The sequence below is a fragment of the Loxodonta africana genome, chromosome 14, assembly GCF_030014295.1.
Source record: "Loxodonta africana isolate mLoxAfr1 chromosome 14, mLoxAfr1.hap2, whole genome shotgun sequence".
NCBI lineage: Eukaryota > Metazoa > Chordata > Mammalia > Proboscidea > Elephantidae > Loxodonta > Loxodonta africana.
Genome location: NC_087355.1, coordinates 92,198,514 through 92,342,294, shown reverse-complemented (window position 1 = coordinate 92,342,294; position 143,781 = coordinate 92,198,514). Strand labels below are relative to the sequence as shown.

General features: G+C 44.6%; 4 protein-coding genes across 12 annotated transcripts in view; 3 read left to right on the top strand and 1 right to left on the bottom strand.

Moving 5' to 3' along the window:
• The first annotated feature begins 5,050 nt into the window (after positions 1-5,050).
• Positions 5,051-24,207, top strand: ZNF7 (zinc finger protein 7). Of its 7 annotated transcripts, none has more exons than XM_023542082.2 (5): positions 5,051-5,136; positions 6,902-7,457; positions 7,955-8,001; positions 9,810-9,923; positions 13,768-22,227. In XM_023542082.2, exon 5 carries the CDS (start codon positions 13,809-13,811, stop codon positions 15,588-15,590), a length of 1,782 nt encoding a protein of 593 aa, XP_023397850.1. In that variant the 5' UTR covers positions 5,051-5,136; positions 6,902-7,457; positions 7,955-8,001; positions 9,810-9,923; positions 13,768-13,808; the 3' UTR covers positions 15,591-22,227. The 7 variants fall into 7 exon arrangements, with proteins under 7 accessions (XP_023397850.1, XP_023397849.1, XP_023397851.1 ...); XM_023542081.2 differs by having other exon boundaries at positions 9,807-9,923; XM_023542083.2 differs by lacking the exons at positions 7,955-8,001; positions 13,768-22,227 and adding an exon at positions 23,540-24,207 and having other exon boundaries at positions 5,060-5,136; positions 6,902-6,950; positions 7,331-7,457; positions 9,807-9,923.
• COMMD5 (COMM domain containing 5) lies at positions 22,296-24,572 on the bottom strand. Of its 2 annotated transcripts, none has more exons than XM_010602164.3 (2): positions 24,471-24,572; positions 22,296-23,119 (listed from the first exon to the last, which is right to left on the bottom strand). In XM_010602164.3, exon 2 carries the CDS (start codon positions 23,058-23,060, stop codon positions 22,386-22,388), a length of 675 nt encoding a protein of 224 aa, XP_010600466.1. In that variant the 5' UTR covers positions 23,061-23,119; positions 24,471-24,572; the 3' UTR covers positions 22,296-22,385. The 2 variants fall into 2 exon arrangements, with proteins under 2 accessions (XP_010600466.1, XP_010600467.1); XM_010602165.3 differs by lacking the exon at positions 24,471-24,572 and adding an exon at positions 24,158-24,271.
• Positions 24,573-49,257: 24,685 nt separating this feature from the next.
• Positions 49,258-78,790, top strand: ZNF251 (zinc finger protein 251). 2 transcript variants are annotated; one of them, XM_010602160.3, is made up of 4 exons: positions 49,258-49,369; positions 50,638-50,770; positions 51,229-51,342; positions 76,411-78,790. In XM_010602160.3, exons 1-4 carry the CDS (start codon positions 49,349-49,351, stop codon positions 78,093-78,095), a joined length of 1,953 nt encoding a protein of 650 aa, XP_010600462.2. In that variant the 5' UTR covers positions 49,258-49,348; the 3' UTR covers positions 78,096-78,790. The 2 variants fall into 2 exon arrangements, with proteins under 2 accessions (XP_010600462.2, XP_064124355.1); XM_064268285.1 differs by lacking the exon at positions 51,229-51,342.
• A 37,640-nt stretch (positions 78,791-116,430) lies between these two features.
• The window catches only part of ARHGAP39 (Rho GTPase activating protein 39), a 121,079-nt gene continuing 93,728 nt past the window's right edge, over positions 116,431-143,781 (top strand). The window contains exon 1 of the mRNA XM_064268284.1: positions 116,431-116,510. The gene's annotated coding sequence lies outside the window, so the exon portion shown is untranslated. The remainder of the gene's footprint in view (positions 116,511-143,781) is intronic.

Here is a 143,781-nt window from a genome sequence, read left to right as displayed (position 1 = left end):
CTGAAACACTTATCATGTTTATGGGGCTTCTTCCCAGTGTGAGTTCTGAGCTCAGGTGAAGAGCTTTTGCATGGTCATCACACCTGTAGGGCTTCTTCATCATGTGGACTCTCTGTTGTAGAAGGGGGTCAGACTTGGCCCTCGCAGGCACATCTGCTCCCTTGGAGTTTTACCCAAACCCACAGTTAGGTCTGTGTATGCATCCACCTGTCTCAATTTCATGGTATGTTTCAGATTTGCCTCCTTCCGGGTGTAGTTCATGAGCCGCAGTCAATTCAATTTTCTTCTAAGAAAGGGATTTCTTTAGTCACCCCTACAGGTTTTCTCTGGTGACTCATTAAGCTTCCTTTAGACACACAGGCTTCTTCACCAATAATTCCCTGTTGGGCACTACCCAGGGTCTTGCAGAAGTCCCACTACGAGATCCATTATCTGTGGGTAATACTTTTTCACACATCTTCCCATTTGCGATCTCAAATCTAGGAAAACCAAACAATCTGTTATCTATGCTGGAGGAAAGAAAACTAGCAAATGGGAAATCAGTAAAATTAATATCTAACTGGGAGAAAATACTCGCAATACATGAGATTAATGTTGTCTCTGTTAGGTGCTGTCGAGTCCTAAACACTGTCCAGTCCTGCATCACCCTCACAATCCTCACTACGTTTGAGCCCATTGTTACAGCCACTGTGTCAACCCATCTCGTTGAGGATCTTCCTCTTTTTCGCTGACCCTCTACCAAGCATGATGTCCTTCTCCAGGGACTGATGCCTCCTGATTCCATGCCCAAAGTATGTGAGACGTAGTCTCACCTTCCTTGCTTCTAAGGAGAATTCTGGCTGTATTTCTTCCAAGACAGATTTGATCGGTCTTTTGGCAGTCCATGGCACATTCAATATTCTTCGCTAATACCACAATTTAAAGATGTCAATTCTTCTTTGGTCTTCCTTATTCATTTTCCAAATTTTGCATGTAATCGAAAACACCATGGCTTGGGTCAGGCACACCTTAGTCTTCAAGGTGATACCTTTACCTTTTAACACTTTAAAGAGGTCTTTTGCAGCAGATTTTCCCGGTGAAAATTCGTTGTTTGATTTCTTGACTGCTGCTTCCATGGGTGTTGATCGTGGATTCAAGTAAAATGAAGTCCTTAACAACCTCAATCTTTTCTCCATTGATCATGATGTGGCTTATTGGTCCAGTTGTGAGGATTTTTGTTTTCTTTACGTGAAGAGCAATCCATACTGAAGGCTGTGGTCTTTGATCTTCATCAATCAATAAGTGCTTCAATTCCTCATCACTTTCAGCAAGCAAGGTTGTGTCATCTGCACAATGCGGGTTGTTAATCAAAAGAGTTGAACAGAAGATTTCAAAGGGCAGCTCAAGAAGACAAAATAAATTATAATGACATGTGCAAGACCTGGAGATAAAAAACCAAAGGTGAAGAACACACTTGGCATTTCTCTAGCTGAAAGAACTGAAGAAAAAATTCAAGCCTTGAGTTGTAATACTGTAGGATTTTATGGGGAAAATATTAAATGATGCAGGAAGCATCAAAAGAAGTGGAAGTTATAGGGTCACTATGAGTTGGAATCGACTTGATGGCAACAGGTAACTGGAACAAAGTTGCTTTTTAAACCTGGAAATACAAGGTATTATTCCCCTTTGTGGAGAAAATTTAATATAGCTGAATGTCATAGGCAATAATTCCCAATACACTCATTATCACATTAATATTTTGGTTTATTTTAAAAAAGAAGGGGTCACTTTGAAGCATGTTGAGAAATTACATGTTAAGGGTGATAAGGTCTGAAGGGTAATACCTAATTACCTCATGTTCCTTTAAGACCTTTGTTGAAGCGCATCGGTGCCAACTCTTATTTTTTTGTATGTTTTAAACTCTTGATAGAACCTATAACCATTGTTAAGGGCAAGATGCATAAACCATGCAATAAACATGAACACTAAAAAACTAAAAAAAAAAAAAAAAAAGAAGAAGAAGAAGATGGAAGGAATACACAGAGTCACTACACCAAAAAGAATTGGTTAATGTTGAACCATTTCAGGAGGTAGCATAGGATCAGGAACCAATGGTACTGAAGGAATAAGTCCAAGGTACACTAAAGGCACTGTCAAAAAACAAGTCTCCAGGAATTGATGGAATAACAATTGAGATGTTTCAACAAATGGATGTAGTGCTGAAGTGCTCACTCTTTTACGCCAAGAAATCTGGAAGACAGCTACCTGGCCAACCGACTGGAAGAGCTCCATATTTATGCCTAGTCCCAAGAAAGGCGATCCAATTGGATGTGGAAATTATCAAACAATATCATTAATATCACACACAAGTAAAATTTTGTTGAAGATCATTCAAAAGCAGTTGCAGTAGTATACCGACAGGGAACTGCCAGAAATTCAGGCTGGATTCAGAAGACAGTGTGGAACAGGGATATCATAGCTGATATCTACATAGATCTAGAGGCAGTTGTTTGAACAGAAAAAGGGGATACTTTGTGGTTAAAAGTAAGAAAAGGTGTGCATCAGGGTTGTATCCTTTTACCATATCTATTCAATCTGTATACTGAGCAAATAATCCAAGAAGCTGGACTATATTAAGAAGAACGGGGCATCAGGATTAGAGGAAGACTCATTAACAACCTGCGTTATGCAGATGACATAACCTTGCTTGCTGCAAGTGAAGAGGGTTTGAAGCACTTACTGATGAAGATCAAAGACCACAGCCTTCAGTACGGATTACACCTCAACATAAAGAAACAAAAATCCTCACAACTGGACCAATCAGCAACAACCTGATAAATGGAGAAGAGACAAGTTGTTGAGGATTTCATTTTACTTGGAGCCACAATCAACACCCACGGAAAAAGCAGTCAATAAATCAAACAACGAATTGCATTGGACAAATCTGCTGCAAAGGACTTCTTTGAAGTGTTACAAGGCAAAGACATTACCTTGAAGACTAAGGTGCTTCTGACCCAATCCTTGGTGTTTCGCCTCATATATGTATGAAAGCTGGATGATGAATAAGGAAGGCCAAAGAAAAATTGACATCTTTGAATTGTGGTGCTGGGGAAGAATACTGACTATACCATGGACTGCCAGAAGAACAAACAAATCTGTATTGGAAGAAGTACAACCAGAATGCTCCTCAGAAGCAAGGATAGCAAGACTGCATCTTACATACTTTGGACATGTTATCAGGAGAGATCAGTCCCTGGAGAAGGACATCATGCTTGGTAAAGTAAAGGATCAACAAAAAAGAAGAAGACCCTCAAAGAGATGAATTGGCACAGTGGCTGCAACAATGGGCTCAAACATAGTAAGGATTGTAAGGATGGTGCAGGACTGGGCAGTGTTTCGTTCCATTGTACATAGGGTTGCTATGAGTTGGAACCGACTGGATGGCACCTAGCAGCCTCCAATCCTGATACCGTGTCCTTCTTCATAAAGTTTAGCTTCTCGGATTATTTGCTCAGCATACAGATTGAATAAGTATGGTGAAAGGATAGAACCTTGACGCACACCTTGCCTGACTTTAAACCACGCAGTGTCCTCTTGTTCTATGTGAACAACTGCCTCTTGATCTACGTAAAGGTTCCTCATGAGCACAATTAAATGTTCTGGAATTCCCATTCTTCGCAATGTTATCCATAATTTCTTACGATCCACTCAGTGGAATGCCTTTGCATAGTCAATAAAACACAGGCAAACATCCTTTTGGTACTCTCCGCTTTCAGCCAGGATCCATCTGACATCAGCAATGATATTCCTGGTTCCACATTCTCTTCTGAATCTGGGTTGAATTCCTGGCAGTTCCCTGTCAATATACTGCTGCAGCCACTTTTGAATGATATTCAGCAAAATTTTACTTGTGTGTGTGATACTAATGATATTGTTTGATAATTTCTGCATTCAGTGGGATCACTGTTCATGGCAACAGGCATATATATGGATCTCTTCTAGTCGATTGGCCAGGTAGCTGTCTTCCAAATTTCTTCGCATAGACGAGTGAGCACTTCCAGTGCCACATCCATTTGCTGAAACATCTCAGTTGGTATTCTGTCAGTTCTTGGAGCCTTGTTTTTCGCCAATGCCTTCAGTGCAGCTTGGACTTCTTCCTTCAGTACCATCGGTTCCTGATCATATGTTACCTCCTGAAATGGTTCAACACTGACCAATTATTTTTGATGCTGTGACTCTGTGTATTCCTTCCATTTTGTTTTGATGCTTCCTGTGTCTTTGAATAGTTTCCCCGTAGAATGCATCAGTATTGCAACTCGAGGCTTGGAGTTTTTCTTCAGTTCCTTCAGCTTGAGAAATGCTGAGCGTATTCTTTGTGTAAAATGCTGAACTTTGTCTAAAACTTGAGAAGACGACAAAATTACACACGGTTAAAAGGATGTGAAGAGATACTCAACCACGCTAGCGTGAGTGGAAACTGAAATGAAACCACGAATGAAATGTTCAGACTCTCAGTTTTGCAAAGATCAATAACTTCAAACCCCGGCAAAGCCTGGGACACTCATGCAGCACTAAGTGCACACTGGTACATCCTTTTTACTAGTACACGTCCTCAGACCTAGCAGTTTCACTAGAAACCTCTCCTACAGAAACACTCGCACATATACACAAAGATGCACATTTAAGGCTTTTCACTGAAACTTATTTCTTCCCTAACACCTGCTCCTACCTCGCCCCTGAGCTCTCCTCCCTCCCGTGAGCCCTCTGTCGCCGGATCAGTATCTGAGTTTGGGGAGGGAGGGTGGTGGTCTCCACAATCCCGGTCCTGGTGCGCGCCCACGAGTACTTTCTGGTTTGGAAAAACTGACGGACTCTGTCGGGGTACCAGATTCAAAGTGGGGCCCCGCCGTCCGCTTCTTCCGGACGCCAGCCCAGTCCCCACGTCCCGAGGCCACGCCCAGCTCTGGGCCCGCCCACCCCAGCTCTGGCCCCGCCCCTCCCTCGGTTTCGGGGTGGCGGGGCTGGGAACCACAGAGATGGCCGAGCCTCCGGGACGCCTAGAGAGGCCGGAAGTCCTCAGGGGAGGCCGGGCGCGGGCGCCCAAGGCCCGTTTCCGGTGTCATCGCGCGGGCGAAACTCGGGCGGTCCTCTGGGAGGGTGAGTCTGCGCGGCGGGCGAGGCGGCCGGGTGGGAGCGGCCCGCATGCTTTCCGTCTTCTGGCTGAGCAGCCGCCGGGCCCCGTGTCCTTCCGCCTCCGGTTCTTCAGGCCGGGCGCACGGGCTTTCCGGCTCCGGGCTTCCCTCAGGCTCACCCCGGTCCCTCTCGGCCTTCCCCGGGGAAGCGCGGGTCGGCGGGCGGCCTGGAGAGGCTGTGGACGCCTGGTGGGGGATGTGCTCGAACAGCGACCGCCTTAGCCAGAGTCGGCTGGGGTGGGAGTCTTTGGGGGAGTCCCGCTGCTCCACTGGGGCCTGAGCAAGGCGAGCGCTAGCACGGCCTTCTCTCAGGTCTCCTTCGATTTCAGGAGGGCCCCTGCCTCACCTCCTGCAGAGCACCCCCTTCTAGGGTCTTCGCTTTTCCCCTCACTGTCCCTCGGCCCGGAGTTAGAGGCAGTGACAAAAAGGGCGGCGTCTTGGGTGTCACTCCCTGCTTCCTCTTGGTGCCTGTGATCCAGCCTCCTTGGCGCCATACAGCGCCGTTCCTTCGTTATCCGATTGGGGTCCGTGCCCTGGAGCAGTGGAGCCAATGAAACGTACTTCAAAGTCAGAAAGAGAGAAAGTTTATTAGAAGGTGTTACCAACCGAGGCCCTCTGCCCCTCCCCCGCCCACAGCAACGCAGGCTGTGTCGGTTACGGAGTCCCCCAGAAGCAGTTTTTACGTCAGAGCTTATATATCGTTTCGGCAAGGATTACCTAATGTTTTTAAGCACTAGTCCACAGATGGTCAGATACATTGCAAAACAGCTGTAAGAAACTATTAAGCTAAAAGTATGCATTTTGGACATCTGGATGCTAATCTGTATGTTTGTAACACGCTGAAAAAAACGTACATAAGAATTTCCCTTCTAGTGGAAGTGGCCTGCCAAGTCCACTCTGACTGAGACAAGGAGCCAGAGAGAAAGTTGCAGATCAAAAGTACCAGGCAGCTTTCCTAGCTGCCGTCCTGCAGGCTGAAGGCCATTTCTCAAAAGAACAAAGACAACGAGAGAGACCGAGGCCACAGGAGCCGAGAGGGCTCCGCAACCCTTTGGAAAGAGACCAGTGCAGCTGATGCACTGAAAAAATAAACTGCTTAGAGACCGCTTAGAGCATCATTATGGTGTTATTTATGTCAAGCTTTCAATCACCCATTTTGAATAGGAGAAAACATCTTGTAGGTATGAGAGTCACACTTCCTGCCTCAGACCCTTTGCACATGCTGTCCCTGCTGTTCCTGCTGCCCCAAGTGCCCTTCTCACCTCCACCTTCTTGGCCTGGTTAACTCTGGCTCACCTGATAGGTCTCTTCTTCAGGGAAGTGACCCATTAGAATAAATCAGCATTTCCTACTATAAATGCTTTCAGGGTTCCCAGTATTTTAGCCGTGTCCTGGTCGTGATCATTCAGTTCTTTTCTCCCACAGGCCACGGGTCCTTGTCCGTGTGTTTGCTGCCATACTAGCCTGGTTCAGCTGAGTGGCTGTGGAAGTGCTCATTTCATGTTTGTGGAGTGGTTCTCTCACACACACAAATGAGAATGAACAGAGCCTTCAGGGGGATGCTTGGAGGGCACATGCTCTCTTGACTCCCATGGCCCAGCCCCATTCCTGCCAGATAACAACCGGGGTGTGACGTGAAGGAACGGAGAACACAGACCCCCTTGGTTAGTTTGGAAGTTGGGGGGGTCTGCAATCCCCTGACCTTTTTTCCCCTTCACAACTGCCCACAGGACTCTCTTGGCCAGGACGTGTGGATGCCCACCACCCACAAGCCTCATGGTAGGAAGCCCGACGACAGCTCCATGCCCTCGTTTGCCCCATGAGGGCCTCAACCTCCATCTTCGCTGCTGGGCCCTGGGCCCAGTCCCTGCTTGACCCTCACCTAGGCATGCCCCTTTTGTTCCCACCCCCAAGATAGACAAACTGCTGCCCAGACCTGGGCCCGACTGAGGCTCAGAGGGGAGAGGGTGTGTGCCATTGCTGTGGTCTGGGTCCTTATGGTTCTGTCAGGCTGCCCCTCCCCCTGGGTTTTAGAGCCACAGGGGCCTTGATGACCACCTGCCCAACCCCATGGTGCCCCTGCCAGAGACAGGCCATGAGGCGGTGCCAGGGTGGGGTGGCACCCAGGCCTTCCTGGGGCACTGTGTGTGTGTTTTCAGGAAACGGTGACATTTGGTGACGTGGCTGTACACTTCTCACGGGAGGAGTGGCAGTGTCTGGACCCGGGCCAGAGAGCGCTCTACAGGGAGGTGATGCTGGAGAACCACAGCAGTGTGGCTGGACTCGGTGAGGCTGTGCGTCGGGGCCTCCATAGGGTCGTCAGCCCCTGCCCCCCTGCCCCGCCCTGGCCTGCTGGGGTACAGAGGCCTTGTACTCAGGCCATTGGGCTAATGGGCCTTGGGTGTGTGAGTCCTTGCGGTTCTGTGTGGCCAACTTGTAGGGCAGGAGCAATGGGCCGGGAGCTAGAAAAGTTTATGTGGATGGAAATACTTGCACTTTAAAGTTTTTTGGTAGAACTCACTTGTAAAACTGTCTGGGTCTGGGCTTTTGGGGAAGGAAGGTCTTGGACTAGCGTTTCAATTTTTTTAAATCTTAAAGGGCCGTTTGGGCTTTTTAATTTTGCCTGTAGTAATTTTGTCATTTCTAGTTTTTATTGCAATTGGTCATTTCATTTAGTTTTTCAAGTATTTTAGTAGTGCATTCATAATTTTTCTTATTTTTAATCTGTTGTGTTTGTAGCTGTTTCTCATTTCCCTTTTTTGGCATGTGTTCACTATATTAAGGAGCCCTGATGGTGCAGTGGTTAACACGCTTGGCTGCTAACTGAAAGGTCAGTAGTTCAAACCCACCAGCAGCTCTGAGGGAGAAAGATGTGGCAGTCTGCTTCCGTGAAGATTCATAGCCTTGGAAACCCCATAGGGCAGTTCTACTCTGTCCTGTAGTGTTGCTATGAGTCGGAATTGACTCGAAAGCAGTGGGTTTGTTTCACTATGTTGACCTTGATTGGTTTTGGCACAAGATTATCTTATTAACCTTATTTAAAGAACTAGTTTTTTTTTTTGGCGAATCTTTTTTTTTTAATTGTGTTTTCGTTCTTTATTTCATTGAATCCTACCATACCTTTATTGTTTCATACCTTACCATTTCTGTGGGTTTGCTGTGTTTTGTTCCCAACTTCTCGAGTTTGGTGTTTAGCTCATTTGTGTTTTTTTGCATTTTTATTTCTAGTAGTTAGGTGCAGTCAAGTCGATTCCGACTCATGGCAACCCATTTGACAGGGTAGAACTGCCCCATAGGGCTTGCTTGGCTGTATTCTTTACAGAACCAGGATTGCTAGGTCTTTCTCCACAGTTTCTGGTTGGGGTCAAACCACCAACTTTTGAACAGCCAGGAGCTTAACACTTCGTGCCACCAGGCTTTATAAAAAACATAAAGTTCCGTCTTTAGGTATTGCTTTAGCTGGGACTGGGCCCCTTGGTGGCACAAACAGTTAAGTACTCAGGTCCCGGAAAGGTTGGCAGCTTGAACCCACCCAGAGGTGTTGCAGAAGAAAGTCCTGGAAACCTTCCAAAAACTCCGCCATTGAAACCCTGTGGAGCACAGCTGTGCTCTGACACACGGGGTTACCCTGAGTCGGCCTCGATTCCACAGCAACTGTTTTTTTTTTTTTTTTTTCGCTGTGTCCTGCAAATTTTGCCTGACAGTAACTACATTGCCACTTAGTAATTTGTTATTTACTTCCCAAATACATGATAGCTTTTAAGTTCCTTTCCTTTTTAATTTCTGATTTTAATTGCCTTTTGGTGGGCCATATGTCTGTGATGCCATTCCTTTGGAACTGTACTGAGGCTCTGTTTACAGCCTAAGACAGGGATTTTTCCTGTAAGCACTCCTTGTGTCCTTAAAAAGTGTGTGTGTGTTTTCAGTTGTGTGTGATGTTCAGAGCACATCAGATAGGTCAGGGTTGTTGAGTGCAGACCTTTGGGGCCTGTTGCCTGCCCCTCTTCATCCACAGCAGGAAACTGGGAGAAGCCTCCACACCGAGGCCTTGGCCAACCTCTCCTGGCTGGGATGCCCATCCTTGTGCCACCTGGCAGTGATGGGGTGGGGCAGGTGCTGGTGGGAGCCTACAGTGGCCAGCACCCTTGTTTTGGAGAGGGAAGCAAGGTGGGACGGGGCCAGCGAAGCACAGACCATACTAGTGCCCTTTGATTTAAGGGCTGCTTCGTTGGTTTGTTTTGTGGGTTGTTATGTTTGTAGCTGCCCCACCTCTGAGACTGTCTGGCTCCCTGCACTGAGGGGATGGTTCCGTCCTGCCAAGGAAAGCTCTGGCAACATGCCCACATCTCTCCTCTGATGTCCCAAGGGTGGGGCTCACCCGCTCTTTGCAGGCTCTTCGGTGACAGGGCCTAATGGAGACAATGAGCCTGCTGCAGATGGGGCCTGGGCTGGGCGTGTGGGTATCCCTCACTGTCTGGCCTCAGGAGTGTCCTGTGTACCCCTGTGCCCAGATCCTCTCCACTCTGCCCCCTCAGAGGGTCTGTTTCTGGCTCACACTCCTCTACCCCTACAAGCCAGCAGGGGCCCTGCTGTGCTCGGCCCCCCAACCAGTAAGCTTCTCTGCTCACCCCACAGCAGGAGTCCTGGTCTTCAAGCCTGAGCTTATATCCCGTCTGGAGCAGGGGCAGGAGCCATGGGTGCTGGACCTGCAGGGATCGGAGGGCAGAGAGACACCAAGGACCTCCCAGACAGGTGCGGCTTGGGTCTGGGCAGGAGGGGCTCAGAAACTTGCCTTAGAGAGGCTGTGCAGGGTGTGGGCCGAGGCCAGCCCTGAGGCTGATCCTGGCCACCCATGGGCCCTCTGCTAGAACACCTGGGACTACCATCAGGGTGGAAATAGCCCAGGCCGGGGCGGGAGGGGACTTCCTCAGGAGTGGCTATGATTCACAGGAAAGCACGGATACAAAACACCCGTGTGTTGTGGCAAAAATAGTGTTTAGTTTTAACATCATGTTTTATTCAGTTTCTCGTTTACTAATGCTGTTGCTAGAGCAAAGGTACAAATGTGCCAAGCAAACCGTTCTTGCCTTTAAACTTAGCCCGTAGTAGCCTCTCCATAGTAAACGTTGTCCTTAAGACAGCTCTCCCTACCCCCTTAGCAGCCCCTTCCAGGACTTCTCTGGCCCCAGGTGACCCGGTCTCTGCCAGTAACCTGGCCTCTGTGGTCAGCCTCCAGGGCACAATGCTCACTCACCCAGGCTGTCAGGGCGATGCCTCTGAGCCTCCTTTGCAGATGCATGTTGCCAGTTTGGCACTGAGATGACAGGGCGGTGGGTTGTACATACCAGCAGGAAATCCCTTCCCCACTGCCACCCTGTCCGCGTGGTCTCTGCTGTAGATGGCATGGCTGCAAGAGGACTGCCCAGAATGGTGGAAAGTATGTAATACGTTCCCAGGCAGCCTGGAGGGGCACTGAGGGAGTGTTCTTAAAGCAGGCTCACCTGAATGCCCAGGGTCTTGTCGTGCACACCCTGTGGTGTGTTGTCACTCCATGGTCACTGTGGGACCTAGTCATGTGCACCCCAGAGTGTACTGTGGCATTGCTGTTGGCCCCCGAGGCTGGGTCTGGTGTCTAGGAAAGAGGGTCAGGAGCGCCACCCCACACAGCCCCTGACCATTGGCTGGGCCTGTCTGCCGCTGCACTGTCCTGTTCAGACTCTTGTCCTCCCTGAAAAGGAGGTGAAGCGTACGGTGACCCAGTTGAAACCCAGCTCCCATTCAGTATTGTCAAGGTTGGGGATGATTTTAAAGAGGGCACGAGGCAGAGAAGCCAGCTATAGTTGGCAAATCTGTGTAGTTCAGGTTTTTTTTTTTTTAATTGTGCTTTAAGTGAAAGTTTACAATTCAAGTCAGTTTGTCATTAAAAAAACTTATATACACATTGTTATATGATCCTAGTTGCTCTCCCTATGATGTGACAGCACACTCCTCTCCACCCTACTGGTGTCCATTCAGCCAGCTCCTGTCCCTCTCTGCTTTCTTGTATTACCTCTGGACAGGAGCTGCCCACATAGTCTCATGTGTCTACTTGAGCTAAGAAGCACACTCCTCTCTAGTATCATTTTATGTCTTCTAGTCCAGTCTAATCTTTGTCTGAAGAGTTGGCTTTGGGAATGGTTTTAGTTTTGGGCTAACAGAGAGTCCAGGGGCCATGTCCTCTGGGGTCCCTCCAGTCTCAGTCAGACCATTAAGTCTGGTCTTTTTACCAGAATTTGAGTTCTGAGTCCCACTTTTCTCCTACTCCATCAGGGACTGTCTTGTGTGTTCGCTAGTTCAGGGGTTTTTACGCAATGCATGGTTGTCATGGTGATAAAATGACAACAAAAGTATTACTGCATCCCAGGCCCAGAGTTGCCATTGCTGGCCAGAGCTCACTCCTGCAGGTGGAAGCTCAGGGCAGGAGTGAGACGTCTTAGAGGAAAATATACCCTAACGTAACCCTGGAACATGCTGAGAAGAAATGTCACCGCCCAGGCAGGCCACTTGGAATGGCTGGGCTGCCAGTACCTGCACATGAGGCCCAGAGTGTGGGGGCTCTGCCGGTAGGTCTGCAGCCCCTTGTCCACATCATGGTCCCTAGTGGATGCTCGTGTAAGGGAGCAGCTGGTGGGCCAACAGTCTGGCCTGTGCTCTGCCTCTGCTTGATGGCTGTTTCAGAAGAAACACCACTTCCACAGTGAGGTTTTTTACTTTTTTAGCCTGTGGGTGCATCTTAGAGGTTACCTCATGCTCTCTGGAGAAGGGCTTTCATGCCCCAGGGGAGGGGTGAAGACCTTGGGCTCACATCACAGGTCCCTAAAGTGCCACCATGTTGGGGCACCAGGCAGGGCTATGGGTGGTCACTGATTAGTCAGGACAGGAAGAAACGGCTGTACATCATGCAGGCCCGTTCTGGGCTGAAGGGGTGTGAGGATGTGCATGCAAGGCAGACGAGTGTCAAAACAGGACTGACCAGTTCAGTGTCCGGGGAGCCAAGGCCTTGGAAGTGGTGGTGCTGGGACAGTGGTGAGGGCTTGTCAGGGAAGGAGAGCAGGTCCGGTTTCACCATGTTTCCTTAGAGGTGAGAGTTTGTACATGCAACGCAGGCTGCTTGCAGACAGTAACAGGGAACCAAGGGGGGTGATTCCAGAGTAGCTGGAATGGGTTGGTGGCTTCCTGGTCCTCAGTCAGCAGTGCTCTTGGCTGCAAGCAGCTTAAACATGTGGCAGCAGGGGGTCCTGGGCTGGCACGGGCTCGGCAGGGCCTCTGACCTCCCCTGTGTCTTTTCTGCCCTCCCTGGTGTGTGATTTCCATCCTTGTGATTGGAGAGGCATGGCTGCCACATGCCCAGCAGAAGGGAATCAGTGCCTGTCTCATGTTCACGCCCAGCTTCAAGGGAGTCTCAGAATTCTGCTCTCTCACCTCTACCGCAGAGGATGCCAGGGAGAAGGGCACTGGAGTGGGGATTGAGCAGCCACCATGTAGTGTTTACCATTCATGCAACGAACAGGTTTGCTGAGGTTGTGTGATTGTGTGGGAAAGGAGAAATGGGAAGACAAGGTCTGGTGCGTGCTTGCTGTGTCCAGTGGCACCTGGTGCATCCCTGCTACACAGCAAGGCTGGAAAAGTGTGGGTTTGAGGGCTAGACTAGCCTGGGTTCCAGTCCTTATTTTCTCATTAGCTGTGTGACCTTGGGCAAGTTGCTTAACCTCTCTGAGCTACAATCTCCTTATACATGGGAGCAGAAACAGGCTGGAATGTTCATGTGGGAACTGGTGGTTATGCATACGGGCTGCACGGAGATGTCTGACATTAGCAAAGGAAGGGTTCCAGAAGGCGGAAGAAGTCAGTGTGGGCTGGAGGTAGGTGAGTCCACCTGGAAGCTGAGGTGCAGGCTAGCAAGGGCTGTGGGTAGGTACAAGCTGGGTGGGAGTAGGTCTTAGGAGTAGCTAGAGAGAGAGCAGAGGGTTTAGGTCTGGGGTCCTGCTCAGAGAACCCCACTTTGGTAAACAGCTGTGGTTGGGGCTGTTCAGAGTGGGTTGTGCCCAGTGTTCATTTGGACTCACATTACCTACCCATTTACTCCGTTCATAGTTCTGAAACTCCTTTCTTTCCCCTCACTCTCCCGCTCCCTCTGACATATGTCACTGCCTTGGGCATTTGGAGTCTCTCACTTTCTTAGCCTAGTCCTTCCTTTTGGGAAACTCTGTATCCTTCTCAGGCTTACTTTCTTATGACTTTGCCTTCTTTATGAATTTTTCCTCCTACCTGTTCCCTATAGGATGAACCCGTCTGCTGATTTTACTCTTGAGATGTGCAGCTCTTAGCACTCTGCCTAGTACATAATGAGCTTGCAGTCATTGTTGAGTGGGGAGATGAATAAAGTCAAAACTGTGAATGAAAGCACATTTTGAGAACTGTCCAAGGTTCTGACCCCTCATAATGCTTTCACTGGGGGCATCACTGTACTCGAGGCTCGGGACTCAGTTCCCCCAGTGACAAACTATCTTTCCTGCTTTGAGCACAGGGGCTAAAGAGCATTTTTATTTTATTACAGAGTCTACTATTAGGACTGATAATGAGCAGGCTTGTGAGGAAATGGATATTCTGAAATCAGAATTAAATGGAATGAGGATCAAAATCCCCCCACAGGATATTCCTCCAAGTCCTGGCTTTGCAGACTCTTCAGATTCTGAGGTCTGGCTAGAGAATAGTCAGAGCAGACCTCCTAGGCTGACGGTGATGAACTCCCTCTTCCAGAAAAACTGTTTAAATAAAGGGACCGTGACGCTCAAGAAGACCTTCACCCAGAAGTCCCAGGAATGTAATGAGGTGGGGAACAGTGGCAGCCTGGACTGTAAACTTAATGAGAATCAGAGAGATACTGCTGAAGAGATAGTAGAGAGATGTGATGGGTGTGGCAGAAGTTTCAGATCCATTTCAGACATTCCTGTACGCTGGGAAGTTAACAAGCAAAAGAAACTTAACAGATGTCAGGAATGCCAAAAAAAATTATCTCATTGCTTACAGGGGAAACATCAAAATAATTGCCAAGGAGAGAAACAGTATGAATGTGAGGAATGTGGAAAAGTCTTCAGGTTGTGTTCACAGCTTAATCAGCATCAGAGAATCCACACTGGAGAGAAACCATTTAAGTGCACTGAGTGTGGAAAAGCCTTCCGCCTGAGCTCCAAACTTATTCAGCATCAGAGAGTTCACACTGGAGAGAAACCCTACAGGTGTGAGGAGTGTGGAAAAGCCTTTGGTCAGAGCTCAAGCCTCATCCACCATCAGAGAATTCACACAGGAGAGAGGCCCTATGGTTGTCATGAATGTGGGAAAGCCTTCAGTCAGCAGTCCCAGCTGATCAGACATCAGAGGACTCATACTGGAGAGAGGCCCTACATGTGTAAGGAATGTGGGAAGGCCTTCAGCCAGAGCTCAACTCTAGCTCAGCATCAGAGAATGCACACTGGGGAGAAATCTCAAATCTCGAGAACCTTGGATAATCCAAGCCTTACTTCACATCAAAGAGTTCACACTGTAGAGAAACCATTTAAATGTGATGAATGTGGGAAAGCTTTTAGGTGGATCTCTCGCCTTAGTCAGCATCAGTTAATCCATACTGGAGAGAAACCTTATAAATGTAACAAATGTACAAAAGCCTTTGGTTGTAGCTCACGGCTTATTCGCCATCAGCGAACTCACACTGGAGAAAAGCCATTTAAGTGCGATGAATGTGGGAAGGGCTTTGTCCAGGGCTCACATCTTATTCAGCATCAGAGAATTCACACCGGCGAGAAACCTTATGCATGTCATGACTGTGGCAAAGCCTTTAGTCAGAGCTCAAGCCTTATTTACCACCAGAGAATCCATAAGGGAGAGAAACCCTATGAATGCCTCGAATGTGGAAAAGCCTTCAGTATGAGCACACAACTTACGATTCATCAAAGGATTCACACCGGAGAGAGGCCCTACAAGTGTAATGAATGTGGGAAAGCCTTCAGTCAAAATTCAACCCTTTTCCAGCACCAGATAATTCATGCTGGAGTGAAGCCATATGAATGTAGTGAATGTGGGAAGGCATTTAGTCGCAGTTCATATCTTATTGAACACCAGAGAATTCACACAAGAGCCCAGTGGTATTATGAATATGGGAATGCCCTGGAAGGTTCAACCTTTGTGAGCCGTAAAAAAGTTAATACTATAAAGAAACTACATAAATGTAATGAATGTGAGAAAATATTCAGGTGGCGCTCACACCTAATTATACACCAGAGAATTCACACTGGAGAGAAACCTTATAAGTGTAATGAGTGTGGGAAAGCTTTTAATCGCAGCTCAAGACTCACTCACCATCAGAAAAGTCATATGGGGTAGACCATTTACATTTATAATGTGAATAAACCTACAGCCTTAAGTCACTTCATATGGGTTATTTATACTGTCAACAATTTAGAATGTTGAGAAAGATTTAATTGTTCTCAAGAAAGAGAACATCCAAATTCGTACAAAATGTATGTTATTTGCTGGTATGTCTGATCTTATTTAATTCAATAAAGCCTGTGTCCCTCACATTCAAGGTGCACATCTGTAGAGTTTCGAGTTCATAGACGATTCCAGGTCCCTGAGTATGGGAAAGCTGTGTACAAAACACCATTTGAGCTCTGCCAAACTGAGTAGGTGAAAAAAGTTACTCTAAATGTTTTCCTTTTAGGATCAGTTACTCAAAAGTGGTTTAAGCAATAAAGAAATTGATTAGCTCTCATGAGATAAAGTCCAGAAGAACACTACCTAGGCTTCCTTTCTCCTAACTTCTTCACTTGACTCCTTTTCTTTAAAACTCCCCACACATTGGAGCAACCCAGGGATCCAGCCCCTTCCTCTTCAGAGGCAGGGCTGGGCTGGCAAAGTACCCATTACTTTTGTGGGTATCATTCACAGAGCACAGATTTTGTGCCAGCACTCCAAAAACAGCCCTGGTGTCATGACAGGGGTTTTTGGAGTCACACCTGGGGACCATGGATTTACTGTTTGATCCTGAGACATCACCTGCCCTCCCTGAAATTCAGAGTCTATTTCCTTATCTGAAAATATGCAGCATTAGAGGGTAGTTAAAAGGATTAAACAATGCACAAGAACACCTTTCACTGTGCCTGGCAGAAAATAAGCACTGGTTAAATTCTCTTACCCTACTTGGCCAACAATCCCAGAGCCAAGACTTCTTAAACCAGCATTCCCAGCCATGCTTCACCTTGTCGACACCAACCACGTGGGCTAGATGACCTGTCTCGCATTGGCCCAGCTCTCCACTTTACAGAAGATGCCAGCCAGAGCTTAGGACATGTGTTTATTGCTGCATAACAAATGACCTCAAAACCTGCCTTAAAACAACTGTCGAGAACTGAAGGGTCTGAGATTTTACCCTTCTACATGCTATCAAGTTAATGGATGTGGCAAAGGATACCAGATTCTTCACAGCAGAAGCTGTAGTCAGGTGTTAATGTGACATCCATTCCCACAGCACCCACTGAGTCCCATGGTTCTGTGCACACAGTGTGGGTGTCACAGCAGGGACCATTAAGCTCAGGAACTTGCAGCTTTTATAATGAATGGTAAGCAAGCTGCTCTGTCCTCTGGAGACATTACCTCATCCCTTGAGGTTGCTTGCTGTCAACACAAACTTGAGGCAAATAACGGTAAGACCATATGGCAAGAACGTGCAGGTGAGTTTGGACCCATGGCGCAGCGCCTCTCCCAGCAGCCTGCCCCTCAACCTGGTACAATCTTGGATGAATTTGAATTTTCACATGAGTCTCCCCTCCACTGGCCACTCATGTTAACCTAATCTGAGGCGCTGGGACCAAATCCATTTGTCTGACACCTCCAGGACTGACCTGAATCCTACCCCTGGGTCGTGGGCTTCCCAACTATGAACAAGTCCAGGGGACTAGTAGGTCTTATTTCAGACAGCCAGGATGTGGCCCAAGGCCAGTCTATTCTACACAATGACTCGCACGAGATCTTTGCACTCATTGCCAATAATTGCCATCGAGTTGGCTCTGGCACATAGCAACCCTATCTATGTGTAGAACTTCCCATAGGGTTTTCTTTATGGTGGAACCCGTGGCACAGTGGATAAGAGCTATGGCTGTTAACCAAAAGGTTGGCAGTTCAAATTCACCAGTCACTCCTTGGAAACCCTATTGGGCAGTTCTACTCTGTCCTAAAGGGTTGTTACGGGTTGGAATCAACTCAACTGCGATGAGTGTTTCTTTTTAAATATCTTTATGGGAGCAGACCACCAGGTGTTTTCTCCCATGGAGCCATTGATGGGTTCAAACTGCCAACCTTTTGGTTAGCAGTCGAGTGCTTAACCATTGTGCCACTAGGGCTCCTAGTACCAATAATCACAGGTGTAATAATTGTTTGAAAAGTTCTCCCATCCCTAATGGAGAGAGACTTTGTGGCCCATCCCCCCACATACAAACATGTAACCTAAGGGGACACAGGTCGGTCACTCACACTGGGCACTGTCACCGTCAAATTGCAGCTTCGATTGGCATGGATGGCATAACCTAGGGCAGTTTGGGCATCAGAGGTGTGTATGTTCATATCAGATTTGAAGCAAGATTGTGCTTGCCCGCGTTTGCACATGTACTAGAGAAGTTCAAGTGCTGTCGGAATAGTTCAGAACCACTCTTGTCCACGTGAGTTCTGTCCTTACAGCACATGGATGGAGATGCTAAACCAGGTTAATTGCCAGCCACTGCTGCTCAACCTGGGTACACTGTGTGATTGGTTTGATTGATGGCATGCCTATATTGACTGGGTGCAGTGCTAGATCTAGAGCGTTGGCTGTCGGCTGTCGCTCTCCCCCCAACTGCACCTTCAGGGATCTAAAGTGTTCCCTCCCCAGGTGCCAGGATTGTCGTTCAGCCAAGAATTAGTGTGCCCCATTTCAGTTAGCTGTTACATCACCTTTCCTCCTGCCTTCCCCAACTCACACTCAGACCTTTTGTCCAGAAGGGTCAGGTACGTGAGGAACAGGCAGTTTTGTAAGCTGTGAACCCCCCACCTTGGTAGTGTAGGCTACTGTGAAGCAAGTAACATACTCAACCAATCGGTCATTACCTTTTTATCTAGGACAGCTGGGCAAACTTTGTCTTTAAAGGGCCATACAGTAAATAGGTTTTGCAGGCCACCCAACAATGGACAATAGTCAAGGTACTCAATGGCATTGGGATTGCTGAGTGTGGAGAGGACCAGATTTCTGATACCCTCCCTCACCTCCTCCTGGTCCACATGCCTTAGTAAGGCAGTCTGGTCACTGAATGTGGCTGTCCACAGAAAGTGGTCATCTCCTCTCACCTACTTCCTGGGTCACCATGATCAGGCCAAAAGAGGTGGAAGGTGATATAGACTGTTTTGAAAATTCTAGATTCCGCCCTGGCATGGTGCTTTTTTCTTTCCTGTAACAGCAAATGCAGGGTGGACAAAAAGGGGCTGGCAAGAGTCACACTTAATTCATGTTCAGCACCTGGATTCTCTTGTTAACAGTAACACGGTCCTTGATCAGGGGCTGGCAAACTATGGCTAGCGGGCCAAACCTGGTCTGCAGCCTGCTTTTGTATGGCCTGAGGGCTAAGAATGGTTTTTACATTTTTAAATAGTTGAAAAATAATATTTTGTGACATTCGAAAATTATATGAAATTCAAATTTCAGTGTGCATGAACTAAGTTTTATTGGACCACAGACATCCATTTGTGTATCTCCTCTGGCTGCTTTCGCAGTGTTCTCCATTGCACTAGCCTGCCTCACCCTCGCGAGCTCTTGGATGAAAACTTCATGCCCTCAGCCTTTGAAGAATTCCTTTTCCTCTGTGCACTTCTTAGTGGCTTGTTCACCTAAATGTCCCAATAAACTGAAGCAAGTCTCAATCAACTGCGAATGAGGCAGTTCGGTCAATTCAATAGAATTAAATCTAAGTCCTACATTCTGGTCTGGCAGAAGTCAGGCCACATGATTCCAGCATGAGTGTGGCAGGGGCTGTGCTGACAGGCATCTGAGAGATGGTACTGTTGCTTTCAAGGAGTGTGGCCTTGGACAAGCTACTTAATCTCTCTGCTCATCCATAAAATGATATGCACAAGCAAACACGTTCAATGCAAACTGCTGCACAGCTCTGCCTCACAAGGTGCGTGCACTGCTTGGTTTGCCGCATGGAAGAGGTGGTGGCTGGGGCTCTTAGAAGGCTGCCCAGGGGCAGTACAGAAATACTCTGCTCTACTGTCAAGCTATACATCTAATCTGGGGTTCCATAAACATCACAGTAAACTCATTTTAAACACTTTCAGAATTTTATTTCAGACTAGATTTTAAACATTTTGGATTTTTATTTTGGAGACCAATTAATGAAAATAAACCCACACTTTTGATCTGAAATTGTTATCTCAGATTAATCTTTGTGATGTTGAATCTGAACTATGTTAAGCTTTCTAAAAGCTTCACAAACAAAATGGAGCCAAGCGAGGGTAGGCCTGGATCCAGTCCCCAATATGGCAGCTTATTCAAAGCCCCAGCGGTGTTTGCTGAGCAAAGCTATAATGCATTGGGGTAGCATCCAGGTAGAAGCTCACTGGCACAAAGAGTTCCCACAGAGAACTAATACTAAGTAAAGCCAAGAGAAGTGAAAGGGGCGATTTTCCAGACACAAGTGTCTGTCCCTCCTGCAAGGGGACAAAGGTGGAATGACAGCCCCTGTAGTCTGGTGGTGGAGACTGACACCCACCGGATGGACAGTCACGCTGCATCCCAAGGGAAGTCCTGTGGGCTCATGGGGAGGCCACCACCCAAGCTTGGGGTGAGGGAGGTGGACAGCTGGAGCAGGGCTCAGCAAACTCACTGGAGGCCCAAATTCCATGGCCACCTGGTTTCTATCGTAAGGACTTAAAGCTAAGAATGGTTTTTAAATGGTTGGAAAAAAAGGCATATAAAAATATTTCACAACACATGAAACTGAAATTTCAGCATCCCTAAATAAAGCTTTATTGGAATGCAGCCACGCCCACTTGTGTACTTACTGTCTGTGGTGCTATGGCTGTCCTGACAGGCAGAGCTATACAAGGCACCAGGCTAGTAACTCAGGCTCTGCTTACAGGACAAAGGGGCCACCTGTATGGCCCAGAAGGCAGAGGGGCCCACAAAGTCCTGTTCTCACATACTGTTTGAAGCTTGTGACCTCTGAGCCTCAGTATACCTATGAAACGGAAAAACAACTTTTATCTGTAAGGATTACTGCAAGGCTTGAGGTCATGTTTGCAAATGACAACCCTGTCCTGCCCCCAGAGGATACTCTTGGTGTGGGTGACAATGACCCTGGTCCCTGAAGAAGGGGTTTACATGTTTCTCACACACCCAAGACACAGCCTCCCCTCACTGCCACCAAGCCTGTGATTTAAAGGGTGTTCCAGCTCCCACAGTCCACAGGGCTTCTTGGCAGCAGGGCGCATTGTGAGAAACTTGGCCAGGAGGCCATACAGAACATGCCAGCCCGACCCCGCCCACTGACTGGCTGCACCAATAACACTGCATAACACACAGCCCAAATCCCAGTGGCTCTCACCCCTAAGTGTCTGTGAGGAGGATGACATGGCTGCTGGTGGGCTTGGCTCCAATGTATCACCTCATTCTGAGACCTGTAACTGCTCAGGACACAAGAGGGTAAGCAGGGAAGCCTTCCTTGGGGGCAGACACAAGGTCCCTTCAGCCCCAGTCATCACAAAACACAGGACCACGCCCAATGTCAATGGCTGGAAGAGGGGAGGGAAGCCAGGTGGACAAACACCAGCTCCCCATTAGCTGTGTGACACTGTCAAGTCCTACCGCTGAGCTTCACTGCCCTACCTGTAACGTGGGAGCCTTCTTGTGAGGACTAGTCCCTGCCTGTGGTCCCTCAGTGAGGATGAGCTATGTGGCCACATCCTCACAGGCACACAGGTAATGTCCATGGCCAGTGTATACTCATGGCTGTATTGCCAGGGCCTGGCACAGGCGGTGCTCGAGAAGCACCTACTGGTGAATGAAAGAACCAGCCTAGTGGAGTCACAATTCAGCAAGAGAATCAAAGGCTTTAAAGTGTTCACACTCTAGTACCTCATAATCCCACTGTAAGTAGTTTTAATATGAGTACCAACATCACTGGGTGAATTTTAGTAACCAAAAATCAACTGAAGAAACATTTAGAAGTTCATGAACAAGTGAAGGGTTAAGCAAATTAGAGCACACCCACCTGGATGGCACATTTTGCAGCCATTGAACACAACTGCTCTACTCAGGAAAAGTTACATGAACAGAGCCCAGTTAACACATGGACATGCACACAGATATGCAGACTCAGACACACACAGCATTAAGTATACAGTCTAGGAAGAAACAGGTCAGAATGTTTCCAGGTCTGTCTATGGCAGGGGTTGTGTAAGGTTTGTGTGTGTTGGTGTGTGTACTTTGTTTTAGCTTTTCTCAAATGTACCATAAGTTGCCAGGAGTGGACTTGAGGACAACCTCCTCCTCCTCTGGAAAGCCCAGGTCCCCAAGTGCACACAGGGTGGGGGGCAGGCAGCAAGAGGCAGCCTGTGGGGAGCAAGGAGCTCACAAGATGCCAAGCTTGTCAACAGAGGCAAGGTGGGCTCTAAAGCACATCTGCTGTCATCTGGGAAATTCCTGCATGCCGCGTACACCCCATTTACTCACATGAGACTTGGGTTCTCCACACAGAGCAAACAGAAAACAGACCAGAAGGGCAGGGATATTGCCAGGGGGAACATGGTCCAACAGCAAAGGGGACTAGGCTCTGCAGAGAGCAGCACCCCAAGGCCCCGGCAGGGAGTGCAGTGATGCTGAGGGTACAAAGCTGTCTGTGGCCTCTGCACACTCTCATCCTAGAAGTACCGAGGAGGGCCCCTGCTCCCCTCTCTGATGCCCACTGAGAAGGACAGGTGTTTTATAGTTGCTTTACTTCAAAAAAAAAAAAAAGAAAAGAAACAGGCACAGCTGTCTTCTTCAGTGAAAAAGAAAACAACACAATCATCACGCTCCGGGGTCTCTGCTGCCGCGAACCCCAGGATGAGTGGGCTGTGCTCTGGGACCACGTCCACACCGCTGCCCCAAAGGGCTCAGTCCTGGAGTTTTCGGTCACACTTCTTCTCCAGATCCGCCATCTCCTTCAGAACCAGCGCCACGCCATACCTCAGCTCCTGGAATTTGGCCGTGGAGACTTCAAAGCGGTGTGCCGACCCATCAGAAAGCTCCAGCTGCATCAGGACGCTTGGCCGCAGGGAGCGGGCTAGGGAGCTAGTGGAGATGGCCACACCCACCCGCCAACGGAAGTTGGCCACATGGGGCAGCCAGGTACCTTGCTGCCTGGCCACAGAGTCAAGGAGGGGCCGCTGGCTCCCGAACACCACACTGGCCAGGTCGCCGGTCAGGTCCTGGGGGATGCAGAGCTCCTCGAGCTGGTTCTTGAAGGCCTCGGGTTTCAGGCTGGCCAAGGGCAGCCGCAGGGCCTGCCGGAGCAGTGTGTGCACGCCTGCGAACAGGGTGCCCAGCTGCTCCTCTGGGAGGCCCACACTGGCTCTGAGGCGCTGCACAGCCTCTCGGCAGTCCTCTCCCTGCAAACTGCTGACCACCAGCTTCAGCAACTTTCTGAACGTGCTCCTGTCCAGCTCCCCCAGGAGCTGGGCCATTGCTGCCACTTCAGGAGGGAGCTGGGCCCCCAGAAAACTCACTTGGCCACTGTGACCATCACCAGGAAGATTCAGGTATGGGGCTGCAGCCCCCACGGCAGACATCACTGCCTCTTCCTCCTCACTCCACCAGTACAGACGGCAGGTCCTTCAGATGTTGCTGCCTAGAAGGGAGGGGAAGGGGAGAAGCCCAGTGACTCCATGTGCCACCCCAGTGAGTGAGACCTGATGTAGTCCCTGCTTTCAGGATGCTGACAGTGTGAACCACTGCTGACAGTCACATGTGGTGGGTGTGGCCAGGGGGCAGGTAGCAGAGGGGCCCATGATAGTCCTGGGAAGAAAGAAGGCCTCCTAGAAGAAGTGGTGGCCGAGACTAAAGGAATAGCAGCAGCTGGCATGAAGGGAGGTGGGGTGGAGGCAAGAAAAGTTACGAGGACCAGGAATAGGGGCCACAGTAATGGACAAAGTGCGAGGCAACCGGGGGACATGGCCACCACCACCAGCCACGCCAGGACCACTTAACTATTCCATTTGAAATTCTTGTAATAGTTGTGCAAAAGCTGGTTATCATTCTCATTTTACAGATAAGGAAACAGAGGCTCAAAACATGAGGCGATGAAGTCAAGGACTGGGACCCAGGCCTGTCTACTCAGAAGTTCTGCTGCAGCACCAGAGGACCAGACACAGCCCCCAGGAGAGAACAAACGAACTCTAACAGGAGCAACGTGCACAACAGATGTATGTGAGCTATCTAAGGAAAAGGGCTGTGATGGTATCTGACAGGCAGCACATCACCAGCTCGTCACAGGTGAGAGTCCCGTACATCTGCTCACACAAGCGTGGACCTGCCCAACTCAGTCCCCCAGGTGTTAGAGCAGAGACCGTCCAAGCACAACTCCTACCCCCAAGGGCCTTCCCAGCGGGATCAGGGCGCGCTGGAGCACTAGGGAGAGCCTGAAAGCACAGAAGCCCTAAGGGCTTCACTGCACCCCATTCTCCGGTGTGCACCTTGCTAGTACCAGGACTTTTGGGCAGTCCTGCTGCCAAGACCCTGTTCCCTGAGGTCCCCTGACAACGACCCAAAGTGCTGGCGGCTTCCGGGTGCTCCCTCTGCGGGTCGCAGAGTCCGGGAACGGGTGGTCTGGGGAGGCAGCCCCGGGCTCGATTCCGGCCGTGGTGGGTCCGCGGCGGGCCCTGCTCACCATGCTGCGTCACCACGCTGCAATGCATCCCTGAAGTGGGTGCTGGGAGCATCTGTGCACTTCCAGGGCCGGGCGCGCGCTCGTAGCTGTTCATTCTTCCCCGCCCCCGACGCGAGGCACTGGATCGATCCTCCCTCTGACGGAAAAGCCATCAGTCTCCAGGGCTCCCGGGATGTGGCGGCGAAGGGCCATGTTCCGGTCCGCCGTCCGCGCCCGCCCCCTCGCGGCGCTGCGAGAGCCACGAACCACCCACGGAGGACGACCCCGCCGCACCCAAGCTACCCACGAGCCCTGCCCCCGCGGCCTATAGTACCTCGCGCCAACGATCCGGAGCGGAACGGCCCGACACTACCTGGCACGGCAGCCGGAAGCGGTACGTGATCTCCAGACCCGCCCCCAGAGTCGCTTCCGGGTCGCTCTAGGAAGCCGGGAGGACCACCTCCCTCGGTGGTCCGCGAGGCCGGAGGGGAGGAGCCGAGGTGCGTCAGGCCCGCCCCGCTCCAGGCCGCGTCCCCGATGTGCCCCGCCCCGCCGCGTTAGCGTCTCACCCGGGGCGGCCTCCGTCGCGTCCTCGCCTTGAGGAGCTGTCCTCTCCTCTGTGCAGCTCCACACCCTGTCCTCGTTAACTGCGACCCCGCGGCGCGTCTTCCGGGCTGGCCCCTCAGGAGGGTGCAGGCGCCCCGCGCAGCGCCCGGGGTGGCTCCCGCTCTCCAGGCCGCGCGGCAGCGCTGGACACACCGCCGGGGCCGCGCGGTACATGCCGCAGCCAGTCCCGACGCCTTTTTTCTTGGGAAAAAGGTAACAGATGTAGTTTTTTTTTCAGGTCCTGAGGCGGACACTGTGTTGATCCCCGATGGGGCCCGGTCCCTGGCAGGCCGGTCGGGTCTCTGGGACCTGGTTCAGCAGCGGGAGGCTGAGTTTAAAGGCCATTTACAAGCCTGACGAGCCCAGGTCTCCGCGGGGTCTAGTAACACACTGTGATCTCTGCTTTTTCTATTCATTAGAAGCAAGTCGATCCATCCAGGCCAAACTCAAAGTTAGAATTGAGTTGGAATCAACTCCACCGCAATGGGTTTGGGTTTTTTTTTTTTTTTTTTTGAAGAGAATATCAAAGATTAAAAACTATTAACCAGCTATAAATGGAAACTTCCTCAATACCTTAAAGGGCATATACAAACCAACAAAAAAAGTTATCATAACTTTGTGAATAAAGTTATGATGTTAGCTGTACTTTTTTTCCTGTTTGTATTGGTAAAGTAGTATGATGACATGTGCAAACACCTGGAGATAGAAAACCAAAAGGGAAGAACATGATCAGCATTTCTGAAGCTGAAAGAACTGAAGAAAAAAATTCAAGTCTCGAATTGCAATACTGGAGGATTCTACAGGGAAAATATTAAGCGACGCAGGAAGGATCAAAAGGAGATGGAAGGAATATGCAGAATCACTAAAGCGAAAAGAATTGGTCAACGTTCAACCATTTCAGGAGGCAACGTATGATCAGAAACTGATGGTACTAAAGGAAGAAGTCCAAGCTGCACTGAAGGCACTGGCAAAAAATAAGGCTTTGGGCATTGACAGCATACCAGTTGAGATGTTTCAACAAACAGATGCAGTGCTAGAATTGCTCACTTGTCTATGCCAAGAAATTTGGAAGACAGCTGCCTGGTCAGCTGACTGGAAGAGATCCCTATTTGTGCCTATTCCTCAGAAAAGTGATCCAACTGAATGCAGAAATTATTGAACAATATCATTAATATGACAGGGAAGTAAAATGTTGCTGAAGATCATTCAAAAGCAGCTGCAGCAATATATTGACAGGGAAATGCCAGAAATTCAGGCTGGACTCAGAAGAGGATGTGGAACCAGGGATATCATAGCTGATGTCAGATGGATACTGGTTTTAAAAGCAGAGAATACCAGAAAGATGTTTACCTGTGTTTCATTGACTATGCAAAGGCATTCGACTATGTGGATCATAAAAATTATGGATAACGCTGTGGAGAATGGGAATTCTGGAACACTTAATTGTGTTCATGAGGAATCTGTACGTGGATCAGGAGGCAGTTGTTCAAACAGAACACAGAGATACTGCGTGGCTTAAAGTCAGGAAAGGTGTGTGTTAGAGTTGTATCCTTTCACCATACCTGTTCAATCTGTATGCTGACCAAATAATCCAAGAAGCTGGACTTTATGAAGAACATGGCATCAGGTTTGGAGGGAGACTCATTAACGACCTGCGATATACAGATGAAACAACCTTGCTTGCAAAAAGTGATGAGGACTTGAAGTACTTACTGATGAGTATCAAAGACCAAAGCCTTCCGTATGGATTATACCTCAACATAAAGAAAATAAAAATCTTCACAACTGGACCAATAAGCAACATCATGATAAACAGAGAAACGATTGAAGTTGTCAAGGATTTCATTTTACTTGGATCTGCAATCAACATCCATGGAAGCAGGAGTCAAATCAGAAGACTCACTGCATTGAGCAAATCTGCTGCAAAAGGCAGTATAAGTTTTTGGCAGTGTCTTGGAGTCTTTCCTCAAGGGGACTCAGCCTCCCCTTCATTCAAGGGGTTGTGAGTCTTTACACTTGCTCAAGTCTGGGAACTGATTGAGGGATTGTGATTCCATATTCCGGTGATTTCAGCAAGACTGCTCTTCACTTGACCTAGAATTCATCTGCTTGTACAGATCAAGTAAAAATTTAGTAGATTCTGTGTCTATGTGACTTCTAGGGACACCATGACTAAGTAGCCAACATCATAAGTCCACAGGAGTCAGGCTATTCTGATTACTGCTTTGAGTCTGCCGTCCATTACCATAACCACGACCACCTTGTCTTTGTTGGCTGAATGCCACCACTTGGCCACTACCACCACCGGGTCCAATCAACTCCATTGTAGTTAAACCCCATACCTGTTGCCTTGAGTGGATTCTGATTCATAGCAACCCTGTACGCTAGAGTAGAGCTGTCCCATAGGGTTTATGAGGAGCAGCTAGTGGATTCGGACTGCCAGCCTTTTGATTAGCAGCCAAGTTCTTAACCACTGAGCCACCAGGGCTCCAAATCCATTGTAGTTAGGTGTCAGTTCAGTTATGGCAGTTCCCACTGCCAAATCTGACATAAAATAGCAATCACAGCAGTCTTCAAGGGTGCTGGGCTCCCTTCACAAATTTGTTCCTCACCATTGTGGTAAAAGTTGTGTCCTATGGGCACAGCATGTGTGGGTCTGTGGGTCTAACCATGGCATGGGCCAGGCACACCTTAGTCCTGAAAGTGACATCTTTGCCTTTTAACACTTTAAAGACATGTTTTGCAGAAGATTTGCCCAATGTTATGTCATTTGATTTTTTTTAATAATTTTTTTATTGTACTTTAGATGGTTTACAGAGCAAATTAGTTTCCCATTAAACAATACACATATTGTTTTGTGACATTAATTGCCAACCCCACGACATGTCAACACTCTCCCCCCTCGACCTGTGGTTCCCTGTTACCAGCTTTCCTGTCCCCTCCTGCCTTCCGAGCTGGTGTGCCCATTTAGTCTCATTTTGTTTTGCCTGTTCTCCTTTGAAATCCTGAGAAGTAGTTCTACTTTGTCCAATAGGGTAATTATGAGGTGGAATTGACTTGATGGCAACAGATACAAGTAATCTTTGGCTGAAGGGTGAACCTCAGGAGTGACTTCGCTACTGAGTTAAAAGGGTATCTGGGGGCCATACTTCGGGGTTTCTCCAGTCTCTGTCAGACCAGTAAGTCTAGTCCTTTTTTTTGTACGTTAGAGTTTTGTTCTACATTTTTCTCCAGCTCTGTCAGGGACCCTCTGTTGTGATCCCTGTCAGAGCAGTCAGTGGTAGTAGCTGGGCACCATCTACTTGTGCTAGGCTCAGTCTGGTCAAGGCTGTGATAGTTGTGCTCCATTAGTCCTTTGGACTAATCTTTCCCTCGTGTCTTTGGTTTTCTTCATTCTCCCTAGCTCCCAACAAGGTGGGACCAATGGAGTATCTTAGATGGCCACTCACAAGCTTTTAAGACCCCAGATGGTAATTTCCAAAGTAAAATGTAGAACATTTTCTTCATGCCAGTTGAACTAAATGTCCCTCGAGACCATGGTCTCCAGCCCTCAGCCCAGTAATTCAGTCCCTCCGGGAGTTTGGATGTATCTATGAAGTTTCCATGATCTTACCCTTGTCAAGTTGTGCTGATTTCCCCAGTATTGTGTACTGTCTTACCACTTATATACTGTTTAGTGTTTTTACCTCCCCACCACTCCCTTTCTATAAGATTGTTTCTTTCTGTGTGTAAACCTGTTCATTAGTTTTATGATAGTAGTTTCATACACTGTGTGCCATTTTGTGATTGACTTATTTCACTCAGCATAACACCCTCCAGACTCATCCTTGTTGTGAGATGTCTCACAGATTCATCATTGTTCTTTATTGTTGCATAGTCCAGCCATTGCATGCATATGAGGCAACTGAAAATACCATGGCTTGGGTCAGGCACACATTAGTCCTCAAAGTGACATTTTGCTTTTTAACTCTTTAAAGGGGCCTTTTGCAGCAGATTTGTCCAATGCAATATGTTGTTTGATTTCTTGACTGCCACTTCCATGTGTGTTGATTGTGGATTCAAGTAAAATGAAACCCTCAACAACTTCAATCTTGTCTCCATTTATTGTGATGTTTCTTCTTGGTCCAGTTGTGAGGATTTTTTTTTTTTTATATATTGAGGTGTAATTCATACCGAAGGCTGTGATCTTTGATCTTCATCAGTAAGTGCTTCAAGTCCTTATCACTTTCAGCAAGCAAGGCTGTGTCATCTGCATAGTGCAGGTTGTTAATGAGTCTTCCTCCAATCCTGATGCCATGTTCTTCTTCATATAGTCCAGCTTCTCAGATTATTTGCTCAGCCTGAATATCTTCTTTGGTAGTGTCTGCTCATGTTCTTTACCCATTTTTAAATTACATTGTCTTTTTGTTGTTCAAGTATTGCAGTACCTTGCAAATTTTAGAGATTAGACCCTTGTCGGATATGTCATAGCCAATTTTTTTCCCCCAGACTGTAGGTTCTTTTTTCACTCTTTTGGTGAAGTCTTTTGATGAGCGTGTTTGGTTTTCAGGAGCTCCCAGTTATTTAGTTTCTTTTCTGGTGTTTATGCATTGTTAGTTATAGTTCGTATCCTATTTATGCTGTATATCAGGGCCTCTAGCATTGTCCTTATTTTTTCTTCCATGATCTTTATTGTTTTAGATTTTATATTTAGGTTTATGTTTGATCCATTTTGATTTAGTTTTTGTGCATGGTAGAGGTATAGATCTTTTTTCATTTTATTACAGATGGACATCCAGTTATGCCAGCACCATGTGTTAGACTGTCTTTTTCCCATTTAATGGACTTTGGCTCTTTATATCAGCTGCTCATATTGTTGTTGTTGTTAGGTGTCATCGAGTCAGTTCTGACTCATAGTGACCCTTTATACAACAGAACGAAACACTGCCTGGTCCTTCACCATCCTCACAATTGTTATGTTTGAGCCCTTGTTGCAGGCACTGTGTCACTCCATCTCATTGAGGGTCTTCCTCTTTTTTGCTGACCCTCTACTTTAACAAGCTTGATGTCCTTCTCCAGGGACTGATCCCTTCTGAGAACATGTCCAAAATATGTAAGACTAAGTCTTGCCATCCTTGCTTCTAAGGAGCATTCTGGCTGTACTTCTCCCAAGACAGACTTGTTCATTCTTTTGGCAGTCCATGGTATATTCAATATTCTTCTCCAATACCACAATTCAAAGGCGTCAATTTTTCCTTGGTCTTCCTTATTCATTGTCCAGCTTTCACATGCATATGAGGCGATTGAAAACACCATGACTTGGGTCAGGTGCACCTTAGTCTTCAAGGTGATATCTTTGCTTTTCAACACTTTAAATAGGTCTTTTGCAGATTTGCCCAATGCAATGTGTCTTCTGATTTCTTGACTGCTGCTTCCATGAGTGCTGATTGTGGATCCAAGTAAAATGAAATCCTTGACAACTTCAGTCTTTTCCCTACTCATAGCTGGGCGGACATCTGGGTTCTCAATTCTGTTCCGTTGGTCTATGTGTTTGTTGTTGAACCAGTACCAGGCTGTCTTGACTACTGTGGCGGTATAATAGGTTCTAAAATCAGGTAGTGGGAGGCCTCCCACTTTGTTCTTCTTCTTCAGTAATGCTTTACTTATCCAGGGCCTCTTCCCTTTCCGTGTAAAGTTGGTGATTTGTTTCTCCATCTCGTTAAAGAATATTGTTGAAATTTGGATCGGGATTGCATTGTATCTGTAGATTGCTTTGGGTAGAATTGACATTTTCACAATGTCTTCCTATCCATGAGCATGGTATGTTTTTCCAGTTATGTAGGTATCTTGGTTTCTTGCAGTAGTGTTTTGTAGTTTTCTTTGTATAGGTCTTTTATGTCCCTGGTTAGATTTATTCCTAAGTACTTTATCTTCTCGGGGGCTGTTGTAAATGGTATTGATTTGGTGATTTTCTTTTTGAAGTTCTCTTTGTTGTTGTAGAAGAATCCAACTGATTTTTGTATGTTAATCTTGTATCTTTCTACTTTGCTGAAATCTATTAGTTCTAGTAGCTTTCTTGTGAATTCTTTGCGGTTTTCTGTGTATAAAATCATATTGTCTGCAAATAGGGATAGTTTTATCTCTCCCTTATCAATTTGGATGGCCTGTATTTCTTTTTCTTTATTTCTCTAGCTAGGACTTCCAGCACAATGTTGAATAAGAATGGTGATAAAGGGCATCCTTGTCTGGTTCCTGTTCTCAAGGGGAATGATTTCAGTCTCTCGCCACTTGCAATGCTCTTGTTGTTGTTTTTAGGGGCTGACAAGTTTGTTCTGACTCATGGCAACCCTATGCACAACAGAACAAAACAATCCCCGGTCCTGTGCCATCTTGACAATTGTTGCTATGCTTGAACCCATTGTTACAGCCACTGTGTCAATCCAACTCGTTGAGGGTCTTCCTCTTTTTCCCTCTGCGTTACCAATCATGATGTCCTTCTCCAGGGACTGATCCCTCCTGATACCTCACCCAAAGTATGTGAGAAGCAGTCTCGCCATCCTTGGTTCTAAGGAGCATTCTGGTTGTACTTCTTCCAATACAGATTTGTTTGTTCTTTTGGCAGTCCATAGTATATTCAATATTCTTTGCCAACATCACAATTCAAAGGTGTAAATTATTTTTTGGTCTTCCTTATCCGTTGTCCAGCTTTTGCATTCATATGAGGTGACTGAAAACACCATGGCTTGGGGTAGGCGTACCTTAGTCCTCAAGGTGATATCTTTGCTTTTTAAAACTTTAAAGCGATCTCTTGCAGCTGATTTGCCCAATGCAATTTGATTTCATGACTGCTGCTTCCATGTTCATTGATTGTGGATCCCAGTAAAATGAAACCCTCAAAAACCTCAATCTTTTCTCCATTTATCATACTGTTGCTTATTGGTCCAGTTGTGAGGACTTTTGTTTCCTTGTGTTGAGGTGTAATCCATACTGAAGGCGGTGGTTTGATCTTCATCAGTAAGTGCTTCAAGTCCTCTTCGCTTTTGGCAAGCACAGATGTGTCATCTGCATAGCACAGGTTGTTAATGAGTCTTCCTCCAATCCTGATGCCATGTTCTTCATATAGTCCAGCTTCTCAGATTATTTGTTCAGCATACAGATTGAATAGGTATGGTGAAAGGATACAACCCTGATGCACACCTTTGCTGACTTTAAACCATGCAGTAGCCCCCTGTCCTGTTCAAACAACTGCCTTTTGATCCACATACAGATTCCTCATGAGCACAATAAAGCATTCTGGAATTCCCATTCTCAGCAACGTTATCCATAATTTGTTATGGTCCACACAGTCAAATGCCTTAGCATAGTCAATAAAACACAGGGAAACATTTTTCTGGTATTCTCTGCTTTCAGCCAGGATCCATCTGACATTAGCAATGATATCCCTGGTTCCACGTCCTCTTCTGAATCTGGCGTGAATTTTTGGCAGTTCCTTGTCGATACACTGCTGTAGCCCCACACATCTGTCAGTTTGTTGTACTGTGAGGGCTTGTGTGTTGCTGTGATGCTGTAAGCTATGCCACCAATATTCAAATACCAGCAAGGTCTCCCATGGCCGACAGGTTTCTGCTGAGCTTCCAGATTAAGAGAGACTAGGATGGAAAATCGATGGGGCAGTTCTACTCCATCCTATAGGGTCGCTATGAGTCGGAATCAACTCGAGGGCACTGGGTTTTTTTTTTTTGGGGGGGGTGGGGGTGGGTTTTTTTTAGGAAGGACCTGGCAGTCTACTTCTGAGAAGAATTAGCCAGTGAAAACCTTATGAGTAGCAGCAGAACAACGGGATGATTTTGACTCTTGGCTTTGTATAAATACCGTTTATTATGTCAAGGAATTTCTCTTCTGATCCTATTTTGCTGGGGGTTTTTATCAGGAATGGGTGTTGGACTTTGTCAAATGCCTCTTCTGTGTTGATTGGTAAGATCATGTGGTTCTTTATGTTGTGGATAACATTGATTTTTCTAATGCCGAACCATCCCTGCATACCTCATATGAATCCCACTTGGTCATTGTCATGGATTGAATTGTGTCCTCAAAAATATGTGTATCAATTTGGCTATGCATGATTCCCAGTATTGTGCAGTTGTCCTCCATTTTGTGATTGTAATTTTCATGTGTTGTAAATCCTAATCTCTGCCTGTGGTTAATGAGGCAAGATTAGATTATGTTAAAGAGGATTAGGATGGGATTGTAACACCCTTACTAAGGTCACATCCCTGATCCAATGTAAAGGGAGCTTCCTTGGTGTGTGGTCTATACCACGTTTTATCTTACAAGAGATAAAAGGAAATGGAAGCAAGTAGAGAGTGGGGGACCTCATACCACCAGGAAAGCAGTGCTGGAAGAAGAGTGCATTCTTTGGACCTGTGGTTTCTGCATGGAGCAACTCCTAGACCAAGGGAAGACTGATAACAAGGAACTTCCTCCAGAGCTGACAGAGAGAAAGACTTCCCGTGGAGCTGACGTCCTGAATTTGGACTTGTAGCCTACTGGACTGTGAGAGAATAAATTTATATTTGTGGTATTTCTGTTATAGCAGCACTAGCTGACTAAGACAGTCACGATGTATTATTTTTTTTGATATGCTGTTAAATTCTATTGGCTAAAATTTTGTTGAGTATTTTTACGTCTATGTTCATGAGAAATACTGGTTTGAAGTTTTCTTTTTTTGTGGTGTCTTTGCTTGGCCTTGGTATCAGGGTTATGCTAGTGTGATGGTTAAGATTGTCAACTTGTCTGGTCCATCATTGTGTTTATATGTGATCACTCCCATGATTGAATCTGCTGTATGTAGCCAATCAGATGAAAGGGTTTTTCTTGGAGGTGTGGCCTATATCCGAATATAAACAGATGTTCTGGCTTTTTTGCTCTCTCTGGATCCTGTGGCTGCCTCCTATTCATCTTACCTCCTGCTCTTGGGACTCGAGCTACCAGCTTATCTCCAGACCTTGAGATTTGTCAATCTTCACAGCCTGAGAGCAGGAGCACAGCCTGATCCACGGACTTGGGACGTTCCAGCCTCTACAACTGCGTGAGCTGTTTCCTTGATGTAAATCTCTATATACAACTGGCTTCACAGAATGAGTTCAGGAGTATTCCTTCCTTTTCTATGCTCTGAAATAGCTTGAGTAGTATTGGTGTTAGCTCTTCTCTGAAAGTTTGGTAGAATTCTCCAGTGAAGCTATCTGGGCCAGGGTTTTTTTTAAATTACCTATTCAATCTTTTCTTTTGTTAGGGGACTGTTTAGTTTTTCTACCTCAGTATGTGTTAGTTTAGGTAGGTAGTGTGTTTCTAGAAATTTGTCCATTTCCTCTAGGTTTTCAAATTTGTTGGAGTACAGTTTTTCATAGTATTCTGTTATGATCTTTTTTATTTCAGTTGGGTCTGTTGTGGTATCACTCCTCTTATTTCTAATTTGGGTTATTTGCTTCCTCTCCTGTTTTTCTTTTGTCAGTTTGGCCAATGGTTTATCAATTTTGTTGATCTTTTCACAGAAACAACTTTTGGTCTTGTTGATTCTTTCAATTGTTTTTCTATTCTCTATTTCATTTATTTCTCCTCTGATCTTTATTAATCCTTTCTTCTGGTGCCTGAGGGCTCTTTTTGGTGCTCTTTTTCTATTTGCTCAAGTTGCAGAGTTATTACAATTTTGATTTTAGCTCTTCTTTTTTCATGTGTATGTTTATTGCTATAAATTGACCTCTAAGCACTGCTTTTGCTGTATCCCAAAGGTTTTTGGTGAGACGTGTTTTCATTCTCATTTGATTCTATGAATTTTTTTTATTCCATCCTTGATTTCTCCTATTACCCAGTAATTTCTCAGTAAGATGTTGTTCAATTTCAATGTATTTGATTTTTTTCACTTGCTGTTTCTGTTATTGATTTCTACTTTTATGGCATGATGATCAGAGAAGATTCTTTGTATCATTTCAATGTTTTGGATTTTGTCAAGGCTTGCTTTGTGGCCTAAGATGTGGTCTACTCTGGAGAATGTTCCATGCATACTGGAAAAGAATGTGTAGTTTGCTGCTGTTGGGTGGAGTGTTCTGTATATGTCTTTGAGATCAAGTTGTTTGATTGTGGCATTTGACCTTCTGTATCTTTGCTCAATTTCTTTCTAGATGTTCTGTCCTTCACTGAAAGTGGTATGCTGAAGTCTCTTACTATTATCATGGAATTATTGTGTCTATTTCTCTTTTCAATGCTGTCAGAGTTTATGTATTTTGGGGCCCTATCATTGGGGGCATATGTATTTATTATGGTTATGTCCTCCTGGTGTATTGACCCTTTAATCATTATACAGTGCCCTTTATGGTGGATTTTGCTTTAAAATCTATTTTATCAGAGATTAATATTGCCACTCCTGCTCCTTTTTGGTTATTGATATATTTATTCCACCCTATGAGTTTTACTTTATGTCTTTGTATCTAAGGTGCGTCTCTTGTAGGCAGCATATAGATGGATCGTGTTTTTGTATCCATTCTGTCACTCTCTCTTTACTGATGCATTTAGGCCATTTAAATTCAGTATAATTATTGATAGGTATGAGTTTACTGCTGTCATTTTGGTGTTTTTTTTTGTGTGTGTGGTGTTAATGGATTCTTCTGCTTATTTTTCTGTGCTGAGTTCTTTTTATGTATTTTTTTCATCTCTTTCATTATTGTTGGTTTTTTGTTTGCTGAGTCTTTTTTTTTTTTTTTTGATGGGTAGGTTTGTTAGTTTCCTTTGTAGTTGCCTTGAAATTAATCTTTATTTTTCTAAGTTTAAACCAGTCTTTTATTTCATGATACTATTTTGACTTTCTCTCCATATGGAAGTTCTATGACCACACTGTTTATTCCCTCTTTTTTGTTTTGACATTGTCATCATTTTCTTATCGATGTTTCTGGGTCCCTGTCTTCAGTCTTTTAGCTTTGACTTGTTTTTGTAAATTCTCTAGCTGGGTTGCTATCTGGTTGATTTGTCCTGTGTCCTAGTTTTGGACTGTTGTCTGATGCTGCTTTTCTAACCAGAGGACCCCCTTTAATATTTCTTGTAATTTTGGTTTGGTTTTTTACAAATTCCCTTAATTTCTGTTTATCTGGAAAGGACCTAATTTCACCATCATGTCTGAGAGACAATTTTGCCGGATACATAATTCTTGGTTGGCATTTTTTTTCCTTCAAGGCTTTATATATGCCCATCCCATTGCCTTCTTGCTTCCACCGTTTCTGCCAAGTAATCTGAACTTAGTTTTGTTGGTTCTCCTTTGTGGGTAACCTTTTTGTTTATCCCTAGCTGCTCTCAGGATTCTTGCTTTAGTTTTGGCAAGTTTGATTATGATGTGGCTTGGTGACCTTCTTTTGGGTCTATCCTGTATGGGGTTTGTTGCGCTTCTTGGATGGGTATCTTCTCATCTTTCATGGTATCAGGGAAATTTTCTGCAGCCAATCTTCAACAATTCTGTGTTTTCCATTATCCCCCTGTTCTTGTAGGTTTTTCCTTTTGTTAGTGTCTCACATAATTCTTAGGCTTTCTTTATGTTTTTTTTTTTCATTGTTTTTTCTGGTTTTTCCTCAAACAAGTTGGTGTCAAGGGATTTATCTTCTATCTCACCAATTCTGACTTACGTTGTCTCAATTCTGCTCCTATGACCTTCCGTTGTCTAATTTTGAAATTTTATTGTTAATATTTTGGATTTCTAGTTACTGTCTCTGTATGGTTTCTAGCAGCCTGTATATCCTGTTGTTTTGTTCTTGTATTGTCTTCCTGAATTCTTCTATTGCTTTGTCTTTTTGTTCCTTGGTTTGGTCTGTGTTTTGCCTCATCTCCTCCTTGATCTCTTCAAGAGCTCTGTATTTTAGTCTTTTCAATTCTTCTCTAAGTAGTTCCATTGCCTTCTCTTTCTCCAAAAGGTTTTCTGGTTCTTTATTTTGGTTGCTTACTGGAGCCATCTTGTGCTGCTTCTTTATATGATTTTATATCGACTTCCTCTGAAACATAAATAAGTTATTTATTTACTGTATTTTTGTTTTGATCTGTCCAAGTAGGCTGGGTGACTGTGCTGCTCTGATGGTTGGCTTTGTTGGCACTCTCACCTCCTGTCTCCAGGTAGTCAGAGCAACTACTAGGTGTGTGAGCCTGGGAGTCTGTTCACTGTTTTTGCAGGAGTGTGGCTGTGCAAGTCACAGGTGCCTAGGTCATCAGTCACCAAGTGTGTGGTGTGGAGACTCTCACCTACAGTCCTAGGTGGGCAGGGCTGCATGGGGGGCGTTTGGAGGAAGTACAGGTCTTTGGTTTCAATGAGGGCTGATGTGGTAGACAAGGCAGGGGGCTGTTGGCTACCCCTGGGTGCCCCAATGGAGGGCATGCCCCTTTCTGCCAGAGTACTTAGTGGAGAGTGGGTAGTGCAGCTGGTCCTTGGGTGGTGCTGTTAGCTGGAGGGACTAGGAGGCACCACTAATTCTCAGTCTCCTGTCGTGGGCCACTAGATGGAGTGGGTTGTACCACGGGCCCTCAGGCTTCTGGTGTGGGTGGCGAGGCCCCTTCTTAGGGGCAGGGAAGTGTCAAATGTCACAGGTCTGCAGCTTCCACTTGACTGCTGTAGGTGAAAATGGGCTTTAGGTGGATGTCCTGCCCATGATGTTCTAATGAGGGTATCTGGTGTTGGACTGGTCCACAAGGCACTGGGGTGGGGGTGCTCCAAATCCATACACACCCTACGCCAGTGGCTGGGTGGAGTTGGTGCCTCCGGACCCAGCCATAAGTTCCCGGCTTAGGGAGCATGGCTTTGTTGAATGCCATGGGAGACTGGTGTCAGAGCACGGAGGAAGATGTGTGGGGGGAAAGGAGTACACCTTGGCTGTGGCGCTGTGGTGGGGGAAGGGCACACAGTGAATTGGGAGCTTGCATTTAACTTTCACAGGTCTGGTGTCGTGCCTATTTGGTTCTAGGGGTGCATGCAGATTCACTGCTGCTTGGCTGCACCAGATGGGGTGGGTTTCGCCTTGGGATGATGCTGCTTGCCTCAGCTTGGGGGCACTGCACAGCTTCAGCCTGCAGAACGGCAGCGATCCCATTTTCCATAATTCGCCTTTTCCGCTGTTTTTCAGTTGTCTCTCCTTCTACCTGCTGCTCAGTCCTATTCCTCACCTTTGTCTTTGATAATTAGGGTTCCTAGGTTGCCGTATATCCTATTGGCTTGTTTTTTTGAGTCTTTGTTGTAAGAGAGAGAACATAAAGCACGTGATTATTACACCATCTTGGGCTTGCCTCTTCTTTCCTGTCTTTTTAATGACCTTTTACTTCTTCACATATGATGTCCCTGATGTCATCCCATGACTTGTCTGGTCTTCGGTCATTAGTGTTCAACGTGTCAAATCTATTCTTGAGATGGTCTCTAAATTCAGGTGAGATATGCTCAAGGTTGTACTTTGGCTCCCTTGGATTTGTTTTAACATTTTGGCTTCAACTTCAACTTGCATATGAGCAATTGATGATCTGTTCCACATTCTGACCCTGGCCTTGTTCCAACTGATGATATTGAGCTTTTTCATCATTCTTTCCACAGATGTGGTAGATTTATTCTTACGTATTCCATCCAGCAAGGTCCATGTGTATAGTTGCCATTTATATTGTTGAAAAAAGGTATTTGCAATGAGTAAATCATTGGTCTTGCAAAATTCTATCTTGTGATCTCCAGTGTAATTTCTGTCACCTAGTCCATATTTTCCAACTACCAATCCTTCTTCGTTTCCAACTCTGGCATTCCAATCACAATAATTATCTTTTTCTATTGTTGTTGTTAGGTGCCATTGAGTCGGTTATGACTCATAGAGACCCTATGTACAACTGAACAAAATATTGCCCGGTCCTGCACTGTCCTCACAATCGTTATTATGCTTGAACCCATAGGAAGCAGCCACTGTGTCAACCCATCTTGTTGGGGGTCTCCCTCTTTTTCGCTGACCTTCTACTTTACCAAGCATGATGTCCTTCTCCAGGGACTGATCTCTCCTGATAACATGTTCAAAGTATGTGAGACAAAGTCTCACCATCCTTGCTTCTAAGGATCATTCTGGCACTACTTCTTCTGACAGATATGTTTGTTCTTTTGGCAGTCCATGGTATATTCAATATTCTTCACCAACACCATAATTCAAAGACATCAATTCTTTTTCAGTCTTCCTTTTTCACTGTCCAGCTTTTGCATGCATATGAAGCAACTGAAACACCATGGCTTAAGTCAGGTCTTCAAGGTGACATCTTTGCTTTTTAGCACTTTAAAGAGGTCTTTTGCAGCAGATTTGCCTAATGCAACGTGTCATTTGATTTCTTGACTTTTTCTTCCATGGATGTTGATTCTGGTCCAAGTAAAATGAAATCCTTGACGTCAACCTTTTTCATTTATCATGATGTTATTGGTCCAGTGGTAAGGATTTTTGTTTTCTTTTTATGGAGGTGTAATCCATACTGAAGGCTATGGTCTTTGTTCTTCATCAATAAGTGCTTCAAGTCCTCTTCACTTTCAGCAAACAAGGTTGTGTCATCTGCAGGCTGTTAATGACTCTCCTTTAAATCCTGATGCCGTGTTCTTCTTCATATAGTCCAGCTTCTCAGATTACTTGCTCAGCAGACAAAGTATGGTGAAAAATACAACCTTGATGTGCACCTTTCCTGACTTTAAACCATGCAGTATCCCCTTATTCTGTTTGAATGACTGCCTCTTGATCTATGCACAAGTTTTTCATGAACACAATTAAGTGTTCTGGAATTTCCATTCTTTGCAATATTATACATAATTTGTTATGATCCACACAGTTGAATGCCTTTGCATAGTCAATAAAACACAGGTAAATATCTTTTTGGTATTCTTTGCTTTCAGCCAGGATCTATCTGACATCAGTAATGATATTCCAGGTTCCACATCCTCTTCTGAATCTGGCTTGAATTTCTGGCAGTTTCCTGTCAATATACTGCTGCAGCCACTTTTGAATGATCTTCAGCAACATTTTACTTCCATGTCATATTAATGATATTGTTCGATAATTTCCGCATTCAGTTGGATCACCTTTCTTGGGAATAGGCACAAATACAGATCTCTTCCAGTCAGTTGGCCAGGTAGCTGTCTTCCAAATTTCTTGGCATAGATGAGTGGGCACTTGTGGCGCTGCATCCATTTGTTAAAATATCTCAGTTGGTATTCCATCAATTCTTGGAGCCTTGTTTTTTTTTTTGCTAATGCCTTCAGTGAAGCGTCTACCTTCAGTACCATCGGTTGTTGATCATATGCTACCTCCTGAAATGATCGAACTTAAACCAATTCTTGATACAGTGATTCTGTGTATTCCTTCCATCTTCTTTTGATGCTACCTGAGTCATTTAATATTTTCCCTGTAAAATCCTTCAGTATTGCAGCTGGAGGCTTGAATTTTTTCTTCAGTTCTTTCAGCTTGAGAAATGCTGAGCATGTCCTTCCCTTTTGGTTTTCTATCTCCAGGTCTTTGCACATGTCATTATAATACTTTATTTTGTCTTCTCGAGCCACCCATTGAAATATTCTGTTTAGCTCTTCATCATTTTTTCATTTTTCTTTAGCTATTAAACATTAAAGAGCAAGTTTCAGAATCCCTTCTGACATCCATTTTGGTCTTTTCTCTCTTCCCTGTCTTTTTAATTACCTCTTGCTTTCTTCAGGCATGATGTCCTTGATGTCATTCTACAATTCATCTCGTCTTTGGTCACTAGTGTTCAATGTGTGCAATCTTTTGTTGAAATGTCTCTCAACTCAGGTGGGATATACTTCAGGTCATACTTTGGCTCTCATGGACTTGTTCTAATCTTCTTCAGCTTCAACTTGAACTTGCATATGTGTAATCGATGGTCTGTTCCACATTCAGCACCTGGTCTTGTTCTGACTGATGATATTGAGTGTTTCCACAGTCTCATTTCACAGATGTAGTTGATTTAATTCTTGTGTATTCCACCTGATATGGTCCATGTGTATAGCTGCCATTTATGTTGTTGAAAAAAGGTACCTGCAGTGAACAAGTTGGTCTTGCAAAACTCTATCATGTGATTTCCAGCATCGTTTCTATCACCAAGACATATTTTTCAACTTCCAATCCTTTTTTGTTTCCAACTTTCTCATTCCAGTCACCAGTAATTATTAATGCATCCTCACCGCATGTTTGATCAATTTCAGAGTGCAGAAGTTGGTAAAAGTCTTCAATTTCTTTATCTCTGGATTTAGTGGTTGGTGCATAAATTTGAATAACAGTTGCATTAACCTGTCTTCCTTGTAGGCATATGGATATTATCCTATCGCTGACAGCGTTGTACTTCAGGCTAGATCTTGAAAAGTTCTTTTCGATGATGAAGGCAACGGCATTCTCCTTCAAGCTGTCATTCCTGACATAGCAGACCATATGATTGTCCAATTCAAAATGGCCAATACCAGTCCATTTCAGCTCACTAATGCCCCCCACGTGTCTGTCAGTTTGTTGTACTGTGGGGGCTTGTGTGTTGCTGTGATGCTGGAAGCTATACCACCGGTATTCAGATACCAGAAGCGTCACCCGTGGAGGACAGGTTTCAGCCGAGCTTCCAGACTAAGACAGACTAGGAAGAAGGATCTTCCCATCTACTTCTGAAAAGATTAGCCTGTGAAAACCTTAAGAATAGCAGCGGAACACTGTCTGATGTAATGCCAGAAGATGACCCCCCCGGGTTGGAAGGCATTCAAAAGATGACTGGGGAAGAGCTGCCTTGTCAAGGTAGAGTCAACCTGAATCATGTAGATGGAGTCAAGCTTTCAGGACCTTCATTTGCCAATGTAGCATAACTTAAAATGAGAAGAAACAGCTGTAGACATCCATTAATAATCAGAACATAGAATGTATGAAGTATGAATTTAGGAAAATAAATATAGATATCCTAGGTGTTAGTGAGCTGAAAAGAACTTGTATTGGCTATCTTGAAACTTTTTCTATTAGCATTTAGGAAATAATATTTTTTGGACCAAAGAAGAAGCTCCTTTCATTACTAAAACTTGTGCAGATGATTATTATGAAAGACAATTCAAAATGTAGAGTCATGATGATTTAGCAGTTTTCAGCCAATTTGTGTAAAGGTGAAGATTTTAATGATTTTACCACTTGTAATGTCAACGTATACCGATGATTCTGTAGCGTTCCTCAGACGCAAGCAGACGCAGCACTGGCAGCATGCTTGTCCATTTCCCACTTTTGCTTCTTGGAACATATGCCAAATAAAATCTTTCTTCTTGCTTTACTATAACGTTTTGGTGATGTTACCCTAGGACAGTATGAACCACCAGTCTTCCGGTTAGCAGCCAAGCATGTAACCATTTTGCCAACTGGACTCCTTTACTATATATTACCAAATTAAAAAAAAAAAAACCAAACCCACTGCCATCGAGTCAATTCTGACTCATAGTGACCCTACAGCACAGAGTAGAACTGCCCCATAGAGCCCTCAGGCACCATTCCCGGAGCAGTCACGGCAGGCTAGTACTAGCGTTCGGCTGCAGTTTCCTCAGGGAGAAGCAGCCAGCCACACAGCCTACTCACACCTCAGGAACCAGAGAAGAGCGGCGCTCTTGGCAAAAGCTAAGTACTTGCGTATATTTTAATGTGCCCACCCCGCCACACACCCAAGCCGGCTTCAGCGGCTGAAATCCCTGGGCCTGAGATAGGCACTGTTGTGCACTTAGAGCCAGCCTCCCGGCCTTGGGGAAGGAAAAAATTTGCAATTGGGGGAAAAGATAATTTGCTAGCTCCACTAACCAGCGGAGCTCAGGACAGAAGCGGCTCCTGTCCGGGCATAAATGGTCCATAGACTTTGAGCACCTTTCCCCTCTGCATGGACCTGTGTGGGCCTATTTCAGGAGAATAGGCCCTTTTGGCAGACTCCAACTATTTCAGCTGTGTGGTGGAGAGGTGGGTGTTTGATGTCTGACATTTCTTTGCCTATTAAACAAGGTCCTCGCCTACCCACATCAGGGACCTAAGGACTGGTAGCTCCACTCAGGTCACCCAGCCACCCACAACAGGGTTTCAAGGATAATTGGTACCTTTTTTTTTAGTCCTTACAACCAAAATCTTTGGGTGCCCATGGTCCATCTGCAGAACCCCCCCACCTGCACGCTCTACAGAACAGGGACGTGCTTTCCTCAGAGACACTCAGGGGTTAGTTCTCAGCCCCCTGCCCTGTTGAGAGCATGACCCCCTGCTGCAATCGACACCGGTATATACGCCAATCATCCCTGCCCCTCTAAGACTGTACTACAGAGTCTGTATCACACACTTGATGATCAGCTCCCTGGAAACCTGAGCTGAATTCATACAAGAAAACTGAATGGACTCCTAGACTGATATACCTGATAACAGCTCTAGCCAGCTGGGGACAGGACATCAGAGCTACAAAGACAAAAATAATCAAGGTAGCTCACTCAAGCAACCCATTTGGGTATATGAAAACAAAACAAAGCAAGCAGCTAGAACACAGTAAGCAAGCATAAACTAATACAATAACTTATAGATGGCTTGGAGACAACAGTCAATATCAAGTCACATAAAGAAACAGACCATGATCACCTCAACAAGGCTCTCAAAACAAAGAATCCAGGGATCTTCTAGATTAAAGTGCATTCCTAGAATTACCAGAGCCAGGATACAAAAGTTTAATATACAGAACCCTTCAAGACATCAGGAAGGAAATGAGGCAATACGCAGAACAAGCCACGGAACACACAAGTAAAGCAACTGAAGAAATTGGAAATATTATTCAGTAACATAATGAAAAGCTTAATAAGCTGGAAAAATCCATAGACAGACAGCAATCAGAAATTCAGAAGATCAACAATAAAATTACAGAAGTAGACAACTCAACAGAAAGTCAGAGGAGCAGAATTGAGCAAGTAGAAGCTAGAATTTTTGAACCTAAAGATAAATCACTTGGCACTGATATATTTGAAGAAAAATCAGATTAAAGAATTTAAAAAAATGAAGAAACCTTAAGAATCATGCGGGACTCTATCAAGAGAAATAACCTACGAGTGATTGAAGTACCAGAACAGGGAGGGATAACAGAAAATGCACAGAGAATTGTCGACAATTTGTCAGCAGAACTGCCCCATAGGGTTTCCAAGGCTGCAATCTTTATGCAAGCAGACTGCCACATTCTTCTCCCTCAGAGGGGCTGATGGATTTGAACTGCTGACCTTTTAGTCAGCAACTAAGTGCTTCACCACCACACCAAGAGGGTTCCTTAAAGCATGTAATACTTCTCTGAAAACTACAAAACACAAGCTGGGTGAAATTAAATAAGGTCTGAATAAATGGAAAATCATCCCATGCTCTCAGACTGAAAGATTCAGTGTTGTTAAGATGTCCATCTGCTCCACCCCACCAAACCCAAATTCTCCTGTGGATTCAGTGCAATCCCAGTCAAAGTCCCAGCAGACTATTTTGTAAAAAATTACAAAAGACTGGCAAAGAATCTTCAAAAAGAAGATTTGAGGGTAGAAGGCTCTACAGTTTGGGGGCAAGTACTTGCATGGGCCATTCACTGGTTAAGGGAAAGCAAATTCTGGATTGGGCAATTTAGAGCTAGAACTGCTCTGAACACGAATGTCAAGTGGACAGAACAATCCAATGGAAGATTACCCTTACTACACAACCAGATCAGACATTTTTGGCAGAAATATCACAGATCCTATGCTCTTCTCACTGCATCCAAAGGTTGGCACACAATTTTGGTTTGTACCAATACTTGTGGTTTTAACTTAGATCACTTGATTAAATTACTGTCTGCCAGGTTTGTCTTCTGTAGTTACTACAGTCACCTCTGTAATGAATAGTTTTTTGTGCGGTGATATTTTGATAATATTCTGATCCTTATCTGACAATGGCCAATTAGTTTTAGTATTTATTAGTGTTTCTTGCCTGTGATGATTGCTGTGGCAGATTAAAGATGGCCCCTGCTGGCTGGCCAGAGAGTCATGGAGGGGCTGCTGGCTCTCAAACACCACAGTGGCCAGGTCCCCAGTCAGGTCCTAGGGGACACAGAGCTCCTTGAGCTGATTCTTGCAAGGCCTCGGGTTTCAGGTTGGCCCTGGATGAACTTGAACAGGGTGCCCAGCTGCTCCTCTGGCAGGCCCACGCTGGCCCTGAGGCACCACAAAGCCTCTTGGCAGCCCTCTCCCTGCACGCTGCTGACCACCAGCTTCAGCAACTTTTTGAACGTGCTCCTGTCCAGCTCCCCCAGGAGCTGGGCCATTGCTGCCACTTCAGGAGGGAGCTGGGCCTCAGGAAACACCCCGCTTGTAGTGCCCACCACTGGAGGTGCCTGTCCATTAAGGGACCACCTGGGCCTCTCTGTACTGCTCAGAGGACTCATGTTCTGGGGTTCCAGCGCCCACAAGCAGTAAAGCCTGTAAATCCAGCAGCAATTTGGAACTCCAGTTGCTCTGGCCCCCTACTCCCACCCCAAGTCACACACTCCCATCCACACTTCACACATATTCATTCACATTCGAATACACACTCCCTAACCCACACACACACACGTCCACATGTTCACTGTCCAACACACACACTCATACTCACATTCACCTAGACACACATTCTCACCCATGCTCACATACTTTCGTACTCACATTTGCTCATACACGCCCACACCCACCCCCACTCTCACTCACCTTCCTCCAGTCCACCTGGGGCCAAGTCTCCAATCTATCTACACAATGGTTCCCCACGTTCTTTTCCTCTACTCAGCCGCCCCACTGTCCCAGGAAGCCAAGTCCACATCTTCAAAGCCAGCTAGTGTTCACTGAGCCAGCTGCAAGCCTGGCTCAGTCCCATGGGCAGGTCAAGGGACAAGACCCCTAGAGCAGAGGAAGGAAAGGAGCCTCCCGTGATGCTTTTCCTCCATCCTCATTTCCTTTCTTCTGTCCAGTATGTACTCCAGAGCCTCAGCCTGTTATGCTTGGTCGAGGTCACTGACAACAGTTGGGTCCCTTTGTCTGGCATTACTTACACCTGCAATCACAGACTATCCCCACCAGCTCACTCTCCTCCAGCCACAAGGGACTGCCTTGGCATGGCCACAGTCATGCTGCCCCTCCTGGCCCCACTCCAACCACAGAAGTCTCAGAGAGCACCAGCACTCCCTTCATGCTGCTGCCGGAATCCTAAGTCCTGACTCTGCTTTCCTGCCCTCTCCAGGCAGAGGCTATTTTAGAGGAGCACCCTGGCTTCCCCCACCCTCTGACTGCAGGGCAGGAAGAGTGATTTACCTGAGAAAAGAGAAGGAACTGGGAATCTGTGGCTCCTGGTTGTTTCAGAGTTCTTTCCCCTGTGATCAGGATACACTGAGATCTGTTCTCTCCCATGGCAGAGAGGTCTGCCTGCCACTGGGCAAATGAGTCAGCTCAGCAGAGTTAGTAGGTCCTTTTGGCTGCAGGTCCAAAATCATGGTCCCTAATTGGTTTTAAAATTAATTTTTTTTATAACATCCAGCTCCCTAAATTCTGGTGTTTTCTGCATGGAGACTCGAAACGCAAGTACTCCATGTACCTCAGCTCAGCTAGGGAAGAAAACACAGACCCTTGCCCACTTCTATGCAATGACTGCTCTAGTTAGCAAGTCCCCCATGGACATCAGGCTCTTCCTGCCACCCCTTCTGTGGGAAGGAACAAGAGGGAGCATAGAGAGACGGCCTGTCTTTTTATGTATGTGTGTGTGCTTTAAGTGAAAGTTTACAATTCAAGTCAGTTTCTCATACAAAAACTTATACACCCCTCCGCCTTCTAATCTCCTCTCTGGACAGGGGCTGCCCAGTCTCATGTGTCTACTTGAGCTAAGAAGCACACTCTTCACCAGTATCATTTTGTCTTACATTCCAGTCTAATCTTTGTCTGAGGAGTTGGCTTCAGGAATGGTTTTAGCTTTGGGCTTACAGAGAGTTCGGGGGCCATGACCTCTGGGGTCCCTCCAGTCTCAGTCAGACCATTAAGTCTGGTCTTTTTACTAGAGTTTGAGGTCTGCATCTCACTTTTCTCCTGCTCCACCAGGGATTCTCTGTTGTGTTCCCCGTCAGGGCAGTCATTGGTGGTAGCCAGGCATAATATAGTTTTTCTGGTCTCAGGCTGATGGAGTCTCTGGCTTATGTGGCCCTTTCTGTCTCTTAGGCTCATATTTTCCTTGCATCTTTGGCGTTCTTTATTCTCCTTTCCTGCAGGTAGGTTGAGACCAAATGATGCATCTTAGATGGCCACTTGCTAGCTTTTAAGACTCTGGACGCCACTCACCAAAGTGGGATGCAGAATGTTTTCTTAATACACTTTGTTATGCCAATTGACCTAGATGTCCCCTGAAACCATGGTCCCCAGACCCCCACCCCTGCTACTCTGTCCCTCGAAGTGTTTGGTTGTATTCATGAAACTTCTTAGCTTTTGGCTTAGTCCAGTTGTGCTGACTCGGAGAAGGGCCTGTATCTTGCTTGCCGGCACTTCCTAAGAGGCTGGCCTGTTTAGTGTAAATGTGAGGAATAAAAACAAAAGTGTGCCCAGGTACCCAGTCCATATTGCGCCCTCCTCCACTGATCGCTTTGGATGGTCAGCCCAAATGGATATGTTGAGTAGGCAGTTATTTATTCAGGACTGGAATTCAGAAAAAAGGTCTGGTGTAGAGATTAAAATTGTGAATTTACATTTTTGAACTAATTGTAATTGAAGAAATGGGATAGAGTAAGCTCTCTTAGGGAAAAATGTACAGTAAAATAAGGAGAAAGCCCAGGAAGACACTCGGTAGACAAGAAGCTAGCAACGGAGATTAAGAAAGAGCATCCAGAGAGGTGGGCAGGAAACAGTGGGAATTACGGTACCGTTAATGATAAGGTAAGAGTGTTTCAAGGCAGATGGAGAGTCCACTGTGTCAAATATTGCTGAGAGGTCAAGTAAGATAAAAAAAATGTCCACTAGTTTTAGCAACATGGAGGTAATTGGTTTAAAAACAGCTCTAAGTGATCTGTCTTTAAAACTTTTGTGATTTGCTTGAATAGATTCCTAGATGTAGACTTGCTTGCTTAGAGCATATAAATGTTTAAGGCTCTCTATAGGGTCACTATGAGTCGGAATCAACTCGACGGCGCTGGGTTTATATGGGTTTGGGTTTTTTCTTCTTCTTTTTTTAAAATACAGCTTAGGTAATTTTCAAGATTGTACTAATCACATTCCCACCAGCAGGGCTGGTGTCTAACCACACATTCTTCTCAGCACTGTTTATAGTGCATGGTAGCTTTCCTGTGACAACTTTGCATAGTGTTTAACTTTCAGACATTCTTCTTGTCGATTGCCTCAAGCTCAAAACTAAATTTGTGACACAACTGTAGCAAAGTATACAGGGCCTAGGGCATATATTGAGTGGCAAGGTCATCCTTGACTTCATTTAATTTTTCCTTTCCGTATTTTGTCCTCTTCATCTGCAATGCTTCCTCTTCAATTTTATCAAATGCTATTTTTTAACCATGTTTTATTTGAGTATCTTTATATTCGATTTTGTTGTTATGAAGAGAAATACATGGTATGTCTGAGTGTGGTGGGCTGACTGGAGGGGACAGAGACTGGAGGAGAGACCAATGAAAGCTGGTGGTGCAGTCCGGGTGGGAGAAACGGTGGCCCCAGGATAGAAAGTGGCACAGGACGAGTCCCAAAAAACCAAAACCAAACCCACTGCCGTCGAGTTGACTCTGACTCATGGCGACCCTATAGGACAGCACAGAACTGCCCCATAGAGTTTCCAAGGAGCGCCTGGCGGATATGAACTGCTGACCCTTTGGTTAGCAACCCTAGCAGTTAACCACTATGCAACCAGAGTTAACTACCTCAAAACATCCAGTCCCAAAGGAAGCGTCTCCAGGGCCTGGGGGCAGGCAGGACGCAGTGCGAGCTGCAGAGAGGAGCGCGAGGCCCCGCCCTGGCGACAGCCTCCCCTACACCCCCACGCCCTGGCCCCGGGAACAGCCCCCCCCGGCCCCGGCCGCCACAGCCCCCCCACCCCCGCCGCCACAGCCCCCCCGCCCCCGCCCCGGCCGCCACCTGCCCCCCCAGCCCCCGCCCCGGCCGCCACCTGCCCCCCCCCGCCCTGGCTGCGGCCGTTCCCCAACGCCATCAGTGGGCACGAGAGGAGGCCGGTCCCTCCGCAGCCCGTCGGTACCTGGCAACCGGACCACAGACTGGCAGGAAGCCTAGAGCCGCCCGGAAGTACCCCAGGGGCAGGGCGGGACTCCCGGCACCCGCTTCCGGTCCTTGTTAGTCTCGGCGAGGCGAGGCGCGCGGGCGCGTGCGAGGCACCCTCCTGGCCACCTGGGAGCGGGGCGGGGCGTCCTGCGCGTGCGCAACTCGACGCGCCCGCCCCGCCCCTCCCGCCCTCCCGGCCCCGCCCCCTCCTGCCCCGCCCCTACCCCTCCGGCTTTGCCAGGTGTGCGAATCGCTTCTTGGCTGCTGAGTCGTAGGGGGGCCTCCCCGAGGGCACCGCCTGCAGCCTGGGGCGCGGGCTGCGTGCAGAGATGACTGAGGACGCGAACAAGGTAACTTCAGATGATGGAAAGTGGCCGGGTTAGGGAGGGGGCGTGGGGGGCCCCGCCGAGGTTGCATTAGTGACCCGGGGCACAGGTAGAGATTTAAGGGAGGACTGTGCCGGGCAGAGGGGCCGGCGGTGGACGTGACCTGGGGCGGGGGAGAAACCGTCCTGCTGTGACTCGGGGCTCCCGGTTGGGGGCTGGAGGGCGGGCGGCCTGCGGGGGGACCACCGAGAGTGCCGCGGGGCTGTGAGGGAGGCCGTCTCAGGGGGGCTGGAGCAGCAGGAGGCGCGGCCAGGGAGGCTCTGCTGGAATCGTGAGGAGCCCCCCGGGTTGGTCTCAGGAGGCAGGAGGGAAGGGGGACTAGGATATGGGGCTGACCTGAGCGTGGGGAGGAAGGGGTGAGGATGACGCGGTTTCTGGCTTTACTTGGAGACTCAGCTCCACCCATCGCCCTCCCTCATCCCCACACCCTTGTCAGGGGTGAGCTGCACAGCCTGTCCCCAGGGCGCATGCCACCCAAGCTGCTTTTGGCAACCGGTTGTCCTGGACTCAATTCTAGGGGCACTAGCGGGTTTCTGGAGTACTGTAGCTGCCAGCTTTCACCGCTTAGCCAGTCCCCACCCGGGCTCTGGCAGTACACGTAAGCCATTTGCAGCAGGAGCTTCTGGAATGACTCTGTGGTCACTATGGCAGGTCTGGGGGGCTGCAGAATGACTGCCTCATAACTTAGCCCCAGGTGGAGACACTAGGAATCAATTTTGGCAGTCCTTCACTCCACACCCCTAACGCGTGGAAGTTAAGAGAGTGATTTAGTAACACCGAGAAGGGGCAGAGCCTCGGTTTCCTGAACACACACCTGAGAGTAAGGTGGGTGGGGGAAGTCCCAGGCCAGGCTGCCTCACTCAGGATCTCCCTAGGAGTAGAATGGCAGCCAAGCTGTCAATACCCAGGTCCTGGGTAAGTTGACCTTCCTCCCTGCCCGCCATGTCTTACTCGCCACTCCGGAGTTTTGAGCCCAGCAGCTGGTAAAGCCAGGGCATCAAAGCACTCTCAAAGAAAGGGTTCTGGAATCTGAACTCATGTCATCTCCCTGGGAAAGGGGCTCTGAGGGGTCTGCTGGAGTCCCCATGGCTGAAAAGGTCAGCTGGCCCTTGCTGTGCCGACACAGACAGCTAGTCCGTGGTTGCTACTGACTACAGTAGGGCTCTGGGCCCCGTGGACCTGTCTGTGGTGCAGTGAACTTCGCCCCAGACAGCTCTGACATGTTGTTGCAGGAGGAGGTGCCCCTGACCTTCCAGGATGTGGCCGTGTACTTCTCTCAAGCGGAGGGGAAGCAGCTGGGCCCGCACCAGCGGGCACTCTACCGGGACGTGATGCTCGAGAACTACGGGAACATGGCCTCCCTGGGTGAGCCTCTCTTGTCCCTGGTTCCCAGTGGGGGCCTCTAAAGAGTTTGGTGGGTTGATTCAGCACTTTGGAGCCCAAGGAGGAGAGTCCTGCCCCTTGTCCCCAGGTACCAGTCTGGTCTCTACAGAATGACAGGGGCTGCCTCCTCCCCATTGTAGGGCCTGCCCTGCTCCTCAGTTCCAGGGACTTCTCACCCAGATGCCCCTGGCCCCACAGGCATCCCTCTAGGGGTGGGAGAACAAATGGGTGAATTCTTCTTCAGCACTCACAGTGTCCGTCCCTCCCATACACGGAAGCCTTTGTGACACCCCTGCCCCACCTTGAGAGTCCCCTCAGCTCTGCTGACCTGTCTGAGTAAGCTTCCGTGACACTGCACTTATCTCTTCTCCTGGCCTTGGAAGTCCAACGGTCAGCTCCCCAGGCCACACCAGCTCACCCATTGTCCTTACCTTCAACAGGATTCTCTGTTGCTAAGCCAGAGCTGATCTCCCAGATGGAGCAAGGGGAGGAGCTATGGGTCCTAGATCTTCTGGGAGCTGAGGAACCAGAGGTCTTGAGAAGCTGCAGGCCAGGTGAGGGTGGGCAGGAAGCTAGTCTCGGGATGGCTTCCCATCCCCAGAGTGAGGGGCTGGTTGGGTGATGGCACTCCCTCCATGGGCCTCTCAGGGGGCAATCTGTAACACTGCCATATATACATAGAAGCATGTACACACATCCTGATCTGTTTGCTTTGCTTTTGAAAACTGTACAGTTCTTCTAATAATTAGGGAGGTTTGTGTTCTTGCTTTAGTGATTGTAATTATACTCTTATAGCACCCTCATTCCTTTCTTTGTGTGATAACTTTATTGTCCTTTTTCTTTGGACAATAGCTATTGATTCCCTACCAGTTTCAACTGTAAAATAGTACCTGTATCCTTTTTCTCCCTTGACCCCTTCTCCTCCACCTCCCAATTTTAGTTAATTGTTGTTGATGTTGTTGTTAGGTGCCATGGAGTTGGTTCCGACTCATAGCGGCCCTATGCACAACAGAATGAAACATTACCCAGTCCTGCGCCATCCTCACAATTGTTGCTATGCTTGAGTCCATTGTTGCAGTCACTGTGTCAGTCCACCTCGTTGAGGGTCTTCCTCTTTTCCGCTGACCCTGTACTTTACCAAGCATGATGCCCTTCTCCAGGGACTGATCCCTCCTGACAACATGTCCAAAGTATGTAAGACACAGTCTCGCCATCCTTGCCTCTAAGGTGCATTTTGGCTGTACTTCTTCCAAGACAGATTTGTTTGTTCCTTTGGCAGTCCATGGTATATTCAATATTCTTCGCCAACACCACAATTCAACGGAGTCAGTTCTTCTTCGGTCTTCATTATTCATTGTCCAGCTTTCACGTGCATATGATGTGATTGAAAATACCATGGCTTGGGTCAGGTGCACCTTAGTCTTCAGGGTGACATCTTTGCTCTTCAACACTTTGAAGAGGTCTTTTGCAGCAGATTTACCCAATGCAATGCATCTTTTGATTTCTTGACTGCTGCTTCCATGGCTGTTGATTGTGAATCCAAGTAAAATGAAATCCTTGACAACTTTAGTCTTTTCTCCGTTTATCACGATGTTGCTCATTGGTCCAGTTGTGAGGAGTTTTGTTTTCTTTATGTTGAGGCGTAATCCATAGTGAAGGCTGTGGTCTTTGATCTTCATTAGTAAGTGCTTCAAGTCCTCTTCGCTTTCAGCAAGCAAGGTTGTGTCATCTGCATAACGCAGGTTGTTAATGAGTCTTCCTCCAATCCCGATGCCCCGTTCTTCTTCATATAGTCCAGCTTCTCGGATTTTTTATTTATATTTTATTTATTATTATTTTTAGCCAATACTGTCCTTTAAAAAAATGTTTACTTTAGTCTCCAGTTTTTGGTTGGTTGTGTTGTTTCTGCTTTGTCAGGTCAGAGACCACTTCATCACCTGTGTCCTCACCTTTGTTATTCCCTTAGATCTGCAGTGACGTATATGCGTCATTTACCTCTGGTCCTTTTACCAGCATTTTCTCCATCCATCTCTTGGTTGTCTGAAGCTTGTCTTGTGATAGTTTATTCAGAAAGACTCTTATGAATAATATATCCAAAATTCATGCACATTCAAAATTGGTTGTATGAAGCCTTTAGTTTCTAAAGGTAGAAGCTTAGATAATTGATTTAAAGTATTATTTCTTGTCTAACATGTTGTTATACTAGGTGCTGTTGAGTAGACTCTGACTCATAGTGGCCCTATGTACAATGGAACGAAGCGCTGACCAGTCCTGCACCGTCACAGTCGTTGTTACGCTTGAGTGCGTTGTTGTAGCCACAGTGTCAACCCATCTCACTTAGGGTCTTCCACTTTTTTGCTGAACTTCTGCCAAGCATGATGTTCTTCTCCAGGGGCTGATCCCTCCTGATGACATGTCCAAAGTATGTGAGATGAAGTATTTCATCTATATTTCTCATATAGGCATTTAAAATTATAAAATTTCCTTTAAGGATAGCTTTAGATGCACCCGACAAATTTTCATATGTTGTATTTTCATTATCATTTTGTTCAAAATATGTGATTTTTGTTGTAATTTCTTTGACTCAGTGACTATTTAGACATGTGTTGTTTAATTTCTAAATGGTGTTTTCTAGTTATCTTATCGTTATTAATTTCTAATTTAGTTCCTTTGTGGTCAGAGAACATACTGTATATGATTTTATTCTTTGTATATTTATCGGCTCTTGCTTTATGACCCAAACTATGGTCTGTCCTGGTAAATAGATCACATACACTTAAGATTGAGTATTCTGCATTGTGGTGGTATTTAAATATCAGTCAAGTCAAGGTGGTTGATTGATTGACTTCGTTGTCTAGGTTGTTCAGATTTTCTGTCTTCGCTGAAGATATCCTGTCAGTTGCCAAGAGAAGGGTGTTAAACTATCCAACTGTGGTTATAGAATTGTCTGTCCTTTCTTTTTTTTTTTTTTTCAGTTTTTGCTTCATGTATTTTGAAGCAGCTACGTTAGGCACATACATATTTATGATTATCATTTTAACGGTCCCTTTTAATCTCTGATAATTTTGTTTTGAAATATATTTTATCTGATATTAACATAGTAATTCCAGCCTTCTTATACTTACTGTTAGCTTGGTACATCTTTTTCCATCCACTTAATTTCAACCTATATGTATCTTTGTACTTAAAATACATCTCTTGTAGACATCATACAGCTGGGTCTAGTTTCTTACGCATTCAGTCAAATTTTGGCTTCTAATTGGAATGTTTAGCCTATTAATATTTAATGCAATTATTGATATGGTTCATAAAGGCTCTTGTGAATAATATTTTTATTTTATACTTGTCTCTTCTTTTTTTTGTTCCTCTGTACCTCTTCCCTGCCTGTTTGGTTTATTTCGAATGTTTTTTAGAACTCTGTTTTAGTATTCCTGGTTGTTTTTTAAGCAACCTTTTTGCATTATTTTTTATAGTGTTTATCCTAGGGATTACAATATACACATTTAGGTTTCACAGTCTACTTACAGTTTATTTTATAGTATGTCACATAAAATATAGAAACCGTGCAACCTCTGGACCATCCTCCCTATTTTTTGTTATTATGTTGTTATACGTAATACATTTATACACACCTTTAAACTACACAAAACAATATTATAATTTTAGTTTTAAAGAGTTATATAGCCTACAAAAACTTGAGGAAAAAGGCCAAAAAATAGTGTTTTGCGTTTAATAATTTTCATGTCCAGTGCTCTTTATTCCTTTCTGAGGATCTGAGCTTTTATCTGGTTTTATTTTCTTTTGGCCTAAAGAACTTTCTTTAGCATTTCTCATGGTGCAGGTCTTCAAAAACAATTCTCTGAAAGTACCTGTATTTTGCTTTCCTTCTTTTTTTTTTTTAAATAATGTTTTATTGTGTTTTTGGTGGAAGCTTACACAGCAAATTAGGCAGGTTCCCATTTGACTATTTCTGTCCAAATTATTCAGTGACATTAGTTACATTTTTCACAATGTACTTGCATCCATCATGATGTTCTGTTTCCAGTACTCTAGTTTCTCTGCTCCCTTATCTTCTCATCTTTGCTTTAGAGTAATTGTTGACCTTTTGACCTCATGTAGATGGTTTTTTAGTGGAGCACCACAGTCACCAGTAATATCCTTTATTTTGTGTGTCAATCTGTTATTTCGCTAAAAGGTGGCCTCAGGGGATAGTTTCAGTTCAACATTTAAAGAGTATCTCAGGGTGATAGTCTTAGGTAGTCCTCCAGTCTCAACTGGTCTGGTAAGTCTGGACTTTTTAAGAATTTCACTTCTATTCTGTGTTTTTCTCCCATTCTATCAGAGTCCATCTGTTGTGGCCCTGATAAGAACAGTTGGTGGTACTAACTGAGCACCATCTCTTTCTTCTGGTCTCAGGGTAGATGAAGTATGGCTTGTGCAGGTTATTAGCCCTGTAGACTAGTTTCTCCTTTGAGACTTTGGCTGCTGTCATTCTTGAGTGATATTTTCTTTTGATACAGAAATCTGAATTCACAGGTTTGTTTGTTTTTCCTGCACTTTAAAGATATTGCTCCATCTTTTTCTGGCCTCCATGATTTTTGATAAGGAGTCAGCTGTTGATTGGATTATTATTCCCTTATATGTCATTCTCTTGCTGCTTTTAAGACTTGCTCTTTAATTAGGTTTTCAACAGTTTGACTATGAAGTGCCTCAGTATGGGCTTCTTTCTGTATTCTGCTTAGTGTTTACTTAGCACCTTGATTCTGCAAATTTCTGTCTTTCATCAAAATTGGGAAATTTTCAGCCATTATTTCTTCAGTTTTTTTCTGCACCAATCTCTCTCTGATGTCCTTCTGGGATCCTAATTATACATATTGTAAAATGGTAGTAGTAGTGGTAACATCAGAACCTATCTAACTTCAGAGGGGATGATGACCAGGAACAGCCCAAAGCAGAATCCCACGAGGTAGAGGTCAGACATACCTCCACATTCCAACTTTTTTACCAAATCTGACACCAGCCGTCCCACCCATGGCCTCTTTACTTTGCTTCTGAGTTCAATAATCTGTTGCAATGGCCACACAGAACTCACAGACTGTGCTTACAGTGAAGTGGTTTATTAAGGAAGTAGTGTTATTAGGTGTTGTTGAATCAGTTCTGACTCAGCAGCCCTATGTACCACAGAACAAAACACTGCCCAGTCCTGTGCCATCCTCACAATCATTGCTGTGTTTGAACCCATTGTTTGCAGCCATTCGGCCAATCCATCTTGTTGATGGTTTTCCACTATTTCACTGACCCTCTGTTTTACCAATCATGATGTCCTCGAGGCACTGGTCCTTACTAATAAAATGTCCAAAGTATATGAGATGAAGTCTGGCTATCCTCGCTTCTAAGGAGCATTCTGTCTGTATTTCTTCCGTGACAGATTTGTTCAATCTTCTGAAAGTCCATGGTATATTCAGTGTTCTTCACCAACACCACAATTCAAAGGCATCAATTCTTCCGTCTTCCGTATTCATTGTCCAGCCTTTGCATGCATATGAGGCAATAGAAAATACCATGGCTAGGGTCAGGTGCACCTTAGTCCTCAAAATGACATCTTTCCTTTTTCACACTTTAAAAAGGTCTTTTCCAGCAGATTTGCCCAGCGCAATATGTCATTTGATTTCCTGAGTGCTGCTTCACGGACCTCACTAGAAGGAACACAGAGGAATCAAATCAACTACGTCTGTAGAAAGAAGCCCAATATCATTCATCAGAACAAGGCCACAGGCCAAATGCAGAGCAGACCATCAATTGCTCATATGCAAGTTCAAGTCAAAGCTGAAAAATATTAAAACAATTCCACAAGAGCCAAAGTATGACCTTGAGTATATCCCCTGGAATTTAGAGATCATTTCAATAAAAGATTTGACACATTGAACACTAATGACCAAAGAAAAGTTGTGGGATGACATCAAGGACATCATACATGAAGAAAGCAAAAGGTCTTTAAAAAGACGGGAAAGAATGGAAAGACCAAAATGGGTATCAGAAGAGACTCTGAAATTTGTTCTTGAATGTAGAATAGCTAAAGCAAATAGAAGAAATGATGAAGTAAAAGAGCTGAACAGAAGATTTCGAAGGACAGCTCAAGTAGACAAAGTAAAGTGTTATAACGAAATGTGCAAAGACCTGGAGATAGAAAACCAAAAGGGAAGAACACACTTGGTATTTCACAAGCTGAAAAAGCTGAAGAAAAATTCAAGCTTTGAGTTGCAAAATTAAAGGATTTTGAGGGCAAAAAATTGAACGACAGAGGAAACATGATACGAAGATGGAAGGAATACATAGTCATTGTGCCAAAAAGAATTGGCCGACATTCAACCATTTTAGGAGGCAGCGTATGATCTGGAACCGATGGTACTGGAGGAAGAAGTCCAAACCGCACTGAAGATATTGGCAAAAAACAAGGCTCCAGGAATTGATGGAATACAAATTGAGATATTTCAACAAATGGATGCAGCCCTACAAGTGCTCACTTGTCTATGCCAAGAAATTTGGAAGACAGCTACCTGGCTAACTGACTGGAAGAGATCCGTGTTTGTGCGCATTACAAAGAAAGATGATCCAATGGACTTTGGAAATTATTAAACAATGTAATTAATATCATATGCAAGTAAAATCATGCTGACGATAATTCAAAAACTGTTGCAGCAGTAAATCGACAGGGAACTGCCAGAAATTTCAGGCCGAATTCAGAAGAAGATGTAGAATGAGGGATATCAGATGGATCTTGGCTGAAAGCAGGGTTTTATGGATTGAATTGTGTCCCCCCAAAATGCGTGTCAACTTGGCTAAGCCATGATTCCCTGTATTGTGTGGTTGTCCACCGTTTTGTCATCTCATGTGATTTTCCTACGTGTTGTAAATCCTGCCTCTATGATGTTAATGAGGCAGGATGAGAGGCAGTTATGTTAATGAGGCAAAACTCAATCTACAAGATTAGGTTGTATCATGAGTCAATCTCTTTTGAGATATAAAAGAGAGAAGCAAACAGAGAGACCAGGGTATCTCATGCCACCAAGAATGAAGAACCGGTGAGGGGAGCGTGTCCTTTTTGGACCTGGGGTCCCTGTACTGAGAAACTCCAGGACCAGGGGAAGATTGATAACAAGGACCTTTCCCCAGAGCCAACAGAAAGAGAAAGCCTTCGCCTGGAGCTGGCACCCTTAATTCAGACTTCTAGCCTCCTAGACTGTGACAGAATAAATTTCTCTTTGTTAAAGCCATTCACTTGTGGTATTTCTGTTATAGCAGCACTAGATAACTAAGATACAGGGAATACCAGAATGTTTGCCTGTGTTTTATTGACTATGCAAAGGCATTTGACTCTGTGGATCATAACAAACTATGGATAACATAGCAAAGAATGAGAATTCGAGAACACTTAAATGTGCTCATGCAAAACCTGTACACAGACCAAGAGGCAGTAGTTAGAACAGAACAAGGGATACTGCGTGATTTAAAATCAGGAAAGGTGTGCATCAGGGTTGTATCCTCTCACCATACTTATTCAGTCTGTATGCTGAGCAAATAATCCGAGAAGCTGGACTGTATGAAGAAGAATGCAGCATCAGGATTAGAAGAAGACTCATTAACAACCTGCAATATGCAGGTGATACAACCTTGCTTGCTGAAAGTGAATAGGACTTGAAGCACTTACTGATGGAGATCAAAAACTACAGCCTTCAGTATGACTTACACCTTAACGTAAAGAAAACAAAAATCCTCGCAACTGGATCAATAAGTAAGTATGGCAGTAACAGGATACAATGCAGGGTCAGGATCAGGAAGCATGTAGAAAAATTCTCCCTTCAGTGCAGGACAGCTCTCTCAGCTCCTCTCAGCTGTGCAGGCTTCTCCTCAGCCCCCTCAGAATGGACCTCCTCTTGGCTCTGCTGAAGTTTCGCTGCTTCTGGGCTCCTTCCGGGCCTCTTGCTCTCTTCAGTGTTACAGCTCTTGAACCATTTTATAACTCTTTTAGGGGATTCCTTTCCTCCTCTCTCCCTGTTTCTTTTCTTTCTTCCTTCTGCTTCCTGCTGTTTCTCTTCCTGCTTCTTTCTGTCTCAAAAGTCTCTGTGGGGTTGCCAGCATATATACACAACTCCTTGTCAATTTCAAGGTGTGGCCCCTACCAGTATGGTGCCACAAACTGATCAATGCCCTCTCGGTAGGCCACAGATACTTCATTTGCATAGTCCATAGTCACTTTATTTGCATGGGTATGTTGACCAATCCCAGCAAGTTGCATACCAGTCACAGGGCAGGCTGCAGCTCAGGACCAGACAAAAAGTCAAGTTGTTTACAGCTTGCCCAGGAAATGTCAATCAACCTGGACAAAAGTAATAAACCCTCTAGGATAGAAAATTAGGCCAAAGGTAACTCCTTAGGGATTAGGGGGAAAATCTCTCAAATATTTTTCCAAAGAACCAAGGCAAAAGGCCACATAAAGGAACTCATTTCACCACACATATGTTTGACCATTTATTTCATCTAACATGTCCCTGAAACTGTTTATTATTTTTAAAATCTTTTTTGTCTGTGTTCCTTACTTCGGATAGTTTCTATTAAGCCATCTTTAAGGTCATTTACTCTTTCTTTTTTCACGTTCATTCATCTGATAAGTCCATCACCGAGTGTATTATTTCAGAAATTGTTATTTTCAGTTCCAAGGCTTTTTTTTTTTTTTTTTAACTATTTCTGCTTTTCTGCTGAGACTTCCCACCTCCCTGAGATTTTCATGTTTTGTTTTACTTAATTGAGGATGATTATAATGGCCACTTCAAAATCCTTATTGAGCCAATAAACCACTTATTTTTTGTTTTCACTTCCCTTAAATACATATATACCATTAATAAGAAATCAGTACTTGTTTATTTTTCCTCTTTTAAGATGAAATTTACATCAATGAAATGAACAACTTGTAAGTGTAAATTTGCTGCCTTTTAACAAACAAATGCCTCTTTGTAAACCAAACCTGTATCAAGACATAGAACTTTATCACCCTAGAAAGTTCTCTCGTTATGCAGGAAGGTTTATTGAGGGCACACGTGAGCCTGTATTGTCTGGGAAAAAATTAAGAGCCACATAGTTTTATAAAACACTGCAAGCAGCCCTGGTGGTGTAGTGGTTAAAGCACTTGGCTGCTAACCGAGAGATAGGTGGTTCTAACCCACCAGCTGCTCTGTGGGAGAAAGATGTGGCCGTTTGCTTCTGTAAAGATTATAGCCCTGGAAACTCTATGAGGCAATTCTACTCTGTTCTTTAGGGCTACTATGAGTCAGAATCAACTTGATGGCAGTGGATTTTTTTTTTTTTTTAACAGCTCCTATTTTGTGATAATTTTGACTAAAGTACTGATTAAGTTATTCTAAACTTATGGTGGAATTGGGCTGTTGCATACTTAGAACATGAAATAAAACATGGCGTTGAGTTCTGCTATCTAATTGTCTTTTGGGTTATTTCAGGTGAAATGAAATGATATCATGGGACTCTCTTGTCAGTGCTCCTGAGAGAAGACCCATCACGTAGACATATTAAGGCTTGTGGGAGACAGTCAGAGGCCAATATATCTATACACAACAGCAGAGTAGCCAGTATTGGCCAATCCTGTTCAACCTTGAGTGAGACCCTCACCCCTACCCTGACTAGGAAGAGTAATGTAGGCCCTGGAGCCCAAGCATTGCTGATAAATGTTTTTCTCTGATAGAAGGGAAGTTCCTAGAACAGCCTCTGGGCACCTGAGTCACTTGGGCAGGTATAGAGAAAGGTTAGGAGTCACTGGGTTGCACAAACATTAAGTGCTTGACTACTAGCCAAAAAAGTTGGTGGTTCAAATCCACCCAGAGGCATCTGGGAAGAAAGTTCTAGCAATCTGCTTCCCAAAGGTCACAGTCTTGAAAACTCTGTGCAGCACAGCTCTACTCGGACATACGTGGCATCGCCATGAGTCAGAGTCAACTCCACTGCAGCTAACAACAAAGAGTAAGGTTGCTATGAGTTGGAGTCAACTCTGTGGCATTTGGTTAGAGTACGGTCTTGTCAATCAGATGGGATGTGTTTGTTGCCTTTTCTCTAGCAAGAGAGCTGATGAGCACAAGTACCCTGCTTTAGGAGTTATTATCCCAACTCAGTTCCAAGTGAGGTGGCGTGGCCAAAGCCAACCTGGTCATATGGTCAGTATTCAATGTGTAGAGACAAGGTTTCTCAGCACCTGAAGGGTGTTGAGAGATGAGGCACCCAGCAACCTGGGGAACAACTGACAACTGGAGCAGCGTGAGGGGAGGGAGACATTGTTTTTGTCCTCGTTGATTGCTTTTTCTGATCTTGCTCTACAGGCAGCTTTGTCAGGGTTTGTCTCCATATGGATTTTATATCTGAGATATGGATTACATTAGGATCATGTGGCAGGAGAGTTGTAACACAGTTTTTTAGTACAGTAAAACCTGTAAAAGCCGGAAACTGTGTAAGGCAGAAACCTGTCAGAGACAGAAAACTCAAATTTTTTTCACTAAATAGAGAGCAATAGAAAAGTGGTGATTGCACCCTGTCAAAGATGGAAAACTTGCAAGAGCCAGAAAAACAAGGCAGTCCCATCCAGTTCTGACTCTCACAGTTTTCACTGTACTTTTTGATAGATGCCTGCTAGTCAGTTCCAACTCATATCAACCCCATATACAACAGAAACACTGCCTGGTCCTGCTCTATCCTCAACAATCGTTTTTATGTTTCAGCTCATTGTAGTAGCCACTATGTCAATCCATCTCATCAAGGGTATTCCTCTTTTTTGTTAACCCTCTACCTTGCCAGAGCCCTGGTGGCACAGTGGTTGAGAGCTTAGCCACTAACCAAAACAGTCAGGAGTCTGAATCCACCAGCTGCTCTTTGGAAATCATATGAGGCAGTTCTACTCTGTCCTGTAGGGTCACCATGAGTTGAAATCAACTCAACAGCAACGGGTTGGTTTTTTGGTTTCTACCTTACCAAGCCTGATGTCCTTTTCCAGGGGCTGGTCCCTCCTGATAATATATCCAAAGTACGTGAGATGAAATCTCACCATCTTGGCTTCCAAGGAGCCCTCTGGTTGTACTTCTTCCTAGACAGACTTGTTTGTTCTTCTGGCAGTCTGCGGTATATTCAGTATTCTTTGCCAGCACCATAATTCAAAGGCATCAACCCTTCGGTCTTCCTTATTCATTGTCCAGCTTTCACATGCACATAAGGCAATGGAAAATACCACGGCTTGGGTCAAGCACACTTTAGTCCTCAACATGACATCTTTAAAGAGGCCTTTTGCAGAAGATTTGCCCAATGCAATGTATCATTTGATTGTTTGACTGCTGCTTCCATGGGTGTTGATTGTGGATCTGAGTCAAATGAAATCTTTGACAACTTCAATCTTTTCTGCATTTATCATGATGTTGCTTATTGGTCCAGTTGTGAGGATTTTTTTTATTGTGCTTTAAGTGAAAGTTTACAAATCAAGTCAATCTCTCATACAAAAATTTGTATACACCTTGGTATATACTCCTAATTGCTCTACCCCTTATGAGACAGCACACTCCTTCCCTCCACTCTCTCTTTTGTGTCCATTCGGCCAGCTTCTGACCCCCTCTGTCCTCTCATCTCGCCTCCAGACAGGCGATGCCAACATAGTCTCATGTGTCTGCTCCAAGAAGCTCATTCGATTTTTGTTTTCTTTATGTTGAGGTGTAACCCATACTGAAGGCTGTCATCTTTGAGCTTCATCAGTAAGTGCCTCAAGTCCTCTTCGCTTTCACCAAGCAAGGTGTCATCTGCATACTGCAGGTTGTTAATGAGTCTTCCTCCAATCTTGATACCCTGTTCTTCCTATAGTCCAGCTTCTCAGATTATTTGCTCAGCATACACCTTGCATAAGTATGGTGAAAGGATACAACACTGACACACACCTTTCCTGATTTTAAACCATGCAGTGTGCACTTGTTCTGTTTGAATGACTGCCTCTTGGTCTACATACAGGTTCCTCAAGAGCACAAGTAAGTGTTCTGGAATTCCCGTTCTTCACAGTATTATCCATAATTTGCTATGATCCACACAGTCAAATGCCCTTGCATAGTCAGTGTTATGGATTGAATTGTGTCCCCCAAAAATGTGTGTCAACTTGGCTAGGCCATGATTCCCAGTATTGTGTGATTGTCCACTATCTTGTCATCAGATGTAATTTTCCTATGTGCTGTAGATTCTACCTCTATGATGTTAATGAGGCAGGATTAGAGGCAGTTATGTTAAAGAGGACAGGACTCGGTCTACAAAACTAGGTTGTCTTGAGTCAATCTCTTTTGAGATATTAAAGAGAGAAGTGAGCAGGAGGGGGGAGCTCCTACCACCAAGAAAGCAGAGCCGGGAGCAGAGCACGTCCTTTGGACCCAAGGTCCCTGTGTTGAGCTCTCCTTGACTAGGGGAAGATTGATGAGAAGGGTCTTCCCCCAGAACTGACAGAGGAAGAAAGCCTTCCCCTGGCGCTGGCACCCTGAATTTGGACTTCTAGCCTCCTAGACTGTGAGAGAATAAATTTCTCTTTGTTAAAGCCATTCACTTGTGGTATTTCTGTTGCAGCAGCACTAGTTAACAGGATAGTAAAACACAAATAGAGTCAATAAAATACTGATAAACATCTTTCTGGTATTCTCTGTTTTCAGTCAAGATCCATCTGATATCAGCAATAATATCCCATGTTCCACATCCTCTTCTGAATCTGGCCTCAATTTCTGGCAGATCCCTGTCGAGGTACTGCTGCAGTCATTTTTGTTGCATGTGATATTAATGATATTGTTTGATAATTTTCACATTCTGTTGGATCACCTTTCTTTCAAATGGGCACAAATATGGATCTCTTGCAGTCATTTGGCCAGGTAGATATCTTCCAAATCTCTTGGCATAGGCAAGTGAGCACCTCCACCACGGCATCCATTTTTTGAAACATCTGAATTTGTATTCTGTCATTTCCTGGAGCCTTGTTCTTCGCCAATGCTGTCAGTGCAGCTTGAACTTCTTCCTTCAATACCATCGGTTTTTAATCATACGCTGCCGCCTGAAATGATTGAACATCGACCAATTCTTTTTGGTACACTGACTCTGTGTATTCTTTCCATCTTCTTTTGACGTTTGCTGTGTCATTCAATATTTTGCTCATAGAATCCTTCATATTACAACTCAAAGTTTGAATTTTTACTTCAGTTCTTTCAGCTTGGGAAATGTGAAATGTGTTCTTCCGTTTTGGTTTTTTAACTCCAGGTCATTGCACATTTCATTATAATACTTTGTCTTCTTGAGCTGCCCTTTGAAATCTTCTGTTCAGCTCTTTTACTTCATCATTTCTTTCTTTTGCTTTAGCTGCTCTACATTCAAGAGCAAATTTCAGAGTCTTTTCTGACACCCATTTTGGTCTTTACTTTCTTTATTGTCTTTTTAAAGACCTTTTGCTTTCTTTATGTATGATGTCCTTGATGTCATCTCACAACTCATCTGGTCTTTGGTCATTAGTGTTCAATGCATCAAATCTATTCTTGATATGGTCTCTAAATTAAGGTAGAATATACTTAAGGTCATACTTTGGCTCTCATGGATTTGTTTTAATATTTTTCAGCTTCATCTTGAACTTGCATATGAGCAAATTCCACAGTCAGCTCCTGGCATTGCTCTGACTGATGATATTGAGCTTTTCCATCATCTCTTTCTACAGATGTAGTCATTTTGATGCCTGTCTATTCCAACCAGTGAGGCCCATGTGTATAGTTACTGTTTATGTTGTTGAAAAAAGGTATTTGCGGTGCATTAGACGTGCGTCTTGCAAAATTCTGTCATGCGATCTCTGGTGTCATTTCTATCACCACGGGCATATTTTCCAACTACCAATCCTTCTTTGTTTCCAACTTTCATGTTCCAATCACCGGTAATTATCATTACATGTTGATTGTATGTTTGATCAATTTCAGACCTCAGAAGTTGGTAAAAATCTTCAATTTCTTCACCTTTGGCCTCTGTGGTTGGTGCGTAAACTTGAATAATAGTTGTATTAACTGGTCTAACTTGTAGGCATGTGGGTATTATCCTATCACCGATAGCACTGTTCTTCAGGCTAGATCTTGAAATATTCTTTTTGACGATGAATGTTACACCACTCCTCTTCAGTTTGTCATTCCTGGCATAGTAGACCATATATGATTGCCCAATTCAAAATGGCCAATACCAGTCCATCTCAGCTCACTAATGCCTAGGATATTGATCTTTATATGTTCTATTTCATTTTTGATGACTTGAAATTTTCGTAGATTCATACTTCATACATTTCACATTCTGATTATTAGTGGATGTTTGCAGCTGTTCTCATTCTGAGTCATGCCACATCAGCAAATGAAAGTCCTGAAAGCTTTATCCATGTCATTAAGGTCATCTCTACTTTGAGGAGACAGCTCTTCCCCAGTCATATTTTGAGTACCCTCCGACCTGGGGGGCTCATCTTCCAACACTGTATCAGACAATGTTTTACTGCTATTCATAAGGTTTTCACTGGCCATTTTTTCAGAAGTAGAGCACCGGGTCCTTTTTCCTAGACTGTCTTAGTCTGGAAGCTCAGCTGAAACTTGTCCACCATGGGTGACCCTGCTGGTATTTGAAATACCAGTGGCATAGCTTCCAGCATAAAAGCAACACGCAAGCCACCAAATAAACTACACTGAGGCAATTGGAAGTTTGGTTGGTCATTTAGGAGCATGGAACTATTCTGGTAAAAAACCAAAAAAACCAAACCCACTGCTGTCGAAGGAACTATTAAATATAAAGCAGAATGGTTGGGATGCCACACTATAAAGTTTAGAAGATTATAGGCATTAAAAAATTAGGATTGAGAAAAAGGTGAACTGACAGTGGTAGTTCACTGTATTAATTTGTTTTAATTCCACATGCCACCACCTTTTAAAACCTGTTACTGTCAAGTTGATCGTGACTCATAGTGATGCTATAGGACAGAGTAGAATTGCCCCATAGAGTTTCCAAGGAGCCTGTGGTGGATTTGAACTGCAGACCTTTTGGTTAGCAGCCATACCCCTTAACCACTATGACACCAGGGTATCTGCCGCCACCTTGTAGTCACTGTCTTTCCAAGGAAGGCCTCTTGGGGGAGGCAGAGCCTCGCTTTGACTGCCCAGCGATGTCCAGGCGGTTAAATCCTCCCCTGTGCTGCTGGTGGGCAGAGCTCGACCTCTCGACTCCTTCTGTTCCCAGCGAGCTGGCTGGGCGTTTTCCAGCTGATTCTGGCGGTGTTTTTTTTAGGAGCCTAGGAGGACTGATTCTGGTGGTGTAGGAGTGCGGGAGGGCTGATTCTGGTGGTGTAGGAGTGCGGGAGGGCTGATTCTGGTGGTGTAGGAGTGTAGGAGGACTGATTCTGGTGGTGTAGGAGCCTAGGAGGGCTGATTCTGGTGGTGTAGGAGTGTGGGAGGGCTGATTCTGGTGGTGTAGGAGCCTAGGAGGGCTGATTCTGGTGGTGTAGGAGTGTGGGAGGGCTGATTCTGGTGGTGTAGGAGTGTGGGAGGGCTGATTCTGGTGGTGTAGGAGCGTGGGAGGGCTGATTCTGGTGGTGTAGGAGTGTGGGAGGGCTGATTCTGCTGGTGTAGGAGTGTGGGAGGACTGATTCTGGTGGTGTAGGAGTGTGGGAGGACTGATTCTGGTGGTGTAGGAGTGTGGGAGGACTGATTCTGGTGGTGTAGGAGTGTGGGAGGGCTGATTCTGGTGGTGTAGGAGTGTAGGAGGACTGATTCTGGTGGTGTAGGAGTGTGGGAGGGCTGATTCTGGTGGTGTAGGAGTGTAGGAGGGCTGATTCTGGTGGTGTAGGAGTGTGGGAGGGCTGATTCTGGTGGTGTAGGAGTGTAGGAGGACTGATTCTGGTGGTGTAGGAGTGTGGGAGGACTGATTCTGGTGGTGTAGGAGTGTGGGAGGGCTGATTCTGGTGGTGTAGGAGTGTAGGAGGACTGATTCTGGTGGTGTAGGAGTGTGGGAGGACTGATTCTGGTGGTGTAGGAGTGTGGGAGGACTGATTCTGCTGGTGTAGGAGTGTGGGAGGGCTGATTCTGGTGGTGTAGGAGTGTAGGAGGACTGATTCTGGTGGTGTAGGAGTGTAGGAGGACTGATTCTGGTGGTGTAGGAGTGTAGGAGGACTGGTTCTGGTGGTGTAGGAGTGTGGGAGGACTGATTCTGGTGGTGTAGGAGTGTGGGAGGACTGATTCTGGTGGTGTAGGAGTGTGGGAGGGCTGATTCTGGTGGTGTAGGAGTGTGGGAGGACTGATTCTGGTGGTGTAGGAGTGTGGGAGGACTGATTCTGGTGGTGTAGGAGTGTGGGAGGGCTGATTCTGGTGGTGTAGGAGTGTGGGAGGACTGATTCTGGTGGTGTAGGAGTGTGGGAGGACTGATTCTGGTGGTGTAGGAGTGTGGGAGGACTGATTCTGGTGGTGTAGGAGTGTGGGAGGACTGATTCTGGTGGTGTAGGAGTGTGGGAGGAGTGATTCTGGTGGTGTAGGAGTGTGGGAGGAGTGATTCTGGTGGTGTAGGAGTGTGGGAGGAGTGATTCTGGTGGTGTAGGAGTGTGGGAGGACTGATTCTGGTGGTGTAGGAGTGTGGGAGGACTGATTCTGGTGGTGTAGGAGTGTGGGAGGACTGATTCTGGTGGTGTAGGAGTATGGGAGGACTGATTCTGGTGGTGTAGGAGTGTGGGAGGACTGATTCTGGTGGTGTAGGAGTATGGGAGGACTGATTCCTCTGGTGTAGGAGTGTAAGAGGACTGCCAGGCCTGTTATAAAGCCAGCAGGGGGCGAGGGGCAGGACTCAGGCATGCAGCAATCTTGAGAGCGTGTCATAATTGGACTTTTTTACGGGCCGTCTCAACCTGAGTGTAATATGGTGCTTCCAATCAGAAAGGCGAAAATGTAGAATGCTTTTGACAGTGTGAGACAAGATGTATTTTTAAATTCTGATTTGCATTAGTGGGAGCCATCGGGGAGGATATCTAGTGTTCAACGGGAATTCTCTATGATTACCAGAAAGAAAATATAGGGGAAATGACGTGAAAATTTTTTAGTCTTTTTCAAATTTCTCTTTTAACTTTTATAGAAGGAAGCTTTCGGGTTAATCTCTACTTTTAAAGATCTTTATATACCTGTTAACCTGTTTAACATAGGTATTTATTACCTCAATTTCAAAATAGTCTTAATATTCCCTAATCACTTAAGAGTGACAGAAAAAAAAACCCACATTACTAGCAAAATATAATGCAAAATTAACATTAAGTTCCATCAGAGAAACATCATACCTTTAACTTGTACTGAGAAAGATTAAATGCAAAAATTTTATAGGTCTATATAATATATATAATGTTATATAAGGTAATATATAATTTTTTAATTATAATATTATGTTACTTTGAGGATCTACATGTAATCAGAGTCCATTTATAAAGAGTATTTCTGGTTTTTGTAGACTTTGCACATTTTAGTTGTAACCCACGTTCACATTGCATTTTCATACATTAATCTCAGCTTATATAAGGATCATTTATTATTAGCAAGACTAGTTTAAGAAATAAAAGCAGCTTTAGCAATTTTGGTATAAAAAATCCAAATCTTCATATGGATTAAAATGTTTCATCTCTATTTCATTTTTATATTGGGTGCCGTTACCACAGGCTTAAAAAACAAAGACAGTACTTAATTTTCCATAAGAGTTTTCATGGTTTTAATCTAGAGTTTCAGGTAATGACACTTTGAAATTGAGAAACATCAATTTTTTCCTTTTATTGAGGCGAGATTCACGTAATACAAAATTAACCACTTGAAAATGAACAATTGAATGGCATTTAGTACATTGACAATGTTGTGCAACAGTCACCTCTGCCTAGTTCCCGAACATTTGTATCGCCCCCAAAGGAAGCGCCTTACCTGTTGAGCAGTTACTGCCCATTCCTCTCCTCAGCCTCTGACAACCACCAATCTGCTTTCTGTCTCCAGGGATTTTCCTATTCTGGACGTTTCATGTAAATGGCTTCATTCACTTAACATAATATTTTTGAGGTTTTTCCAGGTTTTAGCATGTATCAGTACTTCTTTTTTATGGCTGAATAATATTCCATTGTGTACATATATCACAATTTGTTTATCTGCTTATCTGTAGATGGACATTTGAGTTGTGTCTGCCTTTTGGCGATTATGAATAGTGCTGCAGTGAACTTGTGTGTATATGTACTTGTTTGAGTCTGTTTTCAATTCCCTGGGGTATATATCTAGGAGTGGAATTTCTGGATCATAGGGTAATTCCATGTTTAATGAAGAACCGCCAAAATGTTGTCCACTCCAACTGAACCATTTTATATTCCCACCAGCAATGGAGGAGAGTTCCGATGTCTCCATATCTTTGCTAACACATTGTTTTCTATTACTATTATTATTATTACCATCCTAGGGAGCGTGAAGTGGTATCTCATAGTGGTTTTGATTTGTGTTTTCCTACTGGTAATGATGTTGCGCATCTTTTTTTCATGTGTTGTTGGCCATTTGTATACCTTCTTTGGAGAAATGTCTATTTGAGTCTTTTGCCCACTTTTTTAATTGGCTGTTTGCCTTTTGTTGTTGAGTTGTGAGAGTTCATATTCTGGCTAGACCCTTATCAGATATATGATTTGCAAATATTTTTTCCCATTCTGTAGGTTGTCTTTTCGCTTTCTTCATAATCTCATCTTCTTGTATTGTATTATTATCTAATATCAAGGCCAGGAGCCAACTGCAGAAAAGACTATCAACTGCTCATATGCAAGTTCAAGTTGAAACTGAAGAAAATTAGAACAAGTGCACGAGAGCCAAAGTACGACCTTGAGTATATCCCACCTGAATTTAGAAGCCATCTCAACAATAGATTTGATGCATTGAACACTAATGACTGAAGACAGATGAGTTGTGGAATGACATCAAGGTCATCATAAATGAAGAAAGCAAGAGGTCACTAAAAAGACAGGAAAGAAAAAAAAAGAAAGAGAAGACCAAAATGGATGTCAGAAGAGTCTCCGAAACTTGCTCTTGAACATCGAGTAGCTAAAGCACATAGAAGAAATGAAGTAAAACAGCTGAACAGAAGATTTCAAAGGGCAGCTTGGGAAGACAAATTAAAGTATTATAATGAGATGTGCAAAGACCTGGAGATAGAAAACGAAAAGGGAAGAACATGTTCAGTATTTCTCAAGCTGAAAGAACTGAAGAAAAAATTCAAGCCTCCAGTTGCAATATTGAAGGATTCTGTGGGGTAAATGTTAAGTGATACAGGAAACATCAAAAGAAGATGGAGTCACTATACCAAAAAGAATTGGCCAATGTTCAACCATTTCAGGAGGTAGCATATGATCAGGAACCAATGGTACTGGAGGAAGATATCCAAACTGCACCGAAGGCATTGGCAAAAAACAAGGCTCCAATCTAAGATGCATCAATTGGTCTCAGCCCACCTAGAGCAAAGGAGAATGAAGAACACCGAAGGCATAAGGTAAAGATGACCCCAAGAGACAGAAAGGGCCACGTAAGCCAGAGACTACATCAGTCTAAGACCAGAAGAACTAGACGGTCTCTGGCTACCACCGATGACTGCCTTTAAAGGGAACACAACAGTGAATCCTGGATGGAGCAGGAGAACAGTGGGATGTAGACTTCAAATTCTTGTAAAAAGACGAGACTTAATGGTCTGAATGAGACTGGAGGGACCCCAGAAGTCATTGTCCTCGGACCCTCTGTTAGCCCAAGACGGAGCCATTGCTGATGCCAACTCTTCAGACAGGAATTGGACTGGACTGTAAGACAGAAAATGATAACTGGTGAGGAGTGATCTTCTTGGCTCAAGTAGACACCTGAAACTATGTGGGCAGCTCCTGTCTGGAGGTGAGACGAGAAGCCAGAGGGGGACAGGAGCTGGTTGAATGGACATGGGAAATACAGGGTGGAGTGGAGTATGCTGTCTTATTAGGGGGAGAGCAGCTAAGAGAACATAGCAATGTGTGTATAAGTTTTTGTATGAAAGACTGACTTGATTTGTAAACTTTCACTTAAAACACAATAAATAAACAAAAACAAGGCTCCAGGAATTGATGAAATATCAATTGAGATGTTTTAACAAACCAGTGCACTGCTAGAAGTGTTCAGTCATCTATGCCAAGAAATTTGGAAGACAGCTACCTGGCCAACTGAGTGGAAGAGATCTGTATTTATGCCTATTCCCAAGAAAGGTGATCGAACCTAATGGGGATATTATAAAACAATATCATTAATATCACACGTAAGTAAAATTTTGCTGAAGGTAATTCAAAAGTGACTGCAGCAGTATATCGACAGGGAACTGCCAGAAATTCAAGCCAGATTCAGAAGAGGACGTGGAACCAGGGATATCATTGCTGATGTCAGATGGATCCTGGCTGAAGGCAGAGAATACCAGAAAGATGTTTACCTGTGTTTTATTGACTATGCAAAGGCATTCGACTGTGTGAATCATAACAATTTATGGACAATATTGTGAAGAATGGAAATTCCAGAACATTTAATTGTGCTCATGAGGAACCTGCACATGCATTAAGAGGCCACCGTTCAAACAGAACACGGGGATACTGCCTGGTGTAAAGTCAAGAAGGGTGTGCATCAGGGTTGTATCCTTTCATCATACTTATTCAATCTGTATGCTGAGCAAATAATCCGAGAAGCTGGACTGTATGAAGAACGGGGCTTCAGGATTGGAGGAAGACTCATTAACAACCTGTGTTATGCAGATGACACAACCTTTCTTGCTGAAAGTAATGAAGACTTGAAGTACTTATTGATGAAGATCAACGACCACAGCCTTCAGTATGGATTACACTTCAGCATAAAGAAAACAAAAATCCTCACAACTGGACCAATAAGCAACATCATGATAAACTGAGAAAAGATTGAAGTTGCTAATGATTTCATTTTACTTGGACCACACTCAACACCCATGGAACCAGCAGTCAAGAAATCAAAAAATGCATTGCATTGGGCAAATCTGCTGCAAAGGACCTCTTTAAAGTATTGAAAAGCAAAGATGTCACCTTGAAGACTAACCTGTGCCTGACCCAAGCCTTAGTGTCCTATGTATGCGAAAGCTGAACAGTGATTAAGGAAGACTGAAGAAGAATTGATCCCTTTAAATTGTGGTGTTGGCAAAGAACATTGAATATACCAGGGACTGCTAAAAGAACAAACAAATCTGTGTTGGAAGAAGTACAATCAGAATGCTCCTTAGAAGCAAGCATGGTGAGACTTCATCTCACATACTTTGGACATGTTATCAGGAGGGACCAGTCTCTGAGAAGGACATCATGATTGGTAGAGTAGAGGGTTAGTGAAAAGAGGAAGACCCTCAACAAGATGGGTTGACACAGTGGCTGCAACAATGGACTCAAGCATAATGTTTGTGAAGATGGTGTAAGTCTAAGTCTGGGCAGTGTTTTGTTCTGTTGTGCGTAGCTTCGCTGTAAGTCAGAACTGACTTGATGGCATCTAACAACAACAACATTGTTTAATACCAAAGTTTTCAAATATATTTACATAACATTTTAAAAGAAAGCTATTGCTACCTATTTTCAGATGAGAGAAGTGAGGCTTAAAGTAGTTAAGTATTTGCCTTGGCTCCCCCTGGGTGCAGCTGCCACAAACTCAGGCAGTACGATTTCAGAGTCCGTGTTTTTAACTACTCTCAGTTGTCCTCTTCAACAAGAAAAGTGGCCCAGTGGCTGCCCAGCCCCCACCACTACTGCTGTATCCCGCTGACCCAGTTTGTAGAGAAAGAACCCCAAAGCCTTCACTCCTGTACACTCTGTCATAAAGAGGGGAGCAGAAGACCCCTTCTCTTTCCAGTGAGAAGAATATACACATTCCTTCTCAAGCTCAAACATACCTACATGCATGTGTGCCCACAAACATGCAAGTCCATACATGTATTTTTTCCTCTCCCATCGTCTGTTTGGCCCTCTTGGATCACTGTCAGCAATGCGGTAGCTTTATAAGAAGTCTTGATATCCAGCAGAGCAAGTCTTCCCACCTTGTTGCTTGTCTTGAATGGTATCTTGCCTATTCTTGACCCTTTGCATTTCCACATTGATTTTAGAATCAGCTTGATAAAAAAAAAAAAAATGGTTGGGATTTGATTGCAGTTGCAGTAAATCCGTTTGGAGAGAAAGGGCTGTCTTTACAATCTGAATATCCCAATTCATGATCGTGTTATATCTCTTCATTTACTTAGGTTTTCCTTAATTTTACTCAATAATGTACAGTAAAACCTGCGAAAGCCAGAAGCCTGTCAGAGAAGGAAAACTTAAATATTTTCCATGAAAACAAGTGATAAAAAGTGGCAAGACAGCTCCCTGTCAAAGGCGGAAAACTTGCGAGACCCAGAAAAACAATGCAGTTCCATCAAGTTCCGGCTCTCACAGGTTTCACTGTAGTGTGTTTTCTGCAAGGAAGTCTTTTATTTCTTTGGTTAGATTTATTCCTAGGTATTTTGTAAATTACCTTTATTTTTCCTTTATATTATAGCCAGGGTGTTATATTAATTTTTCTTTAAAAATGCTTTTTGTTGAAATGTAATACAATATGTAAAAGCACACAAATGATTTTGTGCTTACTAAACTTTAAAAAACTGAACCCAGCCACGTAACCAGTGCTCAGACTAAGAAACAGAACATTATCAGCACTACAGAAGCCCTCATTGTATCCCCTCCAATCACTATTGCCCCTAGAGGTAACTACTGAATTTTTCCTGGTTTTGAACTTCATATAAATGGAATAATACAACTTATGCTGTTTTGTGTAAGTTGTATTATTCCATTTATATGGCTTCTGTCTTAGTCATCTACTGCTGCTATAACAGAAGTACCACAAGTGGATGGCTTTAACAAAGAGAAATTTATTCCCTCACAGTAAAGTAGGCTATCTAAATTCAGGGCATCTGCTCCGGGGGAAGGCTTTCTCTCTCTGTCGGCTCTGGAGGAAGGTCCTTGTCCTCAATCTTCCCATGGTCAAGGAGCTTCTCAGGTGCAGGGACCCTGTGTCCAAAGGACACGCTGTGCTCCTGGTGCTACTTTCTTGGTGGTATGAGGTCCCCAAATCTCTGCTTGCTTCTGTTTCCTCTTATCCCTTGAGGGATAAAAGGTGGTGCAGGCCACACCCTGCGGAAATTCTGTTTGCCTTGGATCAGGGAGGTGACCTGAGTAAGGGTAGTGTTACAATCCCACCCTAATCCTCTCAGCATAAAATTACAATCACAAAATGGAAGACAACCACACATGGCCTAACCAAGTTGATACACAGATTTTTTAGGGGACATAATTCAATCCATGACAGCTTCTTTCACTAAAATTACATTTGTGAGATTTCAACCATGTTGTGTGTGGTTGTAGTCCATTCATTCTCGTTGTTGTATGATACTCCATTGCACAGCTGTGCGACAATTTATTTATCCACTCTACTGTTGATGGGGTATTTGGGTAGTTTTCTGGGTTTAATTTAAAAGATATTTTTTAACTGTAATTTTCTAGCTATTTGTTTCTGTTTGTATATAGAAATGTAATTAATATTTTGATTTTGTATTGAGCAACCTTGATAAATTCTTATTAATTCTAATACTTGTAGATTATTTTTTATTTTCTGCGAATGATGATCTTGTTTCATCCTTTCTAATTCTTATACATTTTATTTCTTTCTGTTGTCTTACTGCTCTGGCTAGGACACTGAGCCCAAAGTTGAACAGAAGCAGCGATGGCAGGCAAACCCAAACTCAAAAGGAAGCTTTCCACATTCATCATGGAGCATAATGTTTGTTGTAGATATATGTTAGTTTCCTGTGGCTGCTACAACAAAGGACTACAAACTGGATGGCTTAAAACAACAGAAATGTGTTCACTCACAGTTCTGGAGGCTAGAAGTACCAAATCAAAGTCTTGGCAGGGTTCTGTTCCCTCCAACCCCTCTAGGGTAGGGTCCTTCATTGCTGCCTCTTCCTTTCTTCAGGTAGCCCTAGGAGGTCCTTGGCTTGTGGCAGCTTACCTTCCATCTCTACATCCTTCGTCACATGACTGTCTTTCTTCCGTCTCTTTTTGAGTCTCTGTGTCACTTCTCCTCTTCTTAGAAGGACACCAGTCATATTGTATTAGGATCCAACCTACTCCGGTATGACCTCATACTAACTTAACCGATTACATCTGCAAAGATACTATTTCCAAATAAAGTCACATTCAGACGTAATGGGGTTAAGTCTTGAACATGTATTTTTTTAAGGATACGAATCAATCCGTAACAAGGTGTTTTTGTAGATACTCACCCCATATTATATTAAGAGAATTTCCTTCTGTTCCTAGTCCTCTAACAGTGGTATTTTTAATATTTAATTTATTATAGGTTTTTCATTTTAATATGTAATTATGTATTGATTCTTATATGATTTTAATGGCAGAATGCTATTCCATTACATGAGACATCTATAATTGGTTTAAATAATCCCCTATTTTTGGACACCTGGGTTGTTTTTTGTTTCTTTACGATGATATAGACCCATTTCTGATTAAAAGAGCTCTTCAGTAACTGTCACAGAAGTAATTTATTTGTGCATATGACTATCCCCTTAGGAGAAATCCCTAGAAGGATAATTTGAGGACAAAGGGCATGTAAAATACTAATTTTTGTGGTACATATTACTAACCTTCTCTTTTAAAAAAATCATATTAATAATTCCACCAGCATCATATGACAATGATTTTCTTTAGATTCTCAGCATCATTGAGCGTTATTATTTTTTAAGTATTGGAATACAGTCTAAACTTCGTGACCATTTTGTAGTGCCTTCCATGATCTGTCTCTCCCCGCACCCCACCCCCACTCCTCTCCATTCTCTTCCTTGTGCTTCTTGCATTAGCTGAGGTGCAATGGAATTCTTTTCATTCTTGAACTTGGCTAATTCTGTCATGCATCCAGTCCTGCGTGTCTGCTGTTGCTAACTTATTTCATCTTCAGGTTTTAGCTCAAATTTCACTTCCTCCCGGAGGCCTTCTCTGGCCCCATAGATATGTTGGAATCCCATGATGTATTCTCATGTCTCTGTATCACAAGATTTATCATGCTTTTTTAAAAATTAATTTGCTTAAATATTTGTCTATCTGAATAGAATGTAAGCTTCATGAGGTCAGAGACTATATTTGTCTTCCTAAATGATATATTTCTGACCTAGCATTGAATCTGGCCTTCAAAATATCTGTTGAATGTATAAATTTGTCACTTTGATAGGTGAAAAGTCATAATTTGTTCTACTTTGATTTCTTTGATTACTAATGAGCTTGAGTATTTTTATTCTGTTGATTGGCCATCTGTACTTCTGAATTCTGCCTGTGACCCATTTTTCTATTGGAGTGTCTAGCTTTTGCATAATGATTCATGGGAGCTTTTAACACATATGGATATTATTTCTGATGGAACATTTTCTAGTAATTCACTTATGCTTTTATTTAACAGATTCTGAGATTGGAACTGAGAAAGAACTATCCATTCGAAACCAGAAATGTTCTGAAGAAGTAAACACTACAGAATTGAGATCAAGTAGATTCTCAAGGGGTAATCCGCAGGCATCCAAGATGCAGGAAGCTTGGTGTGTGGGTAAACTAGAAGGGCATCTGGGAAGTTCTGTTGGGCAGAAACCCCATCTTCACAAGAGAGTTAGAGAAACAGCAGTCATGCATAAGAAGAGATCTCCAGGAGAACAAACCCAGGAATGTAGTATGTTTGATAAAAATTTGAACCTGAACCAAAATGCTGTCAGACCTCAAAGAAATAAAACAGAGGAGAGAGTCTTTAAATGTGATGTGTGCAGCAAAACCTTCAAGTATAACTCAGACCTAAGTAGACATCAGAGAAGTCATACTGGGGAAAAACCTTATAAATGTGTTCAGTGTGGGCGAGCCTTTAGTCACAGCTCAAACCTGATTCTGCATCGTCGAGTTCACACTGGAAATAAACCATTTAAATGTAATGAATGTGGGAAAACTTTTGGGCTCAATACCCATCTCCTTCTTCACCGGAGAATTCATACTGGAGAAAAACCTTTTGGGTGTAGTGAGTGTGGGAAGGCTTTCAGTCGAAGCTCAACTCTTATTCAACATCGTGTCATTCACATAGGAGAAAAACCTTACAAATGTAATGTGTGTGGAAGAGCCTTCAGCCAGAGCCCACAGTTAACACAGCATCAGAGAATTCACACCGGAGAGAGGCCTCATCAGTGTACTCAATGTGGGAAGGCCTTCAGCCGAAGTTCAAGCCTTATTCAACATCAGAGAATCCACACTGGAGAGAAACCCCATAAATGCAAACAGTGTGGGAAGGCCTTCAGTCAAAGCTCAAGCCTTTTTCTCCATCATAGGATTCACACCGGAGAGAAACCGTATGTATGTAATGAATGTGGCAGAGCCTTTGGCTTTAACTCTCACCTTACTGAGCACCTAAGGATTCACACTGGAGAAAAACCCTATGTTTGTAATGAATGTGGCAAAGCCTTCAGTCGGAGTTCAACTCTTGTCCAGCATCAAAGGGTTCACACTGGAGAGAAACCATATCAGTGCATTGACTGTGGGAAAGCCTTCAGTCAGAGCTCACAACTCGCCCTACACCAGAGGGTTCACACTGGAGAGAAACCCTATGAGTGTGGTAATTGTGGGAAGGCCTTCAGCCGGAGGTCAACCCTCACTCAGCATCAGAGAATCCACACTGGAGAGAAGCCTAGTGACTGCAGGAAATGTGGCCTAGCCTTTGTTCATGGCCCCAGCTTTGTACCACGTGGATCAACCCACATTGTAGAGAAATTCTGTGTGTGCGATGAACATGAAAGAGCCTTTAGCCACAGCACAAACCTTGTTCTGTGCTGGAACATTCATATTGAAGAGAAATCCTTAGCATGTAGTGAATGTGGAAAAATTTTCAGGCCCACATCACAGCCCACTGAACATCAGGAAATTCATCCTGGGGAGAAACCCAATAAATGTCATGAACATGGAAAAGCCTTCAGTTGGGGTTCAACCCTTATTCAACACCAGGTAACCCAGACTAGTGAAAAACCTTATCATTGTTCCATGTGTGGGAAAGCCTTCAGCCAGAGCTCACAGCTTATACTACACCAGCAAAGCTGGGGAGAAACCCCCTTTAAGTGACAAGTCTGGAAGATACTTTATTCATTATCAAAAAGATTTTCTGAGAAAGACATCTTTAATATGATAAATATGGGAATGATTCAGCCATTTTCCCCTCTTTTGTTGTATGGACAAGACTGTGTTCCGTTTTTGTTGTACAGGTGATCTGTGGTGCAATGAAAGTAAATAAGAAAGTCTAAATATTACTGGCAAAGCAAAATAAACATCACAGATGACTCAATTTTAAATGTGAAAGTAAACACGAGAGGATTCATTCTGGAAAATAATCTCATCTGTGCGAAGGCTATAGTTATTTAGAAGGTGGCCAGTGTGGCACCGTCTTAGTTACCTAGTGCTACTATAACAGAAATAACACAAGTGGCTGGCTTTAACAAATAGAAATTTATTTGCTCACATTTAGGAGGCTAGGAGTCCAAATTCAGGGTGCCAGCCCCAGGGGAAGGCTTTCTCTGTTGGCTCTGCGGGAAGATCCTTGTTATCAGTCTTCCCCTGGGTCTAGGAGTTTCCCAGCGCAGGGACCCCAGGTACAAAGGACATGCTCTGCTCCCAGCTCTTCTTTCTTGGTGGTAGGAGATCCCTCTCCTCTCTGCTCACTTATATCTTTTATATCTCACAAGAAATTGACCCAAGATACAACTTAATCCTCTAGACTGTGCCCTACCTCATTAACATAACAGACAACTCACTCCCAAATAGGATCATAGCCATACGTGTAGAGGGTAGGATTCACAACACATAGGATAATCACATCAGATCACAAAATAGAAGACAACCACACAATACTGGGAATCATGGCCTAGCCAAGTTGACACATATTTTGGGGGACACAATTCAATCCACAACAGAGGCCATATTCAGATATACATGATGAATGAATGTAATGCAGGAAAAGTGAGCTCACCAGTACCATTTCTACTCTACCTGATATACCTCCAGCCTCACCTCTTTGCTATCTAAGCCCAGGTCTGTAGCTGAGCTTACCCACTTGCAATCTGTCCTAGTTACCTTGTGCTGCCGTAAGAGAAATACCCACAAATGGGTAGCTTTAAAGAACAGAAATTTATTTGCTCACAGCTCAGTATGCTAGAAGCCTGAATTCAGGGCATGGGCTGTAAGGGAAGGTCCCTCCTGTCTATTTCAGCTTCTAGTAACTGCCAGCAATCCTTGGCATTCAGGGGCTTGTAGAGGCACCTGTCTTCCTTTCACCCTTGTGTGTGTCTTTGTGTCTTTTCTGCTCTTTTTATACCTCGGAAGTGATTTGGGTTAGTATCCATCCTACTCTGGTGTAGTCTCATTTACATAACAAAAGAAAACACTGAATCCGAACAGAGTCCTATTTACAGGTACAAGGGTTAGGATTTCAACACATATTTTGGGAGGACGCAATTTAATCCATAACACAGTCCTACATATGTTGGACAATAAGATCCTGTTTAAAGAGTTTTACTGGAAAGTTTGAAAAGCACCGGACTAGTTCATATCTGTGGGCCCTATGACCTCTAAAATCCTGATTTTCAGTTCCGAACCTCTACTTCAAAGAGCCTTTTTTCTAATCCACTCCTATTCACTCCTGGCCCAACTCAAGTATCACCCACTTCAAGGGGCTTCCTTAGTTAATCTCTGCTCTACCCTTTTTTCTACGCTTACTGTGTTTTCTTGTGGAATGTGAGGTTACTTTTACATTTGGTTTGAAGTTTGTTCAGTGATTTGCTCCACTTATTTCATCTGCTTATATTCTGTCTCTTCTGTTATATTGCTAAAATTCTTGAGTACAGAACCACTTGTTTGGATTTACGACACATATTTTTGAGGGATGCAATTCAATCCGTAACAGTGCTCAAGACATGTTTGGGAAGAAGGAAAGGAGAAAGGTTGGGAGTAGGAAAGATGGGAAGGAAAGCAGTGTTGTGAAAGCACTTTGTGAAAGCACTATGTGTTTCTGCTTGCATTTTGTTCACAAAGTATACTGGGTAAATTAAAACTTTTCCCTTCCTAAGCTGCTGGAGTGCTCCATAGCTAATGTTTGTGTATGGTGGCAGCATTAGCCCTTGGAAGGGCTTGTGGGCAGCTCTAATAGCCCTTCTAACACTTGGCCTTTACCTTTGGGGGAACCTGGGACTGAAGATGTTAGTAGAAAAACTCATGGGTAAGCACCAAGAAAAAAGTGAACAACCAGGGGCTAAAAATGAAATGAAAACAAAAGTAGAGCTTCAAGCTTGAGAACTGATGCTATGGCAGCTCTGGGGGCCTTAACCTTTTTACAGCCTCCATGGGTACAAAGGGAAACCGTGATGGCATAGTGGTTAAGAGCTATGGCTGCTAACCAAAGGGTCGGCAGTTTGAATCCACCAGGCACTCCTTGGAAACTCTATGGGGCAGTTCTACTCTGTCCTATAGAGTCGCTATGAGTCAGAATCAACTCGACGGCACTGGGTGGCTTGGTTTTTTGGGTTTTTATGGATACAGAGATGCTTTGAATGTGTGTTGCCCTCCACAGTCCTGGCAGTAATCCAATCTTCCACATCAGGGTTCTGAAAAGGCTCAGCATGCCTCTTCTGGGTTTCCAATTCCAGGGCTTTGATTCATATTTCACATTCTGCTTCACTCAAATTTAAAAAATTTTCAGGTTTGTTCCCATTTTGCTTCATTGGCCGTGAGTGAACCAGTAAAACTGGTTCACCAGTTTTAAGCCCTTTTTAATACAATGGTTTAATCCGAACCACTGTGAGAACCTTAAACCTGCTAGGTCCACCCTGCTGGACCCAGCCCACCCCACGTGGGCCACCGCCAGAGCCACTGGAAGGAGTTGCCTGGAGCCAGGTCTGTGCCTTTGCTCTCTGGTAACCTAAGGATGCCTGGAAGACCTCTGACCCTAGGGTTCCTCATGGCCCCGCCCCTTCCATCCTCCACAAGCATGATGGGAAAAACAGAGCAAAGTCACAGGAAGTGTTCCTGCATCTTCTCCTGGTTTTCAATCCAGATTCAAGACTTCATATAGCAGTTATTTTTTCTCAGGCCTGTGCTTGACTCAGGTACCAAACAAAAAAACCCATAGCCGTTGAGTCAATTCCGACTCATAGCGACCCTATAGGACAGAGTAGAACTGCCCAATTGGGTTTCCAAGGAGCACCTCGTGGATTTGAACTGCCGACATTTTGAGTCACCAGAGTTTCCGACTCGGGTACAGTGGTGAATAAAACTGTCGCCCCTTCCCCGTGGAATGAAGGGAGACACGATAAATAAATAATTGCAAGTGCTACAATATTGTGAAAGGCTGGCCATATTAAAGATTACAGCTTTATCCTAAGGGCAATGAGGAATGTAGTTTATGTGTGGTGGTATGGTGTTGGTTGAGGGGCGGGGGAAGGCAGGCACCATCATGGGAGGGTCTGTGTGGTAACAAAATCAGATTTGGGTTTTGAAAGATCACTCTGGCCTCTGGGTGGGGAAAAGGTCATGTTGGAGGGGGTGGCAGGCAATATGAATATCAGCAGACTAGTTAGGAATCTATGGCAAAAGTCCAGGGAAGAATGATGGTCACTTGGACCAAAATGGAGGTGGACGAGATGAAGAGAGATAGAGGCCAATAGAGGTACTTGGAGAGACAGGACTTGGTTATTGATTGGATGAGGTAGATGACAGAGAAGAGGAGGATTCAAAGAAAAGTCCTCAGGTTTTCTAACCTGAGCTCCTTGAGGTCTGGGCAGTTGGAGAGGAAGAAGGCATTCGGGGGTACAAGGACTGTTGGGGTGTGGCTTCTCTAGAGAATAAAAACCAGTGAAGCGTCTATATACCTATGTAGAGAGATATTTTTATCAAGGAAATGGCTTATGTGGTTGTAAAGGCTGAAAAGTCCCAAGTCTATGGGTCAGGCTAGAGGATTCTCACAACTCATATAGCTGCAGGGGCTGCTAACCCAATGTCCAGACCATGAAGGCTGACAAATCCCAAGATCAGCAGGCAAGCTGCTAGCTCAAGTCCCAAGAACTGGAGGTCAGATGAATAGGAGCCAGCTGCAGGATTCAGAGCAAACAAAGCCAGCGAGCCTTGCCAGAAAGTTCACCTATATTGGATGCAGGCTACACCCCCAAGGAAACTCTCTTTCAGCTGATTGACTACTAATAGCAGATCCCATCATGGAGGTGATCACATCACATCAGATCTCATCATGGAAAGGATTACATCATTATATGACTGTGAAACTACACCCTACCCGCCAAACCACTGAGGATCACGGCCCAGTCGAGTCGACACACAACCTTAACCATCACAGTCCACTCCTTGTCCTACCCACCAAACCACTGAGGATCACAGCCCAGTCGAGTCGACACACAACCTTAACCATCACAGTCCACTCCTTGTCCTAACCACCAAACCACTGAGGATCACGGCCCAGTCGAGTCGACACACAACCTTAACCATCACAGTCCACTCCTTGTCCTACCCACCAAACCACTGAGGATCACAGCCCAGTCGAGTCGACACACAACCTTAACCATCACAGTCCACTCCTTGTCCTAACCACCAAACCACTGAGGATCACGGCCCAGTCGAGTCGACACACAACCTTAACCATCACAGTCCACTCCTTGTCCTAACCACCAAACCACTGAGGATCATGGCCCAGTCGAGTCGACACACAACCTTAACCATCACAGTCCACTCCTTGTCAGCTTGGCACCTGTCCATATCGCCTTAAACCATACACAGTCTCTGAATAAAGACAGTTCTAAAGTCATACTTGCACTTAATGTGGTACAACTAACACAGGTAAAACTGAAAATGCACTAACCCCTGTTCACACCCTATATTTTATAAGTGAAGGAAATAAAAATATCAGATGCACCCACACACAGAAAAAAATACTCATACCAATTACAGTCCTCGTTTCTGCAACTGGTCATGTGCTCGTAATTGGTATTTAGAACTAACTTCTCCCACCACACATTCCATATTCCCTTTGCCCTCAGCAAGCACCTCAGCTAGTTGTGGTTCTTTGCCTGGTGGGTTGACCCAAACCTTCATTCCTGAAGGGCCTGGGCCATTAGTAGTCAGGTCGGGATTGGGTTGCTGTAGCTTTCCATTGACTTAAATCAGAGGGCATGGTAGTACTAAGAGATGCCATAAGGGATCTCCTGCATTCCAGACATACTCTTCTTTATTCCTGGTAATCAGGATCAACCACACCAGCCAATATGGTAACTCCCTTCTTTGCCTGTTGATCCAGGGACATGAGGAGCAAAGTGGCCAGGTGGCATTCTTAGCTTCCAATTCAATGGAATCAGAGATGTGTCTCCAGATGGGAGCATTCCTAACACCTCTAGACCTGAGGAGCATGAAGCTATGGAGACAGGAAGCAAAAATTTTGTGAGTGGGTCACTAGGGGTAAAAGTGAGCATTGCTACTCCTGTTTCACCCCTTGATCCCTGGACCCAAGAATCCTGGCTATGGGAGAAACACCACCATATATCAGATGCTGGTTTAGAGCATACACAGCCTCCTGGAGAACATTGCCCCAACCCTGCGAGGTATTGCCACCTAGCTGTCACAATAATTGTGTCTTTAGAAGGCCATTTCATCATTCTGTTAAGCCAGCTGCATCAGGATGAAGGGGAACATGGTAAGACCAATGAATTCCATGAGTATGGGCCCATTGTTGCACTTCATTTGCTGTGAAGTGAGTCCCTTGATCAGAGGCAGTTCTGTGTGGGATACCATGACCGTGAATGAGGATGGTAGTTTTGGCAGAAGCACTGCATGCAGGGAAGGCAAATCCATATCCAGAGTAAGTGTCTGTTCCGGTAAGAACAAAACACTGCCCTTTTCATGACGGAAGTGGTCCAGTGTAATCAACTTGCCACCTGGCTGCTGGCTGATCACCTTGAGGAACAGTACCATATCGGGGACTCAGTGTTGCTCCCTGCTGATGACAGATTGGGCACTTAGCATTAGCTGTAGCCAAGTCAGCCTTGGTGAGTGGAAGTCCATGTTGCTGGGCCTGTTGTATAACCTCCATCTCTGCCATCATGGCCACTTTGTTCATAAGCCCATTGGGCAGTGATGGAAATGGCTAGGGAAAGAGGATGACTGGTATCCATAGAATGCATCATCCTATCCACTTCATTGTTAAAATCATCCTCTGCTGAGGTCACCCTCTGGTGAGCATTCACATGAGACAAATATCTTCACTTCTTTGGCCCACTGAGAAAGGTCTATCCATATACCTCTTCCCCATAAATACCTGGCTCCAATTTTCCAATCGTGTTCCTTCCAAGTCCCTGACCATCCAGCCAAACATTGGCCACAGTCCATGAATCAGTATACTTTTGCACACCTGGCCATTTCTCCTTCCAAGGAAAGTGAACAACCAGGTACACTGCTCAAAGTTCTGCTTAATTAGAAGGATTTCCCTTTACCACCGTCCTTCAAGGAGGTCCCGAAAGGGGCTGTAGTGCTGTCACTGTCCACTTTTGAGTGGTGCCTGCATATCACTCAGAGCCATCTGTAAACTGGCACAAGCTTTCTCTTCGGCCAACTGATCATAAGGAAGTCCCCATGAAGCCATAGGTACAGACTGGGAGATGGAAGGTAATGTGACAGGAGTGGAGGCCATGGGCATTTGGGCCACTTCCTCATGCAACTTACTTGTGCCTTCAGGTCCTGCTTGGGCCTAATCTCGTATATACTACTTTCATTTAATGATTGAGTGCTGCTGTGCATGTCCAACTTTATGACTGTGTTGGACAGACAACACCCAGTTCACGATGGGCAGCTCAGGCCACATGGTTACTTGGTGTCCCATGGTTCTGTTCAGTTTCTACTAAGGCCCAGTAACAAGCCAAAAGCTGTATCTCAAAAGGAGAGTAGTTATCTGCAGAGGATGGCAGGGCTTTGCTCCAAAATCCTAAGGATCTGCACTGTGATTCACCAACAGGGGCCTGCCAATGACTCCAAACAGCATCTCTATCTGCCACTGCCACTTCAAGTACCATTGGATCAGCCAGATATATGCCCCAAGTGGCAGGGTGGCTTGCATGACAGCCTGAACCTGTTGCAGAGCCTTCTCTAGTTCTGGCCATCACTCAAAACTAGCAGCTTTTCCGGTCACTTGATAGATAGGTTGGAGTAACACACTCATTGCCTCAAATATCCAAAGAAGCCCACTAGGCATAGTGCCTCCTTTTCAGATGTGGGAGCAGCCAGATGCAATAACTTATTCTTCACTTTAGAAGGTATATCTTGACATGCCCCACACTACTGGACCCCTAGAAATTTCACTGAGGCGGAAGGTGCCTGAATTTTTGTGGGATTAATTTCCCACCCTCTAGCATGCAAATGTTTTACAAGTAAGTCCACAGTCATTGACTCTTCTTCTTTACTAGGTCCGGTCAGCATCTTCTCAATGTAATGGACCAGTGTGACGTCTTGTGGAAGGGAACAGTGATCAAGGTCCCTGCAGACTAAATTACAACACAGGGCTGGAGAGTTGATGTAGCCCTGAGGTAGGCAAGTGAAGATGTATTGCTGGCCTTGCCAGATGAAGGCAAACTGGTTCTGGTGATCCTTCAAAACAGATATGGAGAAAAAGGCATTGGCCAGGTCGACAGCTGCACACCAGGTACCAGGAGATGGATTAGTTTACTCAAGCAATGAAACAGCAGTTGCAATTGAAGTCACCACCTGGTCAAGTTTTTGATAATCTACTGTCATTCTCCAAGATCCATCTGTTTGTTGAACAGGCCAAATAGGCAAGTTGAATGGGGATGTGGTGGGCATCACCACCCCTGCATCCTTCAAGTCCTTGATGGTGGCAGTAATCTCTGCAATCCCTCCAGGAGTGCGGTATTGTTTTTGGTTTACTCATTTCCTAGACAGGGGCAGTTCTAATGGCTTCCACTTGGCTTTCCTACCATAACAGGCCTAGTCCACTTGTCAGGAATCCAGTGTGGGGGTTCTGCTCGTTGTTGAGTATGTCTATTCCAATTGTGCGTTCTGGAACTGGGGAAATCACTATATGGTGGGTCCAGGGACCCACTGGATCTAATGAGATGGACATAAGATGCCATTAATAACCCGACCTCCATATGCCCCCACTCTGACTGGCGGACCACAGTGATGTTTCGGGTCTCTTGGAATTAGTGTCAGTTCAGAGCCAGTATCCAGTAATCTCTGAAAAGTCTGTTGATTTCTTTTTTTCCCAATGAATAGTTACTCTCATAAAAGGCCATAGATCCCTTTGGGGAAGGCTGGAAGAATGATTAACAGTATACATTTTTGGCAATGTAGTAGGGGTGTTTCCTCAAGGGGACCCCCCCTTCATTCAAGGAGTTGTGGGTCTTTAAACTTGTTCAAGTCTGCAAATTGATTGAGGGGTGGTGACTCTATTATGGCCATTTGACTGTGCTGTTCACTTGGCCTAGAAAACTTCCGCTTGTACAGATCAAGTAAATATTTAGTAGATTCCCTGTTTCACTCCTAGGAACACCATGACTAAGTAGCCAACACCGTAAGTCCATATGAGTGAGACTATCCTGATTACCGCTTTGATTCTGCTGTCCATTACCGTAACTACACCCGGCTTGTCTTTGTTGAATGAGTGCTGCCACTTGGCCCTTACCACCACGGGGTCCAGTTAACCCCATTGTATTTAGGTGTCTTAATTCAGTCAGGACAGTCCCCATAGTGAAATCTGACTTACATAAAATAGCAATCACAGCAGTCTTCAAGGATGCAGGGGCTCCCGTCACAAATTTGTTTCTCACAGTTGTGGTAAAAGGTGTGTTCTCTGGCCACTCCATGTGTGGGTCTGTGAGTCTAACCTGTTAAATCCACTCTAACACGCTAATTTCCCTAAGCCTTTGGATACCTTCTTCTACAGTATATCAAAGCAGGTCTGGTCCTTCAACTTGATTTAGCATAGGCCACAGCATAATTCATGCTTTAGCAACCCAACCAAATAAACTATTAGATCCTTTCCTAACCTCTCAAGCTGAAACACTGAATGAAGAGTCTGTGCTTAGTGGGCCCATATCCATAAACTCAGACTGACCCATCTTTATGTTCCTTGCATGATTATCCCACACCCTTAATAGCCATTCCCACACACATTCCCCAGGTTTCTGTTTATACATATTATGAAAGTCAAGCAGTTCCTTTGGAGTGTAGCATACCACCTCATGGGTCACTCTTTGTACTTCATCCTTTGGGACTTGTTGGAAGTTAAGTCTAGTTATAGGTCTAGAAGCCAAAATGGGTGGTGGGGATGTTTTCTGAGAACATTCAGCATTGTTTTGTAAGGCATCTACCTCAGGCAAAGCCCCAGACAAAGGCTCTTCAGACACAGCTGGGTTAATCTCATTAGATGGAGAGGGAGAGGCTAATGGTTTTACTGGGGAGGGTGGCTTAGCAGACAAAGATGGAGTGGTCTCTTAAGATGGGATTTAGAGGACTAGTTCTGTTGGCAGGAGTGATTCAATGGAATTTAGGGGCTCAGTGTCTCCAGCTTCCTGATCATCTGCCCATATGTTCCCATCCCAAGTTTGAGGATCCCATTTCTTCCCAATCAGTGCTCTCACTTTAACCTCGGATGCCACTTGAGGTTGGGAATTCTGTTGGCATTGTAATTCAGGCACTCTTACGATAAGAGTCTTGGTTTGTTTTTTGGCAATATCAGCTCCGTTACTACAAGAAATAAGGCTTTCTTTCAAGGCACAAGTGGAAACTGAGGCCATTTATGTGGTGCTTAAGCTTTGATACTGAAGCCCTGAGCTCATCTCTTTCTTTTACCACTTGGTCTAGGGAAAGAAGGACCAACCAACAAGCTTCCTTATACTTCTCATTCTGACAAAATTGTAGAAAGGTATCAAACGTGCAATTACCTAGAGCCTTGCCTTTCACCAATACCTGATCTATTAATGGAGATATTTTGCATATTTCTATTGCTACCTCATGCCATGGATTAACAGTGCCCTCTTTACTATTGGAAGCAGAGTCATCAACATCTTTAAGACTAACCAGACTTGAGAACCAATTTAGAAAGTTCAGGCTGGGTTCTCCAGAGAAGCAACATCAGTGAAGCATCTCTCTCTCTCTATTCATGTATCTAGAGAGTGATTTATATCAAGGAAATGTTCATGCAGTTGTAGAGGTTGCAAAGTCCCAAGTGAGGCTGGAGGCTTCTCCTGACTCACATAGCTGCAGGGACTGGTGAACCCAAGATCCATGCCATGGTGAGTGACAAATCCCAAGATCGGCAGGCAAGCTGCTAGTTCAAGTCCAAGAACTGGAGGTCAGATGAACAGGATCCAACTGTAGGATCCAGAGCGAGCAAAGGCCCCGAGCCTTGCCAGAAAGTCCACCTGTATTGGCTGCAGGCCACACTGCCAAGGAAACTCCCTTTCAACTGATTGGCTGCTCACAGCAGATCCCATCATGGAGGTGATCATCTTATATCAGATCTCATTATGAAAGTGATTACATCATTACACGACTGCCAAGCTACATCCTAACCACCAAACCACTGAGAATCATGGCCCAGCCAAACGGACACATGACCTCAATGATCACAGGGTGGCATGTGACAATAAGGACTGTTAGGGGCCCATGGGACTGGGGACTTCTCCAAATTACCAGGGCCCCATCCCTCCTCTGGAAGTCCTGTGATACTTACGACATTTTACAGGCATCAGATGGAGTTCTAAGGATGTGTACAACTGGATGAGTGGAAAGGAATGAGCCAGGTCTCCATCACTGAACCAAGGAAGTACCTCTTTGTGACAACACCTGCTATATCTGTCTTGTATGAATGTGAGGTCTGTTTTCCCTGTGAGGAACACAGGACTGTGCGGAAGACTCAGAAACCCCTCCTCTCTTTCGGCAACAATTTGCTCCTTTCATCCAGGACTGTGTGTGGGAAGCCCTTGAGCATATGTTGGCTTAGTTGCTGGTTCATGCCTCTGAAATTTGTCCTCAAGTTGGGGCCTCTGAAGACAAATGGACCAGCTTGGTTCAATTTGCACCACTGCCTGGTGGCAAAGGAGGACAGGACTGATGCATTTCACAGCCATGTTCCTCTCCAAAGTTCCTCTTATAAGAAGCCTTCGTGTAAAAATGGCATGGGGGTAGCATCTGACCTCCTCTAACTTCACAAGGGGTAAAGAGAATCAGGATCAACAGCCCAAGGCTGATTCCTATGAGGCAGGGGTCAGGCATGCCTCCTCTATCCACCAGCTTTACCAATTCTGATATCAACCATCCCTCCCACAGCACTCTCTACTTCTTTGCTGGGTTCAGTAATTTATTGCAATAGCCACACAGAACTCACAGATAATACTCAGGATTATGGGGTTTATTAGGGAAGTAACAGTTACAATTCAGGCTCAGGAACACTCAGGATACAGTTCTGCCATCTGGACAGCTTCTTCCCAGCCATACTCACAGGCACATCTCTGTCTGGACCTCAGCCTCTGCCCTGCTTGGGCAAGTGTTACAAAGCTCTTTTAACTCTGCTGATAAGTGCTCTGAGACACCCCACTCCACCAGTAAGCCTCAGCCTGAAGGTGCTCATTTCTAGCTCTGTGGGTCAGCAAACCTAGCTCCACCAAGTGCTTGGAGGTACCCTACTCCACCAGCAAGGCTTCTGCCGGAAGACACTCAGCTTTCTCACTGTGGGCTGGGAAGCCCACCACACCGTCTCCTGCCAGTCTCCAGGTTCTGCTGTCTCTACTGCTGCTGTTTCTCTGTCGCTGCTTCCCACCGTCTTCAGTGTTATAGCTCTCTGTCTCCTGGATATAGAAGACTGTCAGCGCAGGGATCCCAGGTCCAAAGGACATGCTGTGCTCCTAGATCTTCTTCCTTGACGGTGATGAGATTCTCTCCTCCTGGCTCTGGAATGGCTCATTTCAAGCCTAATAGGATGGCAAAACTGACCAATCCCTTTGGTAGGCCACAATTACCTTACTTGCATTGTTCCCCGATCATTTGAGTGGGAGTTACAAGACCATGGTAAGAAAGGCCATATGAGAGTGATCCATCACATCACACTTGGATTGTGCCTAAAGGGTAAATCCAATTGATAACTTTTCAACAACCATTTTGTATAAACTAACTATTCAGTTATATCTATGGTTTGGGGTTGTATAAAATGAATTGTTCTTATCTGCAAGAATACAACCGAACACTTCAAGGTACAGAGTGGCAGAGGCAGGGGTCTGGGGACCATGGTTTCAGGAGACATCTAGGTCAATTGGCATAACAAAGTTTATTAAGAAAATGTTCTGCATCCCACTTTGGTGAGTGGTATCTGGGGTCTTAAAAGCTAGCAAGCAGCCATCTGGAGCAAAGGAGAACGACAAACATCAAAGACACAAGGAGAATATGAGCCCAAGAGACAGAAAGGGGCACATAAACCAGAGACTCCATCAGCCTGAGATGGGAAGAACTAGACGGTGCCCAGCTACCACCAATGACTGCCATGACAGGAAACACAACAGAGAGTCCCTGACGGAGGAGGAGAAAAGTAGGATTCAGAACTCAAATTCTAATTTAAAAAAACCAGACCTAATGGTCTGACTGAGACAGGAGAGACCCTGGAAGACATGGCCACCAGACTCTCTGTTAGCCCAAAACTAAAACCATTCCCAAAGCTAACTCTTCAAAGATTAGACTGGACTATATGACATAAAATGATACTCGTGAAGAGTGTGCTTCTTAGCTCAAGCAGATACATGAGACCAAATGGGCAGCTCCTGTCCGGAGGCAAGATTGAAAAGGCAGAAACGGAAAGCAGCTGGCTGAATGGACACGGGAAATCTGGAGTGGAAAAGAGGAATGTACTGTCACATTACAGGGAGAGCAACTAGGGTCATATAACAATGTGAATATAAATTTTTGTCTGAGAACCTAACTTGAACTGTAAACTTTCACTTAAACTGCAATAAAATAAACCAAAAAACTGGGTATTGTCAGTCTTTTTGATTATAGCCATTCTAGTATTTTGTTTTTTCCTGATGGCGTCATGAATCGAATTGTTTCCTAAATCATGTTTGGCTTGTTTGTTGCTAATATATGGAAATGCAATGGGTTTTTGTGTATTAATCTTGTGTCGCTTCCTTTCAGACTAAAGAATTTCCCTTTGTATTTCTTCTAGGACAAGTTAGCTAGCAATGGATTTTCTCAGTTTTTGTTTATCTGCGAATGTGTTTGTTTCACCTTCACTTTTTTGTTTCATAATTTTTATTGTGCTTTAAGTGACAGTTTACAAATCAAGTCAGCCTCTCACACCAAAACCCATATACACCTTGATACACACTCCCAATTACTCTCCCCCTAATAAGACAGCCCGCTCTCTCCCTCTACTCTCTTTTCGTGTCCATTTCTCCAGCTTCTAACCCCCTCCACCCTCTCATCTCCCCTCCAGGCAGGAGATGCCAACATAGTCTCAAGTGTCCACGTCATCTAAGAAGCTCACTCCTCACCAGCATCCCTCTCCAATCCATCGTCCAGTCCAATCCACGTCTGACGAGTTGGCTTCGGGAATGGTTCCTGACCTGGGGCAACAGAAGGTCTGGGGGCCATGACCACCAGGGTCCTTCCAGTCTCAGTCAGACCATTAAGTCTGGTCTTATGAGAATTTGGGGTCTGCATCCCACTGCTCTCCTGCTCCCTCAGGGGTTCTCTGTTGTGTTCCCTGACAGGGCAGTCAACGGTTGTAGCAGGGCACCATCTAGTTCTTCTGGTCTCAGGATGATGTAGTTGCTGGTTCATGTGGCCCTTTCTGTCTCTCGGGCTCCTAATCGCCTTGTGTCCTTGGTGTTCTTCATTCTCCTTTGCTGCAGGTGGTTGAGACCAATTGATGCATCTTAGATGGCTGCTTGCTAGCATTTAAGACCCCAGATGCCACTCTTCAAAGTGAGATGCAGAATTTTTGTTAATAGACTTTATTATGCCAATTGACTTAGATGTCCCCTGAAACCATGGTCCCCAGACCCCTGCCCCTGCTACGCTGGCCTTTGAAGCATTCACTTTATTCAGGAAACTTCTTTGCTTTTGGTTTAGTCCAATTGTGCTGACCTCCTCTGTATTGTGTGCTGTCTTTCCCTTCACCTAAAGTAGTTCTTATCTACTATCTAATTAGTGGATGTCCCTCTCCCACCCTTCCTCCCTCCCCGCTCTCGTTACCTCAAAACAATGTTTTCTTCTCAGTTTAAACCATTTCTCAAGTTCTTATAATAGTGGTCTTATGCAATATTTGCCCTTTTGCAACTGACTAATTTCACTCAGCATAATGCCTTCCAGCTTCCTCCATGTTATGAAATGTTTCCAGATTCCTCACTGTTCTTTATCAATGTGTAGTATTCCATTGTGTGAATGTATCATAATTTATTTATCCATTCATCCATTGATGGGCACCTTGTTTGCTTCCATCTTTTTGCTATTGTAAACAGTGCTGCAATAAACATGGGTGTGCACATATCTGTTCATGTAAAGGCTCTTATTTCTCTAGGGTATATTCCAAGGAGTGGGATTGCTGGATTGTATGGTAATTCTATTTCTAGCTTTTGAAGGAAGCGCCAAATCGATTTCCAAAGTGGTTGTACCATTTGACATTCCCACCAGAAGTGTAGAAGTGTTCCAATCTCTCCACAGCCTCTCCAACATTTATTATTTTGTGGTTTTTGGATTAATGCCAGCCTTGTTGGAGTGAGATGAAATCTCATTGTAGGCTTGATTTGCATTTCTCTAATGGCTAATGATCGTGAACATTTCCTCACGTATCTGTTAGCTACCTGAATGTCTTCTTTAGTGAAGTGTCTAGTCATATCTTTTGCCCATTTTTTAATTGGGTTGTCTTTTTGCAGTTGAATTTTTGCAGTATTATGTAGATTTTAGAGATCAGGCGCTGATCAGAAATGTCATAGCTAAAAACTTTTTCCCAGTCTGTAGGTAGTCTTTTTACTCTTTTGGTGAAGTCTTTGGATGAGCATAGGTGTCTGATTTTTAGGAGCTCCCAGTTATCTAGTTTTTCTCCTATGTTCTTCACAAAGTTTTCTATACTGTTTATGCCATCTATTAGGGCTCCTAACGTTGTCCCTATTTTTTCTTCTATGATCTTTATCATTTTATATTTAGGTCTTTGATCCATTTTGAGTTAGTTTTTGTGCATGGAGTGAGATATGGGTCTTGTTTCATTTTTTTGCAGATGGATAGCCAGTTATGCCAGCACCACTTGTTAAAAAGACTGTCTTTTCCCCATTTAACTGTTTTGGGCCTTTGTCAAATATCAGCTGCTCATATGTGGATGGATTTATGTCTGGATTCTCAATTCTGTTCCATTGGTCTATGTATCTGTTGTTGTACCAGTACCTGGCTGTTTTGACTACTGTGGTGATATAATAGGTTTTAAAATCAGGTAAAGTAAGGCCTCCTACTTTGTTCTTCTTTTTCAGTAATGCCTTATTTATCCGGGGCCTCTTTCCCTTCCATATGAAATTGGTGATTTGTTTCTCCATCTCATTGAAGAATGTTCTTGGGATTTGGATCGGAATTGCATTAAATGTATAGATCGATTTTGGTAGACTAGCCATTTTTATAATGTTAAGTCTTCCTATCCATGAGCGAGGTATGTTCTTCCACTTATGTAAGCCTCTTTTGGTTTCTTGCAGAAGTGTACTGTAGTTTTCTTTGTATAAGTCTTTTACATCTCTGGTAAGATTTATTCCTAAGGATTTTATCTTCTTGGGGGCTACTGTAAATGGCATTGATTTGGTGATTTCCTCTTTGATGTTCTTTTTGTTGGTGTAGAGGAATCCAACTGATTTTTGTATGTTTATCTTGTATCCTGATGCTCTGCTGAACTCTTGTATTAGTTTCAGTAGTTTTGTGGAGGATTCCTTAGGGTTTTCTGTGTATAAGATCATGTCATCTGCAAATAGAGACACTTTTACTTCTTCCTTGCCAGTCTGGATGCCCTTTATTTCTTTGTCCAGCCTAATTGCTCTGGCTAGGACCTCCAGCACAATGTTGAATAAGAGTGGTGATAAAGGGCATCCTTGTCTGGTTCCCGACAAGTAAACATGTCTCTGTTCCCTAGAGTGTGCTGGTGGGTGGGTTCTGCAGAGGGACCATGGGCACCCAAAGTTTTTGGTTGTAAGGCCTGGGAGGTACCAGTTATCTTTGGATCCCTGTCACGGGTGGCTGGGTGAACTGAGTGGAGCTACCAGTCCTTAGGTCCCTGATGTGGGTAGGTGAAGACCTTGTTTACTAGGCAAAGCAATGTCAAACATCAAACACCCACTTCTCCACCGTGCAGCTGAAATGGTTGGAGTTTGCCAACAAGGGCCTATTCTATGGGAATAGGCCCACAGAGGTCCATGCAGAAGGGAAAGGTGCTCAAGGTCCACAGACGGTTTATGCCTGGATAGGAGTCGCTTCTGTCCTGAGCTCCCCTGGTTAATGGAGCTAGCAAATTGTGTTTTCCTCCCAGTTGCAAATTCTTTCCTTCCCCAATGCTGGGTGGATGGCTCCAGGTGCTCACCAGGGTCTATCTCAGGCCCAGGGATTCAGCCGCTGAAGCTGGCTTGGGGGCGGGGGGGTGGTGGTAAAATATATGCAAGTACTTAGCTTTTGCCGAGAGCGCCCTTCTGCTCAGGTTCTGGGGGTGTGAGTGTGCTGTGTGGGTGGCTGCTTCTTCCTGAGAAAACTGCGGCTGAACTCTAGGGCCAGCCCACCGCCGCCACCGCGGCTCCGGGAATGGTGCCTGAGGGCTCCCCATGATTCAGGTCTGGTAACTCCTCTCCATTTCTGAACAGTCTCTTCCTTCCCCTGCCCCTCAGTTCGTTGTCTAAGCTTGCCTTTGATGCTCAGGGCTTATCACAAGTATACTGGTTTCACTTGTTTTTTTGGGTCTTTGCTGTAAAGAGGGCTCGACGTAAGCGTCTGTCTATTCCACCATCTTGGCTCTGCCCCCTCGCCTTCACTTTTGAAAACATAATTTTACTGGAAATATTCTTGGTAGAAGTTTTGTTTGTTTTTTCTTTCTGCACTTTGAATATGTCGTCGCCCCGCTTTCTGGCCTCCACTGTTTCTGATAAGTCAGCTTTTAATCATTTGAAGAAATAATCTTCTCAACTATATTCTCTAAATATGAAGATACTCTTACTATGAGTATATCTCTTAAATATAGTCAGTGAATAGATTTCACTAAAAGTTGGAACCTAGATTTCAGCATTTTATGTGGGTGCTTTCCGTTTATACTGAGCTATTTCTAATTGTTTTCATAATACTCTTTTTTTGTTTGGGAAGGTTTTGGCATTTCTAGGACTTTTAAAACAATTTCACTGAATGACCAAGTCACCAAATCTACTGATATCAAAACCCATCGTTAAACGTTTTGGGATGAATTTAAGACTCAGGAACACTGCCAGTGTCACTTTATCTTCTAGGGCAGTGGGAAGCTGACCAAAGTAATTGTTTCTTTTAACATCAACTAGATTGTTAGTTGTTGTTAGTTGCCATCAAGTTGGCTCTGACTGATAGCAACCTTATGTATAACAGAACAAAATGTGGTCCAGTCCTGTGTCGTCTTCCTGATCATTCCTATGTTTGAGTCCATTGTTTCAGCCACTGCATCAGTCCATCTCATGGAGGGCCTCCCTCACCTTCTCTGGCCCTCCACTTTCTTGTTGTAGTTAGGTGCTGTCGGGTCTGTTCCAACTTGTAGGGACCCTGTGCACAACAGAATGAAACACTGCCCAGTCCTCCTACACCATCCTCACAATTTTTGTTATACTTGAGCCCATTGTTTCAGCCGCCAAGTCAATGCATCTCGTTGAGGGCCTTCCTCTTTTTTAATGACCATCTAGCTTACCAAGCATGATGTCCTTTTCCAGGGACTGGTCCCCCTTGATAACATGTCCAAAGTATGTGAGATAAAGCCTTGCCACCCTTGCTTCTAAGGAGCATTCTGGTTGTACTTCTTCCAAGGCAGATTTGTTTGTTCTTCTGGCAGTCCCTGGTATATTTAATATTCTTCACCAACACCATAATTCAAAGGCATCAATTCTTCTTTGGTATTCCTTATTCATTGTCCAGCTTTCACATGCATATGAGGTGATGAAAAACACCATGGCTTGATCGTCTGCTTTACCAAGCATTATATCCTTTCTTTTTGTTTGTTTAACCACCAAGATAACTGGAGCTTTTTTTTTTTAATAATTTTTATTGTGCTTTAAGTGAAAGTTTACAAATCAAGTCAGTCTCTTACATAAAAACTTATATACACCTTACTACATACTCCCAATTACTCTCCCCCCAATAAGACAGCCCGCTCCCTCCTTCCAGTCTCTCTTTTCATGACCATTTTGCCAGCTTCTAACCCCTCCACCCTCTCATCTCCTCTCCAGACAGGAGATGCCAACACAGTCTCAAGTGTCCACCTGATGCAAGTAGCTCACTCCTCATCAGCATCTCTCTCCAACCCATTGTCCAGTCCAATCCATGTCTGATGAATTGGCTTCAGGCATGATTCCTGAACTGGGCCAACAGAAGGTCTGGGAACCATGACTGCCCGGGTCCTTCTAGTCTCAGTCAGACCATTAAGTCTGGTCTTTTTATGAGAATTTGGGGTCTGCATCCCACTGTTCTCCTGCTCCCTCAGGGGTTCTCTGATAACTGGGGCTTTTAGTGGTTTTGAACACAATGTACCTTTAGGAAAAGCTTGGTAAACTAACTCTTAAATATTTTACATCAACTGGTACAATTTTTAAAATCTCCATTGCCATGCCAACTATTTTTCGTAACATGTAACTACCTGAGCTTTGTCTCCAAAGCATTCAGAATGTGGTCTTATGCAGCAAGACCATTTAGCAATTGGTTTAGAATTTATATCTTGATTAGTTTTACTGCTTTTTACAATTTATATTATACAAATTGGAAACCCTGGTGGTATAGTGGTTAAGAACTACGGCTGCTAACCAAAAGGTCAGCAGTTTGAATCCACCAGGCGCTCCTTGGAAACCCTATGAAGCAGTTCTACTCTGTCCTGGAGTGTTGCTATGAGTCAGAATCGACTCAACAGCAATGGATTATTATTATTATTATTATTACACCAATGAATCAACTGGTATGGAAGTAGAAACAGTCCTTATTATCTGAATAGGATCCATTTCTAACAGTGTGTTGGAGAGTACATTTTCACATAGCAGGAACCTTGCAATGGGAAAAATAAGAGTGGATTCCTAGCTCATCCAAAAATGCTTGTTCTTCGAATTATGCAGTCTTGTGTCATTCTTAAATCTCTCAAATCATCCTGGCTTGCTTTGAAATTCAACTGTCCACGGGATCAACTCCCTCCTCCTTTAGATCTTCAAAGATGTGCAGTGCCTTCTGCTGTGTCAACACGTGGCCGATGACACACTATGTGTCAGGACTCTCTGTCCACGGCACAGAGGTGTTTCTTGCTTGTTATGCCGTGCTGGAGTAGCACAGTGGAGCTTTCCAGAAAAAGCAACTTTAGCCATTTGTCTTTATTTTCTCATGCATAGAAAATCTCTGTGTGTGGGAGGCAAGGGCATGTGCGCAGGGGAGCCACGGGCAAGCTAGCGTGTCATGTGTTCTCTCAGGGCATCTTCACTTCGACTTCTCTCATGTGTGGGCTCATCTGCTATTTCTACAGGCCTTCTCACTTTCTTAGAAGACATTTTCATTAGTAATGTGGGGACAGTGAAAATGATGAAGTGTAATGGGTTTGAGCAGCACAAGCGGGAGCTGGCTCTGGGGAGAGCCGCTGGGCTAGCTAGCCGCTCATTTCCACCTGCTGGCCCACATCTCTCCCTCCCCTCCTGGGCGAGCACCTGCAGACTCAGCACCAGGTTGCTGAGTCTGATGTGCAACTGAGGAGAAGAATGTTTGCCAGTCATTACATCAAGCATCCATAATTAGGGAGCTCCGATAATGAGAGAAGCCTGCATTTCAATAAACACTGAACTGGACTAGCTGGATGTTGGCTGTGTATAAAATTGGCCCAAGATCACTCATTAGTAAGGAAATGCAAATTAAAACTACAACCAGATGCCATTTCCACCTCTGATGGGTAAGGTTGGAGCTAAGTGTTTAACAGCACAGGACGTGAAGAAACAGGCCCTCTCATCCCAGGCTGCTGGTGGTGTGATTGGTACAACCTTCGCGGAGGTCTATTTGGCAATGTATCAGCATTAAAATAGTCATAGCTTTTAATCCAACATCCTAGAAACCACTGTATGCCTGAAAAACTATATGTGCATAAGGGCATCCATTTAACCATGTTTATAATAGCAAAAGTTGGAAATAACATGCAAGGCCATCAATATGGAACTAGTTCAGTAAACCAGGGTGTGTGCAATCACTGGAATGTCCCCCTGCTGGCAAGGGGAGCAGCTTGAGCAGGATGATCCCAAGACACGTTATTAAATGAAAAAAGCAAAGTGTGAAAACTGACTGGACAGAGTATGCTATCAGTTGTATAATAAAAGGAACATAAACTAATATGCTTGGGAAAAAAAGAATATTGAATATATCATGGACTGCCATAAGAATGAATAAATCTGCTTTGACAGTAGTACAACTAGCATGCTCCTTAGAAGCAAGGATGGCTAGACTTGGACTCATGTATGTTGGACATGTTATCAGGAGGGACCAGTCCCTGGAGAAGGGCATCATGCTTGATAAGTAGAGGATCAGAGAAAAAGAAGACCCTCAACAAGATGAACAGACACGGTGGCTACAACAATGGGCTCAAGCACCATAACAGATGTAAGGGTGGCACAGGACTGGGCAGTGTTTCATTCTGTTGTACATGGGGTCGCAATGACTCGGAGTTGACTAGATGGCACCTAACAACAACAATGCTTAGAAACATATCTTGTATGTATGTACATATCTTTACGTATACATCTTACATGTACATATCTAGTATGCATGTCCCCATGTGTCTGTCAATTTGTTGTACTGTGGGGGCTTGTGTGTTGCTGTGCTGTTAGTAGCGTCCCACCAGTATTCACATACCAGAAGGGCCACCCATGGCAGACAGGTTTCAGCTGAGCTTCCAGACTAAGACAGACTAGGAAGAAGGAACCGGCAGTCCACTTCTGAAAAGAATTAGCCAGTGAAAACCTTATGAATCACAATGGAACATTGTCTGATACAGTGCCAAAAAATGAGCCCTTCAGGTTGGAAGGTACTCAAAAGATGACTGGGAAAGGGCTGCCTCTTCAAAGTAGAGCTGACCTTAATGACATGGATGGAGTCAAAACTTCAGGACCTTCATTTGCTGATATGGCATAACTCAAAATGAGAAGAAACAGCTGCAAACATCCATTAATAATTGGAACCTGGAATGTATGAAGTATGAATCTAGGAAAATTGGAAATTATCAAAAATGAAACAGAACCATAAGGATTTATATACTAGGCATTAGTGAGCTGAAATGGACTTGTATTGGTCATGTTGAGTCAGGCAATCATATGGTCTACTATGCCGGGAATGACCACTTGAGCAGGAATGGCATTACATTCATCGTCAAAAAGTGCATTTCAAGATCTATCCTGAAGTACAACTCTGTCAGTGAAAGGATAATATCCATACGCCTGCAAGGAAGACCAGTTAATACCACTATTACTCAAATATATGCACCAACCACTAAGGCCAAAGATGAAAAAATTAAGGATTTTTACCAACTTCTGCGGTCTGAAATTGATTGAACATGCAATCAGGATGCACTGATAACTACTGGTGATTGGAATGTGAAAGTTGGAAACAAAGAAGGATCGGTAGTCGGAAAATATGGCCTTGGTGATAGAAATGATGCTGGAGATCTCATCATGGAATTTTGCAAGACCAACGACTTCTTTATTGCAAATACATTTTATCACCAACATAAACAGTGACTCTACACATGAACCTTACCAGGCGGAATAGACAGAAATCGAATCAACTACATCTATGGAAAAAGAAGATGGAAAAGCTCAATATCATCAGTTGGAACGAGGCCAGGGGCTGACTGTGGAACAGACAATTACTCATATGCAAGTTCAAGTTGAAACTGAAGGTAATTAGAACAAGTCCATGAGAGCCAAAATATGACCTTGAGTATATCCCACCTGAATTTAGAGACCATGTCAAGAATAGATTTGATGCATTGAACACCAGTGATCAAAGACCAGATGAGTTGTGGAATGACATCAAGGCCATCATACATGAAGAAAGCAAGAGGTCATTAAAAAGACACGAGAAAAAGAAAAGACCAAAATGGATGTCAGAAGAGATCCTGAAACTTGTTTTTGAATTTTGAGTAGCTACAGCAAAACGAAAAAATGATGAAATAGCTGAACAGAAGATTTCAAAGGGTGGCTTCAGAAGACAAAGTATTATGATAACGTGTGCAAAAAGCTGGCAATAGAAAACCAAAAGGGAAGAACACACTCAGCATTTCTCAAGCTGAAAGAACTGAAGAAAAAATTCAAGGCTTGAGTTGCAATACCGAATGATTCTACAGCAAAAATATTAAATGACACAGGAAGCATCAAAAGAAGATGGAAGGACTACACAGAATCACTATATAAAAAAGAGTTGGTGGACGTTCAACCATTTCAGGAAGTAACATACGATCAGGAACCGATAGTACTGAAGGAAGAAGTCCAAAATGCACTGAAAACATTAGCAAACAACAAGGCTCTGGGAATTGACAGAATGCCAACTGAGATGTTTCAACAAATGGATGCAGTACAGGAAATGCTCACTTGTCTATGCCAAAAATATGGAAGAGAGCTTCCTGGCCAACTGGACTGGAAGAGATCCATACTTATGCCTATTCCCAAGAAAGCTGATCCCACTGAACGGGGAAATAATTGAACAATATCTTTAATACCACATGCAAGCTAAAATTTGCTGAAGAGCACTCAAAAGTGGCTGCACCAGTGTATCGACAGGGAACTGCCAGAAATTCAAGCTGGATTTAGAAGAGCATGAGAACCAAGGATATCATAGCTGATGTCAGATGGATCCTGGCTGAAAGCAGAGAATACCAGAAAGATGTTTACCTGTGTTTTATTGACTATATTAAGGTGTTTGACTTTGTGGATCATAACAAATGATGGATAACGTTGGGGAGAATGGGAATTCCAGAACACTTAATTGTGCTCATGAGGAATCTGTACATGGCTCAAGAGTCAGTCATTAGAACAGAACAAGGGGTTTAAAGTTAGGAAAGGTGTGAGTCAGGGTTGTATCCTTTTACCATACCTATTCAATTTGTATGCTGAGCAAATAATCTGAGAAGCTGGACTATATGAAGAAGAATCTGGCATCAGGCTTGGAGACAGCCTCATTAACAACCTGTGTTATGCAGATGACACAGCCTTGCTTGCTGAAAGTGAAGAGGACTTGAAGCACTTTCTAATGGAGATCAAAGACCACAGCCTTCAGTATGGATTATACCTCAACATAAAGAAAACAAAAATCCTCACAACTGGACCAATAAGCAACATCATGATAAATGAAGAAAAGATTGAGGTTGTCAAGGAGTTCATTTTACTTGGATTCACAATCAACACCTATGAAAGCAGCAATCAAGAAATCAAAAGACACATTGCATTGGGCAAATCTGCCGCACAAGACCTCTTTAAAGAGTTGAAAAGCAAAGATGTCACCCTGAACACCCAAGCCATAGTGTTTTCAATTGCCTCATGTGCACGTAAAAACTGGACAATGAATAAGGAAGACTGAAGAAAAATTGACGCCTTGGAATTGTGGTGTTGGCGAAGAATATTGAAGATACGGGGGACTGCCTGAAGTAAGAACATATGTCTTGGAAGAAGTACAACCAGAATGGTCCTTAGAAGCAAGGATGGTGAGACTACGTCTCACATACTTTGGACACGTTATCAGGAGGGACCAGTCCCTGGAGAAGGACATTATGCTTGGTAAGATAGAGGGTCAGCGAAAAAGAGGAAGTCCCTCAGTGAGAAGGATTGACATAGTGGCTGCAACAATGGGTTCAAGCATAGCAACAATTGTGAGGATGGCTCCGGACGGGGCAGTATTTCTGTTGTGCATAAGGTCGCTATGAGTTGGAAGTGACTTGACAGCACCTAACAACAACAATTATGCATCTGTCTTGTATGTATGCATATATGTATATACCTTGTATTTATTTTCTGTGTTTGAACGTACCTTGTATGTATGCATCTCGTATGTAGGGTCTTGCATGTATGCATGCACTGGTATACATTGTCTTGTATGCGTGTGCCTTGTATGTATATGTGCATCATATATGTATGTAAAGGTGAAAACAGGCTGTGTGAGGGAGAACACAGCTGCCCTCAGGTTTTCCATTAGTTCATTGCTATTTCTATTAATTCACTGCTGTTTTTCCAAGCCCTTCTTATGCGACCTTCACTGAGACAGTCTTATATACCTCACTGGCTCAGAGCCACCTTTGTCTTTGACTAGTATAAAGCCTCCACCTCCCTGCTACTGGGCATGGGTATCTGTCCTGGTCCTCCTGCCACCAAGGACCACTGCCTCAGTATGTAAAGCTCTCTCACCACCACACTGGAGTTGCCCTCCTCTTTCTTTCGTCTCTCAGCACCCTCCAATTTTGAACACAAATTTCAAGTTACTGGTCCATACCTGGACAGTATGTTATCTTGTATGTGTGCATATTGTCTGTCTGAACATTTCTTATATGAACATATCTTGTATGTATCTTGTATACACATACATATCTTATATGTGTGTTTCTCTGGAAAAATGGCATGGAGGCAGCTTCTGACGTCCTATAATTTCTCAAGGGGTATGGACAATCAAGATCAACAGTCCAAGACTGATTCTTCCTATGAGGCAGAGGTCAGACATGCCCCCTCTCTCCGCCACCTTTACCAATTCTGACAGCAACCATCCCTCCCATGGCACTCTCTACTTCTCTACTGAGTTTGATAATTCATTACAATGGCCACACAGAACTCACAGATTCACGATTATGGGGTTTATGAGGGAAGTAACAGGTTACAATTCAGGTTCAGAAACACTCAGGATACAGTTCTTCCATCAGAACAGCCTCTTCTCAGCTGTGCTTGCGGGTATGCGTCTTTCTGGTCCTTGGCCTCTGCCCTGCTCAGGTAAGTGTTACAAAACTCTTTTAGCTCTGTTGAAAAGTGCCCCAAGGCACCGCGCTCTGCCAATAAGCCTCTGTCTGAAGGCCCTCAGCTCTAGCTCTGTGGGTCAGTGTCATGGATTGAATTGTGTCCCCCAAAAATATCTATCGACTTGGCTAGGTTATGATTCCCAGTATTGTATGATTGTCTACCATTTTGTCATTTGATGTGATTTTCCTATGCGTTGTAAAACCTATCACTATGATGTAACGAGATGGATTAGTGGCAGTTATATTGATGAGATCTACAAGATTGTTGCTATGTTATTAGGTGCCATTGAGTCAGTTCCAACTCATATTGACCCTATGTAAAATAGAATGAAGCACTGCCTGGTCCTGCACCATTCTCACAATTGTTGCTTAAGCCCATCGTTGCAGCCACTGTGTCAGTCCATCTCATTGAAGACTTTCCTCTTTTTTGCTGACCCTCTACTTTACCAAGCATGATGTCCTTCTCCAGGGACTGATCTCTCCTGATGACATATCCAAAATATGTGAGATGTAGTCTTGCTATTCTTGCTCCTAAGGAGCATTCTGGTTGTACTTCTTCCAAGACAGATTTGTTTGTTCTTTTGGCAGTCCATGGTATATTCAATATTCTTCACCAGCACCACAGTTCAAAGGCATCAGTTCTTCTTCGGTCTTCCTTATTCATTGTCCAGCTTTCGCATGCATAGGAGGCAATTGGAAACACCATGGCTTGGGTCAGGTGCACTTTAGTCTTCAAGATGGTATCTTTGCTTCTCAACACTTTAAAGAGGTCTTTTGCAGCAGATTTGCCCAATGCAATATGTCTTTTGATTTCTTGACTTCTGCTTCCATGGGTGTTGATTGTGGATCCAGGTAAAATGAAATCCTTGACAACCTCAATCTTTTCTTCATTTATCATGATGTTTCTTATTGGTCCTGTTGTGAGGATTTTTGTTTTCTTTATGTTGAGGTGTAATCCATACTGAAGGCTGTGGTCTTTGATCTTCATCAGAAAGTGCTTCAAGTCCTCTTCACTTTCAGCGAGCAAGGTTGTGTCATCTGTATAAAACACGTTGTTAATGAGTCTTCCTCCAATCCTGAGGCCGGATTCTTCTTCATATAGTCCAGCTTCTTGGATTATTTGCTCAGCATACAGATTGAATAGGTATGGTGAAAGGATACAACCCTGACTTTAAACCATGCGGTATCCCCTTGTTCTGTTCTACTGACTGCCTCTCTTATCTATGTACTTGTTCCTCATGAATGCAATTAAGTGTTCTAGAACTCCCATTCTTCCAAATGTTATCTATAATTTGTTATGACCCACACAGTTGAATGCCTTTGCATAGTCAATAAAACACAGGTAAACATCTTTCTGGTATTCTTTGCTTTCAACCAGGATCCATTTGACATCAGCAATGACATCCCTGGTTCCATGTCCTCTTCTGAATCCAGCTTGAATTTCTGGCAGCTCCCTGTCGATACACTTCTGCAGCCCCTTTTAAATGGTCTTTGGCAAAATTTAGCTTGCGTGTGATATTAATGATATTGTTCGATAATTTCCACATTTGGTGGGATCACCTTTTTTTGGAACAGGCATGAATATGGATGGATCTCTTCCAGGCAGTTGGCCAGGCACAGATTTCTTGGCATAGAAAAGTGAGCACTTCCACTGCTGCCTCCATTTGCTGAAACATCTCAATTGGTATTCCATCAATTCCTGGAGCCTTGTTTTTCACCAATCCTTTCAGTGCAGCTTGGACTTCTTCCTTCAGTACGATTGGTTCCTTCTCATATGGTACCTCCTGAAATGGTTGGACGTTGAAAAATTCTTTTGCTATACTGACTCTGTGTATTCCTTCCATCTTCTTTTGATGCTTCCTGAGTCGTTTAATATTTTCCCTATAGAATCCTTCAATATTGCAACTTGAGGCTTGAATTTTTTCTTCAGTTATTTCAGCTTCAGAAATGCAGCGTATGTCCTTCCCTTTTGTTTTTCTATCTCCAGCTCTTTGCACATGTCATTGTAATACTTTGTCTTCTTGAGCCGCCCTTTGAAATCTTCATTTCTTCCTTTTGCTTTATCTACTCGATGTTCAAGAGCAAGTTTCAGAGTCTCTTCTGACATGCATTTTGTTTTTTTTTCCTCTCTTTCTTGTCTTTCTAATGACCTATTGCTTTCTTCGTGTATGATGTCCTTGATGTCATTCCACAAGTTGTCTGGTCTTCAATCATTAGTCTTCAACGCATCAAATCTATTCTTGAGATGGTCTCTGAATTCAGGTGGGATATGCTCAAGGTCATACTTTGGCTCTCATCGACTTGTTCTAATTTTCTTCATTTTCAACTTGGACTTGAATACGAGCAATTGGTAGTCTGTTCCACAGTCAGCCCCTGGCCTTGTTCTGACTGATGATGATGTTGAGCTTTTCCATCATCTTTTCCCCCAAATAGCGTCGATTTGATTCCTATGTATTCCATCTGGCAAGGTTCATGTGTATAGTCACTGTTTGTTGGTGAAAAAAGGTGTTTGCAGTGAAGAAGTCGTTGGTCTTGCAAAATTCTATCATGCAGTCTCCCGTATCGTTTCTATCACGAAGTTCATATTTTCCAACCACTGATCCTTCTTCTTAGTTTCCAACTTTCACGTTCCAATCTCCAGTAATTATCCATGCATCCTGATGGCATGTGGGATCAATTTCAGATAGCAGAAGTTGGAAAAAATCATCAATTTCTGCATCTTTGGCCTTATTGGTTGTTGGGTAAATTTTAATAATAGTCATATTAACTGGTCCTTGTCATGGATTGAATTGTGTCCCCCCAAGATATCTGGCTAGGTCATGATTCCCTTGTATGATTGTCTACCATTTTATCTTCTGATGTGATTTCCCTATGTGTTGTAAATCCTATCACAATGATGTAATAAGATGGATTAGTGGCAGTTATACTGATGAGGTCTAAAAGATTAGATAGTGTTTTAAACCAATCTCTTTTGAGATATAAAAGAGAGAAGCAAACAGAGAGATGGGGGACTGCATACCACAAGAAAGCGGTGCTGGGAGCAGAGCACACCCTTTGAACCTGAGGTTTCTGTGCTGAGATGCTCCCAGACTAAGGGGAAGACTGATGACAAGGACCTTCCTCCAGAGCTGACAGAAAGAGAAAGGCTTCCCACGGAGCTGGTGCCCTGAATTTGAACTTCTAGCCTACTGGACTTGAGAGAATACATTTCTCTTTGTTAAAGCCATCCACCTGTGATATTTCTGTTATAGCAGCACTAGATGACTAAGATGGTCAACAAACCTAGTTCCACCAAGTGACCAGAGGCACCCTAGTCCTGAGCAAGCCTCCTGCCCAAAGGCATTCTGCTTTCTTGCTTTGTGGGTTGGGAAGCCCAGTGTGCTGTCTTCTGCTGGTCTCCCCTGCAGCTGTTTTTCTGCCACCGCTTCTCACCATCTTAAGTGTTATAGCTCTTTTTTTCTCTCTCTCTGTCTCCTGGTTCCTGGATCTTCTCAGCTCGGGGATCCTGGGTCCAAAGGATGCATTCTGCTCTTGGCTGTTCTTCCTTAGTGGTGGTGAGATCCTCTCCTTCCCACCTCTGGCATGGCCCATGTAAAGCCCAGTTGAATGGCAAAACTGACTAGTCCCCTTGGTGGGCCACAATTACCCTATTTTCTCAGTTCCAGCCATACAAGACCATGACAAGAAAGGCCATGCAAAAGCAACCCATCGCACCACAAGCTCATGTGTATGTATCTTGTATACATGCATGTATCTTATGTGTATGAACATACATATAAGGGGATGGTGGGGCCCAGGGAGCCTGGGGCAGAGTTGGCTGCACTGTGGTAGTCATTGGGGAGGGAAGACAGATCCCTATTATTTCTGCAGGGCAGGAGGCAATAGTACCAGAAACACCCATTGCTCAGAGCCCAGCTTACACTACCCTGGAACCACAACCCCATATCCTGTACATCGACCCCTGGATGACTCACAGTCTCCCTGACACTCTCTGATGCTGTGCTGGATCCTTACCACTCATCTGTGACCCAGGTGTCTTAATTCCTTCACTCCTGACAGATTGGATGAGGAGCAGAAAATCCTGTGCTGACCCCAGGGCCTGTGGAACCGGGGTGGGTTTTCAGTAAAGGGCCTTTACTCCTGATCTGCCAGTCTTACACCTAAGAGGAAGACATGTGCAGACACAAAGAACTGTTTTTAAATTCTTATTTCCTTGCCTGTTCCCCTCCCTCCTCTTCTTCAGATTGCAGGGCCTAGGGGAGCCCTTGCACACACTGGAGCAATGAGAAACTCCTCTGTCATTAGTCTTCAACACATCCAATCTATTCTCGAGGTGGTCTGTAAATTCAAGTGGGAAACACTCAAGGTCACACTTTAGCTCTTGTAGACTTGTTCTAATTTTCTTCAGCTGTAACTTGAACTTGCATATGAGCAATCGATGGATTGTTCCACAGTCGGTTTCTGGCCTTGTTCTGACTGATGATATTGAGCTTTTCCATTGTCTCTTTCCACAGATTTAGTTGATTTGATCGATTCTTCTATATTCCATCGGGTGAGGTCCACATGTATAATCATCGTTTACGTTGTCGAAAAAAGGTATTTGCAATGAAGAAGTCCTTGGTCCTGCAAAATTCTATCATGCATTCTCAGTGTTGTTTCTATCACTAAGACTGTATTTTCCAACTACCAATCCTTCTTCTTTGTTTCCAACTTTCACATTCCAATCACCAGTAATTATCAATGCACCTTGATTGCATGTTTGTTCAATTTCAGACTGCAAAAATTGGTGAAAATCTTCAATTTCCTCATCTTTGGCCTTAGTGGCTGGTGAATAAATTTGAATAACAGACACCACTAGCAAAACATAAACATCAAAGAGACCCAAGCCAAGTAGAAAACTTGTATCAACTATTCACCAAAGGAAAAGATTATAGAGGTGATCAAAAAGCTACCACAGGGGATACGTGGGACTCTCTACTTTCTGAATGATTTTTCTATACACCTAAAGCTACTCTGAAAAATAGTCTATTCAAATCTGAACAAAAAAAGCTACTATTAAGAAAAGTTCTAGGACCAGATGGCTTCACAGCTGAGCTCTCTCCAACCTTTAGAAATTTGAATTTTTATAATATTCCGGGCCACGGAAAAAGATACGATTCCACAATTCAGAATAAGCTTCACATTCCAAAATGATAACAACGTTCAAAGAACCTATAGCTCAAGTGACAGAAAATTATAAATGGAACGTTAGCAAATAGAATCAAACAGCATACCAAAAGAATAATATACTATGGCCAAGTGTGACTTATTTCAGAAATGCAAGAAAGGCCCAAAACCACTGAAATTCATTAGCACAACAAATTACAAGAGGAAAAAAAAAAGCATTTTATCAATATATTATATTATCTTATGGAAAGCCATTTCCATTAAAATCAGGAACAAGACAAGAACCCCAACTTGCATCACTGTTGTTCAACAGCATTTTGTTAATTCTTAACAACAACAAAAAGATGAAAAGTAATTACTATGTATACTGACAAAGAAGAAACATTAATCTTTTTTTATTTTTAATGATGATATGCTTATCTACCTAGGAAACACTACTAGAATTAATGTGGGCATTTGTTAAAGTTGCTTGGTAAAAAATAAGTATACAAAACATGATAGCCGCCTTCTATTCAAAAAACAACTTGAAATAGAGATGAGAAAGTGGTTCATTCATAGTAGCCACAAAAATTATAAAATAATAAATGATAATGTGAGGTGTAGTAAGTTATAAAGCACTAAATCATACTGGAGGGTGTAAAACAAGGTCTGAAAAATAAGATGTTCGCATTCTTGGATAGGAAGACAATATAAAAAATAGTAACAATTAAATTCTTCTTAAATATGTATAAGACACATATACAATTATTACAATTTTAACTCAACTTCCAATGGTTGTATTTTTTAAAGGGGTAAAGTATGCATGGAAGAAGGTGCTGTAGTGGTACACCGGTTAAGCACTTGGCTGCCAAACAACATGGAAGAATAAATTTAGAGAATAGTCAAGCAAATTATGAAGGATTAGGAGAGGGAATTTGCCTTCCAGATATTAAATTATATTCTAAATCCTCTGGAAACAAAGTAGTATGGAATTGGCCTAGAAACAAACAAATAGATCAGAGGATTAAAATTGAGGGCCTAGAAAGAGATCCTAATAGACGAATTTACTGTATCATGAAGGTGGTATTTCAGTTCATTGAATAAAGGATGGTTATACATTTGGAAAGGAGCCCTGTGGCGCAGTGCTTGGCTAACAAAGAGACAATTAAAAAAAAAAAAAACGGTGCCTGTTGGGTAGATTCCAACTCATAGCAACCCTATAGAACAGAGTAGAACTGCCCCATAGGGTTTCCAAGGAGCACCTGGTAGATTCTAACTTCCAACTTTTTGGTTAGCAGCCACAGCTCTTAATCACTACACCACCAGTGTTTCCCATTAACATCATAGAGGTAGGATTTACAACACATAGGAAAATCACATCAGATGACAAAATGGTGGATAATCACAAAATATGGGGAATCATGAACTAGCCAAGTTGACAGATATTTTGGGAGGACACAATTCAGTCCATGACATTGAGGTATACTGTTAATGCATATTTAATATACGTGATGGTTACTTTTATATGTTTTATATGTCGATTTGGCTAGGCTATAGTATTCAATAGTTAAGAGCTTGGCTGCTGACCAAAAGGCAGTTCGAGTCCACCAACCACTCCTCGGAAGTGCTATGGGGCGGTTCTGCTTTGTCCTATAGGGTCACTATGAGTCCGAGTCCACTCAACAGCAACGGATTTGTTTTTTGTTTGTTTGTTTTTAAATAGTACTCAGTTATAACTCTGGTGGCACAGTGGTTAAGAGCAAAGGCTGCTAACCAAAAACTCTACAGTTCAAATCTACCAGCCACTCCCTGGAAACACTTTTACGCAGCTCTACTCTGTCCTACAGGGTCACTATGAGTCAGAATCAACTTGGGGCAATGGGTTTGATTTTTGGATACTGCTCAGGGGCTCAGCTAAGGGGCCCTGGTGGCATAATGGTTAAAGCGTTTGGCTGTTAACCAAAAGGTTGGTGATTTGAATCCACCATCCACTCCACAGAAGAAAGATGTGTCAGGCTGCTCCTGTAAAGATTTACAGCCTTGGAAACCCTGTGGGGGGCAGTTCTACTTTGTCCCATAGGGTCGCTATGTGTCAGTATTGACTCTATGGCACTGGGACAAAAAAAAAAGACACGTTGCTGTTGAGTCAATTCCGATGCTTAGTGACCCTATAGGGCAGGGTAGAACTGCCCCGTAGGGTTTCCAACGAGCGCATGGTGGATTCAAACTGCTAACTTTTTGGTTAACAGCTGCGCCACCAGGGCTCCAACAATGGGATGTTGTTGTTCTTGTTGTTAGGTGCCGTGAGTTGGTTCCGACTCATAGCAACGCCATGTACCACAGAATGAAACACTGCTGGGTTCTGCGCCATCCTTACAATCGTTGTTATGCTTGAGCCCATTGTTGCAGCCACTGTGTCAATCCATTTCGTTGAGGGTCTTCCTCTTTTCCGCTGACCCTGTACTTTACCAAGCATGATGTCCTTCTCCAGGAACAGATCCATCCTAATAACATGTCCAAAGTATGTAAGACGCAGTCTTGCCATCCTTGGTTCTAAGGAGCATTCTGGTTGTACTTCTTCCAAGACAGATTTGTTCGTTCTTTTGGCAGTCCATGGTATATTCAATATTCTTCATCAAGACTACAATTCAAAGGCGTCGATTCTTCTCAGTGTTCCTTGCTGATTGTACAGCTTTCACATGCATACAATGTGACTGAAAATACCATACCTTGGGTCAGGCGCACCTTAGTCTTCAAGGTGACATCTTTGCTTTTCAACACCTTAAAGAGGTCCCTTGCAGCAGATTTGTCCAATGCTAAGCATCTTTTGATTTCCTGACTGCTGCTTCCATTGGTGTTGATTGTGGATCTAAGTAAAAGGAAATATTTGACAACTTCAATCTTATCTCTGTTTATCATGATGTTGTTTATTGCTCCATTTGTGAGGATTTTTTGTCTTCTTTATGTTGAGGTATAATCCATACTGAAGTCTGTGGTCTCTGATCCTCATCAGTAAGTGCCTCAAGTCCTCTTCGCTTTCAGCAAGCAAAGTTGTGTCATCTACATAATGCAGGTTGTTAATGAGTCTTCCTCCAATCCTGACGCCCCGTTCTTCTTCATATAGTCTAGCTTCTTAAATTATTTGCTCAGCATACAGACTGAATAAGTATGGTGAAAGAATACAACCCTAACACACACCTTTCCTGACTTTAAGCCACTCAGTATCTCCTTGTTCTGTTCAACCAACTGCCTCTAAATCTATGTACAGGTTCCTCATGAGCACAATTAAGTGTTCTGGAATTCCCATTTTTTGAAATGTTATCCATAATTTGTTATGATCCACACAGTCAAATTCCTCTGCATAATCAATAAAACACAGGTAAACACCTTCTGGTATTCTCTGCTTTCAGCCAGTATCCACCTGACATCAGTAATGATATCCCTGGTTCCATGTCCTCTTCTGAATCTGGCCTGAATTTCTGGCAGTTCCCTGTCAATATATACTGCTGCAGCTGCTTTTGAATGATCTTCAGCAAAATTTTGCTTGCATGTGATATTAATGATATTGTTTGATAATTTTCACATTCCATTGGATCACCTTTCTTGGGAAGAGGCATAAATATGGATCTCTTCCAGTCAGTTGGCCAGGTAGTTGTCTTCTAAATTTCTTGGCATAGACAAGTGAGCACTTCCATTGCTGCATCCATTTGCTGAAACATCTCAGTTGGTATTCCGTCAATTCCTGGAGCCTTGTTTTTCGCCAATGCTTTCAGTGCAGCTTGGACTTCTTCCTTCAGTACCGTTGGTTCCTGTTCATATACTACCTCTTGAAATGGTCAACTAATTCTTTTTGGTATAATGACTCTCTGTATTCCTTCCATCTTCTTTTGATGCTTCCTAAATTGTTTAATATTTTCCCCACAGGATCCTTCACTATTGCAACTCGAGGCTCGAATTTTTTCTTCAGTCCTTTCAGCTTGAGAAACGCCGAGTGTATTCTTCCCTTTTGGTTTTGTATCTCCAGCTCTTTGCATGTGTCATTGTAATACTTTGTCTTCTCGAGCCACTCTTTGAAATCTTCTGTTCAGTTCTTTTACTTCATTTCTTCCTTTTGCTTTAGCTGCTTGACATTCAAGAGCAAATTTCAGAGTCTCCTCTGACAACTATCTTGTTCTTTTCTTTCCTGTCTTTTCAATGACCTCTTGCTTTCTTCATGTATGATGTCATTCCACAACTTGTCTGGTCTTCAGTCATCAGTGTCCAACAAGTCAAAACTATTCTTGAGATGGTCTCTAAATTCAGGTGGGATATACTCAAAGTTGTACTTTGGCTCTGGTGGACTTGCTCTGATTTTCTTCAGTTTCAACTTGAACCTGCATATGACCAGTTGATGGTCTGTTCCACAATCAGCCTTTGGCCTTGTTCTGACTGATGATATTGCGCTTTCCATCGTCTCTTTCCACAGACATAGTTGATTTGATTCTTGTGTATTCCATCTGGCAAGGTCCACGTGTATAGTCACATTTTATGTTGGTGCAATGAAGAAGTCGTTGGTCTTGCAAAATTCTATCAATCTCCATCATTGTTTCTATCACCAAGGCCATATTTTCCAGCTACTGATCCTTCTTCTTTGTTTCCAACTTTTGCATTCCAATCACCAGTAATATTATCAATGCATCCTGATTGCAAGTTTAATCAGTTTCAGACGCAGAAGCTGATAAAAATCTTCAATTTCTTCATCTTTGGCCTTAGTGGTTGGTGTGTAAATTTGAATAATAGTTGTATTAACTTGTCTTCCTTGTAGGTGTATGGATATTATCATATCACTGACAGCATTGTATTTCAGGATAGATCTTGCAATGTTTTTTTGACAATGAATGCAACACCATTCCTCCTCAAGTTGTCATTCCTGGCATAGTAGACTATATGATTGTCCAATTTAAAATGGCCAATACCAGTCCATTTCAGCTCAGTAATGCCTAGTATATCAATGTTCATGTGTTCCATTCCATTTTTGATGATTTGCGGTTTTCCTAGATTCATACTTCATATATTCCATGTTCCGATTATTAATGGATATGCAGCTGTTTATTCTCATTTTGAGTTATGTCACATCAGCAAATGAAGGTCCCGAAAGCTTTACTCCGTCCGCGTCGTTAAGGTCGACTACTTTGAGGAGGCAGCTCTTCCTCAGTCGTCTTTTGAGTGCCTTCCAACCTGGGGGGCTCATCTCCTGGCACTATATCAGACAATGTTCTGCTGCTATGCATAAGGTTTTCACTGGCTAATTCTTTTCACAAGTAGGCTGTCGGGTCCTTCTTCCCAGTCTTAGTCTCATCCTGCTGGTATTTGAATACCAGTCGCATAGCTTCCAGCATCACAGGAACACACAAGCCCCCAGAGTATGACAAACTGACAGACACGTGGGGGAACAATGGGATAGTACTCACTTATTCAATCCAACACTAAACTAGGTGTTGCTGTGTAGGTATTTTTGTAGTTGTTGCTAGCATTTATAATCTTTTCCCTTTAAGTAAAGGAGATTACCCTTCATAATGTGGATGGCCCTCATCTAATCGATTGAAAAGCCTTAAAAGGAAAAAATGAAGTTTCCTGAAGAAAAAATTCTGCCTCAAGACAGAAGCATCAGCTCGTGGCCAAGAGCACCAGCCTGCCAGCCTGCCCTACAAATTTTGGACTTGCTAGCCACTCTCCTACTGGTTCTGTTTCTCTGGAAAACCCTGCTTGATATGACATATATTGTTAATTATTGGCAGTCTCTTGCTTAACAGAATGGAATCTCCCTTTTTGTTCTTTGAGATGCTTTGCACTTGAATTTTATTTTGCCTGGTATTAAAATTACTCCCTTGGCTTTATTTTGGATCATTTCCCCATAACATATCTTTTTCTACACTTTAATTTTCCATTACCTCTATGCTTTCCCTATGTTTGTCAGGAAAGGAGACTGGAAACAGAAAAGCTTCTCACTGTTAAGTCTTCACCCTTATCCAAGGGAATCCTCATCCACTTTCTCAGTGCAGCTTTAGCTCACTAGACTAAAGCTATTAAGAGAGGATAACTGAGCAAAATCTTCAAGAATGCAAGAAGATTGGGTCTTTGGCTTCCTCCTCTGAAGCCCTTAGTACATGTGATTGGCATCTTTCTAGAATGTGTGGACTTGTTACACCAGTTGTCTTCAGCCAAAGCTCTGACATTCTGTAGTGTTACATGCAGACGACACACAAAGTCACCCCCTCTGAGCCCTGGTTTCTGTATCCAGTGTTTCACTCAACATCTCGTCTCAGAGGCAACTAAAATTCAGCGTGTCGGATGTTGCTGAGAGGGCAAGTAAGACAATAAGAGAAATACGTGCATTAGATTTAGCAGCATGTGACCTTAACACAAGCGTTTGCCATGGAAGGGGTGGAGGGAGAGAACGAGAGAAAGCAAAGGAGATGGTGAGGTGCAGACACCTGTTTTGAGAAGCAGAGCCAGAGCGAGTCAGAGAAGTGGTGGAATCCGGATGTGGAGTTAAGGAGTCTTTTTTGTTTTTATAATGATAGAAACCAGAGCACGTATGCTCATGGAAATGCTTAAATTGATGATGCAGACATGAGGCTAACTGGGCAACATCTTTGAGAGTGCACAAGGGGGTGGGTTCCAGTTCACCTGAGGGAGAATTGCCTTCAACAGGTGCAGGGAAACTTTCTGCATGTTTTCAGGAGGGAAGGTGGGAGGCGTGTGGACAGGCCTGTCATTTGGTGATAGCAAGTTTGGTCTCATGTGGGAGGTTTGACTAGAGAGGCCTGAGACATCATCCACTGGTCTCTTTAGGGAGTGGCTGTCTTACTCTCCTGGAGAAAATTATTATATTTCCAGAGAGTGGTCTAGGGTATAAAGTGAAGCCAGCCAGCCTGCTGTGTGATGTTTCTGTAGCAGCCATGGAGGAGAATGGTTGGGTTCATTCGGGCTGAGTCTTCTCGGGTGAGTACAAGAGAGAGGGAACTAGAGAGATCAGAGTCCACTTGTCAGAGTGAACTGTGAGAATGAGCCAGGACGGAAGTGCGCGGTAATGAGAGTGGTGGAGTCCTAGTACAGAGCCCAATAAGGTGGAAGTAGGGCAGCCGTGGAGCTGGCAGGACGGGGCTTTTGAAAGGGAACTTCAGAGCTTTGCAGCTTCTTGTGATGACCCCCCCCCCCCCAGGGTGTGGGGCCGTTTAGTCTCCATTTTATCAGAAATGGCAGTCAAATACAACTTCTAGAAATAAATATAGGCAACAGTTAATACCTCAAGACCAGGCTAAAAGCAGGTTAGAAATCTCTGAAAAGAGCATTAGTAAAGACGTTGCTGAGTCAATTACCAAGAATTAAGATGACAAAGAGATAAAAAGATGGAAAATAATAAAAAGAAGAGGCACAGGAGATACGGTGAGATGGTCCAACTGATGCAATAAATTTAAAAAAATGGAAGAGGGCCATATTTTAAAACATAATGGGTGCTAACTTCCCAGAATTCTCATATTTAGGAAGCCCAAGGAGAGTCAGATGTTAGCTGCACCGTATCCAAGAGAAGAAAAATCGCCAGACCAGATACACAAGGTCGACATCGTCTGCAGACCGCGGGACAGGAGGAAGGGCTCCCCGGACCCGGGTAACCTGGCGAGGGGGATCCCCGCGCAGCCCGTCCCACTCCCGCACCCCAGAGACCGCACAGGTACACTTGTTCGCACTGTGGGCGGAGCCAGGCCCTCTGCAGACCCCAGGCTCCCAGCGTGCCGCGCGCCGTCGGCGGGACTGCGGCTCCCGACCTGCCGCGCGTCTGCGCACGCGCACTGCGCCCCGGAGCGGCGCCCCCTGGCGGCGGGCGGCGGGCGGCGGGCGGCGGGCGGCGGGCGGGGGCGGGGCCGGAGGCGGGGGGTTGCGCTTGGTGACGGGAGGACGCGCGGCCGCCGCGCACTGGGCAGGCGGCGGCATCAGCAGTGGACGACGCGGACGGCGAGGGCTGCGGCAGCGGCGGGAGCCGCGGGGCAGCTCACGCGGCTCGCGGGCCGACATGAGGGGCTGTGGCGACGCGGCCCGCGTGCAGCCCGCCGGTGAGGACGCTGGGCGGGGGGCGGGCGGGCCCGGGAAGATGGCGGAGAGGCCGGCGCTGTTGCCCCCGTGGCCCCGGCCTCAGCCTCGGCGGAGGCCCCCGGCCCGGTCTCGGCGGATCTGGGCCGCCATGGGCCAGGGGGGCGGGGAGGGGCCGCTGCCGGGAGAGGGCGTGGGTGTGCGGAGCCCGCACCCACTGCAGCCAGGCCGGGGGGCGCGGGGCGTGAGGGGCGAAGGCCGCGCTCGTCAGTGTGCGCGGGGAGGGCCGGGCCGGGCGGGCTTGGGACGTGGGTGTGGGGGCGATGTGAGTGCGCGTGTGTGCCCTTCTGGAGGGTGGGTGGTCGTGTGAGCGTGCCCGGCCGGAGGGTGGGTGGTCGTGTGAGCGTGCCCGGCCGGAGGGTGGGTGGTCGTGTGAGCGTGCCCGGCCGGAGGGTGGGTGGTCGTGTGAGCGTGCCCGGCCGGAGGGTGGGCGTGAGTGCGAGTGTGCCCGGCCGGAGGGTGGGCGACCGAGTGTGAGTGTGCTCGGCCGGAGCATGGGGAGGCAGGAATATGCCCGGCTTGAGCGCGGGGGCGCCCGCGCTGTTTCCGGGGCGCAGTCGGGGCGTGGCGGGGGCCCGGCCGCCTAGGGACCTTGCAGCGCCGGGACGAGGTGGGCACCAGGCGGGCGGGGGCTCGCTCTACGTCGTGAAGGGCGGCCGCTGGTGCGGAGCGGGCAGAGGGGTCGGGGTCCGGCTTTGTCCCGGGACTCTGAGGCGCAGGGAGTCAGGATGGGCGGCTCCGGGTCCGGGGCACGACTGCCTGCGGGCTCTGCCCCGGCGAGTGCGCGGCTGTGCGGCGCCTCGTGGGCTCCCCGGACCTCCCTCTGCAGCAAGGACGGGGCTGGGGCGTTTCAGGGCGCAGCCCCTCGGTAGGGTGCTCCTGCTCAGCACCTCCTTTCAGTCTCGTTCCCTGGGTTTGCTTCTCTGGTTGCAGGTGGTGTGGGTTGAGGCAAAGTGTTCCGTGCCGAGGGCCACAAGCCATGCAGGCTGTGGATCTAGGGCTCAGGACGTCTTTTATTTAAAAATGTGCAGCCTGCTTCGAGGCCGCGGCAGCTGTGGGTGTGTTACGTGCTGCTTCCCACCAGCAGCTGTTGTGGGCGCTGTGCAGCCTTCAGCAAAAATGCGGCTAGCCCCTCCTCTCCCCCTCTTTTCAAGCCTCCGGTGACCTCCGCAGAAAAGCCTACAATTGCAAAGTTCCTTGTTCCTCGCCTGGTGCGCACAATATGGCGATTTGTCTTTGAAACCTTCGAGGGGAATTTAAGTCCGTGCATGCTGGGTGCCACCCAGAAACAGCAGGTGGTTTCCAGCGAGCCCTCCCCTGTAACAGTAAGCAAGGTGTGTTCCTGGAGCGGGGGAAGGACAGGGAGATTTGATAGGAGGTGTGACTGTAGAGCAAAGAGACTGTTCCATAAACCAGCCTGGGCTCGTTCAGGACCCCTACGTGCTTGCTTGGGGAACAGAGGCCAGGGGTCCTAGAGGCAGGAGAGAGCAGGGGGCAAGGGTTCTGGAGCTAGACTGTCTGCTTTTGAGTGGCAACTCTTGGCTTACTGGCTTTGTGGCTCTTGACAAGGTACTCTGTGCCTTTAGTTCCTCACCTGTAAAATGGGGATACTGATAATACTGGCCTTACTGAATTGTTATGAGGACTAAATGAATTGAGACTTGTCATATGCTGTGTGCCTGGCACATTGCAAGTGTTCAAAAAAGTTAGGAATTGTTATCACTAAAAAGATTTGGTGCTGCCGGGGCTAAAGTTAGGGTTAGATTTGGGGGTTAGCTAGGATTGTTACTGCTGGAAATGAGATTTAAAGCAGTTCCTGGGTTTTCTGTCTTTAAAATAAACTACCAAACAGTTGTTGGTAAACTTCGCAGCCGTTGTTGTTACGTGCTGTCATGTCGGTTCCAACTCACAGTGATCCTGTGTACAAAAGAAGGAAACACTGCTCAGTCCTGTGCCGTCCTCACAATTGTTATGCTCGAACCCATTGTTGGGAGCCACTGTGTCAGTCCATCTTGTTGAGGGTCTCCCTCTTTTTCACTGACCCTGTACTTCACCAAGTATGATGTCCTTTTCCAGGGTCTAGTCCCTCCTGATAGTATCTCCGAAGCATGTGAGATGTAGTCTTCCCATCCTTGCTTCTAAGGCGGATCCTTGCTGTACTTCTTCTAGGACAGATTTGTGTATTCTTTTGGCAGTCCATGGTATATTCAACGTTCTTCACCAGCACCACAATTCAGAGGCGTCAGTTCTTTCTTATTCATTGTCCCGCTTTCCCGTGCACATGAGGAAATTGAAAACACCATGGCTTTGGTCAGGCACACTTTAGTCCTCAAAGTGGCATCGTTTTTGATTTCTTGACTGCTGTTTCCGTGGGTGTTGATTGTGGATCCAGGATTGACAACTTCAGTCTTTACTCTCTTTATCATGATGTTGCTTATTGGTCCAGTTGTGAGGATTTTTGTTTTCCTTGTGTTGAGGTGTAATCCATACCGAAGCATTTTTTTTTTAATAGAAAAGGTAATTTATTAGGCTAAAGTTTAAATGACAGTAAGGATGGGTGTAAGCAACAAAAATGGAGGACTTGGAATTGCCTCTGTGTTAACATTCTGCTTTGCAGAGCTGTTGTGAGATATAAGATTTAACTTCAGAAAAAAGTGGCACAGTTTCCACCATTTCCTAAGGAGATGTCTCTTTCTCAGATTTGGTCATCTCTTCCCTCTGTGTCTTAGACCCATAAGACACATCCTAGAAAATGACATCTGGCCTCATTTATACTGCATGATCAGAGATTAAGGGGGTACCATTCATCTCAGTCTTTTAGCATTTGTGGGGTTTAAGGTAAGGATGTTTAATTTTCTGAAAAAAGTGGTAAGGAAAACAGTTTCTGTGAGCATATTTGGACATCACTGTAGAATTTTTGAAATGTCTATACCAGCGTTCTCCGCATGTGTGCTGACGTGGGATGCCTCAGTTGGAAGCTGCATACCACAGGCACTCAGCGTGTGCTTGGACAGTTTGATGACAGCTGTCTGGTGAATACAGCCTCTTGTTAGATTTCTATTTGGTTCTTTGGTGCTACTGGGAAAAAAAAGTCCAAGCAATATTTTCTCGTACTGATATCTCTAGTCTTATTAGCGATACCCCTTTACTGTGTCTGTTGCCTTGTGGTCATGCATTGTGGGTTTTTTATGTTCCTTCTCAAAGGTAGTTTTGCTGGGTGTCCTATAACGGTACCATGAGGCATCTTTCACAAGAGCCATGCAGGGGTGCAGCCTCAGGCCTGGAAGATGCCTTCTGGCCGAGTTGGACTAGCTTGTCTCACCTGCCTCCACACGCCTCCTGTTGCTGTTCTTGCTTCCCCAGAGTGCTCCTGACCTTCAGTCTCTGGCTGTGTCTGCTACCTCAGTGCCTGCCTGGCTTTGTCTTTCCTTGGGCTCTTAGCAGTTGCACCTGACTTCACCAGCAGGTCTTCCCTGCTTCCCTAGGATAAATCTGACCTTGGTTCCCTTCCGGCCACACCCTGCTTCTGCCCTGCTGTGATGGACACTTCTCACCTGGGCCCCACCCACTCCCGCTTTTGCAGTGCTTCCTTCCTGTCTCCACTCTCTGTGGGCCTTAGTCTCTCCCTAAAATACCAGCTGCTCAACAGTCCCTGCCCTCCTGCTCAACCTCCTGAAATATGATAGTGACATAAAGTTCATTTTGTTGTCATGCTTCTGTTCTGATAACGTGGGATAGTCCTACCCTACCCCCTTGTTAGCTTAATAAACTCACTCAGGGCTTTGACACAGTTTGTGTGCCGTGAAGAGGACAGTAGCCGCCCCCATGCGCGATTTCACTTTCCAAAGTTGCAGTTACCCGCGGTCAGCTTCTGTCCAAAAATGTTAAATAAGTAGTGTGATGAAATCTCGTGCCTTTCTGCTGCATCCTGCCTAGGGACCACATTCCTGTAACTTTTATTATAGTATGTTGTTATAATTGTTCTCTTGTATTATTAATTATTGTGAACTTTTTGTTGTGTCTAATTTATAAATTAAACGTTATCATAGAGGTATGCATGTATAGGTCAGAACATACTACATAGAGGGTTGGGTACTGTCCGCGGTTCCAGGCATCCACAGGGGTCTTGGAACGTACCCCTGCAGATAGAGGGGAACTACTGTATTGACCACTGTTATGCCTCTTTGGGTGGAGCTCTTGGTTTAAAATTTGATGAGACTTTTCCATATATTTCTTTTGAATCTATGGAATTCTATGGGAAAACCGTAATATTCAGCATTAGGATTTTTTTTTCAATATTCTGTAAAATTTTTTCCAAGTATCATTTACTCATTACTTTCCTTTATTGAACATCTAATCTGTGCTGTTAGCAGCGGTTGTGTTGAAGCACCACAGACATGGCATGTTGTGCTTTCAGGGAGCTTGGAAAGACAAAGAAAAGTCTACTAAGGGTACAATAAACAAACAAGTAAATAAACCTGTTGCCATTGAATCAGTTCCAACTCATGGTGACCGCATGTGTTACATGGTGGAACTGTTCCATAGGGTTTTCTTGGAAGCAAATCGCCAGGCCTTTTTCCGTGTTGCCATTAGTGGGGTTTGAATCACCGTTCTTTAGGTTAGCAGTTGAACACAAACCTTTTGTGCTACCCAGGGACCCCAGCTAAGGATTTAAACCCTTTGAAGGACCACACCAGTGCTCTAGACCAGGGGTCAGCAAACTATGCTCTGTCCCCTGGACCAAATGTGGCCCCAGGGCCTGTTTTTGTAAGTAAAGTTTTATTGAGGTACAGCCACACCCATTCATTAAATATTGTCTGTGACAGCTTTGGCAGCATTGTGACAGCACGTGTGTGTCCTGCAAAGAGATCTCTGTTCTTATCAGCAGGCCCTTATTATTTACTCTGGCGCATTTACAGGAAACATTTCCAACCCCTGCTCTAGAACTTCAGCAGGGCAGTGATTTGCAGGGGCTAGAGAAGTGAGGGAGGCCTTCAAGGAAGAGGCGGCCTTTTCAGCCAAGCCTTACTCAGCAGGACGTGAGTAGGGAGAGGAGCTAGAATGCCACAGCATCACAGGTAGAAGGTGTTTCAGGCTTTGGGAGGAAAGGCAAGAAGGGGGGTTATGTGTGGTTTGGAGGGGTTGGAAGGTTGTGTAAGGAAAAGTCAAAAGTACAGTTGAAAAGGCAGCTGCGATCACAATGTGAGTTTCACAGGGACCCACTGCAGGTTTGTGAGCAGGGAGAGCCATAGTAAGACGGCTCAGGAAGATCTAAGCAGCAGCAATGCGTAGGGCGGGTCAGAGAGCATGAGGGGCAGCTTCCTCCAGGGACAGTTGTGGTGACACGTAGCCCCAGCAATTCAGTGGCTTACAGCAATAGAGGTTCATTTCTGTGCATAGCTTTTTTTTCAATGTCTTCCTTCCTGGGTCCTGTGAAGGACCGGCCCTTTTTGGGACGTAATATTTTTATGGAGAGAGAGAGTGGTAGAAACCCATGGTAGCTCTTATAGCTCCAGCTTGGGACTGGCCATGACAGTCACATTCCATCGGCAAAGTGGGCCACACAGCCGAGCCCGCACTTGGAGGGGACTTATGCTCGTCCCTTGGCAGTGGGCAGATGTAAAGCCCTTACGGGGAAGAAGGAGTGAACAGCTGGAGGCAGTGCTCTCCCCGGACGGAGAACAGTTATTCAAACGAGGAAGGCCCCTTCAAGCGAGCCAGGAGAGAGCAGGTCGGGACAGGGCCCGGGGGTGGGGGTGGGGGGTCCTGGAGCCTAGATGAGACCCCTGGCAGGCATCTGTGTCCCACTGAGGGGTGCCAGGGGATGTGAGGGCACAGATCGGTGGCAAGGTCGGAGGCCACTGGCATTCCCCGTCTTCAGGATGAGGAGAGTAATCCGTCCGCGGTTTGGAGGGAAGATGAGTTGGTTTAGGCAGTCATAGGAAGAGCTGTGTTCTGTCCCCTGCGCCATGCGCTTTGGTGTCTGCAGCTGCTTGCAGGCTGGATCTCAAGAGAGCGGGTCCCTAAGCAGAATATTTGGAGGGATGGGATTGGGGTCTGGAGCTCTGGTGGGAGGACAAAGCTACAAGCCACCATGGGCGAAAGCTGGGAAGTTGCAGGTGCGAGCCGGGCAAAAGTGGTGTCTGAGATGTCTGCTCTGGGTGACCTCTGAGCTGTCTGCTGACACAGTGTCCTTAGGTCCTTGGCCTCACCTTTGTGCTCCTGGCTGCCATTCACTTGGTTGCTGAAGCTGGAAGCTTGGGTGTCCTGGGTCCTTCTCACCCCACATCCCGCCGGCCCCCAAGGCTGTTGTCTCCCTCCTCCTCCAGGGCCATTGCTGTGCCTCTGCAGTAGTCTGCTGCCCCTGTCCTTGCACCCCTCCCCTCGCTTGTCCATGGTGCTCCTCGGGATGTATAGAGCAGTGGTTCTCAACCGGGGCAGTTTTGTCACTCCCATCCCACTCCCAGGGGACATTTGGCCTATCTGGAGACATTTTTGGTTGTCCCAACTGGGAGCCATCGGCATGAGTGCATGGTGGCCAGGGATGCCTTAGGCACCCTACAGGCCTCCTCATACCAGAGAACAACCTGGCCCTGATTGTCATCAGTGCCGCGGCCCTGCCCTACCCTGCACTTGTCCTTGGATCCCCTAGTGCCTCCCAGACGCAGCGTTTACGGCCCTGCCTGTGTGCTGTGGCCTCTCCCTCTCCTCCCTCTTGCCTCTGCCCAGCCCCACTCTGCACTCCAGTGATACCAGCTATGTGGCCACTGGGCCAAGGCTAGCCCCACGCTCCTTCCCCCTCTAAATCCCCTCCTCCCCACCCTGCAGCCCCTCTTCCCTCTCCTCCCCACTCTGCAGTCCCTCCTCCAGGAGCCAAAGTAAGCAGCTTAGGTAGCTCCTTCAGCCCCTTGGACCCTGGCTCAGGTTCCCTCTGCAGGAGCTCTTTTTGCTTCCCGAAGAGTCTTGTTTTTATTTATTTTTGAATAGATAGTTTGTTCACATGATTCAAAAATACAAAGGGTGCACAGTGAAGTCTCTGCACCAGGAACCTGGTTCCCTGGAGGCTTCACCATCCAGGCTGAATTCTTGTCTCTCCTGGAGATACTTTGTAACTGTGCAGGCCTTTATCCCCGCCCCCCTTCCTTTTAAAGTTTCTGAACCTTTTTTTTTTTTGTGACTGACTGTATTTGGAAGGTCATTCCATATTAGTGCATTTTCTGGTACGTTGTTTTTCCTGGCTCCTGTGTTCTGTTGCCTGCAGGTGCTGTGGTTTATTTCCCGGTCCTTTCCTGGTGGATGTTGTTTCTCGTGCAGCACTTGCCGTGCTGCCTGTACGGTGCTTCGCGAGCAATATCGCCTCCTCCTTCAGTAGTTATTTATCCCGTTAGATCAGGTTTTGCTCGTGCCTCATAACGTTTTTAACTCAACGACTCCATTGGTCTTTTATTTCTTCCAGTTAGCCAGCCAGCCAGGCACCAACTCATTTATCCATCCATCCTCCTATCTTTTAAACACCATAATCCACTGCTATCTAGTTGATTGTGATTTATTTGGATTAAATGAGTTTTTTTTTTAATTATCCTTTAAGTGAAAGTTTACAGCAGAAATTCGTTTCTCATTCAGAACTTAATATACAGATTGTTTTGTGACATTGGCTGCAGTCCCCACAATGTGTCAGCATTCTCCCTCTTTCTCTTTACACTCCATGTTACCAGTGTCCATACGACCAGTTTTCTTGTCCCTTCCTGCCTTCTCGTTTTTCCTTTGGGCAGGTATTGCCCATTTGGTCCTAACGTACTTGATTGAACTAAGAAGATACTTGATTGAACTAAGAAGAAGCATGTTCCTTGTGTGTGTTGTTGTTTTATATGTCTGTCTAATCTTTGGCTGAAACGTAGACTTCGGGAGTGGCTTTGGTTCTGAGTTAGCAGGGTGTCTGGGGGCCACAGTCTCAGTGGTTCCGCCAATCTGTCAGACTAGTAAGTCTGGCCTTTTTTTTTTTTTTTTGTGGATTTGAATTTTTGCTCTACATCTTTCTCCAGCTCTGTCCATGACTCTCTATTGTGATCCCCGTCAGAGCTGTCTGTGGTAGCAGGGCACCATCTAGTTCTCTGGGGCCCAGGCTGGTGGAGTCTCTGGTTCATGTGGTCCATTAGTCCTTCTGTCTTTGGTTTTCTTCATTCTCCTTTGCTCAGGATGGGATGGGACTGGACCGATTAATGTATCTTAGATGGCTGAAGAGATTCTTAATTGGAAATTGGTTCACCTTTCACATGTTCTTATGATGAAAAGTGACTAGGAAGGTATACGTCCACACAGAAATGTTCCGTGAGTATTTATAGCAGCTTGACTCATAACAGCCCAAAAATGGAAACCATCCAGTGTGCACCCATGGATGATGATGTTGTGTCCGGTCAAGTCAGTTCCCACTCACAGCGACTCCATAGGACAGAGTAGAACTGCCCTGTAGGTTTGCTAGGCTGTAATCTTTATGGGAGCAGATTGCCAGGCCTTTTTTCCCCGCCGAGTTGCTGGATGGGTTTGAACTACCGACTTCTTGGTTAGCAGCTGAGTGCTTAACCGTTGTACCACCAGGGTTCCTTCGACAGACGATAGATAAACAAAATTTGGTATATCTGCGCAGTGGAGTACCACTCAGCCATAAAAAGGGATGAAGTCCTGATACGTGGATGAACCTTGAAAACATGCTGCTGAGTGAAAGAAGGCAGACATGCATTGCTTGATTCCACTTATGTGAAAGTCTAGGATAGCAAAGCCACAGAGACAGAATAGAGATTAGTGGTTGCCCCAGGCTAGTGGGAAGGCCAGGGGTTGCAGGGCTTCTTTTTAGTGTAATGAAAATGTTCTAGAATTGACTGGTGATGGTTGCACGTATCTGTGAACATATTGAAAGTCTTTGAATTATACACTTTAAATGGGTGGGTTGTATGTGAATTATGTCTCAGTAAAGCTGTTAACACAGCGAGAAGGGTGGCTAGGGCTTTTCTGAAGGGAACATTCCAAGTTGGCACTTGGAGAACCGGCCCCACAGAAGGGCCGTGGGGAAGTGATGATGAGAACTTTGGGGGCAGCCAGGGAGGCGTGTCAGTAGATCTGGGATCAGACGGGGAGCTGTGCTGCCTCGGATGCAGTGCTGGATCAGGAGGCAGGAGACTGCAGTTAAACTGACCCCACGCCCGCTAGTGTAAGTGACCGCAGGTAAGCGCTCACCCCACCTGAGCCTCTTTTCTCAGCGGCAGATTAGACGGCACTTGTCCGGCGTGTTTTCCAGGGTGGTGGTGAGGCTGACGGTGGCTTTCAGAGCTGTGAATTGCTAAGTGTTGTACGTGTATAAGGTTTAAAGGCTTAATTTCAGCACCAGTGGGCTGAGGAGCCAACAGAGCACTTTCTCTGTCCTCTTGCAGGCTGGTCTTAAGACAAACGCCAAGTGTAACTGAGTGCAGTTTAAACGGAAGGAAGGAAGGTGCAAACAGGAGAACTACTATCCAGGACAGAAGCTTCCCTGGGCCGCACTGGCACTTGTACTCGTGGCCTAGCACTTGACTTCTTCCTTCTGCCTTGCTTCTTTCGTCTTTTCTGCTTGTTCTCTTGGTCATTTTTGGAAGCTGCCTTAGGCCCAGCCGTGGTCAGACAGCTGTCTTCATGGGAGGAGAAAGCCAATGGGGTTTTTAGCAGACCGAGTTTCACGGTAATACTTGCCAGCAGGTACCAGCCCTGACTTTCTGTAGTGGTAGGGTTTCTGTGGCAGTTAAGATTGTGCTGAGGCAGATGGATTTAAATCCCTGAAGCAGTTCTCCGCGGGCCTCAGGGTCTTTATGCAGCAGGTGTCGTTGATAAAGGTACAGTCTATACTGGAGCAGCTTCTGAAACTGGCTTTCCTGCTCAGTCACAGTGGTGTTGATTGTTTGTGCCGTTAGGATTCCTGCTTTTTCCAAGTCTCAGAAGTGGCCCCTGGTTCCTAACAGTGGGGGAGGAGTGACGTGAGAGTGCCAGAGTCCCCATTAGGAGGGTGTGTGGGAGCTACCATCATGCAGAACCAGCTCCTTTCCTGTGCCACAGCTCACATCTCCTCTGTCTTTGCGAGGTCTTCCACGCCCACCTGCTCTGGTCAGTCCTGTCACTGGTCTCGCTTCCTGCATGGGGCACAGGAGTGGACCATGGTAGCGCTGTGTGGAACAGTGGTATAGGGTGTGCTTAGGGCTTTAGGGAGCCCCTGCATGGCTGCTGCGTCCCAGTGGTACGGAGCCTAGTCAGCTTCTGGAAGAGGGGGCATCTCATTCAGAAGAACTATCTGTGATGGAGCGTTAGAAAATATTAACCAGGCACAGGCAGCAAGTCTTAGGTGGGAGGGGAGCATGTGGCAGGAGACAGCAGGAATGTGTGGGTGACTTGGTGGCTGAAGTCTCCAGTGGGCGGAGTGGGGCGGCACCTGGAAGGTCAGCAGGCTGAGGCTGCTGTGCGGTGTTGTTTGCAATGCGGAGCACTTAAACTGCCTTCTGAGGGAGCACCGCTCCACTTGAGCCTCCTCAAAAGATGACAACCAATGGATTTTGCAAAAGCCTTTTTCTTGCTACAGCTTTACCCTCCACTTCTATTCTGGAAAACGTACCTAAAGTTGTTACCCACTGTGATCCATTCTGAGGTGTTGTGAGTGATAATGTCAGTCAGTGCGAGAGTCCAGACTGGTCACCTCGGTGCTGCTGCCCCGTGGTTGTGGAACATTGGTGGTGGTGGGGACAAGTCACATAGCACAGGCTGCATTTCTCATTAAGCTCTGCGCTGACTTGGAATTTACACCTTGGAATTGGCACTTGGTGTTCTCTGAAGCCTGGCCGCCTGGTGTGCTGGCCGCTGGTGCCTGTTCCCGTTGGGAGCGTGCATGCATAGTGCTTGTGTTTCCATTGGGCAGAGCTAATGCTAGAGCCAGAAATTCTGGGTGGGCCCCCTGCAGCTGGGCCACCACGGGAGCAGACATTCAGGTGACCTCTCTGAGACCTCACTTAGACTGAGCCGGCACAGCCTCCCTGGGGGACCAGGAGTTGGGGTGAGGCATCAGCTCTCGGGCAGCCCTGGGCAGCAGGGCCCGGGGGACAGCCAGGGAGAGGGCAGGAGATGAGCAAGGCTGGCCTCGGCCACAGGGAGGTTTTGGGAAGCCACTGGGGCAGACACGGAATGGCTTATCTCTCCGAAGCATCACTGTCTGTTGTGTCAGGAGTGAGTTGGAGGAGAGCGATTTGGAAGACAGAGACAGGTCAGGCTATGCCTGTGGTGCAGCTGAGGGATGATGATGTCAGCAGAGATGTTGGGTTGGTGGGCTGGCTTCTGGGCGAGGGAGGAGCTGGCTACCCATGGCTGCTGGCTTGCCAGGTGAGCAGGGACTGGGAGTCACAGACATCACAGAGTGAAGCCCTGGTCCCCACTGTGGAAGGGAGGCTGGGTGAGGAGGATGGAGTAGGAGGGAGCTTTGTTCTCAGAGCTGGGAGAACCTTGCAGGCCAATGGGCAGTGGAGTGATTACATCAGAGCAACACCGTGGAAAGTTCTTTTTGGCCACTGAGGAAGGTGGAAGGAGGAGACTGTGGTGGTCCAGGAGTGAGTGGCTGTGACTTGCGTTTGGACCAGGTGGTACATTCTGAAGGTGGAGCTGGGAGGCTGGCGGGCCTTTGCCCTTGTGGGAATGGGTGGGCCGGTATTTCAAAAATTGCCAGCTCTAAATGGCTTTCCTGAGGTCTTTATGCAGGAAGACAGGCACCCATCAGAAGAGTGGGAACCTTGTCACTGAAGGTGCTGATTGCAAGAAAAGCTGCCGCACACTTGACCACATGTTGGATTGTAAAACCCTGAGCTGCTGTGGAAGGGGATTCTCAACACACATGAAACTGAAGACAGAACTGGTCGAATGTGAAACCTGAAGTGAGATTGGTTTTGGAACTAGGTACAACCTCCTTGATGTTCACCAGAAGCGATTGTATCATGACATACATGCACAGTGGAATATCATGGAGCTGTGTGTGTGTACACGTGTGTAGATGTATGTGCACACATTCACATGCAGCTGTGTGTGTACACGTGTGTAGGTGTACACGCACACATTCACATGCAGCTGTGTGTACACGTGTGTAGGTGTACGCGCACACATTCACATGCAGCCGTGTGTATGTGTACACGTGTGTAGGTGTATATGCGCACATTCAGAGGCGCGTATACATAGAGATATGCAAAGATTGTCAAACTACACAAAGTAAAAAAAGCGAAGAGTTCACAGTATATAAAGTAGGACTTATTTTTTGTACATTAAAAGGAAGAACATGTAGTTTTACATAGGCTGATACATGCATAGCATCTTTTATGGAAGGAAACATAAGAAAATTAGCCATGTATCTTTGTTGGAATCCTCACCTGTGTTGTGAATATAATTTATTTTTTAAAACAAATGTTTGTGGCATTACCCACTCATGGGATGATGGCCTGTTTCCAGTTTCCTCCTTAACCTTCTGAGTGTATAAACACTGATAGATATGTGAATTATTCAGAATGGAAGTGGAGTGGAAAAGGGAAGGAGTACCCTTTTCCACTGATGAGAAAATGTTAGTGGGGGCCTGGGCCTTTCTCCTCTCTGACTGTGGAGGGCCAGGAGCTGTGGTGGTCAGGAACCATGAGCTCAGGGGTGTGGTAGTGCTTGGGTTAGAGGGCGAGGGGACCAGGAACCAGAGAGAAGCCCATGTAGCACAGGGTAGCGTGTTAAGCGCACGAGGTCATGTAGTGTGTCGCATGCGTGACTGAGTTGGCGAGCAGTGGCTTCTTCTTGAGCAGCTGTGGTTGCAGCTGATGTCTGACCATTTTAGTGCAAGGCCCAAGGCCATCTGAGGGCTGAGCTTCCTGGTCAGGAGTATGGCTAGAATCTGAACCATGACCTTGTACTCCAGAGCTCAAGTGATCTGCCACCATGCCTCACTGCCTCTTGCGGACAAAGCACACTTTTCTTACTTGGATCGAGAATGTTCATTGTGGAAGACCTTTGAGGTTCAAATCCGATTATGTTCAATTTATCATACAATACAGAGCCGTGTGCATTTGGCCCTGTCCAGTTGGTGGTGCTCATATCAGATAGGATATTGCTTTATAATTTTAATGACTGTGATTCGGAATCAACTCAATGGCAGCGGGTTCGGTGTCTTGGTATGTTACTCCCCTGCTTCAAATCCTTGGGTGGCTTTTATACTTACAAGAAAATTAAGGGCTGTGACTGCTGAGGCCTTCCCAGCCTGCAGGCTCACTGGCATTCCCCCCTCCCCGGAATCCTGGAATGCAGAGCCTTTCCTACCTCAGGTCATCCTGCAAGGACCCTCACTCCCCACATGGCCAGCTTCCTTCTCCTCTCTGAGGTCTCTTCTTAGATGGTTCCTACTGGAGATGAGGCCTCTTCTCGCCTAATTCTTGTTCATAGACTTGAGTTTTGTTTTTTTTTTTTTTGCACTTATCAGAATTTATCATTATGTATTCATTTTTTTGTCTTTCTCCTTTAGGGTGTAAGGACATGGACCATATCAGCTTTGTTCATTGCTGTATACCTGGGACATAGTACAATATCGGACACAAGAGTGTTATTTTTGGAATGAATTAATGAATGGATACATAGAAAAAATATATAGTAGAATTAATGAGATCATTCAGGGATGCAAGAGATATGGCAAGCTAGTGCTATAAATAATTAAGACAAAATGATAGAAATAAATGTCCAGCAGTTCAGAGGGGAGAGCCCCATTTAGTGTGTCCTGAAGATTGGTGGTTCAGTTAGAAAGAAGAGAGAGGAGTGAGGGCACCCAGGCACGGAGCAAGCACCCAGATAGGAGTGGGGCCTGGGAAATGTGTGGCATAACTGGGGACAATTAATAAATCTTTAATGGAACAAAGGAGGAGTGAGAAATAAGCCTGGATAAAGATTGTAAGATAGGTATGTCCTAGAGCTGTGCTGTCCAACACGACAGCCACTAGCCACGTGTGGATACTGAGCCTTGAAATGTGGCTTCTTATTGTTGTTAGGTGCCATCAAGTCGGTTCCCACTGATAGCGACCCTTTGTACGACACAACAAAACATTGCCTGGTCCTGTGCCATCCTCACAATCGTTATGCTTGAGCCCATTGTTGTAGCCACTGCATCAGTCAATCTTGTTGAGGGTCTTCTTTTTCACTGACCCGCTACTTTACTATGCGTAATGTCCTCTCCAGGGACTGTTTCCTCCTGATAATATGTCCAAAGCATATGAGTCCAAGTCTCACCACCTTGCTTTTAAAAAGCGTTCTTCCAAAACTACAGTACACTTCCGCAATAAACCAAAAGAGATTTACATAAGTGGAAGAACGTACCTTCCTCGTGGATAGGAAGACTTAACATTATAAAAATGTCTATTCTACCAAAAACAATCTATACATTTAATGCTATTCCGATCCAAATCCCAACGACATTGTTTAATGAGATGGAGAAACAAATCACCAACTTCATATGGAAGGGAAAGAGGCCCCAGATAAATAAGGCATTACTGAAAAAGAAGAACAAAGTGGGAGGCCTTACTTTACCTGATTTTAGAACCTATTATACTGCCACAGTAGTCAAAACAGCCTGGTACTGCTACAACAACAGATACGTGGAGCAATGGAACAGAATTGAGAATCCAGGCATAAATCCATCCACATATGAGCAGTCGATATTTGACAAAGGCCCCAAAACTGTAAAATGGGGGAAAAGACAGCCTTTTTAACAAATGGTGCTGGCATAACTGGCTATCCATCTGCAAAAAAATGAAACAAGGCCCATACCTCACTCCATGCACAAAAACTAACTCAAAATGGATTAAAGACCTAAATATAAAATCTAAAATGATAAAGATCATGGAAGAAAAAATAGGGACAACATTAGGAGCCCTAATACATGGCATAAACAGTATACAAAACATTATAAAGAATGTAGAAGAAAAACTAGATACCTGGGAGCTCCTAAAAATCAAGCAACTATGCTCATCCAAAGACTTCACCGAGAGTAAAAAGACTACCTACAGACTGGGAAAAAGTTTTTAGCCATGACATTTCTGATCAGTGCCTGATCTCTAAAATCTATGTGATACTGCAAAAACTCAACTGCAAAAAGACAAATAACCCAATTAAAAAATGGGCAAAAGATATGAATAGACACTTCACTAAAGAAGACATTCAGGTAGCTAACAGATAGATGAGGAAATGTTCACGATCATTAGCCATTAGAGAAATACAGATCAAAACTACAATGAGATTTCCTCTCACTCCAACAAGGCTGGCATTAATCCAAAAACCACAAAATAATAAATGTTGGAGAGGCTGTGGAGAGATTGGAACACTTCTACACTTCTGGTGGGAATGTCAAATGGTACAACCACTTTGGAAATCGATTTGGCGCTTCCTTCAAAAGCTAGAAATAGTACTACCATATGATCCAGCAATCCCACTCCTCGGAATATGTCCTAGAGAAATTAGAGCCTTTACACGAACAGATATATTCATACCCATGTTTATTGCAGCAGTGTTTACAATAGCAAAAAGATGAAAGCAACCAAGGTGCCCATCAATGGATGAATGGATAAATAAATTATGGTATATTCACACAATGGAATACTACGCATCAATAAAGAACAGTGAGGAATCTGAAACATTTCATAACATGGAGGAAGCTGGAAGGCATTATGCTGAGTGAAATTAGTCAGTTGCAAAAGGACAAATATTGTGTAAGACCACTATCATAATAACTTGAGAAATGGTTTAAACTGAGAAGAAAACATTGTTTTGTGGTTACGGGAGGGGAGAGGGAGGGAGGGTGGGAGAGGGGCATCCACCAATTAGATAGTAGATAAGAACTATTTCAGGTGAAGGGAAAGACAGCACACAATACAGGGGAGGTCAGCACAATTGGACTAAACCAAAAGCAAAGAAGGTTCCTGAATGCTTCAGAGGCCAGCGTAGCAGGGGCAGGGGTCTGGGGACCATGGTTTCAGGGAACATCTAAGTCAATTGGCATAATAAGATCTATTAAGAAAACATTCTGCATCCCACTTTGAAGAGTGGCGTCTGGGGTCTTAAATGCTAGCAAGCAGCCATCTAATATGCATCATCAATTGGTCTCCACCCACCTGGATCAAAGGAGAATGAAGAACACCAAGGACACAAGGTGATTACGAGCCCAAGAGACACAAAGGGCCACGACTACATCATCTTGAGACCAGAAGAACTAGATGGTGCCTGGCTACAACCAATGACTGCTGCCCTGACGGAACACAACAGAGAACCCCTGAGGGAGCAGGAGAGCAGTGGGATGCAGACCCCAGATTCTCATAAGACCAGACTTAATGGTCTGACTGAGACTGGAAGGACTCCGGTGGTCATGGCCCCCAGACCTTCTGTTGGCCCAGGACAGGAACCATTCCCGAAGCCAACTCTTTAAACATGAATTGGACTGGACAATAGGTTGGAAAGGGATGCTGGTGAGGAGTGAGCTTCTTGGATCAGGTGGACACTTGAGACTATGTTGGCATCTCCTGCCTGGAGGGGAGTTGAGAGGGTGGAGGGGTTAGAAGCTGGTGAAATGGACACGAAAAGAGGGAGTGGAGGGAGAGAGCGGGCTGTCTTATTAGGGGGAGAGTGATTGGGAGTGTGTAGCAAGGTATATATGGGTTTTTGTGTGAGAGACTGACTTGATTTGTAAACTTTCACTTAAATCACAATAAAAATTAAAAAAAAAAAAAATTCTTCCTAGACAGATTGGTTTGTTCTTCTGGTAATCCATAGCATATTTGGTATTCTTGGCCAACATCATAGTTCAAATGCATCAGTTCTTCTTTGGTCTTCCTTATTCATTGTTCAGCTTTCGCATGCATAGGAGGCTATTGGAAATACCATGGCTTGGGTCAGGTGCATCTTAGTCTTCAAGATGACATCTTTGCTTTTGAATACTTTAAAGAGGTCTTTTGCAGCAGATTTGCCCAATGGAATGCATCATTTGGTTTCTTAACTGCTGATTCCATGGGTGTTGATTGTGGATCCAAGTAAAATGAAATCCTTCACAACTTCAGTCTTTTCCCGATTTATTATAATGATGCTTTTTGGTCTAGTTGTGAGGATTTTTGTATTCTTTATGTTGAGACGTAATCCATACTGAACGCTGTGGTCTTTGATCTTCATTAGTAAGTGCTTCAAGTCCTCTTCACTTTCAGCAGGCAAGGTTATGTCATCTGCATAACGCAGGTTGTTAATGAGTCTTCCTCTAGTCCTGATGCCCCGTTCTTCTTCATATACTCCAGCTTCTCGGATTATTTGCTCAGCATACAGTGAAAGGATACAACCCTGATGCACACCTTTGCTGACTTTAAACCACACAAAGAGCAGCTTCTGGGGTCTTAAATGCTCAAGCAACCATTTAAGATCCATCAATTGGTCTCAACCCACCTGGAGCAAAGGAGAATGAAGAACACGAAAGACACGAGGTAATTATGAGCCCAAGAGACAGAAAAGCCCACATAAACCAGAGTACATCAGCCTGAGACCAGAAGAACTAGATGGTGCCCGGCTACAACCGACAACTGCCCTGTCAGGGAACACAACAGAGAATCCCTGATGGAGCAGGAGAACAGTGGGATGCAGACTTCAAATTCTCATAAAAAGACCAGACTTAATGGTCTGATTGAGACTAGAAGGACCCCAGAGGTCATGGTCTGTGGACTTTCTGTTAGTCCAAGACTGGGACCATTCCCAAAGCCAACTCTTCAAACGGGGATTGGACTGGACTGTAAGACAGAAAATGATACTGGTGAGAAGTGAGTTTCTTGGCTCAAATAGACACATGAGACTATGTGAGCAGCTCCTGCCTGGAGGCGAGATGAGAAGGCAGAGGGAGACAGGAGCTGGCTGAATGGACACGCAGAATATAAGGTGGAAAGGAGGAATGTGCTGTCTCATGAGGGGGAGAGCAACTAGGAGTACATTGCAAGGTGTATATAAGTGTTTGAGAGACTGACTTGAATTACAAACTTTCACTTAATGTACAATAAAAAATTAATTAAGCTACAGATACCCCTTGTTCTCTTTGAATGACTGGCCCTTGGTCTAAGTTACAGGTTCCTCACCAGCACAATTAAGGGTTCTGGAATTGCCATTCTTCACGATGTTATTCATGATTTCTTACAATCCACGCAGTCAAATGCCTTTGCATAGTCAATTAAAAAAAACGGGTAAACATCCTCCTGGTATTCTCTGCTTTCAGCCAGGATCCATCAGACATCGGCAATGATATCCATGGTTCCACATCCTCTTCTGAATCCAGCTTGAATTTCTGGCAGTTCCCTGTCAAGACATGCTGCAACTGGTTTTGAATGATCTTCAGCAAAATTTTACTTGTTTGTGATATTAATGATATTGTTCGATAATTTCTGCATTCAGTTGGATCACCTTTCTTGGGAATAGGCATAAGTATGGATCTCTTCCAGTTGGTTGGCCAGGTAGCTGTCTTCCAAATTTCTTGGCATAAATAATTTAGTACTTCCAGCACTGTATCTGTTTGTTGAAACTTCTCGATTGGTATTCTTCCTGGAGTTTTCATCATTGCCTTCAGTGGAGCTTGAACTTCTTTCTTCAGTACCATTGGTACTTGATCATGTGCTAACTCCTAAAATGTTTGAATGTTGACCAATTCTTTTTGGTACAGTGACTTTGTGTATTCCTTTCATCTTCTTTTGATGCTCCTGCATGTTCTTTTCTTGCCCACAGAATCCTTCAGTATTGTAGCTCGAGGCTTGAATTTTCTCTCCAGTTTTTTCAGCCTGAGAATTGCTGAGTGTATTCTTCCCTCCTGGTTTTCTGACTTCAGGTCTTTGCACATTTCCTTGTAATGCTTTACTTTGTCTTCACGAGCCACCCTCTGAAATCTTCTGTTCAGCTCTTTTACTTCCTTTCTTCCTTTTGCTTTAGCTTTTCTACATTCAAGAGCAAGTTTCAGAGTCTCTTGTGACATCCATTTTGGTCTTTTATTTCTTTCCTGTCTTTTTAATGACCTTTTGCTTTCTTCATATATGATGTCCTTGGTATCATCCCGTAACTCATCTGGTCTTTGGTCGTTAGTGTTCAAAGCATCAAATCTGTTCTTGAGGTGTGGTCTCTGAATACAGGCGGGATATACTCAAGGTGCACTTTGGCTCTCATGGACTTGTTTTAATTTTTTTCAGCTTCAGCTTGAACTTACATATGAGCAATTGATAATCTGTTCTGCATTTGGCCCCTGGCATTGTTCCGATATTGAGCTTTTCCATCATCTCTTTCCACAGATGTGATTGATTTGATTGCTGTGTATTTCATCTGGCGAGGTCTGTCTTTGTAGTTGCCCTTTGTGTTGTTGAAGAAAGGTCTCTCTGGTGAATGAGTCCTTGGTCTTGCAAATTGTTATCATGCAATCTCCGGCACTGCTTCTATCACCAAGGCTTATTTTCCAAGTACTGATTCTTCTTTTTGTTTCCAGCTTTCGTATTGGAATCACTGTAGTTATCAGTGCATCTTGATTGCATGTTTGATCGATTTCAGACTGCGGAAGTTGATAACAATCTTCACTTTCTTCATCTTTGTCATTAGTGGTTGGTGCGTAAATTTGAATAATACTCTTTTTAACTGGTCTTCCTTGTAGCTGTATGGATATTTCCCGTCACTGACAGGGTTGGACTTCAGGATAGGTCTTGAAATGTTCTTTTTAATGATGAATGCGACACCATTCCTCTTCAGTTTGTCATTCCCCGCATAGTAGACCGTATGATTGTCTGATTCAGAACTACCAACACCAGTCCATTTCAGCTCAGTAATGCCTAGGATATCGATCTTTAATTGATCCATTTCATTTTTGATGACTTCCAGTTTTCCTTGATTTGCACTTTGTACATTCCAAGTTCTGATTACTAACGATGGTGCAGCTGTTTCTTCTCAATTTTTGTCATGCCACATCAGCAAATGAAGATCCCAAAAGCTTGGCTCCATCTACATCTTAAGGTCAGCTCTACCGTGATGAGACAGCTCTTCCACAGTCGTGTTTTGAGTGCCTCCCAAGCTGAGGGGCTCATCGTTCAGCACCCTATCAGACAGTGTTTTGCTGCAATCCATAATGTTTTCACTGGCTGATTTTTTTTTTCAGAAGTAGATTGCCAGGTCCTTCTTCCTAGTCTGACTTAGTCGGAAAGCTCCACTGAAACCTGTCCACCATGTATTTGAAATATAGGTGGCATATCATCCTGCATCACAGCAACACACAAGCCACCACAGCACCACAAACACATACAAGAACAACAACAAAAAATATATATATGTATATCTGTAGTCATTATTAGTTGCTGTAGAGTTAATTCCAACTCATGGTGACTGTTATGAATTGTGTCCTCCCAAAATGTGTGTCAGCTTGGCTAGGCCGTGATTCCTGGTATTGCATAGTTATCCACCATTTCAGGATCTGATTAGATTGCAAATCTCAACCTCTGTGATGTTAATGAGGCAGGATTAGTGGCAGCACTGGGTGGGGTTTTTTTGGTTGTTAATAAGGCAGGACTCAAGTTGTCCGATTATGCTGTATCTTAAGTCAGTCTCTTTTGAGATACAAAAGAATCGAACAGAGAGGAGAGGGACCTCATACCACTAAGAAGGAAGAGCCGGGAGCAGAGTGTTTCCTTTGGACTTGGGGTCCCTGTGCTGAGAAGCTCCTAGACCCAGAGGAAGATTTATGTCAAGGATCTTCCTCCAGAGCCGACAGAGAGAGAAAGCCTCCGCTGGAACTGGCACCATGAATTCAGACTTCCAGCCTCCTAAACTGTGAGAGAATAAATTTCTCTGTGTTAAAGCCATCCACTGTGTTATTTCTGTGATAGCAGCACTAGATAACTAGGACAGTGACCACATATATACAGAGCAGTACTGTCTTAGAGTTTTTGAGCCTGTGACCTTTTAGAAACAGATCTCCAGGCCTGTCTTCTGAGTGCCTCTGGGTAGGTTTGAACTGCCAACCTTTCTGTTAGTAGCCCAGTGCTTAACCATTTGTGCCATGCAGGAATGTACATGTATATGTTTAACGTATATATGTGTATGTTGGACTGCCTGATACTGTCCCATAGATCACTGAGCTCTAGTAATTTTGGTTTCCTAGTGTTTTTTTTCTGTGCTTCAGTTTGGATAGTTTCTCTTGCTGTCTTTAAGTGCACTGATCTTTTCTTCTTACAGTGCACAGTGGTGGTGCGCAGTGGCAGTTAATCACATCCAGTGACTCTTCTCCGCTCAGGGAGTCCTCGTGCTCTACTTGGGTCCCTGTCCTTGTACTGTGGTCTGGAACATGCCTCCAAACAGAAAGCAGGGAGGTTGTGGGCCACCTCATTTCTCTTTCTCGGGTTCCACAGTCCTGTGTGCTTGTTTTTCAGTGTCTAAAAACATGTATTTCATCTGTTTGCTCAGGCCGGTTTTTGTGTAGGAAGGCAAATCCAGTTCCAGCTACTCCATCATGACTGGGACTCTGGCCTTCCACTGAACAAAAAAAAAACACATCCTTAGTTCTTTCAGGTTAATTTTCTGCCCAGGAGGAGTCCTGACTGCAGCTTAGGTGTGGGTGTGGAGGTTAGGCCTCATGTTTCACCAGGGTCCCTGATCATCAGTGTTGGTGATGTTACCTTGTGGGAATTCTCAGTGCAGATGGGTATATAGCACTGGGGTCATGGGACGTGTCATGGATTGAATTGTGTCCCCGAAAAACGTGTCAACTTGGTTAGGCCGTGATTCCCAGTATTGTGTGGTTGTCCTCAATTTTGTCACTGTAATTTTATGTTAAAAAGGATTAGGGTAGAATTGTAACACCCTTCCTAAGGTCACATCACTGATCCAATGTAAAAGGAGTTTCCTTGGAGCGTGGTCTGCACCGCCTTTTATCTTACAAGAGAGGAAAGGAAAAGCAAGCAAGCAGGGAGTGGGGACCTCATACCACCAAGAAAGAAGCACCAGGAGCAGAGCACGTCCTTTGGACCCGGGGTTCCTGTGCGGAGAAGCTCCTAGTCCAGGGGAAGATAGATGAGAAGGACCTTCCTCTAGAGCTGACAGAGAAAGCCTTCCACTGGAGCTGATGCCCTGAATTTGGACTTGTAGCCTACTAGACTGTGAGAAAATAAATTTCTCTTTGTTAAAGCTATCCACTTGTGGTATTTCTGTTATAGCAGCACTAGATGACTAAGACAGGAGGTTACTGGATACCCTGTGAAGGGGTCATTATCCCATGATTCATTACTTCAGGAGCTCTTAATGAAGCAGTTAAGTGTCAGGCACTGTGTTCAGTGTGCTCATAACTTCTTGATACAATGTCCTGTTTATTTGTAATTTCTGTGATTTCCTATAAATGCTTCAATTACTGTTCTGTGAGTGGTTTTTAACTCTGATGGCACATTGAAATCACCCTGAGAACTTAAAAAACAACTAGACCCTGCCCTCAGCTACTTTTTAAAAACTAGGTTTTTGAAGTTCCGAGGTGATTTCGTGGGCAGCCAGGATTGCTTTTTTTCCACATTCTCCGTTCACTGACCTTCCCTCCTACGTGGTCTTTTAGTATAAAACTTTTTAAGCAGTTAGTAATTAAGCTTGCCAACACTGTGTGCTTTCCCGCTCACCTCTGTTTCCCTTCAGGCCCATTTTCTTTCTGAAATATGTTCCTTAGTTGCGTTTACAATGAGGTTCTCTGAGTGATAAAACCTGGCATCTCTTTCTTGTTGCCAGTTCAGCTGGTCATCATTTACAAGACCTCCCTTCCTCAAAACATTTGAACATTTGTTGAAAATGTTGATTTTTTTTATGTAAATATAAATTTCCCCTCTAACCATTGGTTGAAATACACATTGACTGACTCATATCATTTCTGACCTGTAGGTATTAGAACCAAAAGGAGGTCTACCAAGAAAATGCTAACCACCCCCCAGTCACCCTTTTAACTCAGTACTGAAGTCACTCCTGAGGTTCACCCTTCAGCCAAAAATTAGCCAGGCCCATAAAACAAAATGAGATTAATTGGGCACACCAGCCCAGGGACAAGGACGAGAAGACAGGAGGGGACAGGAAAGCTGATAACGAGGGACCCAAGATTGATAAGGGGAGCGTGTTGATACATCATGGGTTTGACAGCCAGGGTCACAAAACTATACATGTATTGTTTAATGAGAAACTAATTTGTTCTGTAAACCTTCATCTAAAGTACAATTAAGAAAAAAATTTTTAATCTCTAAAATAGGAAATTATAATGTGCTATGAAAACGTAGGATGACATTATAACCAGAACTAGCGTAAAGTGCTAGCAATCATGTGAAGTAACCTGAGCAGACCTGATAAACTAGTAAAATAATATATTAGGAAAATATGCTTTGTTCAGTTTATACCTCAATGAAAGAAAAGGAAAAAAGAAAAGAAAATGTTAACCAAGAAGATACTGTGAGGCATCCCTTTGTCTGTAATATGATTAATTTTAAGCGGGTGACGACGCTAAGAAGTAATTTTCTTTTGTATTTTGAAATGATTTTTGTGGTGGAAGTGAAATTTAAATTAAAAAATATATCTGGAGTCCAACTCCGATTCCATTTTTTATGCTGAAGGTAATTTTTTTTTTTTTTTGGCTTTAACAAACAGAAATTTATTTTCTCACAGTTTAGGAGGCTAGAAGTCTGAATACAGGGGCCACCTTTGGGGAAAAGTCCTTGTCTCTGAGCTTCTGCTCCTGGTCAGTCTTCATGTGGCTTGATATCTCTTTTCCCCATCTCTGCTTCTCCCTTGCTTGTTTAATCTCTTTTTTTTTTCCAAATTTTTTTTATTTTAATTTTCATTGAGCTTCAAGTGAACATTTACAAATCAAGTCAGTCTGTCACATATAAGTTTATATACACCTTACTCCATACTCCCACTTTCTCTCCCCGTAATGAGTCAGCCCTTCGAGTCTCTCCTTTCGTGACGATTTTGCCAGTTTCTAACCCTCTCTACCCTCCCATCCCCCCTCCAGACAGGAGATGCCACCACAGTCTCAAGTGTCCAACTGATACAAATAGCTCACTCTGAAGGTAATTTTTAAAGAAATACTTTTGGCTTCCAGTTAAGGGTGGCAGATTGAACACATACACGCAGTTTTCCTCTTCTGAACATCTGTGAAATGAACAGCAAAGTGATGTTTGAAAAAGTCAAACTCACAAGGGTGTGCAAGTGGGAGAGACACAATAGCAACAAAGTTTTGAAGCTGAGAAGCAGATGGATAAGTGGTAGTTGATTCAGCCAATGTGAAAAAGCCAGATTCTATGTTGGTAGTGAGAGAAGTTGAGAACTAATCCTATTTCTGCTACAGAACCCTCAAAAGTCTTAAAAATTGGAGGCACCAGGGACTTCAGAAAACTGAAGGAGAGAACCACAAGGATGAGCTGAAAACAGGAGACTCAGAAATAATCGGGAAGATTTGAATGAGATCAAATGGAAACTATGGGAACAAATAACAGTTGAAATAAAAAATTCGTGCAACAGATTAACTATCAGGTTATATACAGGCGAAGAGAGATTTGTGAACTAGCTGGAAGAATTTATTAAGAATGCAGCAAATAAAATCAAAGAGATGGAAAATAGGACAGAGAAGTTGACCGAGATGTGGAGGGTGCAGAGGTTCAATCCTGTCTTGGTTGCATCCCCAGAAGGCAAAATGGAGAAGAGACAATACTTGAGTTTTTGGCTGAAAAATATTCTGGAACTGATGAAAGATATGAATCCATAGATGATAGAAATATAATCTATTTCAAACTGGATTAAGTAAATAAATCCATATTGAGACACATCATAGTAAAGCTTCAAAACACCAGAGATTAAATGTTTTAAAAGCAACCTGAAATAAGAGAAAAACCATCCCAGAGGAATGGCAGTGGGACCAACAGCAGCTTTCTCTGCAGTGACATTGGAAGCCAGGAAACAGTGGAGCTAATCTTAAACATTGAGAAAAGGGGACCGCCATCATCCTAGACTTGAGCATCCAGCAAAATCTTTTTCTTTCTTTTTTTTAACAATGTGTTTAAGGTGAAAGGTTGCACAGCAAATTGGTGCAAATTTCTATTTTAAGAACAGGTATCTTAGTTATCTAGTGGTGCTATATCAGAAATACCACAAATACATGGCTTTATAATAAACAGAAATTTATTTTATGACAGTTTAGGAGGCTACAAGTCTGAATTCAGGGTACCAGCACTAGGTACTAGCTTTCTTGGCTCTGGAGGAAGTTCCTTGTCTCTTTGAGCTTCTGCTCCTGGGTGATCTTTAAGTGGCTTGTCATCTCTCCAATTTTCTGCTTCCTTTATCTCATTTTATATCTTGTAAGAGATTGACTCAAGGCACACACTACACTAAATCCTTTCTCATTAACATAACAAAGACAACCCATTCCCAAATGGGATTATAACCACAGGCATAGAGGTTAGAATTTACAACACATGGTTTTGGGGTACACAATTTAATCCGTAATGAAGGGTAAAGATATTTTCTGATTAAAAAAAAAGTTAATAAGAATAGACCTTCATTAAAGATGCTCCTAAAAGATACAGAAGAAAAGTGATTTTAAAAGGAAAGAATGAGATACAAAAAATAACTAACAAAAAAAAACCCTCTAAACCTAAACGTAGCATAAAATAATAATAATGTATATTCTTGTAGAGTTAATAAAAAGGCAGATTAAACAACAGGAGCATATAATAAAAACTAAAAAAATGAATCCTGAATAGATGAGTTGCAAGATAAAATTGAGAATCTCTTAGATAATAGAAAAAAAATTTAGCTTTGGACTAGCAAGCGGCCATCTAAGATGCATCAATTGGTCTCAACCCACCCAGAGCAAAGGAGAATGAAGAACATCAAAGACACAAGGTAAGTATGAGCCCAAGAGACAGACAGGACCACATAAATCAGAGACCCCATCAGCCTGAACCTGGAAGAACTAGTGCCCGGCTACCACCGATCACTGCCCTGACAGGGAACACAACAGAGAACCCCTGATGGAGCGGGAGAGCAGTGGGGTGCAGACCGCAAATTCTCATAAGAAGACCAGGCTTAATGGTCTGTCTGAGACCAGAGAGACCCTGATGGTCACGGTCCCCGGACCCTTAGATAGCCCAAGATTGGAACCATTCCAGAAACAACTCTACAGATAGGGACTGGCCTGGACTATAAGATAGACAGTGATGCTGACGAGGAGTGAACTTCGTGGCTCAAATAGACACATGAGACTTTGTGGGTGACTCCTGTCTGGTGATGAGATGAGAAGGAAGAGGGGCGCAGGAGCTGGTTGAATGGACATGGGGAATCCAGGGTGGAGAGGAGGAGCTTGCTGTCTCATTACGGGGAGAGCAGCTGGGAGTGCATGGTGGGGTGGGTGTGGATTTTTGTATGAGAGGCTGACTTGATTTGTAAACTTTCACCTAAAGCACAATAAATAAACTAAAAAAAAAAAACACTGAAAATAGGATAGAAGAGAAGAATATTAAAGGGCCAGTCTAGGAATAATGTAAGTTTCTGAAATGGGATGATGAAAATGTCATTAAGAAAAAGTCATCAACAAAGCCATTGAAGAAAATGTCCCAGAGCCTACCAGAATACCCACATTAGAGACACTTCATTTTGAAATTCTAGAGCACTGAGGACAAATGTTGTTAGGTGCCGTCGAGTTGATTGCAACTCATAGCGACCCTGGGTACCACAGAAGGAAATACTGCCCTGTCCTGTGCCATCCTCACAATCGTTATGCTTGAGCCCATTGTTGCAGCCACTGTGTCAATCCACCTCATTAAGGGTCTTCCTCTTTTCTGCTGACCCTGTACTCTGCCAAGCATGATGTCCTTCTCCAGGGACTGATCCCTCCTGACAACATGTCCAAAGTATGTAAGACGCAGTCTTGCCATCCTTGCTTCTAAGGAGCATTCTGATTGTACTTCCGAGACAGATTTGTTCGTTCTTTTGGCAGTCCATAGTATATTCAGTATTCTTCACCAACACCACAATTCAAAGGCGTCAGTTCTTCTTTGGTCTTCCTTATTCACTGTCCAGCTATTGCATACATATGATGCGATTGAAAATACCATGGCTTGGGTCAGGTGCACCTTAGTTTTCAAAGCTGACATCTTTGCTTTTCAA

Excerpts from the sequence above, each read along its gene's own strand:
- ZNF7 (XM_010602167.3), top strand. Across the intron at positions 7,458-9,806 it reads CAGCAGTGTGGCTGGACTCG|CAGGAGTCCTGGTCTTCAAG; the intron begins GTGAGGCTGTGC and ends CTCACCCCACAG. Across the intron at positions 9,924-13,767 it reads ACCAAGGACCTCCCAGACAG|AGTCTACTATTAGGACTGAT; the intron begins GTGCGGCTTGGG and ends ATTTTATTACAG.
- COMMD5 (XM_010602164.3), bottom strand. The coding sequence starts at position 23,060 with ATGTCTGCCGTGGGGGCTGCAGCCCCATACCTGAATCTTCCTGGTGAT.
- ZNF251 (XM_010602160.3), top strand. The coding sequence starts at position 49,349 with ATGACTGAGGACGCGAACAAG. Across the intron at positions 49,370-50,637 it reads TGACTGAGGACGCGAACAAG|GAGGAGGTGCCCCTGACCTT; the intron begins GTAACTTCAGAT and ends ATGTTGTTGCAG. Across the intron at positions 50,771-51,228 it reads CGGGAACATGGCCTCCCTGG|GATTCTCTGTTGCTAAGCCA; the intron begins GTGAGCCTCTCT and ends TACCTTCAACAG.